General features: G+C 41.4%; 6 protein-coding genes and 1 long non-coding RNA gene across 10 annotated transcripts in view; 5 read left to right on the top strand and 2 right to left on the bottom strand.

Moving 5' to 3' along the window:
• Positions 1 to 4,740: 4,740 nt before the first annotated feature.
• On the top strand, positions 4,741 to 46,608 carry cdkl5 (cyclin dependent kinase like 5). The gene is given in 21 exon segments (XM_079496156.1): positions 4,741 to 5,041; positions 7,132 to 7,166; positions 21,227 to 21,272; positions 22,131 to 22,267; positions 22,848 to 22,968; positions 23,575 to 23,634; positions 24,495 to 24,585; positions 26,092 to 26,194; positions 30,574 to 30,660; positions 31,386 to 31,389; positions 31,392 to 31,465; positions 32,484 to 32,659; positions 33,701 to 34,527; positions 35,496 to 35,836; positions 36,441 to 36,542; positions 37,265 to 37,376; positions 39,705 to 39,849; positions 40,537 to 40,645; positions 41,158 to 41,322; positions 42,653 to 42,907; positions 43,158 to 46,608. Coding segments are annotated over 21 exon segments (3,441 nt in total). The 5' UTR covers positions 4,741 to 5,004; the 3' UTR covers positions 43,572 to 46,608.
• A 449-nt stretch (positions 46,609 to 47,057) lies between these two features.
• On the bottom strand, positions 47,058 to 55,242 carry rs1a (retinoschisin 1a). 2 transcript variants are annotated; one of them, XM_079497910.1, is made up of 6 exons: positions 55,168 to 55,242; positions 54,093 to 54,145; positions 53,523 to 53,649; positions 49,424 to 49,565; positions 48,536 to 48,731; positions 47,058 to 47,984 (listed from the first exon to the last, which is right to left on the bottom strand). In XM_079497910.1, exons 1-6 carry the CDS (start codon positions 55,217 to 55,219, stop codon positions 47,829 to 47,831), a joined length of 726 nt encoding a protein of 241 aa, XP_079354036.1. In that variant the 5' UTR covers positions 55,220 to 55,242; the 3' UTR covers positions 47,058 to 47,828. The 2 variants fall into 2 exon arrangements, with proteins under 2 accessions (XP_079354036.1, XP_079354037.1); XM_079497911.1 differs by having other exon boundaries at positions 54,120 to 54,145; positions 55,168 to 55,240.
• Positions 55,243 to 57,351: 2,109 nt separating this feature from the next.
• LOC306919533 lies at positions 57,352 to 58,503 on the top strand. Its single transcript, XR_013789568.1, has 2 exons — positions 57,352 to 57,703; positions 58,201 to 58,503. It is a non-coding gene; the product is annotated as an uncharacterized lncRNA (long non-coding RNA).
• A 2,615-nt stretch (positions 58,504 to 61,118) lies between these two features.
• On the top strand, positions 61,119 to 77,128 carry ppef1 (protein phosphatase, EF-hand calcium binding domain 1). Its single transcript, XM_079497124.1, has 19 exons — positions 61,119 to 61,354; positions 61,779 to 61,920; positions 63,073 to 63,105; positions 63,795 to 63,922; positions 64,243 to 64,303; positions 68,147 to 68,310; positions 68,700 to 68,814; positions 70,011 to 70,057; positions 70,312 to 70,478; positions 70,644 to 70,680; positions 71,053 to 71,202; positions 71,701 to 71,834; positions 72,264 to 72,462; positions 72,776 to 72,961; positions 73,166 to 73,308; positions 73,591 to 73,697; positions 75,176 to 75,339; positions 75,868 to 75,952; positions 76,457 to 77,128. Exons 2-19 carry the CDS (start codon positions 61,866 to 61,868, stop codon positions 76,657 to 76,659), a joined length of 2,178 nt encoding a protein of 725 aa, XP_079353250.1. The 5' UTR covers positions 61,119 to 61,354; positions 61,779 to 61,865; the 3' UTR covers positions 76,660 to 77,128.
• A 19,006-nt stretch (positions 77,129 to 96,134) lies between these two features.
• zrsr2 (zinc finger (CCCH type), RNA-binding motif and serine/arginine rich 2) lies at positions 96,135 to 103,720 on the top strand. Of its 2 annotated transcripts, none has more exons than XM_079496455.1 (11): positions 96,135 to 96,398; positions 97,608 to 97,687; positions 97,783 to 97,840; positions 99,467 to 99,575; positions 99,730 to 99,816; positions 100,306 to 100,344; positions 100,576 to 100,706; positions 101,488 to 101,701; positions 101,939 to 101,994; positions 102,093 to 102,202; positions 102,576 to 103,720. In XM_079496455.1, the coding sequence occupies exons 1-11, from the start codon at positions 96,355 to 96,357 to the stop codon at positions 103,523 to 103,525; spliced, it is 1,878 nt and encodes a 625-aa protein (XP_079352581.1). In that variant the 5' UTR covers positions 96,135 to 96,354; the 3' UTR covers positions 103,526 to 103,720. The 2 variants fall into 2 exon arrangements, with proteins under 2 accessions (XP_079352581.1, XP_079352580.1); XM_079496454.1 differs by having other exon boundaries at positions 97,599 to 97,687.
• Positions 103,721 to 105,881: 2,161 nt separating this feature from the next.
• On the bottom strand, positions 105,882 to 113,747 carry LOC306920066 (AP-1 complex subunit sigma-2). The gene is made up of 5 exons (XM_079496681.1): positions 113,564 to 113,747; positions 111,798 to 111,976; positions 111,064 to 111,172; positions 110,019 to 110,156; positions 105,882 to 107,840 (listed from the first exon to the last, which is right to left on the bottom strand). The coding sequence occupies exons 2-5, from the start codon at positions 111,974 to 111,976 to the stop codon at positions 107,793 to 107,795; spliced, it is 474 nt and encodes a 157-aa protein (XP_079352807.1). The 5' UTR covers positions 113,564 to 113,747; the 3' UTR covers positions 105,882 to 107,792.
• A 1,886-nt stretch (positions 113,748 to 115,633) lies between these two features.
• LOC306920723 (phosphorylase b kinase regulatory subunit alpha, liver isoform-like) overlaps positions 115,634 to 120,166 on the top strand; it is a 21,613-nt gene continuing 17,080 nt past the window's right edge. Inside the window, exons 1-8 of one of the 2 annotated variants that reach the window (XM_079497569.1) lie at positions 115,634 to 115,741; positions 115,831 to 115,986; positions 116,146 to 116,244; positions 117,296 to 117,454; positions 118,302 to 118,349; positions 118,872 to 119,040; positions 119,420 to 119,502; positions 120,050 to 120,130. In XM_079497569.1, the coding sequence (XP_079353695.1) occupies positions 116,167 to 116,244; positions 117,296 to 117,454; positions 118,302 to 118,349; positions 118,872 to 119,040; positions 119,420 to 119,502; positions 120,050 to 120,130 (618 nt within the window). In that variant the 5' untranslated portion in view covers positions 115,634 to 115,741; positions 115,831 to 115,986; positions 116,146 to 116,166. Of the gene's footprint in view, positions 115,742 to 115,830; positions 115,987 to 116,145; positions 116,245 to 116,597; positions 116,665 to 117,295; positions 117,455 to 118,301; positions 118,350 to 118,871; positions 119,041 to 119,419; positions 119,503 to 120,049; positions 120,131 to 120,166 lie in introns of those variants that run through there. The other variant, XM_079497570.1, reaches the window with a different exon arrangement.

Raw genomic sequence — 120,166 nt, 5'->3', positions numbered from 1 at the left:
TCACAATTAGACACAATAGACCTACTTCAATACCGTAAGAAACACACATTTTGTTCTCAAGAAATTGTATTTTGACTATTTTGCAGAGGATGCATTAAGCTCTGAGAGAGTATAGGCTACAATGGACATTTTGTGTGAGTTGAATTAACTCTGACGATGTACGTGTGGCTTGCACTAGGTAGGTGTAGAATATTGGTTCAGGCCAGGCACGACCCCCCAAAATAATCATACTTGTACTGGGGAGTGGAGATCCCCCCCCCCCCCCCCCACAAGCACTAATTGGAAATGTTGAATTACCGCCTACATTAATTTGACTCTGCTCCGAGTCCACAGATAAATATTAAAATAGCAGAACTACAAGCTCACAACTCCTCACATTGCATTTATTGAGTGCATTTCATCCATCACATGGTATGCATTTTGCTATTTCTGCAGCTTTGAGTGGCTTTCAAAAATTAGTTCGTTTTCTTCCATCTCCATCCACTTAATTGTCACATGTCCATTGTTGTGTCCTATATAGCACGCACAACAAACAAAATGTTTTTTGTTGAACTAAAATATTTTTTTTAACACATGGAATTTACACAATTCAAACTCAACTCAAGTTCAAAATTGTACATATTATAATTATCATCCCTAATATCTGGGGAATTTGTCAAAATTAGCAAAGCCTACATCAGCTATTTCCGGTGAAGAGATTTGGTGCAGAGAAAAAAAGAGTAGACCAGTAGCCTATACCGAGCCAATTGAGGGATTAAGATTAAGTGGTTAAATCAAATGTCTTAAAATACACATTAACATGAAACCAACAAAGAAAAGATAATTTGTAACAAGCAAACACTGATGATATTAGTGCAGTCAAACAAGTATGAAACCATATATGAAGATTTAAACCTGCACTGCACAATTATATTAATCTCTCCTTCAGATAGGGGTCCTTTGCATGAAAAACGTTGAAGACCCCTGACATATAGAGTAGACCATGCATGGGCTACTTGTTCAAGCAGGAGAGCACATGGGCCCGCCTTCTGGACCACAGGTTTGGTTCACTGTACGATAATTGGCTACAGAGAAACGTTCCTGATGCTATTGGCTAAGACGAATGTTGCTCAAACGGAATGACGATTTTGCTGCTATAACCAGCTGATGCTTGCTGAGTGAGGTGATGAACACGGAGCCGTTTTGAAGAACTGTTGATGTTCTATGGACACCTCGCCATCGGTATGCCCGTGGATTTGATCTGTTCTGTAGGCCTATTTGCGTGAGTACGATGTTGTGTTTTTGATCAGTCTGTGCCCAGCTATTACGCCACACGAGGTTTTATCGTTCAGTCTTCTCCACACCATCATTTTCATGGACATGATGATGATGATGATGCACTGGGATTCTTGGACAGGTTTCTCACGTTAGACGACATATACCACAGCGGCATTTAAAAGGGAGGCTGGGCTGCAGTGTCACCTTTTTATTTGCACAAAAATATAGGCCTATCTAATGGGTGATCATATTCAAACGCTATTTGTGGATATTGTTGTGCAACAGCAACACTGTCGTGAACGTGGTCGATGCACTGACTGGTTTTGACACTGTGTAGGCTGAGAAGCGCGTGGACAGTGTTGGAATGGTGGTGCGCTCCGCAGAGCAGGGATGAGACGCAGTTTCAGTGCAGAGAACAGCATTCTATCCTCTCTCTTTCTCTCTCTCTCTACCTGTCTTACTCAATCTCCATCTCTCTCCGTCTCCGACTCTACTGCGCGCACACACACACACACACACACACACACACACGCACGCACACACACACACACACACACACACACACACACACACACACACACACACACACACACACACACACACACACACACACACACACACACACACAGTCTCACACACACACACACACACACACACACACACACACACACACACACACACACACACACACACACACACACACACACACACACACACACACATACACAGAGAGAGAGAGACCAGGCGTTGATCGATTATAGGCTAGATAGCCTATAGGTGATAGAAGGCTATATGGTGAAAGGCAAAGCAGGCAGGAAAAAAGTAACTCAGATCAAATAGGCCTACCGGTAATTTTGTGAATACAAATCCAAACTGACATTTGTTACCAGGGGTTAATTTGTCCATTTTGTCAATATTTAAGTAGCCTCTACAGATCTTTCAACCTTCTTTCTATATGATTACCTATGTCTGCAGAAGTGGTGGTCAAAGGGTCATTTATGTTGACCAGATCTGTGTCTCCTCTCTCCTACTTCCCATACTGTAGGCCTACCTTCTGTTCTCGTTCACTTGTCTTTGAATCTGATAAAGATGCCTTCCTTCTCCCCTCCATCCCAACATTATTCAGTTTACTGCCATTATTTTATCATTCTTTTAGGCATATTATGGCTTCTGCCCAATTTCTGTTCCATTTATATTGGCTGTGCGGCACAAACATTAAGTGAAGCTCTGCCAATCAGTTAAGCTGACGGGTCGGTTTAGCCAATCAGGGACTGGTGAGCGGCACAAAAGTGACTTGATGCTCCCCTAATCCATGAAGCCAACAGTCTGGGTTGGCCAATCAGGGAAGCCAATGCATGCAATCTCCCGAACACACTGAGAATTGTGCGTCCCCCACAGATAATTTTTTTTTTCGGTTCTCAGAAGACGTTGGTCACCACCACTGCATGGTGACCTCGGGGTCATATGAGAAACACACAGGCCAAGTTTGAGATGCTTCGTCCAGGCACTTTCCGAGGTACGAGTCTGCCACAGATTGACAGACAGAAAGACAGACAGACAGAGATTTGGTGAATTAATATATTCATAGAAGGATGACATTCATGACATGTTTTAGAGCAGATGCTAGAATGGTACATACCGGTAGGCTCTTGAATATTGTACCTCAGTAGTTACTTATAAAAGGTCAGTGATGTTCAAGGCCACTCTACAAGGGGGAGATTCACTGACCTGGTTCCTGTCAGATTTAATAGAATCATTGGTTAAACATTCCCTAAAGGGATGGTTAAGGTGGAGCAGAGTCTGGGTCTAGTCAAGGTCTAAAATGTATTGAAATGCATAGTTTCTTTATCTAGCCTGCACTGGTGAAACAGACTGATCACTTCTACTAGTCTAAAGCAGTGCATGGTTGATGGTTCACAACCTTTTTTGGATCAGGGCCCACTTGGAAAGCATCCATGCGGCCCACCCAACTGATAGTCTCCCAAAGTGAAGGTCATCAGAACACGATTTGAAAAAGGGAAACTGGTTCTATAAACACCATTTGAAATTATGCTGTTCACTGTGGCTGTAAATGTGTGAAATGACTATGAAATGGACTAGATTTAGAATATCAGAATGTATGAAGGAAGAGGCTAGAGCAAAGACATTGATAACAAAATATTGAAATATTCAGTTGAAAACTCATATACAACAGAGAGTGGGATGGTTTACACTTAGGCTATGTATTCAATTACGAGATCATCTGTGAAATTAGCTTCATGGGTTTCATGCATTTACTGTTTTTAATTTAATTATTTTTTGTATTTGAGAGGGACAGTATATAAATTTGAATGGCTGTACAATACATATAGTACAGTATTGCACAGTACAGTTAAGGATGCAGAGAACATGTATTAGGCATTAGTAATAAATCATGTTAATTGCCATCCTCATGTAACAATGTCTCATGTTCGACAGAAGGTATGACGAAATACAAAGTAAAAACAGAATACAACGCAAATACAGTGAGAGTACACTGTAATTAGAATTAGAACTTAAAATAAGCTGTTCAAATAGTGTTCAATGGCATTTAAATGAAGGATAGTGCAACAATAGTAAAATAATGTCATCTGTGTGCAATTTTAGAGTGCTGCTTTTCCAAGTTCCACCTGGACTCTCATCTCAGCATTGTTTGTCCATGTCAGGGTTAGTGCGTGGCTGCAGGGTGAATGTGTGTGGGTGTTGGAATGGGACTGGATGGAATAGATAGACGTAAGTGTGTGGAAGCCTGCATGACTTGAAGTCCTGAATGATTTAAATGTGTCGGGAAGCAAATGTTGACAAACTTTAAAACTGACATGACCTAGTTACTGTAGCTGCCATCTGTGTCAGCAGCACCACTCGGCCTATGCCTGTGGTTCTCAAAATTGTGGTCCAGGGAGCCCCAGGGGTACTTGAGGGGTTCCAGAGGGCCCCCAGCTAAATTATTGAGAGTTAGGAACCAAATGGACCCTTAGAGGTCTGTACCTCCAAGAGTGTACAAATGGAATCAAATGGATAAGGATCCATTCTTAGGCCCAAACCGCACCAATAATTCGCCAGGCTTGCAACCAAACGGTTCCGAGTAGTTGCATGAAACCATTACCCCCAATGGCAGTTGCAAGGAGTGGCATTGGTGCAGTTTGGGAATTAGCGTTATGGGGGTCCGTGGCCTGATATCAGTACCAAACTGGGGGTAATAAAAAGGTTGGGAACCACTGGCCTGTGCCGCACATGATGGGAAGTGGGACATTCAGGTATCTCTCCTGAACACATTATTATTTTTTTAAAACATGCATGCTTGCATCTCTCTGTTCTTTGCTTTTCAGGTGTAATTGTGTGGAGGATCTAGCTGAGAGGATCTATTTGTGAGACGGAAATGAGAACCAAAGGGTAATGACAGAGAATTGAGGTTAGGGAGAGAGAAGAGCTCATGTTCAGGCGGAAACAACCGAGAGAGGGAAACTGAGTCAGAGCTTCGGGGAGAGAAAAAAGGAAGACGAGAACCTGGAGGGAAGGCTGGCAGAAAGACTGATAACGTGGAAAACACAGAGATGAAGTAGCAGAGGAACGACGATGGGGAGTATTCACACCCTTGCCAGATGTCTCCCGGACTTCACATGTGTGGGCGTTGTTTAGTATTCGTCCAATCAGGACTGTTTCCAAGCCCTGCCCGTCGCCTGGTCCAAGCAGCTCCTTTCACCTGCTGGAAGACCCCCCGGTGATGTGATGAATAAGTTTGAAGTTCTTGGCATCGTGGGAGAAGGTGGGTAAATAGCTACACACTGCATTAATGTCTACTGCATGTACCATACTGCAGTGATTCCCAAACAGTGGGACAGGCGCATTCTTGGGTCACGAAAAAAAATGTTATGGGTCGCAAATAAATGTCCACTTTTTATGTTTCATATATATATATATATATATATATATATATGGGGAAAGTTGGGGAACCGCTGCCGTATTGTGTATGCCCCAGTGCCCTTGGAAATCCAGAACGTTACGTCTGTGACCTGCTGGACATCAGCCACTTCACCATAGAAGGTTAATGAAGCTGTCCTCCCCCTTGCTGTGTCCTTTGGCTGTGCATGCACTGTACCTTTTACCTGCACTTCCTTTACAACATTTACCCGTTCAGTTCCCCAAAGTATGCTGTTGCTGTCGGGCAGAAACCTTTTATCTCCATATTTTAACATTTATTTTTACTTTTTCGTAAATCAACGCCCCACTTGATCATACCACAGCGTCACACAAAAGCATAAAAAGTATAGAGGCAGCTTGAAGTTGTTGATTATCAGCTTCTTTTGATGTTTTTGAATTTGAATCCTGAAAAGTAACAGTTTTGGACATACCAACCAACAGAGACGATATATTCACGTATTTGGATGAATGATTTCAAAATGTTTTGTTTGCATGTGTGCACGTGTGTGTGTGTGTGTGTGTGTGTGCGTGTGTGCGCGTGTGCGTGCGTGCGTGCGTGCGTGCGCGCGCACGCGCGCGTGCTTGTACGTGGGTGGGTGGGGAAGTGTTTGGAATGGTGTCCGCAGGTGTCTGCCAAAAGGTCAAGCAAGTTCTACAGCTTATCTAGCATCACATCGTTCCTCCTTTATATCGGAGTTCACTAGTAAGAGACCACACCTTCTGCTCAAGTTTAACAGTATTTATTGCACAAGTGAGATGTATGTGTATTGATGAGGAGCCCGAGGTGGGGCGAGACTCAGGGTGGGGGCGTAGTCTCGGGAGCCTGACGGCCGAGCTCTGCTCTGGAGCGGTCAGTCGCATCTGCACCGACACTGCCCCCCTTGGGGCTCCTAGGAGAAGGAGAGAGAAGTGTTAGCGGGGCAAAGCTGGGGATGAAGGGAGTTTGTTGGGGAGGAGGGGGGAAAGCAGAGTCAAACAGGTAAGTGATGCGATGACAGGTGTATTTATACTGTGGTGAAACTTAAGTGATTGGCTGTGAGACTAGACTAGGAATGCAGGTGTAATTGATAGAGAATGGGAGTGATCGAGATAAGCAGAGGGTGGTCTCTACTCCTGAACCTGCGTTGAACACAACTTCAATAATGAGACATTGAGGCCGGGTCAGAAAATTGCTCTGCTTAAATAATATTAAAGTGTTTTAAATGTGGTGCACTCACTCATCATCACAACTGCTATTGTGTTTTCAACAGTTCCACTCAACCCAATGTCTGACTCCAGCTAGCGGAAATGACATGCAACCATCTCCTAATCCTAATGCGAGGAGACAGTGTGTTTCTTTCTGTTGATTATAATTCACGCTAACTGTGAGCCCTTGTCAGTGTGCATTATTGGAAATGTAGATGCACACAAACAGGACAGTCATAATAACACAAGTTTTAAAGCCACCAGAAAGTAACAGTTTCACTGTGCCGATGACACATGTCAGACTGTGGCAGGCACCATATTGGCATTTACTTCAACTTATTGAAAAATATTCGAACAGTGCATGTGTTAATCTGCGTGCTAGTGCTATGAAGATGATCTCCAAAGCAACCTCACGCTCATAAAACGTGGGGAGTGTGGACACGGGCTGTAAATGAAAGTCCGGCATTAACACATAAACGCTAATAAACAGCGTACATTTTGGGGACATGAAAAACAGCAGTTGTGTCCATATATGTTAATCCTCAATGCCTGTGTGCAGATCAATTGCTCAAGCCACTAAGGGGAACCCGGCAGAACACAGGTTTATGACAGAGGTTTCCTTATAATATAGTACGATAGCATATATAAATAGATACATATGCCCAACTATACCTCACATTTTCACTTTTTTGTCCAAAGACCTGACCCCTTTCTACCTTTTCTCTTCTTCTCCCTGGCTTCATGGTACAGGAGCATATGGAGTGGTTCTTAAGTGCAGACATAAGGTAAGGTATCATTTATTCATAGCACAGATTGATATGATGCCTGATTTGATTATTTCAAATTTGTGCTGAGGTTTTTTTAATATTAATGAAATTGCTCTGATGTAGTTTGTGGAAATTACTGTCTGCAGTAAGTGCTAGAATATTTGTACCTTTAGTTAGGACTGGGCAATTAACTGAAAATATCAAATATATCTATGTTTTTATATATATATTTTCTTATATATCAGCAATCTAAATATATTATATCTATAGATTTTTGATATAATATATAGATTTTTATAATTAGTCTGATTATATCTAGTTTCTATTCCATTATTAATATAGTACTTGGCAGCTGCCAAGCCATGTTCCACAAAAACTACATTATACAGCAGCCAAATGTTCTTACTAATAAAAAACAACAACTGGTGTCGACATCCGCCCTCTTATCTCACTTTCACAGCTCATAGAAAATGAATGGAAATGTTGATTCATTTAAAAAAAAATTGAATAACCAACAGTTGCTCCTCACGGTGTGGATGCTTACACTGATCTAAAGTTACTTTATAATTAGTTTATTTGGGCAGGTCAGTAGAATTAATGAACACAGCAACAAAAGTGGTGGCAATGCAGTGTAAGTATGTCGGAAGATAAGCCTTTCATCCGTAGACCCCACAATTCAGTTTTTTTTAAATTTTCATGGATTGAACAGAACAGATTGGTTTCATTACTCGAGTCATAGTCAATTTCACTCTTTGGGGAGCTGTGACGCACGGCTGCATTTGAATTCACAACAAGAGCCACAACATAGATGATAATCAGTGTAGTAATCTTAGAATGAAGTAAATGGCTTTTGTACATTGCCTTATTGTACTGTCGTTAGCATTGTGTTAGCAAAAAACAACTTTGGAAAAACTTTTGAACGCAAGTTTGAATTGCTGCAAGACTACATCCATAGACTGGAGGGACAATTTCTCTACGATTGGCTACGATTTGTTGTTAGGTCAACCAGCCGACCAATTGTAACTTCATCAGTGACGCTTTTAATGGGTGGCCAACCAAACATCCTGCAGGGTCTGATCCGTATTGGAGCTCTCATTCTCACTAATAGAGTGGTAACAGAGTAAAGAAGTCCTGATGTCAAACCCCAAAATCGCCTTCTCGTTTGAGTAAATGGTCACACCCCCCTCCAAGTACAGTTTTAGACCGCGACTTAGGGGTGCTGTCTCAAGTGAACTTCAGCCACAAGAGACACCACCGAGCACGCCAAAGCGTGCAAGTTGCTGTGTCGAACGTTGCGAAGTTTGCCCAGTTCGAGTTGCGACCCGAATAGTAAATCGTGTTCTGGTGAGATCGTTTTGCCCCATAGAGTTAGGTTTGCCCCGACTGCCACTCAAAGTGGCTACTTGCCAATCACAGCGCTGCCTTGTACCAGTGCACTGGCCAATCACAGCGCGTCGGCCTCGTCCTTACTCAAACGCGAAGGTGATTCAGCACTCGCATCAAACCCACACACCCTGGGACATGAACTATCCAAATTGGGAATGCATGGCCCACCTGTTCATGCAATACCCGTTGTATTTGTACTTGTTGAGTTGTTGTACTGTCAGAGTACCAATTTTACCCGTTGTCCTACTGCTTATATTGGTGCAGCAGCACAAACGTAAGGCAGAGTTTGGCCATCTGAAGGTGGGTGGGTCAATCAGGGAAGCCAATGCCTACAAAAAAGCCAAAGCAACACGATGTGTCGCTGACTCGCTGTATGCCAGATGGCAGGTGTGCAATTTATTTTTAAGATCCAGGGGCCGTGGTTTTATTTACATGGTTTAATCAAGCTGGCTTGCATAGCAGACCTCTTAATTAAGGAACAGCATCAGTCAGTCACGGTCCTTTCAGGATGCAAGAAAGAAAACCTGTACTGACATCAGTTTGTCAAACATATCATCAGCTTTTACATTTTATTTTTGGGCCCTTGAAAAGCAGACGTTAGATGTGTATGCCATTTATGCTCTGATTAAAGTCATTGCTATTTTTAGTTTTATATTTTTTGCTTCACCAATAAATGGCTTAGGACTGGATATGACATGAGCTTGCATAACCTTAGGAACAAACACTGAGTACTATAGACGAATGACAGTTTAAGTCCAAATTTTATTCTGACCCCTCCACGAAAAGGCCTAGTTGTCCTGACCCTTTATCCATCAGTGTATGCCTGACTGGAGTTCTGTTACTGCAGCTAAACAGATACAATCCTGTATTGTGCCTGCTTTTGTATTTTCATTCAATCAGAAGAACTATTGTTAGCTGAGTCATATAACTCAACTGAAAGGGAATTTGTTGACATTTAATGGAAGATGAGTCATCCAAATGACCACACAATCGTGGAAAAGCCCTTTGTTAAAGATGATGAGTGGTCTCAGACCAAAGGAAACAACACAATAGTGGTTTTGTGTTAGCCAAGCAGCATAGACAAAGCAAGGCAAGTTTAATGTATAGCACATTTCAACAACAGGGCAATTCAATGTGCTTTACACAAAACTTTAAGAGCATTGAAGACACATTAAAAATAACAATACAATATACAATGTACAGGCGCAGGTGTAAGTACCACCGAGTCTAGGGGTTTGAATGTATTTATTTTAAATGCTGTGTTTATTGAGCACCATAGTCACATTGCAGAACGTGTACAACATAAACAGAGAGAGAGAGAGAGACAGAGAGAGAGAGAGAGAGAGAGAGATGGCAACCAAGGCAACCAGATGGCATTGGGCCAAGTATTCAAAACAATCTATAATGTTTATCGAAAATCTGTAGACATAACGCCAGCCAAGCTTTCAAAAACATTTCCCACGTGTTCTCTCTTCTAGTAGAGTACAAGAACATTTACAGAAATATGTGTTTCAGAGTTAAGCCATGATAAAATTGTCTATTCAATATTATTCATAAATGTTATTCAAGATCTATCAGGGCTCCAATTACCTGGATGGTGTAGAAATTGCACTGAACTTAATGCCATTGGATGGATGGTGGATCAGAATAGGTGGAGAGCACTTTATTTGAGCCTAGTTCAATGTATCCTATACCTGCATGTGCTTACAGTAGATATTCTGTACAGATACAGTATAGCACCTCTGCCTAATTCTCACAGAATGTCCACTTCTAATCCTCTAGTCTAATGTCCCTGTCAGACAGCAAATCAGCTGAGAAACAAGACAAAACCGGGGGGCATTATTCCTTCTAAGAGTTTCTTCAATGCCACCTTTTTAATCTGACCAATAGTGACCACACGCGATATAGAGACTGCCATCGCGGGGGTGGCAACTGTCGAGGACAGCTGAAAAACTATTTTTTTTGTCCTTTTTTATTTTTCTGTCTAAAATAATCTGAAGCTATATTATTATTCATGTCATGTTAGAGCAGGTCTGTAATAAATGTCAGAGCTGATATCGACATATAAATATGAAATAAATGCTTAAACATGTCACTATGTCTAATGTTATAACCATTGGGTTAACCAATGCTAACTAGACATACGGCTTTCCTGCTAAAGTATGCAAATTCCGCTAAAATCCGCCTTTTTGTACACAATCGTTTTGGAAGATAATACTAGTCTTTTACTAACTGGCTAACAGAAATAGCACAGAAAGAAGTATTAACAACGATATTTTGTAAAAAGTGTGTTTATTTTGGTCCGCCTAAAGCTAATTCATGCTAATGTTCCAGCTGGGGGCACTGCTGACCACAACAATGGAAAATGCGGAAATGGCTTCCTATTTCCAATAGTAGAAGAAGAAGACTCGAATGAATGTATTGTAAACATTGTAACATTATGTCACCATAACGTGGTTATTATTAGTTGCTTTGGAATGTACCTGCCATGAAAATTAAGGTCATAATAACGCAGATCGCATCGATATGTAATATAGCGCGATAATGTACTTGTTTTAGCTACACGATTGATATCAATATATTAGCTAAATGTAGCTAACGGCTATCATTGCGGTTGCCAGTTTCTGCGAGAGAAATAAGCAACCCGGTATATGAAAACAACAACGAAAATAGCCGATCTACATGCATACAAACAACACAAATCTTGTGTCTGGCATAAATTATTTACAGATGGGGGTCTGCAGACAAATAATAATAACAGGCTAATGAAACAGATTAAGAGAAGAGCCAAGAGGGCACAATTTGTGCTGGGAGCAAACTGTCCTGTTGTCTGTTGGTTACTGTTTTTTTAATTATGTGTCCATAATCAACTACACTTTAAAAACAAGCCCAAATAATCAACTACACTTTATTTTTGTCAAATACATTTTTATTAACAGGTTATAAATTATTATAAAATTGGTACAGTAGGCCTATGCATTATTTTTCTTTAGAAACAAGGCCAACTAATTATAATAAGCAGACATGGCAACACTGCTGGTTGACTAATGGAGGAATGAAGGGAAAACAGCGCCCCCTAAAGTCACAGATCACTGAACTAAAGCGTAGAAGTCCATTTTCTCTGCTTGGTCTTTTTTCCACTACTCCTGCGAGACATTTTTCTATAAGCCATATCTCCAAAACTGGTGGGTCAAACTGAACAACCAATATGTCAATTTGAAGCTATGATTCCCTGCTTTCATATGACATGAAAAAACGAAAATTCAAAAAAATCCAATGGCAGTCCCTCAGTCAAATTTAGTCAATTTAGTATACATCTTGAGCACATATGACTCAAGGAATAACAAGTTTGAGAACCGTGACTGTTCTAAACATTTGCATGTTAAGCCAAAGCATCTTTGAAATAAGAGAGAGACCACTCTCTATGAATGGAGAGCATTTTATTTCAGATTGATTTGAAAAGCATGACTGAAAATATGTTTGAACTCCAGAATTTTTAACTCCAGGGGGAGTGTTCATATGTTAATGTTACTTTGCACCTTGACTTAAAAAGTCTCACTTTTTTCTATGAACCAAATGGATTGATCATACAGTTGTGTCATTTTGGCTTCACAGTGTCAATATAAGGTCAATAATGACAATGTATTACTTGGCAGCCACTTAGTTTAGCTGAATACTGCCTTCAGCTCTTAACTCTCAATAAAGGCACTTCAAATCAAACTATGATTGGAACTCTCAGCAAATGCTTTATTCGATCGACTTTGGTGGCAAAACATTGCATTATTCTGCATTAAAAACACCATTGAGTTCAGAGCCATTGTATCAAGGATCGATATACTTCTACTAGTCTAGTGACACATTGATGACTCTAAGCGTCATCATAAACTAGGTCTATAGATGTTCTAGCATTTCTCAGTTCTGTAAGAATCAGTCTTGGAATCGTGGACAATCTTTTGGACAAGCAGTTAACATAAGTGAGTGTTAACATGAAAATGCATTAGGATATTGTCCTCATAACCTAAAAAACATGCAACATAAGCAAGCTCACCGCGCCTCTAGCTAAAGAAAGACATGTTATGCCATTAAAATTTCAGTCTGTTATAAAATAATGATTGTATGCTTGGAAGGACTTAGTGCAGTCTGTTTGTGAACCAATGTTAATAATTTAACACACAACCACACAGAATAAACTACCGTACTAGTTGTAATTGCTTTTTGTCTTAACATACTGTAGGAATCTCTCTTATACAATTAAATTGATGAGAGAACCACATATTCTGCACTTTCTATGAATTGTGGCTGTCATTTTAAGTTGGAGAGCCACACCACCTAAATCCTTTCATCCTTATACTGTAAGAACTATGGATGACAACTTCAGTCTAGAATCGACATGATCAAGATAGTAGTATATAGAGTTGTCCCGATACTGTATCGGTATCTTAGTTTAGACTAGTCATTGGTTAGACCAGTCATTAGTCCTACAACCTATCTCAAACTCTCACCCTAACCCTAACCTCCCACGGGGCAGCACACCTAAACCTAACCTTAACCCATGTCTAACCAATGACTAGTCTAAACTAAGTATGCACCGCACCCCTCACCAACCTTATGTCTGACCAATGACTAGTCTAAACTAAGTATGCACCCCAACATATTTCCCTGTGAATAGCCAGAGAACACGGTGACAAAAGCTGTCTAGCTTTGCTGTAAGAGAGCATTAAATTGTACTTTTCTCTGTTGAAATCAGGGCAGGAAAGAAAAGGGTGGCAGACAGAAAGCAGAGCTGCGCATGTGTATGTGTGGATGCCTTTGCACACACATGCACATTTTTGTGACATAGAGGGAGGGGAGAGAGTATTGTTGCTAAATGGGTCACTCTGACAGTAGTGGAAAAGAGACCTGCTGCAATATGAATAACATAAGACAAGGATTCCTCTCCTCGTATTGGCCTAGAATCTACTAGGCTACACGCTTGATTAGAATAGGATATAATAGGCTCGAGATTGTGTTTTCATTACTACCATATTTTACAACTAGAAAAAGTGCCCTTCTGGGCACAGGTCTCCACCAGGAGGATAGGACTGTGTGTGATGTTTGGCAAAATGTTTAGGAGTAATATAAACATGTTCTTTTGTTTGTTTGTTTTTTGCAACAATTTTCTTCATTTTGTTGAGGAAATGCAGAGCCAGATCACTCATAGCATCTCTGAGGATAGAATTCTGGATGAGCAGGACATGTGCAGCATTTTGAACGAAACAGGCCACTCCTGAAAACTTTGGAAGGCAATGTTAGCCAATCAGTGTAGAATCTGAGAAATCCAACAGACTCGTCTTGATCACATGACTACAGAGATCGTGTGTACCGATTTGCGTGAGATTTGGATGAAATCTGTGCGACTAACATAAGCAATGTGTTTAGCAGAAATCGGCCTCATGGTGGCGCTATAACCGGCAGATGTGGAGGGATGCAGGGAAATGTTTTTCCATGGCCTCTAGGGAGTGCGCATACATAAGTTGTATACAGATTGATGTAGTTATAGCTAAAAACAGGAATTGGCCTGTTATAGCGCCACCATGAGGCTGATTTGGAAAATAATGAGTGGCATGTCGTCGGCGGCCTAGTGGAAATGTGCGTGTATAATTTCACGGAAATTGCACACAGTTTTTGTGATTTGTGGCATTTTGTTCGAAACGGACCATTCATGTGAGCTTTGGAAGCCAATATTAGCCAATCAGGATGGAAGATGGGAAATGGTGCAAATCCGTGTTGATCACATGACTATGTAGATAGTGTATACCGAATTGTGTGATGTATGGATAAAATGTGTACGGGTAATCTACAGAAATGTGTTTTGCCTAAATCGGCCTCATGGTGGCGCTATAACAGGCCGTTGAGGAATATTTGGGGCAGAGGTTCATCGTTGGCATCCATGGAGTGTGTGTGCACAGTTTGGCATGGATCGGGCCAACGGTACCGGAGATTAGCTGATAACGGACGGACGGAAGGACGGAAGGAAGGAAGGAAGGACACACACACACACACACGGACGGAGTGCAAAACATACTCTCTCCCCATGCCTTCGGCCTGGTGGAGACAACAAACAGTAAACAATCTCAATTTGAATCTCAATTATACTACTGTGCTGTACTTGTATGCTATTGCTGTGTATTTTTATTGTCTCCACCAGGCCGAAGGCATGGGGAGAGAGTATGTTTTGCACTCCGTCCGTGTGTCCGTCCGTCCGTCCTTCCGTCCGTCCGTCCTTCCGTCCGTCCGTTATCAGCTAATCTCCGGCACCGTTGGCCCGATCCATGCCAAACTGTGCATACACACTCCCTGTATGCCAACGACGAACCTCTGCCCCAAATATTCCTCAATGGCCTGTTATAGCGCCACCATGAGGCCGATTTAGGCAAAACACATTTCTGTAGATAACTCGTACACATTTTATCCATACATCACACAATTCGGTATACACTATCTCCATAGTCATGTGATCAACACGGATCTGCACAATTTCCCATCTTCCATCCTGATTGGCTAAGATTGGCTTCCAAAGCTCACATGATTGGTCCGTTTCGAACAAAATGCCACAAATCACAAACACAGTGTCCAATTTCCATGAAATTATACACGCACATTTCCACTAGGCCGAGGACAACATGCCACAATTTCTTCCCCAAATCAGCCTCACGGTGGCGCTATAACAGGCCAATTCCTGTTTTTACCTATAACTGCATCGATCTGTATACAACTTATGTATGCGCACTCCCTAGAGGCCATGGAAAAACATTTTCCCTGCATCCTTCCACATCTGCCAGTTATAGCGCCACCATGAGGCCGATTTCTGCAATCGCACAGATTTCATCCAAATCTCACGCAAATCGGTACACATGATCCCTGTAGTCATGTGATCAAGACGAGCCTGTTGGCCTGATGTCCTGCTCATCCAGAATTCTATCCTCAGAGATGCTATGAGTGATCTGGCACATGTTTATATTACTCCTAAACATTTTTGCCAAACATCACACACACTCCTATCCTCCTGGTGGAGACCTGTGCCCAGAAGGGCACTTTTTCTAGTTTAATTTGTGCTTGTGTGAACCACTTAAACTCAATACTTAGTTTACCGGATTCCCAAGGGCCCTATAATAAAACTCTGTTTTCACTCAACACAAAATATCTAATTGAATTTTAGTATTGATCTAATGTAAATCATAATGCTCTAAGGCCTAGGGGTTTGAGCATTAGGACTTTGAATTTAATAATAACTAGAAATGCACTCACCACTGGCATCACCGTGGCCAAAAAACGATATATTAAGATATATTATGATATATTGTGACACCAACATACATACCCAGCCGATACATACCCCCTAATGACCTTATACCAATTTTGAAACGTTTAGTTTCATCATCAAGAACAGTGGTCCCTCATTGGCCGGTGGAGTACTGTTCATGGTCCCCGATTGGCCGATGGACAACACCGACATACATACATTCTTGGTCCCTGATTGGCTGGTGGACACCACCGACATACCCAGCCATTTACCGTACTTACACGCTCTGCTTGCGCAAGTAACTAGAACGGTGCCAGTGTTGTGATGTCAGAACAGGCCAGATCCATATATGGAGATATAGGGGTGATCAGGTCCAGAGCCCGGGCAGAGGCTTTTGTGCTGGCTCTGGACAACCGGAAATGCATGCCCCACCCAGTTTTTATGTATGTGTCCCTTTTTTGTAGCAGTTCTGGACAACCGTGGGTCCGACCGACTCGACACCGGCCACTGCACCCCATGTGGTGGTGTGGAACGCGTGTGTCGAATTTGAAGTCGGTGGGGCGAACGGTTCTCGAGTTACGTGGATTACACACAGACAGACGTACAGAGACTTTTAGAACACATTTTACATTTTGCTACAGGGTTTAAAAACATGTCATAAAAGCAGCAAAGGCAGTCAAACAATTGATGGCACCCTACTAGGCTACAGGGTCAAATTTCAAACTATGTCAAATCAAAATATAGAGAAGGAAAAAAGGCCCAAGAAAACGCTTTGTTTAAAAAGGTAGTCCGGGGAGAGCATATTCCACAGACGTAAACGGTGGCAGTTGGTGCCCAACATCCTACCCAATGAGAGCTACAGTATAACCGTACTGTAGATTGATGAATAGGTTGCTGGAGCTCAACAGATAACAGTAACTCTTTAATGTATATCGACTTCTTGCAAAATTACAGTTCTGGTTTTATAGCAACTTGAAAGATTTACCTATTTTCATGGCTTGCTTTGCAAATTGCGTATTGAAATTGTTTGAAGCTGTATCAATTTTAATCTGGTGATCTAAAGCTGTGTTCTCATCAGTGGAACATTAGAAATGAATGTATACATTATGATGGCTTTGTTGGTTGCAAAGGCAAATCAATGGAAGTCACTGGAGGTTACAAGATGAGATATGGTACACTGTAAAATCACCAGTGTTCATTTATACATTTATATCTCAGAGAATGTAAATGAACAGTGAGGATTTCACGGTGTAAAATGGACTCACATGTGTATAAGCACTAACACTCCCCTTTGACATTTCTCACGCTCAATGGGAATTACAGTATACAGCAATCCCACCTTGGGGTGAAAAATGGGTTACAAAACCGTGGGATAAAAGTAATACATAAATAAAGAAAATAAATGTTGCGCTCAGGTCAGGATTATATTACATAAAAATGAATAGCTACATTTTGCTGCTACAGCCACATCTGGGATAACATCCGGTCCTTTGGTAAAAGTGCTCCGCTACTATAAATCGTCGGGCGCTATGATTTAATGGATTAAATAACCCCGGGCAATCGGAGTGTTAAGACACCTGTGGCTCCCGACATGCATGGCTGGTTAAGACGCATGCATGGCTGGTTAAGACACATGCATGGCCGGTTAAGACACATGCGTGGCTGGTTAAGACACATGCGTGGCCGGTTAAGACACATGCATGGCTGGTTAAGACACATGCATGGCCGGTTAAGACACATGCGTGGCTGGTTAAGACACATGCGTGGCCGGTTAAGACACATGCGTGGCTGGTTAAGACACATGCGTGGCCGGTTAAGACACATGCGTGGCTGGTTAAGACACATGCGTGGCTGGTTAAGACACATGCGTGGCCGGTTAAGACCCTCCCGTTACTCCGACATGTGTGGCCATTAAGACTCACCCGTGGCTTCCGCGTGCGGTTAAGGTTAGGTTAGCCTAACCTAACCATAACCTGGTTAGGGTTTAGGGTAGGGTGTCGGACTGTACGTCGGACCAAAGATATGCACCCTGCTTATGCCAGAGCTCGGCCTCCTGGCCAGTCGGCTCTCAGTGTGGTCCTTGTTGAAGGACAGTGAGCTCTGAGCCCTCTGTCTGTCAACAAAAGGACAATGGCTCTGCAGAGGAACAAGAGAAAACAAAGACACCAGAGTGAGACAGGCCTGCATGTTGTAATCCCTTTATATTGAGCTACAGTGAAGGCTTGTGTGGTCCGGCATGAAGATGCAAGTCATGATTGCAACACCAACACATCTGTCAACAACTTGCCCTCTTTTGCTCTTGGAATAAGTGTTACTGCCATCTTGTCAGCTAGACACTTTTAAAGGAAGAGACATGTAATAATAATAATGATGATAATAATAATAATAATAATAATAATAATGATAATAATAATAATAAAACGTTATTTGTATAGCACCTTTCATGACATGAAATGCAGCTCAAAGTGCATTACAGAGCAATGGAGAAAAAAAGAAAAGAAAAGCAAGGCATGAAACATTAAAATAATAGCAGTAATGCAATACAGTGAGGACATGAATAACAAGGAATTTAAAAGCAACTAAAAGCAAGAGTGTAGGAGTAGGTCTTGAGCTGTGTTTTAAAAATGTCTACAGAGGCTGCCTGTCGAAGGTACAGATTTTTAGGCACATCGAGCAGGCCAGCAGTGGAAGACCTGAGGGGGGGCGGTTTGGGACATATTTAGGCAGGCAGTCATGTAGGTAGGAAGGTGCGAGACCATTGAAAAACAACCGGAAGCCAATGCAGTGAAGCTAAAACTGGAGTAATATGTTCTCTGTTGTAATCTGTCAGTTGTTTTCTTCGGCAAAAAAGTACATTGCAGTAATCAAGCCGAGAAAAAACAAAGGCGTGGATCAGCGTTTTTGCATCGTCCAATGACAAATAGGCTCTGATTCGTGCAATATTTCTATAATGTACACAAGTTACAAAAATGAAACAACTTTGGTTTTGTATTTTCTCCCACAACTCCCTTCATCCCCACTCCATTCCTCCCCAAACACCCACTGTAAAGACATACTGTACAAACATTCACTTCACATAAACATATAACCCCCCCCCCATTCTACTGAAAAGGAAAGAAAAAGGAAACAACTAAAAATAATAATACAATAGATCACAGTTAAGAGTTTTATAAAATAAAATAAAATACTCATGTGCATACATACTTCAGCCTGTTAATGATAGGTGAGAAAAACACTGTTGCCACTTTCGGTCAAATACTGTCGTCATATCTTATCTTTTCCATTTGCAACAGGTTGGTCAATTATGCTAGCCATGCATTAAAAGAGGGTACTTCCACTCCTTTCCAATGGGTCAGAATATTCCTTTTTGCGATAACCATGCCATATTGTATAGCTTTATGTTGGTAATGAGATAGAAATGACAGGTCTTGAAATCCACCCAGAATAGCACAACAGGGGTCTGGGGTTATGACACAGTCATATATGTCTGAGAAAAACTTAAAGATGTCACTCCAAAATGTTGTTAGTTTGGGGCCCGACCAAAAAAAATGTCCTAAAGAGCCCTCTGTCGTGTTACATTTTGAGCATAGTGGAGAAACAGAGGGATAAAATTAGTGCAGGAATAATGCAGCCTGTGGATTACCTTAAATTGGCTCAATTGATGTCTGGAGTTTATGGAGAAACTGTGTATGGTGTTAAGATATGATTCCCAGCTATCATCATCAATTGTTATAACAAGATCTTTCTCCGAGGCCTCTTTCAAGTGCTGTGTAGAGGTAGATTCATATGATGTGAAAAAGTCTACCATTTGTGAAACAAGACTCTTAGAATCGGGGTGTTGATTCGTAATAGAAATCATGCGAGGGAGGTAGAGTAGATTCAAAATGTGGTATATTTCTGCGTGTATAGTCTCTAACCTGGAGGTATCGGAAGAAGTGTGAAGTTGGGAGGGTGTAAAACTCCTGAAGTTGTGTAAAAGAGGCAAGAATATTATGGATATAGAGGTCAGATAAAGTGTTGATGCCATTATTCTCCCAGAGTGTGATGCTATTCTTATCCAATGAAGGGGGGAATGTATAGGCGTATAAGCAGATATTTCAGGCAGTTTAAATGCTTTCCTTATTTGATACCAGATACTCAGAGATTGTTTAACCAAAAAAATATTCGAGATGGAGGCCAGGGGTTTTGTCGTTGAAAACAAAAGGGCGGGCAGGGGCGTTTTATGGATGTCCTGTTCTATGGCGAACCATGAGGGAGTTGAGCTGGTGATTTTGCCTGGTGTCTATCCAGTACATTAAAGCTTAGAGTTCTGTCTGCATGTTTCGTGTAAAACTCTTGTGTGTCTGCGGCAATCGGGGGGGTAAGCATGATGTGATCCTCCGCGTAATGCAAGCTTGTAACCATAGAAGTCCAGTTTTGGGTTACATTTCGGCGGCAGTGTCTCAGCAGGTAGAGTGGTCGCTTGGGGTTTGATCCCCAACTCCTTCTGGCTTAGTATTGAACTGTCTTGAGCCTAAATGCTCCCAATGAGCAGGTTGGCCATGTCAAAACATAGTGACTTGTACATCTGCAGATCTACTATTTTCACAATTATTGAAAGCCTTTGAAAATGTTCTCATATGATGACATGCCTTGGTTAAAGCAGTTGCTTTGCACCAAGAGGGTTGATGTTTGTCTCTACTAGAGCACACATGTACAGTATTCACAGCATGATCAAATCCACATAATGGGTCAGTCAAATTTATGTTACAGTCTTGACTCTTGACTGAAGAGGGAATCTTGAAAAGACAAGAAAGTGGCCGCACACGCCAATAGCCAGAGTGCCAATACTTTATTAGGACGCAGCAGGTTAAGACAAATGAATCCAACGTTTCGGCGGTTTAGCCTTCATCAGAGAAGTCTTGACTGAATCCATAACCAACATTGTGTTTAACCTATTAAAATTGGTTTATATGTTGGCTATTCAAATCAAAAATAGCATATATACAAGCTCACAGCTGCAAGCTTGTACATCTGCTATTTTTTTAAAAATATTGAAAGTGTGAGAACTACTGATTTAGATGGCATTTGTAGAATCGGCCTCTGGTCTTAATCTGGTAACGTGGAGTCAGACGGCAGGCGAAATGTTCACTTCTGTTTTGTTTTGTGTGTTTGCCTTCACTGGTATATTGCGTGACTTGGCATTGCAAGTCATTTGGACAGAAATTCACAAAAAAAATAGGATTCAAGTGGGCAGAAAATATATCTCACTCGCTCTGACTTTCACCTCCTATTCTATTATAGGATCTAACTTTGACATCCATGCCGACCTTCTATCACTTTCTGGCTTTCTCTCACTCTGGCTCTCATTCAGTACCTATTTTTCTTTATTTTTTTGTGATTAATGTATAAGATTCACTTTGTCTCACAGGAAACCAATGAGCTGGTGGCCATTAAGAAGTTCAAAGACAGTGAAGGTGCGTAAAGCCAGATTTATTCATTTAGATTTTACGAGAAAAAAGGGTTACTTACACATACGAACCAAAAAACAAATATGTTTGTGTATGTCTTAGATGCCACTAGCTTGAGCATGATAAACACACACACAAAAATAAAATATAATGTTTTTTTTGTAATGAGGCTGTTTGTAAGTATGTCAGAATTTGCCTTACTATTTAGAATTTAGGCATTTGGCAGATTCTCTTTATTCAGAGATACTTACAGAAAGCAAGGTAAACATAAACACATACTGTACATTAAATAACATGATAGAGGCAGTGTAGTGCCTCAGTAATCTAGGATTATAGGAACCCTGCATCAGTCTACTCTAAACAGTAGGATATACTATATAAAAATATGTCTAAATTACATTTTAACCTTTGCATAAAACTCCATGGTCATCAAGGCTAGGTAATGTGCTACGGGCTAGGGTGGAGAAGAGGTCATCGAGTCTTCAGATTACGGCCACCGAGAGTGTCATAGCGCAGCCCAGTCACATTGCCATGACTTTTCCTTCTCATCGGTTCCTGGCTTTCGGGCCCCTTCCCTACCGATGACACTAATTAAGGCTCTGTTCCATTCAGGGTGCTGCTATGTGCTATTAAGCATGTTGGCTCACTGGAAACACTGCTACACCAGTAGTTCTCAAAGTGTCCTTGAGTGGGTTCCAAATGGCCCCATATAATGGAGACTCGGAGAGTGTACAAATGGACCCGTAAAGGTCCATTTGGTTCCAGTGTGGAGGAAGTAGGGAAGGGGAAGGGGAAGTAGGGTGAGTTCTTTCCAAAATGGCTGCTGTGCATATACCCCATCATGTTTTCTTCCCCCCCCCGCAGAAAATGAGGAAGTTAAGGAGACCACACTTCGGGAGTTGAAAATGCTCCGCACACTAAAGCAGGACAACATCGTTGAACTGAAGGAAGCTTTTCGTAGAAGGGGGAAACTCTACCTCGTCTTTGAATACGTTGAAAGGGTCAGCATTACTACATTTTAGTGTGTGTGTGTGTGTGTGTGTGTGTGTGTGTGTGTGTGTGTGTGTGTGTGTGTGTGTGTGTGTGTGTGTGTGTGTGTGTGTGTGTGTGTGTGTGTGTGTGTGTGTGTGTGTGTGTGTGTGTGTGTGTGTGTGTGTGTGTGTGTGTGTGTGTGTGTGTGTGTGTGTGTGTGTGTGAGTGACCTGACCCCAATCAGCATCAGCCACAGTGGTCAATAGTGTAAACAGCAGGGTCAAAGGTCCTACTCTAAACGGACAAACATAGGCAGGGACAGACACAGGGACACACATACAGTAGCCATGTAAAAAAAAATAAGCAAGGATTGAGGTCCTTGGCCTGCTGTCAGAATGCACAAGAAATATGATGCTGATCAGCCTAGTAGTGTAAGATTGTGGACACACACACACACACACACACACACACACACACACACACACACATACAGGGACGATTCGACGAATGCATAATCTCCTGACGGAGATAACAACACAGCGCAGGTCATCATACTGTAATACGTGTTCGTCATGTCCATCAAGTTATCCTTGTGTTGATGCCTCGCAGAACATGCTGGAGCTGTTAGAGGAACTTCCCAATGGCGCCCCACCTGATAAAGTACGCAGTTACATCTACCAGCTCATCAAGGCCATCCATTGGTGTCACAAGAACGAGATTGTACACAGAGGTGAAGAATCATTCTTATCCTGGAAATCTATATGTGACAGAGACAGATATTCATACCTAGTTTTCCATGGCTGTCCACTGAATTGCCTTGCACATCTAGTGCAGTGTTTCCCAAATAGAGGATTGTGACCCATTTTTGGGTCACAGATGCGTTATTATGGATCATGAGTAAATAATATTTACTCATGATCCATACCAACGCATCTGTGCATAAAAACGCATTAAAAAAGATATATTTACTAAATATATATATATTTTTTTTTTCAAATTTTCAAAAAGAATTTCAGAATAAAGCTTGAAAGAAGCTTGAGGAAGGGGACAGGTTGTCTCGCTCCCTTTTTTCAACCATCTTTTTCCAGTTAATCATAAGCTGGCACCTCTAACCATTATAGAACAGCCGCCCCCATATTATACACATTTGTCAAGCTATGACTAAGGAAGATGTTATATGTACAATTGTACATGGTATGTATGTTGCATAATTATCTCTAATTAGAATAATATGGCGTATAATGTGGTAGTGACTAGTGATAGGTAAAAGGTTGTTGGAAATGTGTATTATTCATTATCTTTTTTTCCCCTTTTTTCTACCTTTGTCTCTCCACAGACATCAAACCTGAGAACCTCCTTATCAGCTCTGAGGACATTCTGAAACTCTGTGACTTTGGTAAGATCACAACGTCAACATCTTGAGCTCCTAAAAATATTTTATTCAGCTAGACCTATTATATATGTATGGTACAGTAAACAGTAAAAACTCATCATCTTTGAGGTCTCTAGTGCCTGGTTCATAAAAGTGTTTGCCTGGAACGAGATCAGTTTTTCAATTCAACACATTTTGCTGAGTTTTGGAATACCTTCAGAAAACATTCAATTGGCTTTGCATCCTTGATTTAACGCTCCAAAATACCAATTCAAAGCTCCAGAGCATGGATTCCGTGTCCTTAGTTAACACATAATCTAGCGTTGGAGCTTCAGCACACAGCATAAAGGCTAGTTTAACAAGTTGAGGGCTGGCTATTGTCTGACAGACTGTGGGACACCTTATTAACTATGCATACAGTACTGTCAACCATTCAGAGCATCCATTCAAACCTTGGGGAAAGGTCATGTTTTCCACAATGCTTACATTTTGGCAACCTAAAGTGTGCATAGTTCAGCCACTTCAGCACCCTCTGGTGGATACGTTTGCATATAGAGTGACATACAAGATATACACAGATGGACAACTAATAATTTTGTGATGTTTGTTTATATTAAGGTCCTTTGTTACATTATACAAATAAATAGCTCATTATTTCACAATATATGTTATTGGTATTTACACTTTACCAGTATTTGTGCAAACAAGTTCATACATGCATAGGACCATTAAAATAAGAAGAACCTGGGTCTGGACCCAAAAATGTTTCTTCTTCTAATCTATGGCATCACTCTGAAGAACCAGTTTTGGCAGTGGCACCATTAGTTTTTGGTGTGTAGTAAGACTTGATTAATGCTTGTGTTATTCTCATTGCCCTGACTCAGGTTTTGCTCGCAACCTGTCAGAGGGCACCGATGCCAACTACACTGAGTATGTGGCTACAAGGTGGTACCGCTCACCTGAGCTACTGCTGGGGTGAGTGTGTGTGTGTGTGTGTGTGTGTGTGTGTGTGTGTGTGTGCGTGTGTATGGGCCGGGGCACCATCAATGTCTTACTCTCATCCGCACGTTACACATGCGGGTGCTTTGATGCCTGCACCACACACCAACGCATGACACGTCACGTGCACGTGACTACGCAAAATGGTATGCAACAAGTGATCAATCGTCATTGTGAGGTCAAGTTCCATGTGTCGTTTTACCTATCTCTCATCTCACTGCTCATTTTCACACACTTCTGGCAACAGCATCAGCTACAACCGAGTTAGCATAATGAATCAGGTATTTGAATAGAAGCATAATGCATCACCGGCGGTCTGTGCTGTACATGCTGTCCTGAATAATGTGGCACATGCTGCTTCCAAGGTTTGAAACGATAAGTACAAGACTCTGCGTCAGTGCTGCGACTTGAATGTCCATTCTGGTTTGGACACCAGGCGTTTGCCTGATTTAGTGAATACCCAGGAACATTTATTGAGACAGCGTTTGAATGCCGCCCACTCAAATACTCACTCCCTCCAACTTCACTGATCTTTTCTGCCTCTGCTCTCTCAGCTCTCTCCTCGTCTCTCAGCCACACTCCTCTGCTCCTGAATGCCTTGAAATCGCCATGTTCGTCGGTGACAGCCAGTCAGCCATCATCACCACCACCACCACTAACATCTCTGTTCATCTCCCCCCACTATTATCTCCTCTTGGACTTTACGTGTGATATGACATAAACGTGAGATGTTATCTGTATGTAAGCCCATTCCAGCCATCATTGTCATCAGCACCCAGTCATTACCACTTCTGTGTCACTTTAGCTTTTAACCACTTTAACCATTATTTTATACTTTGGCTATTAAAAAATAGCAGATATAGAAGCTCATAGCATGGAACTTAGTGCCGCGCGTGTACTATTTTTTGAAGAATCGTAAACAATTGAGCAAATCTTTGAATATATATTTTTTGAAGTGAATATTTGTAACTCAAATCTTTGCTTCGGGGGATCCCTGGAACAAAACATTTTGAAATGGGTGTCGGCAGCCAAATATATATCATTTTGGGGCTCCTTGACATGAAAAGGTTTGAGAAGCACTGACATAGAAACAAGGGTTTTCAGAAAACTGATAGGATTTAGAAGACATTGTAGAATCAGTTCCTCAGGTCTTAATGGGGTAAATGGCAAATTGATCCTTTTCTGATCAGAGATTTGTTGAAACACTCCTCCCCCTGCTCCCCTCCCCTCTCTCTCTCTCTCCCTCTCCCTCTCCCTCTCCCTCTCCCTCTCCCTCTCCCTCTCCCTCTCTCTCCCTCTCTCTCTCTCCCTCTCTCTCTCTCTCTCCCTCTCTCTCTCCCTCTCCCTCTCCCTCTCCCTCTCCCTCTCTCTCTCTCTCTCCCTCTCCCTCTCTCCCTCTCCCTCTCCCTCTCCCTCTCCCTCTCCCTCTCCCTCTCCCTCTCTCTCTCTCTCTCCCTCTCCCTCTCCCTCTCCCTCTCCTAGTGCTCCCTATGGCAAGGCGGTGGATATGTGGTCTGTGGGGTGCATCCTGGGGGAGCTGAGTGACGGGCAGCCCTTGTTTCCTGGTGAAAGTGAGATGGATCAGGTTGGCAAATCAAAATGATCTCCCTTATCCCAGATTCTTATCTTATTTCGATAAAAAGAACACTTATTGCGCCGTTATGCGAGTTAAAACTAAAATCTGAGATGCCTGCTGTCTAGACAGGGATTTGAACTGATATGACAACATAGCATATCAAAGCGCTTCATTTAAACCTACCATCAGTAACACTATATCAAAGTGCTGAGCTTAAACTTAATCAAAGTGATTAACTTAACTTAACTGCTGCTCGATATAAAAATAGGAAAAGGAAAGTTACAGCTGAGCTAAATAAGAATGGAAACAAGAATTGGCACCCAGTCATTGCAACTACTGTAATTGAAGAACAGTAGGTGGCTGCAGTATTATTGTGTGGTCTGGCAGCTGGGATCATTTATGTATTTATTTATTCTTTTACATACTTTATTTAGACATCAAATGACAGAAAAGTAAGCAGTAAGCTTAACACTACATACAAGAGACGCACGCACGCATGCACGCAACGCACGCAACGCACGCACGCAACGCACACACGCACACACACACACACACACACACACACACACACACACACACACACACACACACACACACACACACACACACACACACACACACACAAAGAAAAAACAAGGGGACATATGGGTGGGATCAATGACCATCAGAGAGCAGGGATAAATATGAATCTGGCAGCTGGGATTTGTGGTGTGCTTTTTTTCTTTTTGTCTTTCATTGCTAAATCACATTTGATTTTATGGTGACATTCGGGGTGATTGAAAAATTGTAATGTGTTTCCTTGCTTTGCTGCATGCAAATGATGACTCCTTGTAAATCCACGCATAACACGATGTGTGCTCCTTTTTAAGCACAACTTCACTCTTGCCACAGAGATTGTCATGCTTTTCTTTAGCTTGGAATTTGGAAACCTTCGGTCATAAACTGCAGTCTCTGTCGTACACTGTCCAAGTAGAGTAATGCTAATCTGCCTGCTCCGTGTCAGTAACACGACAGTGTACTGTCAAATCAATAAGGAACAGAGATGAGAAAACATGAAGAGTTGTACAGTATGATGTGAAGGTTGAGTTCATAATTAAAGTGTGTTTAGACGGTAACCGGAATGCTCGCCTTAACCCATTCAGGCCTGACGTCGGAATAAAAAAAAAAGTTTTCTAAATCATGAAAATTTTCGGAAAGATTTGAGGCACATTAACGATTTTTCAAAAATAGCAGACCTACAAGTTCATAGCGCGCCACTCGGTGGCGCGCTATGAGCTTGTAGATCTGCTATTTTTCAATAGCTAAATTATAACAATGTTTAAAACACCAAAACGGGTTCCCGCCCCAAAATGGGTTAATGGTTAATGTGGTTAAACGCTAACGTGACATGGATGCGTTCCAGGTCTCAATGGATTAAAACACGCTTGCCCACATTTCTTTCCGCTAACCTCACGCCGACGCAGTAAAGGCTGTCGAGATCGGGAGTTGAACCCACGGCACACTGCCAGACTGGATTTACCAGCCAAGGTGCCCAGAAGGCTATGCCAAGGACTATTAAAAGAGGACAGGAAGTGAAGACCGTACGGTGGACTCCATGTTGCTCCCTGGAAGGAAAGAAACATGTGCAATGGGCTATATGCAGCCAACACTTCCACGTTCAGCTTCCTTGGTCTCAACTGCACATGTTTCTTTCCTTCCAGGGAGCAACATGGAGTCCACCGTACGGTCTTCGCTTCCTGTCCTCTTTTAATAGTCCTTGGGCTACGCCAGCCTCCCGGGCTGATAGGGTTAGGTTTTGTCACCGTTTTACTGAGGTTAGGAATAAGGTTAGATTTAAGCATTGTTTACTTAGGTATCTTTGATAGAGGTTCTGTGGTAGTGTGGGTCTGTGATAGAGGTTCTGTGGTAGTGTGGGTCTGTGCTAGTCTGCACATTGTACAGTCTATGGTCTGCACTGATGTTTGTGTACAGAGTTACTGTATGTTTTTGTTAGATCACTGTTTCCCAAACCGTGGATCGGGACCCATTTGTGGGTCACAGACCATTTTTTATGGGTTATGACTCGAGTATAAATCCCATTTTTTCATTTAAAAACAAAATATATAATTATTAAGATGTTACACATTTTAAAACAAACAAACACATTCCATAAATTATAATGATAATAATTAAGAAGTAGTGAAAATAGTTGATCTACAAGCTAACAATGTTGTGCGCTGCCACCTGTAGATTCACTAGTTTGGGTCATGGGTATCAAATCTCTCTTTTGTGGTTCCCAAAGTAGTGGTACTTGAGGGAGTTCCAGGGGGTACTCCCTCAAGTACCTCAATTAGAGATAGTTAGGAACCAAATGGACCCTTATGGGTCTGTAACTCTGTAACTCTGAGAGTGTACAAATGGTTCCATTTGTACACTCTCAGAGTTAAATTAACATTGATTGTACAATATAAATTGGGGTCCCAGAGATAAATTCCATTAAATGTGAGTCCGTAGACTAATGCATGCCAAACTATGGGGGGTCCTTAAAATGAAAATAGTTGAAAATCACTGCTAGAGCTGTAAAAATCTTCCCTGGCGTATCTTTTCACATGGGGGTCCGCGGGCTAATGAGTGTCATTTTGGGGGTCCTTGACATGAAATAGTTTGGGAACCACTGACCTACACACTATAGCATTTAACCTGAACTCTTGCATCATAGAGGATGTTAAATGCATCACACATCATAGAGGATGTTAAATGCATCACACATCATAGAGGATGTTAAATGCATCACACATCATAGAGGATGTTAAATGCATCACACATCATAGAGGATGTTAAATGCATCACACATCATAGAGGATGTTAAATGCATCACACATCATAGAGGATGTTAAATGCATCACACATCATAGAGGATGTTAAATGCATCACACATCATAGAGGATGTTAAATGCATCACACATCATAGAGGATGTTAAATGCATCACACACCATAGAGGATGTTAAATGCATCACACATCATAGAGGATGTTAAATGCATCACACATCATAGAGGATGTTAAATGCATCACACACCATAGAGGATGTTAAATGCATCACACATCATAGAGGATGTTAAATGCATCACACATCATAGAGGATGTTAAATGCATCACACATCATAGAGGATGTTAAATGCATCACACATAGAGGATGTTAAATGCATCACACATCATAGAGGATGTTAAATGCATCACACATCATAGAGGATGTTAAATGCATCACACATCATAGAGGATGTTAAATGCATCACACATCATAGAGGATGTTAAATGCATCACACGTCATAGAGGATGTTAAATGCATCACACGTCATAGAGGATGTTAAATGCATCACACGTCATAGAGGATGTTAAATGCATCACACATCATAGAGGATGTTAAATGCATCACACATCATAGAGGATGTTAAATGCATCACACATCATAGAGGATGTTAAATGCATCACACATAGAGGATGTTAAATGCATCACACGTCATAGAGGATGTTAAATGCATCACACATCATAGAGGATGTTAAATGCATCACACGTCATAGAGGATGTTAAATGCATCACACATCATAGAGGATGTTAAATGCATCACACATCATAGAGGATGTTAAATGCATCACACATCATAGAGGATGTTAAATGCATCACACATCATAGAGGATGTTAAATGCATCACACATCATAGAGGATGTTAAATGCATCACACATCATAGAGGATGTTAAATGCATCACACATAGAGGATGTTAAATGCATCACACATCATAGAGGATGATAAATGCATCACACATCATAGAGGATGTTAAATGCATCACACATCATAGAGGATGTTAAATGCATCACACATCATAGAGGATGTTAAATGCATCACACATCATAGAGGATGTTAAATGCATCACACATCATAGAGGATGTTAAATGCATCACACATCATAGAGGATGTTAAATGCATCACACGTCATAGAGGATGTTAAATGCATCACACGTCATAGAGGATGTTAAATGCATCACACGTCATAGAGGATGTTAAATGCATCACACATCATAGAGGATGTTAAATGCATCACACATCATAGAGGATGTTAAATGCATCACACATCATAGAGGATGTTAAATGCATCACACATCATAGAGGATGTTAAATGCATCACACGTCATAGAGGATGTTAAATGCATCACACGTCATAGAGGATGTTAAATGCATCACACGTCATAGAGGATGTTAAATGCATCACACGTCATAGAGGATGTTAAATGCATCACACGTCATAGAGGATGTTAAATGCATCACACGTCATAGAGGATGTTAAATGCATCACACGTCATAGAGGATGTTAAATGCATCACACATCATAGAGGATGTTGTCCTCCTCAGCTCTTCACCATTCAGAAGGTACTAGGATCTCTCCCTGCAGAGCAGATGAAACTCTTCTACAACAACCCTCGCTTCCATGGAATCAGGGTAAGGAACTCCCCCATTTAAGTCTGTCTGTCTGTCTGTCTGTCTGTCTGTCTGTCTGTCTGTCTGTCTGTCTGTCTGTCTGTCTGTCTGTCTGTCTGTCTGTCTGTCTGTCTGTCTGTCTGTCTGTCTGTCTGTCTGTCTGTCTGTCTGTCTGTCTGTCTGTCTGTCTGTCTGTCTGTCTGTCTGTCTGTCTGTCTGTGTCTCTGTCTCTGTCTCTGTCTCTGTCTCTCTCTCTCTCTCTCTCTCTCTCTCTCTCTCTCTCTCTCTCTCTCTCTCTCTCTCTCTCTCTCTCTCTCTCTCTCTCTCTCTCTCTCTCTCTCTCCCTCTCCCCCCCAATGGCACTGTTCCAGTACCATGACTGAGTGGATTGCTATGACTCATGAGATAGGTTGGTGTTCACTGTGGCACCCAGTGTGTGTGTGTGTGTGTGTGTGTTGTGTGTGTGTGTGTGTGTGTGTGTGTGTGTTTAGTTTGATCTCCAGTAATACATTTCTGTTATTATAATTTGCTACATCTTGCTGGTATAGATAACATGCATCGTGTATTGAAAAGCCAAAGATGCATATTCCTTCTCATCAACATCAAAGTGATGTGTGTATATGTGCGTTTGCGTTTGCGTTTGCGTGTGTGTGTGTGTGTGTGTGTGTGTGTGTGTGTGTGTGTGTGTGTGTGTGTGTGTGTGTGTGTGTGTGTGTGTGTGTGTGTGTGTGTGTGCGTGTGTGAAGTTTCCTCAGTGACTCATCCTCAGACACTGGAGAGGAGGTATCTGGCCATTCTCAGTGGTCTGATGTTGGATCTGATGAAGGTAAGACATAGTGTAACAATGCTTTTATCATCCATCTTCATCACATCTCCACAAATCTCCAACTCTGCCGACATTTATTTGAGTGATGTGTACAACGTGGGGTACGAGGACCACTACGGATCCTTGAGGGGCTTTGAGAAGATCCCCAACCAAAGAATATATATAGCAGAGTCCGAGTTGATGTCGGCTAGCTAGACCGCACTCTCGCATAGCATCGGTTTTAGCACTATAGACGGTATGTGCATGTATAAAGTGAGTGGCAAATCTAGTGGCAAAGTGAGTTTAATGTCATTTAACGTCGTTTGATGCAATCAGATAGGACTCTTCTGTTTGGAGTTTGTTGCCACTCAGTAGGCGTTCTCGCATAACTTCCGGGTATGATGATGTCACGTGCATACTCTCTATAACCCTAGTTTATGCTTCGGCTATTCAACATTAGCCAATCTACAAGCTCATCATCCACTATTTTTTAACACATTTGAAAAAAACTAAACACATATCAATTTGGGGGTCCTTGACATGAAATTACATAAATAGAACCACCGATGCACAAGAATGGTCCTTTCATCCAAAAAAGCCTTAACAAAAAAGTGGCTTACAAATGTTATACCAACTATAAATGAATGGATTGATTTAATCTATAGTATATTTATTATGGAGAGAATTACATTCAGCTTTAGAGGTCAAGTTGAAGTCTTCACAGATAACTGGTTTAGATGGATTACTCATGTTTCTACCATAAGACCTGATTTTGTATAAATTCAGTTAAACCTGTTTAACCTGTATATGCACCTGTTTGAGGTACTTATTATGATCATCAATAGAGAAGAGAGGCAGATATCTCCCCTTGTGTGTATTGTACGTATATTGTCTTGTTTTGTTTTGTTTTCGGTTGTATGTATTGTCAATTGTCAGTCGTTTCGTTTACATGTATGTTTGATTAAAATTCAATAAAACGTAAATTTAAAAAAAAGAAAGAATGGTCCTTTCCTCACCACTCGCGTGCTTCCTCTATCAGAACCTGCTGCTGCTGACCCCCACCGAGCGCTATCTGACGGAGCAGAGTCTGAACCACCCTGCCTTCCAGCCCCTGAGGCAGGTGGAGAGAGACAAGCCTCCCCCTGGCTCTCCTAATCCTCCACGCTCCTCCAAGCGGAAGACTCACCACCATGGAGAAAACACGGTTCCTACCAGGTCAGATGACTGTCCAGGCTTTGCATGTCCCATACAGTACCATCGCTGTCACGCACAAATCCTGTATGTCCATAATTCAACTTTTTGTGCCCACCCCCGTAAAACAATGCCCTATTTCGGCGTACAAGAGTTTTATGCAAAAATAGCAGATCTACAAGATGACAATGTGTCCCGAAGTTACACATTTTGAGCTTGTAGATCTGCTATTTTGGAACGATTTTGAAAGTGCACGTGGTTAAGTGTGTCTATAAATGTTTAACCAATGACAAGTATTTGTAATTTGTTTATGACTAAATAATAACGACATTGTATCCATTGCAATACAGGTTATTTTTTTCCATTTCTTGAATCGTAATACCAGTGATGATATACGACTGGCATAAAACCTTTTTATAACATAACATTTTTATATATATATTTTTTTGTCTTTTATTGATAGGTTGAAAGTAATCTGACAGGAAATGGGGAGAGAGATGGGGGGGATGACAAGGTCGTCAGGATCGGGAATCGAACCTGCGGCATGCCGTCAGGTTGGCTCAGCAGCCTAGGTGCCCAGATGGTTGAGCTAACTGTCCGGGCCAGTATGTCCATCTTTTATTCGCGACTAGCTAGACTGAACTAGTTGATTCGCATTATGTGGGGAATGAAAACAATGCCACGGCAACCGGAAAACACCACCGGAATACGATTGTTTTTTGTTTTATTTATTTTTTCTATACTGGATCACACGGCTCAGTTTTAGAATGAATACCAGGTTTTCCTCCACACAGGAAAGCCTGGTGACGCGAGGTTAATACTTTTCTATTTCTATGGTCAGTGTATAGCTCGGACTAAATCTGGAAGCTGGGCCTAGTTTTCATTCAAACAGAGATCAGAGTATGTGAGATCAGAGTTGAGGGGGGAGAATCGTACTCCAATCCCACCCACTCACAAGGCTTTTGTGAGTGGTATTCACAAGGCACTCACTGCTCCACTCTACCGAAACAAAGAGAGCGAAGAAAAAACAAAAACAATGTGTATTTATTCTACCTTCCTCTGCAGGAGTCATGTTAAGAGCACGAGTCACCGTCGTTCCAACAGTAAAGAGTGTTCCAGCCTCCCTCGCCACGGGGACCTCCATCATCTAGGTAATGAGAACTTCCTAAATGGCAACAAACCAACTCCTCCCTCCAACTTGAGTCCCACACTCCACATCAAGAACCAGTACATGTCTCAGACTCTCAATCGCTCGATCTCATGCAGCAAAGACCTGGTCAATAACAACCTGCCGCACCTCCTCAGTCCCAAAGACGCCAAAGGCAAGACAGAGTTTGATTTCAACCTCGGGCCGCCATCTTCCAAGCTGCCAGAGCAGGCTCCCGTTGCCAAATATGGCCACAGTAAGCCCAGTTCCTCTCGCTCTCAGCCGCAGGCCAGCCGCCACCCCTTTCTGGAAGGCAAGACTAACACGCTGCAGTCCGGGACGGAGAAGCAGCACAGCCGACACACCCACAGCATGGCGGACTCTGCCCACGGCTCCATGTCGTCCTCCTCTAAGAGCTCCGCCTCCTATCTCAGCCTATCCAAAAGCCACAACGCGCTGAATGACACCAAGTCTGTGGGGAACCTCAGTGATGTGCGGCTGCACCCGGACGACCCGGGCTCCGGTGTGGCGCCGGGGGTCGGGGCCGGGGCCCGCTTCTTCCCAGCCAGCTGTTTAGAGCTCAATGCCCCCCCGCTGCCGCCGCCGCCTGGCAGCCCCTCTGCACGACATAGTGAACGCTCTGGGCACAGTCCAGCCTCTCGCAGCGGTGGCAATGTCCGATTGGAGAGCAGCACCCTCGACTCTTCCTCTCGACACAAATCAAGGCACAAGACTCTGGCACCAGGTAAGCTGATGATGCAATTTGGGGTCAGTTACTTTTAAGGGATTCAATTAGATAGTATTGTTACATACCATATCGTTGCTGTCCGGAAGAAAACCACCTAATTCCATTTTTGAGGTTTTTTATTTTTTATTTATAAATCAGTGTAATTGAACACCCTTTACGTCTGTGTGTTGGTAAAAAAAATATTGATAATCAATGAAGAGTATTAAAAAGCGCTTCGACAAAAACCTCCTAACTCCACTTGAGCTAGATGTTTTTTTTGTTTTGTTTTTCATATCGCTGCCATATCAGCTTGCCTTCACAAAGTAACCGATGGATCAGCACATCCAGGTTGTGGTACCCAGCATTGGCCAGCTTATTGTACTGGTTAAACTTCCCTGGGTCAGACACAACAGAAAGTAACCATTGCCCAACATCAATTTGCATGTCCATATTTGGGTATATTCTGTCCACCCGCAACAGACAGACTGACCGACACTCAACTTGAACTCTATATGGTATATTGTTACGCTCCTATCTAGGGGAATGAAAGAGACAACATAAGGATTGCTAAGGGAACCCCGTTTATTTAAGGATTTAACATTTTGACCAACAAACATCCTGTCCTTGGCGTCGAGCCTAGGATAAGATGAGAACCTCTCAGTGGTGGAAAAAGTAAGTTTTTACTTAAGTAAAAGTATCAATTCTGCAATATAGAAATACACTGTTACAAGTAAAAGTCCGTAATTCAAAATATATTTGAGTAAAAAGTATTGGCATCAAAATGTACTTTAAGTACTTCAAGTAAAAAGTAGATGTAGTGGAGTAGAAGTAAAAGTATTGGAAATTGGACATACTCAAGTAAAGTACACATACCTCAAAATTGTACTTAAGTACAGTCCTTTATTAAATGTACCTAGCTTAGTTAGTTCACACCACTGCTTTCTCTCCATGTCTCCCCCCCCGCACCTCCCCTTGTCCGTCTGCAGAGGAGGCCAAAGCTCCAGAGCTGTTAGACCCTGGAGGAGGAGGGCTCACTCACACCCTGCCGTCGCCTCATGAGTCCTACCACTATGGGCTGGGCTATACCTCCCCCTTCTCCTCCCAGCAGCGGCCCCACCGCCACTCCATGTACGTGCGGCGGGAGCGCCACCGGACCCACGGCGGCGAGAGCGTGACGGCGGCCCTGCCCGCCCCAGGACAGGGGGTGCCGCCGACCCGTACCAGCAGTCTCCAGCTCCTCTCCCCCCAGCTACAGCACCGGACCACCCTCACCACGGGACACTCCAGGAGCTCTTCCAGAGAGGACTGCACAGACAACATGGCGAGGGTTAGCGATGGCTGATCAATACGTGCATAGCAAGTTAATTTATTCATGCAGTCGGAATATTTGCGAGCGTGCCTTTTTTGGTGTGCTTGGTTTGCTTATCTGTATACATTAATGCATGTGCATGCCGGGGACTTGGGCTGGGCAATTCACCGAAACATATAGAAAAAAACAATATTTAGAACGAATACAACCTTAATCTTGCTCATATGTTGCTCGTATGTTAATCAAATATTATCAAGAAGCAGGTTTTTTTTATGTCAAGGAATCGACAAATCAATTAATCTGATTAACCACTTGACTATTTTGTTGTACAAGGTGGCGAACAGAAATTGTGAAAATAGCCGATCTACAAGCTCACAACACATCACACGGCACGTGAGATTGCAGATATGCTCTTTTCACTATATATTTATGTATTTTTTATAAGAGTTGATTAATCGTAATTAAGACAAAAGTTTGAAATAATCGCAATATGGATTTGAAGTCGCCCAGATCGCCCAGCCCTAACGGGGGCCTATCTATCACTGTCTTACATTGTCAATGCCACTGCTCAACGCTCCTGTTTCAGTCTGCTTTGACCAGCACCTGTTCGTCTTCTCAACAGAGCGAGCAATCACCTAAAGACATCAGCCACCCATGCGCCCCCATCAAAGACTCTACGAGGGACAACACTGCCGCTTATCATGCACAGCGCTCTAAAAATGAGGTCCGAGCCCATGACTCCACCATGTCCCACCATGCTCACTACATTCATTACTGTTATCTCTGCGTCATAGCTTTCTCTGTTCCCAAAGCCCCATTCATACTTCTTCGCACTACATTTGTTGTTGTACAAAACATGCATGAACAATGAATTGCCTCTAATTCGCATTACAGGTTTTACAATGCACACAAATGTTATATTACTGTATGTTGCCCCTATTTGCAGTTATATTGAACACCATGACAGTGTTTCAAATTATACGTTGGATCTGATCAAAACAAGAAGCGCTGCATCATATTGGACCGTTTAGTTTTTTGTTCTTTGATTGGTGAGACAATACAACAGTGCTGGCTGAAGTTTAAATGTAATTATCTAAGCAGTCATATAATGCTTTAAAAATATTTTACCATTATATCTTAGTATTATGTGTTTATGGAAGTTTAAGTTCTAGCAGATGTTTAATGCATAATCAACTAGAAAGGGGGTATGTGTCCATAGAGAGAAATTAGGTTTCTTTTAACAGAACCAGCAGATGGCGTTGATCTGCACTTTCCCTCTCCATTGCCTGTCATAATTTAATATTTTCTTGTAACTTTTTAAAGGCTGTGTGTGTGTGTGTGTGTGTGTGTGTGTGTGTGTGTGTGTGTGTGTGTGTGTGTGTGTGTGTGTGTGTGTGTGTGTGTGTGTGTGTGTGTGCGTGTGTGTGTGTGTGTTTTTTCCAGGTGGCTAGTATGTACCATGACCCAGGACCCCATGTTGATGATGGAGGGTCTTCCAAGGAAAACCGCATGATCTTCAGTGAGTCAATGCCTCGAAGAGTTGGCAGCTTTTACAGAGGTAAATAAGAAATATGAAGTCAAATGGTAACACTTTGTAATATTTAAAGGTAGGTTAAGTGATTTGCTTTAAATAGCTCTATATTCTGATCATTGCGTCTCCAGCTCTTTAATAAACATAAAATGCATTTTCAGGTCGGGATACCAATTTTAGTCAGTATCAGTCAGGATAAATATTAAACAAGTGATTTTGGAAGTGATGACACAAATAAATTAGCATACAAAGATTTGCACACAATTAGCACAGAGATACTCAGGTGTGTGTGTGTGTGTGTGTTTGCGTGCGTGTTTGCGTGCGTGTTTGCGTGCGTTCGTGCGTGCGCTGAACTGGGACACTATACAAATAAAGCTGATGGTCACTGACCGCATCTTAAATAATAACGATTCATTACTTAAACGTAATTATCTCTGTATTATACAAATGGTAAATGGTGCATTTATATAAATGGTAAATGGTGCATTTATATAGCGCCTTTATCCAAGGCGCTTTACATAGATTGTGCATCAATGCACCAATTCACAAACACATTCATACACCGATTGCGGAGGAAACCATGCAAGGCACCAACCAGCACATCAGGAGCAATTAGGGGTTCAGAGACTTGCTTAAGGACACTTCGACACTAACTCTGGGGGAGCCCAGGTTCGAACTGGCAACCTTGCGGTTACCATCCGGCCACTCTACCCTTGAGCCACCGCCAAAAAAGGTTAACCATGTATATACAGATGTACGAGCTTGTACAGCTGCTATTTTTGAAAAAGTGTATGATTTATTTGAACACAAATCTTCTCTTCTGGGGGTCCCTGGAACAAAACCCTTTTGAGATGGGGGTCCGCAGCCAAATACATATCAATTTGGGGGTCCTTTCCTTGACACAAATAAGTTTGAAAACCACTGTTATAGAGGAAGTGTCACAGTCACACTACTGATAACTATAACGATAATGAAGTCAGTGTCCACATTGAAGATCGACAAAGTTATGTAGCCTAACAAGCATTGCATCAAACACACACAGTCACACACACAGCTTTATCAGAGCCCACAGAGAGAGATCTCCGCCTCTGAGGTGTTGAAAGACGGGATATAGGCTAATTAAGGATAATCTTAGTCTAGACTAATTAGTAATTATAAGGAGGAGAGCCTACCTGCGGTAATGCCAGCTAGCGTTAGCTATTCATTCATAATCATCTCATCTCTGTTAACCCATTCAGGATGAGAACCCCTTTTGGTGTTTAAGCATTATGTTATACTTTAGCTTTATTATTATGCTATTTTTGAAAAATCGTGAAAAAGTGGGGCAAATCTTTGAATATATATTCTTTCAGAGCAAACGTTTTTAACTCAAATCTTTGCTCCTGGGCGGTTCCTGGAACAACATAATTTCAGATGGGGGTCGGCGGCTAATTACATACATTTTTAGGAGTCCTTGACATGGAATTTTTGAGACTGACTGACATAGAAACATACTGTAGAGTTTTTCAGAATATTGTCTATTTAGAAGACTTTTTTTTTAAGAATCGGCCTCAGGTCTAAATGGGTTAATAACATAACTTTCCTGAGGGGTCAGTGAGCGTGTCAGTTCATGCCACACTATGAGCTTGTATATCTGCTATTTTCACAAAATTGTGAAAATGTGTGCAAATATGTATTTTTTAAGGGAAGTTTTATTTATACAACGCAGTTTCGGGAGAAGAGACCTCCTTCCGCTCACCTTAACCACTCTCCTCCCTCCTTATCAAACTCACCTGCCTTTCATTATCACCCGGCCAATCCCTGGTGCAATCACCACCGTATAAATACACCTGCGATCTCTCAACCAAGTTGTTTGTTCTGCTCCACGACAGACCAAACATGGGTTGTGAGTACTGCACTTCGCTATTCTTCAAATTTGTCATCCTCCTCCACCCCAACCTCCTCCTTCCACCTCGATTCTCTAGGAATCCAGGGGGGGCAGAGACGGAGCAGGGACGACCAACCACTCATCCCGAGTAGAGCAAAGATGGCCGTCAGCTCCAGAGACTACGCCCCCACCCTACCTTGGGTTCCTCACTCCATTCCGCATTCATCTCATTCTGTTTCAATAAACTATTAAACTTGAGCGAAGGTGTGGTCTCTTACTAGTGAAGCAAACATTTTTAACTCAAATCTTGTTTCTGGAGGGCCCTGGCACAAATATTTGTGAGGGCCTGCTATCATTTTGGGGGTCCTTGACCAGTGCTATAGTTGATGACATATTTTATATCAATATTGTCCTTGCTTGGTGTCAATGGCCCATAATACTATTTGACTATTTGATTTGATTCCATCTTTCCTTCTGCTTTCTTTCAGTCCCTTCCCCCAGACCAGATAACTCCTCTTCTTTCCACGATGGCGTTGGTCAGGGTAGAGGGCCAGTCATGCCAGTTTTACCAGTTGTCCCAGGAGACCCAGGCGTCATGGGAAACATCTCCAAGCGTCAGACTGCCTTTGACTGGTGAGGTCTCAGCTTCTGCCTTCTTGTGTCTTCTACGTGTCATGTTAAAAGATGCACAGTAGATTGGTGGACCACCTCATCCACAGCAATGATAAAAGAAAATATCTCCAAAACTGACCCTCGCAAATTAGTGTTAGTAAATGCATCATTATTCGTAATCAAATTAAAATGCATAAAACGCACAAAATTACGAGCTAGATAAATTAACAAGCATGTTTCTCGGGGCAGATTGCAGCCAAAAGATGATAACATTTTTACACATCACACATCAAAACATTCAATATGTTAAATAAAAATAAAGCCATTATATATCAATGAATTGATGAACCACTTAAGCGTTATTTTATACTTCATCGCACAATGTTGTCGTGCAAAAATAGCGGATTAAACTTTTTTCGCCCTGTAATGACATGCCCCAAATAGGGATAGATGATTAATTGATCATTCTATTCGATTCTCGATTACTTTTCAGGATTCAAATTCAAAAGTAGTAAAAGTAGCAGATGTACAAGCTCAAAAACGTGTTGCTTCACCCCGCGTTTTGAGGTTGTAGATCTGCTACTTTTAGTAGCAGTGTGATCGAGTAGCATAGGGCGTTCATTTGCGTCAGAACTACACAACAAGTTAAAATATGGAGATAAGAGGTTTGTGTCCAACAACGATATGCTGTGCTCATTGGATGTGCAGGAGCGCGGCGGAGGCCATGGTCATGAGTCCTCCAGAACCCCCCAAGGAGAAGGAGAAACAGGGCTTCTTCAGAGGCATCAAGAAGAAGAAGAAGAAGAAGACTCAGATGGTAAGAAATTTCATTTTAAATGCTGTCTATTATTCAAATAATGTGGAAAAAACTGTTTGTTATTCTCATAAACAATGCATATTGGTGTTTGAATGAATAAATCTGCCCCACCCCCAACATTCAGTTGAGCAGTTGTGTGATGTCAGGAGTAGAAGAATTTCAACATGGTAAACTCAACTCACCTAAACTACATAAATACAAGGATACTTACATCTATACAGTAGAGATGCTTCCAGAGCATCTAGTTTTGAATGTGAGACATTTGCAATGTTCCTTTATTGGCCAATATTGTACTTAAACTTGAAGTACTGGCAATACACTGTGTACCGGCTACCTGTAGGGTCACCTTTTCAAAACTTCTCAATTTAAGTCATTTTCATATAATTATATGCACAATAAACTGATGTTTAGATATAGACTAGCATGTAAATATGAGAAGTTCTCCCATATCTGTCGCCCCTACCTTTAAAACTTGTGTTGAGAGTGTTGGCTATGCATCTTGTGTTCTACAGACAGACATGGAGGATGGAAGGAGTCCGGGCATCAGGAAAAGCCTTTTCCCTCTCTTTAGCTCTAAGAATAGCTTAAAGCACAACTCTGCTGTCAAAGTCCTACCTGTAGTGGCCTCGCCCATGGTACAACAGCACCAGCCTACCACACCCTACCCTGCCTCTCCAGTAATCTAACCTGCACCCTGCCGCTGCATGTTATACCTATACCTACATGCATACAAAAACACACTCACCATAGTTACCTGGGTTGAAATCCTCTCAAGCGGTTTGGAATCGACTTATGTATGTGCTTTCATGGCACGGCCCAGGATGAAACCATCTGAACTGAAAGGATTTCAATGAATGCATCTAACACGGTCCGAAGCAGCACGTTCACGTTGTATGTGCATCCATATGGTCTTGCTACGCTGTATGTCCAATGCAATCACATTGCATTCATACTGCACTGTAAGACACAATGTATGCTCTGTGTGAGGCAAATACTTCCTTTCATGTGTTTATACTCATCGTCATTACCAAATCACTCGTTTTCTTTTTTATTTTATTCAAAACTTTGACACAAATACAATACAATACAATACAATATATGCGTGTGACATCATCATCATACCCGGAAATTATGCGGGAACGTCTACTGAGTGGCAAAAAAACTACTTTCTGTCCTTGACTGATCTGATTACATTCAACGACGTTAAACTCACTTTGCCACTCGATTTGTCACTTTATACATGCGTATACCCTATACAATACAATGCTTTGATATAAATCACACACACATCGAAACATGAAAGAATGTACTGTACATAAACGCATACGCATACCTGTAGAAACTTCATTTATGTGAGTAAGCAGACTACGCACACTCACATACCTACAAATGTAGCTGTTTTATGTTTATTTCCTGCATGTGTGTAAATGTGTGAAAAGCGAAAACATTTAGGGAATTTGTTGTCATGGATTTATGACAGAAGATTTGGTGTGATATCATCACTAATGGCCATTCCCAGCTTGTTTGTGCAGTTCTGCCAGAGGAGTGCATGGCGAACCTCACCCGGACCTAAGATGTGCCTGTTCTGACACTGCCTGTTGGTGTTTGTATTGTAATAATGTTTGTAATGTATAATAATCAGTGCTTCTCAAACTGTTTCATGTCCAGGACCCCCCAAATTCATGTATTTAAAATGTTTTAATAATATTTTCATTACATTTTTTTTCCAATATTTTCTTTCCAGGATTTGTTTTGAAAATGGCAAAAATCTACAAGCTCACAATAGTGTGTGGGTAACAATTACCCCTCTGAATGGGTAATGTTTGGGTGTGTGGGTAATAATAAAAATGTGTGGGTTAAAGTGGCTAAACTGATTTTGATCAGTTGATGACTTTGAGAACCACTGTTCGAGAGACACCACATAGAAAATCAAGGTCAGATATGAATAATCTATCAATACCTCACATTGGCTAACAACATCCTGCTCATTCTTTGTGTGGATGGCAGATTCCTAGCAATGGGCAAGACCACATGTCCCTGCAAAGGGCGTCCAAATCCTCCTCCCATCACAGCAGCCGTCGGAAAAACCGTGAACGGTCCCGAGACAGAGACCGAGAACAGAGCCGGGACCGAGACCGGGACCGAGAGAGGGAGCGGGAGAGAGAGAGGGAACGGGAGAGAGAGAGGGAGAGAGACAGGGGGAGGGAGAGAGAGAGAATCAGTGACTGGCCACCGGAGAAGCCAGTCGACTCACACTCTCAGGTGTGTGTGTGTGTGCGACTGTCCGTGCGTATTCTACAAAACTTGTATTTGTACAGTCTTAAATTTACTAATTTTTAGTGTTGCTTGCCAATATATATATATATATATATATATATATATATATATATATATATATTTATTTACAGTATTCCTTCGGAGCACCATCATGTGATGCAGTAGCTATATTAGGACTAGTTGTACCTCTTTTCTGTGTATCGCCATTTGATGTGTATATCTCTCTCTCTGCCAGAGTCAGCCTCTGAAGTCTCTTCGCCGACTGCTCCATCTCTCCCCGTCTTCGTCCAGCCAACCCCAGCCTCCCCCGCCTCCTCCCCCAGATTTGCGCTTCCAGCCCCCCGTCCCGAACGCCCCACCGCCCTCCTCCTCAAAAGGGGGGTATTCCGACGGAAGGGGGCATGCCGAAGGTAGGGGGCACAGCGGGGTGAACAACTCTGCCCAGGTCAAGAGTCGTAAGGCCAGCTACCCCCCGCTCCCAGGACAGATCGAGTCCAGCTGGCATGTGTCTGCCTTACAGCGGGTGGAGGGTGGGCAGTACACCCCCGAACAGCTGGGCATCAAACCAGGACAGAACGGACCGACCTTCACCCGCGCCTCCCGTTCCCGGATGCCAAACCTCAATGACCTGAAGGAGACTGCGCTGTAAAACACTGAACCACACCACCTCTAATCCGCCCCAGCCCCCAATCCCTGGAGACATCTTTTAGATTAGTGGTTCTCACACTTGTTTCAGTTTGATATGTTTTTTTTTTTTAATCTCTGGGAACCCAATATACACTGTAACATCCTCAGTGTTTATTCAACTCTGAGAGCTTACAAAATGAACACTCAGAGTTACAGAACGGCAAGGGTCCAATTGTACCCCCTGTGGTCCCCGGACCAGACGCTGAGAAACAGTGTTTTCGATGCAGACGTAATACACAGCGGACGGTACATGTTTACAGTAGAGACTTATAGGGACATGTACTAGCTGTGAACGTGATATGTCCAGAAATGTACTGTAGGTTTCTGTTGCCGCTGACGTCTCTGAAATCATTTACGGGCAAGACACTGACCAGTATCTTTTAACGATCAGCAAGGGCACAGACAATAAGAGATCGAGGCATTTCCAGTGTGATGTAATTCATACGTTACTGTGCTTAGTACATTAGGGCTGTGTCTGGTGTCCTTATTCTCCTCCGTCCTTGCTCCTCTATCCTCACTCCTACAAGGTTATGTAAAGGAGGAAAAGGACTGTCGTGCAACTGTCCATCTACGCGTGTGAATATACGTGTGACTCAAATTCTGATTACGCGCGTGTGGATTACTGGTTTTACAGGTTCAGTTTGTGTGCTCAAATCAAATCTACCTGCTCTGGAATTTGGCAGCGTATCTACCTTCATAATTATCATCTCTATCGCGTGGAAAGTCGTCCAAAACTGTTACTCTTGGACCGTTGTGGACTATCAAAAGGAGCAGATCTACTACTTTTGATGCTTTTGTGTGACCCTGTAGTATGATCAAATAGGGCGCTAATTTACAACAACAAGAAAACACACAGAATATGGAGATAAGACGTTTCTGGCTGCCCGACAGCAATGATACTGTATGTATACCAGTGGTTTTCAACCCTTTTCATATCAAGGTCCATTATTTATTCGCCATTTGAGCCACAGACTTCTATTTGATGAGATTCAGCCTCACTCGTTGGAGATTTTGTCCCCAATACCATGCTGTATTGATGTTGTACCATAGGAGAGATAACAGGCACATGTTGATCAAAATAACAATTATTCTACATTTCTCTAATTGTGTAGACTTCTTGTAAATTAAGTGATGCAGATGTTTAACAATAATTTAACTCTTGAGAGTGTAAAATGAAACCAAATGGATCCATACAGGTCCATTTGATTTCATTTTACACTCCCAAGGTAGGTAAAGCTCTAATAAGGGTCCATTTGGTTACCAACTCTCCATCATTTAGCTGGGGACCACCTGGAACCCCCTCAAGGACCACTGGTGGTCCCCGGACCACTGGTTGAAAACCACACTGCTGTATACTGTACTGTTCCTCCTTTACATAACCTTGTAGGAGTGAGGATAGAGGAACCATCAGACGGAGCACAATAAGGACCTGAGATAAGGTGACTACTCCTGCTTCCAGGAAACAGCCCTCCATCTGCACAGGCAGACACTGGCCGTCTGGCCTCTTGGCTGCCATGTCTGGCTCACGGGACGCCGGCACATGTCACGAGTGGCCAATAATGACTCGTTTTTTTTCAAGTACTGATATTTGATAATAACAAAAATAATTTATATCGATATTATTTATTAAATATGTATTTGTTTTAAATTCAAGGATATAAGCTATAAATGACACAGTATGTAGGATATATGGGAATATAAAAAAGGTATAATAGAATTATTGTGTAATTGCAAGAGCTTTAGTTTCGACACAAAAAGAAATGTATAGATATTTAGGTGTTGCTAAATCAGTGTGTCACAAGGATTATCTGACTGAGTTGTCTCTTGTTCATCGCAATTTAATGTTCCTATAACAGCTTACGGTTACATATGGTCTTTTTTTGGTTTTTGTTTTATTACGACATGAGACCTATTGAAAAGCATTATTTCCACAAACCTGAAACTATTTGTTAATTGCTCATCTGTCATCTGTCAGTCCTTATCCACCAAGATACATAGCCCATCTGATAATCATTCTGTTATACACAACATAGATTGCTCATCCATATGTCTCCAGAATAACACATGTCAATGTCAGGGTTTTGTGCCAAAGGATTGTTTGTGTAGAGGGCTTCATAGTAGTACAACATAGTAGAGGTTAATCTGATTAAATGATCTAATTGTTTATATACATAATACAGACAAAAGACAGTATATATATATATATTATATATATAGATGAGTTTGAAAGCAATAATGCCGACACTAATTATGGTTTATGGATGATACCATTAGCCAATCAATGGTTAACTGAATTGTTACTAAATGGTGGCTAGAGTTTTGACTGGTGTGGATAAGAAAGAAAATTGTGTACATACATAACGGTAATTGAGATATGGCTGTGCAATACCTTTTCGTTTTGATTTGTTCTTGAACACGACCTATTGGTCAGCTAAAAAACTACGAGATCTGCATTTCATTATTTGGACATAAAAGTGTTATTGAGATCACTTTCCCACTGACCTGAAGCCTTACAGTGGATCAGTGGTTCTCATACCTTTTAATTTCAAGGACCCCATAATTCGTTCCATTTGTACACTCAGAGTAACATACCTGTAAAAAGGGTCCATTTGGAACCCCCTCATGGAACCCTGAGGGTCCCACATGGACCCCACTTTGAGTGTGTCTGACCCAGTGCTACAGATGGAGAAGTAGGTTTCACTGCAAAATTCTGAGTGGTAATTTAAACCTAAAATTGAAAAATTGAAATTTACCGGATGTCAATTTCAGAGATAAATTAATATTTCAGAATGTACTGCGTTGGACAGTAGTGTGCCACACGCAGTGAATGAAATGGAGATGTTTGGTCTGCATTCAAAGACATGAATGTGTTTCCTCAAGCTTCATTTGTTTTGTGTCTTAGTTTTTCACTCAGATGTTCCCCAGGCCACTTCTGACAGAGTGTAAATAGTGTATCAGAAGAACTGACCATTCTACCTTAAAATTACAGAGTATAATAATAAAAGCCAACTGTACATTTTTGAATTGCTCCCATGGTCATTTCACCTCTAGTAGAATGTCCAATCTGCTAGAGCTAGTTACTTGGTGGGTGGGTGCGCCGGCGTAGGGTCCATTGGGCCGTGGCCCAGTCAGTTTAAAGCTGGCCCAGTCTAACTTCGAAGAGAAGAGAGGGGCGAAAAAACAAGAAAAACAACAAAAGATAGCCTACTTTGGCAGCCCTCGTTCATGCACATTTCTGTTTAGTATATCAAACCACAGCATGCAAGCCGCCTTTGTTTTAAATGGTCCCCCAAACTGTTCACACTTCACACCTATTGGCCGGGGATGCGCTACCCCCCCCCCCCCACGCTAATTTGCCCAGTCAATCATTTGATCCACGCTACGCGCCTGGGTGGGTGAGTGAGTGAGTGAGTGAGTGAGAGAGAGAGAGGGAGAGAGAGAGAGAGACTGGTTGCTTGGTTAGTTTGTTCAGATTGCATAAAATCTACAAATCATACAAAATGTTGGTTAAACAATTGAGGATAAAACACAATACATTCCAGGACTTATTTCTATTGTCCTCACCAATGGATACGGTGAGTAAAAACACATGACAGTGTTACAGTCTGGCTTTATTTACACTCCAAACTAGGGCTGGGTGATATGACATGACTTTTGGGTCGATTACAGTTAATGAACGTCGACAATTATAAAAAGAAAATGCAGCTCACGATGTGATGTTCCGCATTGTGAGCTTGTAGATTGATTGTACAATGAAGTATAATACAGGCTTACGTTTAGACTAATCAATTTAGTCGATTAGATTTCAATGTCGTGAATTAATTGTTGATATACAAGAAATAGAAAATAGCAAAACTTGATTAACCTACACGAGCAAGATTAATTCAGTTATTGGTTCTAAATATGGGTTTCAATAATTCATCCCTATTCTGGGGGGGAACATTCGCCTAAATAGCACATCTACAAGCTCACCGCTGTCACCTTGTAGATCTTCTATTTTCGGCACATTTTATGCAGATGGGGGGGGGGGGGTGCACCAATAAGTGAAACTCAGGTCCATTTTACGAAGTGTAGATGGTCTAAGTACTCAATTGCCAAGCCCTACTTAAAACACAATCTTCTGGCTCAGGGCTTGCAATGAAGGCTCAGGTGTAGGTTTGGGATGGACAGGGCCGGCAGGGGGATAGGTTCAGGTGTAGGTTTGGGATGGACAGAGCATTCAGGTGGAGCATTTGCTCATGCAGAGTAGGAGCTCCATGCGCAGGGCGATGCGTGTGTGCCACCCCAGTGGAAGGATGCGGATGTAGCGCGCCACAATGGGCGGGCGCAAGAGGTTCTGCACAGACGAAGTGCGGTCTGAGTTGCCATAAAAGACCTGCATGGGCAGAGAAAAAGAGAACAGGGATAGGACGTCTTTTAGGTCAGTGGTTCGCAGACAGGGGACAGGTCGGGACTCATTTTTGGATAACTATACCTTTCTTCAAAATGAAAGGGGACACTACAGTATAAGACTTTCACCATTATTGCAATATATTTGTTACAGGGCTAAGGTTCCATTTGCCGCTGAACTTGGCTGAAGTATTGTCAGTGTGATAAAATCCCTGAGACTAAATCAGAATTTCTTTCAAGCCATTATTTCTGTATATAGAGTATACAGAAGTCTCTAAAAATCTATAGACTATGATAGCTAGAGGCAATTGATTGAAATACATACATCAACATCGACAGCATTCCTTTAACTAGGTTACTCTGCTATAAGACAAAACAGAAGTAAGGAAGCATAAACAATATATATATAAAGACATTACTAATCTACCCTTCTGAAAAATCAACACAAACAAACAAAACATACAGTATGTGACAAATGTCATACTGAAAATGTTTCTTGAGTGCGTGCGTTAGTTTTTCTCTCCCGTACACACTGACCCTGTTGTTTCCAGTCTGGTCCTTATAGTAGACCCAGTTGAGGCGTTCATCTGTGCGGTACTGAACACTGTACTTGGTGATCCATTCATCTGCATCACAGCGGCCCTGCGTCATGATACCTGACACAATCAGCACCTCCATCAGGTCGATCTGCACCCACTGGCTGTTGTCCTGGAACTTTGACAGCCATGCACACCTGGACACAAGCAACAACGGTTGACTTCAGACACTGGCTTAGCAAGCATTCACATTAAGTTAACCACCACATTAAATTGCAATGACAACATATGGTTCCTGAAAAGTGTGACTTTGACACCTGTTTCACAGTGCAATGGATGTGAATGAGGAACTATTCTGGATTTTGGATGATAAACTTATAAAGAATGCAGCAAGAGAGAAAGATATCTCACCAATATTTGGAGTTTGTATCATGGCAATGTAAACTAGCAACTCATGACCCAAACCTCTATGAACTTCCAGAAATGTCAAAAATCCTTTAGATAAAAAAGAAGTGCATCGCATCTGTTTGTTATTTGAAGTATATAAGGTGGTTAATACTTAAAATATATTTTAACAATAAATCAACATAAATAGTTTGGTCAAAAAGTTTAAATGTCAAGATCACAATCAAGATCAAAGTTACTATTGCATAAATTGGATTTCAGGATGAAAAGATGCAGGTGCAGGCAACAGTGTTTTTTTGTTTTGTTTTTGTTTGTTTTTTGGAAAGTAATATCCCCTTGGCCCTTGTAGGACAGATGCAAATATTTGATAGTTAGGAACCAAATGTTACAAACCCTTAAAGGTCTGTACTCTGAGAGTGTACAAATGGAAGGGGTCCATTTGATTACATTTATACACTTTCAGAGTTGTGGAGGTCATACTTACCCAAATCCCTGGCTGTTGAGTCTGGCTTTACTGGGGACCCAGGAGGAGAACCAGCCAGTGTATTGGTCCAGGTTGGAACAGGTCACCTGACTTGGACTCACAGAACCGGACTCAAAGCCTAGCGTTCTGTGGTACGGACACTCTGGAGGCAAATCAGAGAGGTAATTTAAATTAGGACAGAAAAATACTACAGTATATAATATAATTCTCTGTAATATCAAGTAGCAACTGTACATTACAAACAGTAATCTCCAAATTCTCTCTTTCCATTTTCCCCTTTCTTACTCCTGTATGCCTCCATACACACACTTACGCACGCACGCATGCATGCATGCATGCAGGCACACACACTTACGCACGCTCGCGCGCGCGCGCACGCACGCACGCACGCACTCACGCACGCACGCACGCACGCACGCACGCACGCACAAAGAAGCACCGTGCAGTGTGACCCATATCCAATCCTAAAAGCATGCAGTTTAATTCTCCAGTCAGAGATCAGTGGTGTCCATTATGGCATCAAGCAGACAGATGGTCAGGTTCTGTCACCACACAGCATTAGCCAACTGCTCTGCCAACCTGTCACCCAACCATTTACTCTCTCACTTCCCAGAGTGCACGTACAGTAAGCTGTCTGCTTCCCCAGCCAATAGTAAGAATAATAATAATAAACACAAAATTATATTTCCTTTTACCAATATAATTAAATAAGAATAAAGAAATCATATTAAATAACAAATATAAATAATAATGAAGAAATAATAAATGTACTTCTGAGTTACTTGAATGAGTCTGAGCAAAATGACCCACTTAAAAACAAATAGTGTCCAGAATGGTGTCAACGATTTGGTGTCTCAAACACCAACTTACATACTGTAAAAGTACATATACATAATGAATTAAAAAGCCAATCTAGCAAATTAGCAATGCCATACGTTGTAGCCGCGTCATTCGAAATGAGTGGCTAGTAGCCACTTTACAATTGTAGCCTAGTAGATCTAATACCATTTCTGAAATTATTTTGAAAAAATACTCTGTTTTACTTTTTTTTAATTTGAAATCATTATTTCTTTTTAGGAAAAATATATACATATTTACTCACGAGTCACAAGCAATGGGTCCGCAACCCAGAAATGGGTCCCGAACCACCGTTTGGAAACAGTGTAACTAGACCATCTGGAGCATGCATTGCCTGCTGCTCTTTTGTTTACTATATGTGCTTGCCTAGAGCTTATCTGATGCAAGGTCATATCCTGACTAATCTCAGCATTACAACGTGTTAAGCATCACACTCTGGTCCAGTCAGAAGCTAGAGCACGTGTGTGCATTAAATAAATAAATATACTGCACTTAAGTCTTGAAAGGCTATCGTTTGCCGTGTTAGTGTTAGGTGGTAAGATGAGTGCGCCGCGTGCATTTTCAGAGCATGTTTCAGATCAGTCAATCTATCGTGTTCTAGCTTGAGTCAACGTGCACACGAAAACAGCATTTTCTTTTCTTCTTTTTTTACATAATATTTTTTATATTAATGTTTATGTTAAGTGTTTGGCCAATTTGTTGAGGGCCCACTTGCAATATGCTCACGGGCATCCCACATGCTGAGAAAGCCAGCAGGACTATAGTAAGGTGTATTAGAGCTGGTAAGGTTGCACTGAGCCACACAGGGACTGTCACCTGCTCCATCACATCCTGTTTGCAGCTTTTTTTTGGTTGTGTTTGTGTGAGGGGGACGCTCCCTCTATTCTGAGCCCTGTAATCTCAGCATCATGTTCTAAGAATACGATTATCTGCCACGCTGCTAGATTGACAACGCACGCACGCACGCACGCCCGCACGCACGCACGCACGCACGCACGCACGCACGCACGCACGCACGCACGCACGCACGCACGCACGCACGCACGCACGCACGCACACACACACGCAGGCAGGCAGGCAGGCAGGCAGGCAGGCAGGCACTCACGCACGCACGCACGCACGCACGCACGCACGCACGCACGCACGCACGCATGCACGCACAAAGAATAAATTCTAAGAATGATTATCTGCCATTAGCCTGACCTAAACTGACACACACAATGAGAAAGGCTTGGAGCACACTACATGGAAAGGTGGATAGTCCGTCGTTACAAAAAACAAATACTAAGCCCTATCACCTGTAGATCAGATAATTAAGGGACCAATAAGTCACGCAGTGACTTTGGTCACTTATTGTTTTTGTGTTTATTTTTCTTCTTCTCCTTCTCCTTCTGCCAAAAATAGCTGTTCTGGCTGAACCGTGCAGTCGGTTTTCGCGAAACGCGGTAATCTGGTAGAGGGCCATGCCAAACGGTGACTATGCGAAGCCCATGACAATTGGCCAAATGGTGGCGCTATAGCGCTCAATTGAAAATGCTAACTTTGAACGTGCATAGCTCATGAACCGTTTGACCGTTGGCAATGACACTTTGATACACATATGTGTCTCCTCATGCCGAACAACTTTCGTGCTCTGACTTTTGACCTCTGACCTTTAGATCACCCGCCATTTTGAATTATATGAAAAACAGTTCAAATGTATCTGCTCCCAGGATCTTTGATAAAAATGCACGAAAACTTCTACACTTGAACTTTGGACCTATACGGACAAATAATCGGAGGACATTTTTATGAGCCAATGAAAATTGCTGTTTTGTGAAACTACTTCTTCTGCACCTAATACCTACATGAAGCGTTATTTGCTTATGCGACTTTACAGTATGGTAGAGGGTCATGCCAAATAGGCCTATAACCAGTCTTACTCCAATTGGTCAAAGGGGGGCGCTATGGCAATTATTTGAAAATGAAACCTTTAAACAGTCATAACTCATGCCTCGTTTGGCCAAAATGCATGGCACTTGTTTCCATATGTTCCTTGACTCATGGGGAACACATCTGTCACTTTGAAAAGTAAGCTCCGCCCTCAGTTTTCCCGCCATTTTGAGCAGTTTGAAGAATGCTAATACTTGATTTTATGCCTGGTTTTTTGAGCAATTTGCGTGAAACGTTCTACACACAATGTATGGACCATTATCTGAAATTCCAGTTGAAGATAACTTTGTACGTGAAAACATGAACAGCGAACACACTGTAGTAATGGATAGTGACATTGCAAAAACAAGGACATACATACTATACATACTACAACATTGATGTTACTGTTCCCAATGAAACATCTAACTGTGTCTGCATAGCTCAGTTGGTAGAGCTCTTGCCTTCAGACCACCTTCAAATCCGGGTACCGACAACTCAGCTCGTCAGTCTTATTTGTGCATACTGTATTGTTCTTATTGCGTATTGTCTTCTATCTTGGTCCCGCTTTATCGCTGCTTGCAGCTATATTAGTTTGTTTTTTAAATTAATTTTTTACATTTGCTACCAACCTTTAATTTGTTTTGTCAAAAACGGGATATTTACTAGCTACCCATAAAAATGGGTCTGTGATAGAAAAAGTGAGGCATTAGAGCTGATCATTGGAGCAGCACTACATTGGGCTTAGAGGAGACTCAAAGGAGCATGTAATGTCCTGTGGCGTCACATCTGTGGTCCAATTGCACACGCACGCATGCATGCATGCACGCATGCACGCACGCACGCACGCACGCACGCACGCACGCACGCACGCACTCACGCACGCACGCACTCACGCACGCACGCACGCATACACGCATACACACACATAAACCAGTAAGTCGCCTGAGGGCGAGAAGCGAGGTCGTGTGCACGCATCCGCCTGGGTGACAGCAGACTGCTGGACGAGCACTGGCGCTTTGGAATGGGGGGTCAGATCAACATATCCGCCTGGGTTACAGCAGACTGCTGGGCGAGCGCTGGTGCTTTGGCATGAGGGGTCAGATCTTAATTATCGGGCCTGTTGAGAACTCTAGTTTTCGCGGCTGCCGGGTGCGGCTGCACTAATAACTTTGGGGCAGGCCCGTCTAGAGTTTGAATGGACAGGTATCAGTCAAAAGGGAGACATCAAAGAGGAAGGATGGATGGGGAAGGATCAACATTTGGAATGTCAGAACAGTGACTGAGTAGACAGCTTGTCTAAAGAGAGCAGTGGAACCATGGTTGTTACCTGGCATGCAGTCTATGCCCCGCACCATGGAGGAGCCCGTTGCAGACGCCATGGACGGGAATTCAGTCGGCGATTGTCCTTCATCACAGTCACACTTGCAGCTCCTGCTAGTCCACACCTCAGTCAACTGAGACAAACACGCACGCGCAAACACACGCACGTGCACGCGCGCACACACACACACACACACACACACACACACAATATTTTGTACGTCTCTAGATGTTTTGATGAATTGAACAAGGTGGACCCTCTTGTAAACAAGTGTAATGCTTTATTGGGTCGTCCACTCACAGTTAACAGTCTTTGTATTGAGTTGTGCTTGAAATGTACTGTAATTCTGCAAACTGTTAATACATATTTCAATCAATCAATCAATCAATCAATCAATCACACACACACACACACACACACACACACACACACACACACACACACACACACACACACACACACACACACACACACAGCAGTACATAATACAAATGTTAGCTGTTTTAACATTTTTCCGAAACTTTCATTTAACACAAAACAGCACAAACGGCTTTAATAAGTCTTCTATTCACTAACATCTCCTGATGGTAGGTCTCCACCTACCTCTTGAGCCTGAATGCTGAACAGCACTGTACAAACAGAAGGACAGGCAGGACATCACAGAGAGAAGGAATACACTATTAGTGTACAGTAATGTCAAAGGAGACAAAAGGTATGTCTCAACCTGCCAATGCCTATCAGAATAAAATATTACATAGGATACGGTATTACTTTTTCACTGAAATGAAACTGTAGCTCCATACAGCACATACTGTAATACACGAGAACACATTTAATACATACATGAAAAACAGACATTTTGTCTGATCTTTATGTAATTTATAGGCCTATCGTCTGTCGGGTGGAAACCTCATTATGTTCAAAACTGATACTTTCAGGATTCTAATTAAAAAATATAAAAAATAGTAGATTGACAAGCTCAAAATGTGTCGCTTCGCGCAGTGTTTCAAGCTTATATTTGTAATGCAGAACTGCAATGTTTTATAATTTTGTGTGACGCTCGGCTGTAGTATGATCAAGTAAGGCGTTTTTTTTCCCAGAAAACACAAAAAATATAGAGATAATAGGTTTCTGACCGGCAGCAACGATATAATATCCAGATTCTAATTGTAAAAGTATATTACTCAATAAAACAGCATAAAGAAATTGGAAAAGACAGAATCCAACAGTAATGCTAGAGACCCAACAGTTAATTGAACTACTCTATATAATCACTTATAAACAATAATCGGTAATCGACTTTAATAAAATATATATATATATATTTTGGAGAAAATAATTCGAATTTAACTTTTTTTCTCTCACTTTCATTTTTTCCCTTTCAAAACAGTGAAAATAACTACACAAGCTCACATGTGTCAAATAGTGATGCGTTGTGAGCTTGTATATCTGCCATTTTCAACATTTTTGTAAAACAGAGATCAAGTGGTTAATCACACTAATAAAAAGTATTAAAAAAAGAATATATATAAAAAAAAGATTGGTCGATATATAAAAACTGTAAAACGGAGAAGAACGAATTCATTGAAAAGGTAATGGAGGAAATAATTGCTAAGAAGATAATGGCTATAGTTGCAGATTGGCTGCCTACCTTTAGCAGCCAGCAGTACAGCTAGAAGGATCCCTGGCATATGGAGAGGCATCTTTCACACAGCTTCACCCCACACTAGACTGTCTGTACACTGAGCAACCCAGCCAGCATTATATACACAGTGGATTACAGTAATCCACAGCACTGGGTGGGTTCCCAAACTGTGGGTCTGGGACCCATTTTAAGCCCATTTTATGGGTTGCGAGGAACTATCCCATTATTTTAACTTTTACGTTTACATTTTCTTTCTCCAAAAGATGAAAAAGAAATATTATACAGTATATCTTTTTTAAAGTGTGTGTGTGTGTGTGTGCGCGCGCGCGCGCGTGTGTGTGTGTGTGTGTATGTGTGTATACTGTATATGACATGACAAAATAAAACAAATAGTGAGTGAACTTGCAGTTTTGTTATTTTCTGTCTTTTTTTAAATGCGGCTTCATAACATTTGTTTGTAAGGCCAGGTCACAGGAAGACACCAAATTATTTATTTTGGGTCACAAATTGAAAATTGTGACCCACACCTTGATCCACAGGAATATAATAAAGCTCTCATCTTGTCCGCAGAGAACATAAGTTATGTGCAGAAGATGAATATATCCATTAATAACTGTAGGCCTACAGAAGTCACAAAACATGCAGGTAAAACGGTGACATTGGCCAGGTGGTCCAGCCTGCCATGAATGAAAGGAGTGGGTGGAGCAATATGAGTGTGTGTGTGTGTGTGTGTGTGTTTGCTTTGTACATTATCAAGGGCAATAAAGTGTAGACTTTCCAAATAAGGTTCATTAAATAAGAACATCAATATGTCTTAAGTCTAGTAAAACAGGTTGTGTTTGTTGCAACTGATATTGCAGCCCTTCTCAATTCTTACTGTCTGGTACCATGCCTGCTATGCCCCTCTGGAATGTGTTTTTCTCCTATGTCCAGCTTTTAGTGTGTGTGCACTAACTTTGTCCTACACAAACATTACATTCCCATTGACATTGAATGGGCAATTTTCCATCATAGTATAAACACAAACATTGCGTAACACAAACATTGATTACGAAGGCGAGGACGCAATTTGTGATTGGCCGTAATGAGATGATGTACAGTATGATGATGTACCATGATAAGAGTGCTGCTCACTTCACTCCTCACCAACACCAACACCAACCGTAGAGCACACATAACCCCGGACTGCACTGGTTACCCATCAAGGCCAGAGTAGATTTTAAAATCCTTTTAACTACTTTTAAATCACTTCATGGACTGGCCCCACTTTATATCCCTGATCTTTTAACCCCTAAGGATAATGTGAGAGCTCTCATAGGTCCTCGGATAAAGCCAAGGCCTCTTAAAAATCCCGGTGACCAAGCGTAAGACAAAAGGTGACAGGGCCTTTGCAGTGGTTGCTCCTACTCTGTGGAATGCCCTGCCTTTGGCTTTAAAGAAATGCAGTCAGTCGACAGTTTTAAATCCCACCCACCCCTCCCCCCGGGACCAAAGATGCCACAAAATGCACACCTGTGCCAAGATTCCTACCACTGTGCAATAGGAAAATAAAGACTAAATCATGTCCTTGACAAAATCTGCAATGTAACTCTAACAAGTTAAATGTACCAGTACACGTGGTTACATTTGTACACAGTTATTGGAATCCTTGAAATAAAAATTTAAAAATCACTCCCGTGTGAAGTGAGGGGCGCTCGATCTTATCATCATACGTCATCATCTCATTCTGGCCAATCAAATTTGCGTCCTCACTTTTGTCTTCAATGTTTGTGTTTACATACCTTTGTCTTCAATGTTTGTGTTTACACACATTTGTCTTCAATGTTTGTGTTTACACACATTTGTCTTCAATGTTTGTGTTTACACAGACCCTCAAAGCTGGACATTGGAGGGGCTAGCGCCCCTCAAAAAAAATCACACTTTTGTGTGAAGTGAACATTGACGTCTTGCATCATCAATGTTTAACTGCTGCCCTAAACAACAATTAAAAGTCCAGAGACTTTGTTGTCATTTCATTTTTGTTAAAAGTGCTCTAAAAATAAACATTTAAAGTCAATAGACTTGGCTGCCATATGACGTAATTTCAAAACGCAGGCATTGGAGCTATGAAAAACATTTGAGAACCAGCCTAACAGTAGCCTTGATACCCAGGCTTTCATTTCGTCTGCGCCTAACAGTAACCTGTCCATGTAACTCAGGTTGCAATCAAGCCTAATTGCACAAATCTGCTTTCAATTGAACTTCTTCACCACTCTCTTCATTCAGTTGCATTAGAAAAGGCCACATAGTCACAGTCAGTGTAGCAGTTTGTGTTTCAATCCTGTATTTACACAAGGTCCTGTATTGTTACGTCTTGTGTACAGGTAGCCTACCTTCCCTACGTCACTCCGACAACACCACTAGGTTCTATATTTGTTTCATGTGTACAGGCATATGAGTGCAGCACCATGAAGGCTCCTGTAAGAAGAACAAGATCAAGGAAATTGAAAGAACCAAAGCAACGATGGCTTACTCCACCTTCATCTACAGAGATTAAAAAGAGGTCAGGACAACAGCATAATAATTATTCAAGAAAGATTTGAAAGTAACAATTTGTTCCAAATCTGTTACCCCATTCTCATTCTGCTACAAATGTGCATAAATGTTTTTTTCCTTCCACCAAACTTGATGTATCTAGCCTAAGGGTGTTGTTGCAATTGGAACATGAAAGGCTTCATTGTTTCATATCCATAAAAAGTAAATGTTTGGACAGAATAGGGCTGTGGACAGTTCATAAACCTTCCTACCAGTGTCATCAGTAGGCAGGTTTGGTGATTTGATTTCAAACTTCTTTTTTTAATGCAAGAACAATGACTTCTAGTTCAGCATGCTAATATTCTAGCAAAAGAGGGGCTGTAGTTTCTATTGAAAATGGGTGCTCCTTTTTAAATGGATTCTGGATTTAGTGTAGCACATGAAAATGGGGTTCAAGGTTAAAGTATTAACTCACCCCAAAAAGTCCACCAAAATACCTGTACAGTGAAATGTCTCTCCCCACAGGGTGGTTCTGGTACTGCAAGTCCTCCTAGAAGAAGTGGAAGAAGACCAAGAGATTCCAATGTGGTCGTTTAAAGAGGACTCCCAGTCTCTGGCTTCAACTAGTGAGCTTGGAGACTTCCCAGCTGTCAAAGACCAACAGGCAGAGAATCATCCATATGACTGACACAATAGAGGCTAAGAAAAAACACACCTGCACTGCACATGATGAAATCATAGGATGAAATCCAAGCTAAACATGTTTTTATATTGTAATATTGATGTCAATTTTAAGTTACAGTATCATTAAAGATATATATATTTTTATTTATGTATATATTTTTGACCATGCTGAAGCTCAGCTGTCTAGCTGGGACCAGAAGGTCCCAGGTTTGATTCCTGCCGGTGTTATGTGTCGAGGTGTCCCTGTGCAAACTAACTGCTCCCCCTTGTGCGTCTCTGTGGGCAGAACTCAGCTGGGTGAAGCTCATTTCCCCCCCCATGGGATGAAATGGGTCATTGTGGTCAGATTGGTGGGCTGCATGCATTTTTTTTCAATGTATTTTTATTGAGGCTCTGAAATTTCACAGCTGTTCAATCGCAATTCAATGTATATAGAACCACACATTTTTCTTTTTTTAACACAACATAGGAAAACAAGTACCACAATACGGACATTGCAATGTACAGACAAAATACAAACTAGTACACCACAGACATGATTGCACATTACAGGTCACCAGAGTCTTTGTTATTCACTACCGTTCAATAATGTACATTGAAGCGCAGTCTAGAAGGGTCCACTGTATCTAAGACTGGTTCCCATACCTTCGTGAACCCTTCCATGTTATTTCGGAGGAGAAGTCAGTTTCTCCAGAGGAACCACAGTCATTACCTCCTTGTACCAATCATCCAGTGTAGGAACGTCTATGAATCCAAAGCTCGAGTATAGTCTTTCTGTATGTATAAGAATATATATTCCAACCAATTTGGCGTTGTGTCTGGTCCTTGCACTGGATACCTTAGCTGCTAGTACACACTGGATATGTGACAAGTTCAAATGTATATCCAATCAAGGTGTCCAGAGCTCATTCTTCACCTCATTCCAAAACACCTGTATCTTTGTACATTTCCAAAGCATATGTACTAGGGCTGCAACGATTCATTGAGAAATCGACTATTCAATTCGTTTTCAACTAATTTAGTAATCGATTCATCGAATCGGCAACTAATCACTAGAGTTTTTTGCAATTTATCATAGATGATTTCCCACTTAACCATAGTTTTTCCAGTGTTAAGTGTAACTAAACTAAAGAGGAGTGAGCCATCTCTCTTCCCTTCCAATCTGATGATAGTTGCACATGCACAGTAGCGACTGCAAAGCAAAATATGACACATTACGATTATAGTATCAAGAACAAAACATATGGCTTGAACATTTATTTTTAAATGACCTATTTGAGTTCAGAAGAGTACTGTTGTGTAAGAATATTTTCTAGGAAGGATGTCCTAGGGGCTTGCATGTTCTTTGTTACATAATGACGGATTTGTAAAAATCTAAAGAAATGTGACTGTTGTAATGAATATTTATTCCTTGGATTCTCAAATGACTCCATTATGCCTCTGTTATATAGTTTAGCAAGCTGGTCCAGTCCCTTATCATGCCAAACCCTGAATACTGGGTCCTGACATGAGGGAAGAAAATCTGGGTTGGCCGCATGCATTTTGAGAGCTGTGTCCAGGTTGGATAAAGTCGTACCGTCTGTCAGGTGGAAATCTTATGTCCAAAACTGTTACTTTACAGGAATCAGATTCAAACGTAGCAGATCGAGCTTGTGGATCTGATGCTTTAGTATGATCAAGTAGGGCATTCATTCATGAGGGGAAAAAACAGTCAAAATGTGGTTTCTGCCCGACAACAACATCGGTATATCACAATGACACACACAGAAACTTTTATCATCGGGCGGCAGTGGCTCAGGGTAGAGTGGCCATCCGGCCAGGTTCGAACGTCCCCCAGAGTTGGTGTCAAAGTGTCCTTGAGCAAGACTCTGAACCCCTAATTGCTCCCGATGAGCAGGTTGGTGCCTTGCATGGTTTCCTCCACCATCGGTGTGTGAATGTAATGCACAATCTAACCCTTGGATAAAGGCACTATATAAATGCAGTGGTATTTTGCTGGGGGCCCACCTCCCACAGATTGGGAGTGGCTGCACTAGGTGGTAGTGGGAAAGGGTATACTACTTGATTGTGGTTTTTAATAGGTAAAGTCTAATACCTTCATTCATCAGGCATTAGAGCTATGGATCAGTGCTAACGTAAAAGTAGCAATACCACAATGTAGAATTAATGATTAAAATAAAAGTAAAAGTGCATGCTATGTTTACTTGAGTAAAAGTACAAAAGTATTGGCATCAAAATACCCTGTAGTTCTATAGTTTTATAGGCCTATTAATCTAAATATGCAATCAAGTAGGCCTACTTGTTATGGAGAAAAATGCACAATAGTAGGCATTAGGGCTATGGACCAGAGCTAAGTAGGCCTACAGTACATGCACGTACAGTATTTGCCAGTTTCACTGAAGTGGAGGTTAAGCGTAAAAACATGGACATACTCAAAGTGAATGTAGGTATACTAGCCTGGCTCATAATTGTACAGCACGTGACAATGGTTAATGTATCCAGGCTACTTTACCTTTCCATCACTGATGATTATGATGACGCGCTGTATCGCCTACCCTACAGGCTCTCGTCGTGTGTCGTGCGCTGCTGTTTTCCCAACACGACTCACGAGACGAGATGAGGCGTAGCATCATCTATCGGCGCTGAGGAAAGCCCTATGCTGGGAAAGCCTGATTTATAGTCCTACAACCTTAGAGTATACAACTCTACCTACAACATGGTGTCGCCGTCTGATAAGCGACGCGCTGTGGTCTTGTAGCTTGTAGGTCTGTTGTCAGAGCGCGCCACCGTCTTACGCAGGAGTATACAGGGCAGTCTGAGTAAGCAGAAGGGCTCTTGTTCCCCGAAGTATTCTCATCTGTAATTGTTTGCTCTTATTGTTTTGTGTAGCTATATAGGTTAGAGACGAGTCACAGAAAGATAGCGTATTCATATAGCTCTTGCAATGCAACATCATTTCTGATTTTAGGGCCTACGGGATCGTGCGCACACACAGGTAAGGGATCATTTAAACTCCCCTAGAAGTACACAATGTTAAGTTGTTGTTGTTATTGTTGTCGATCCACTCCCAAATAATGACAGCGTCAGCGTCCAATATTCTTCAGAAGAACACATCTTCAGAAGAACACATAATATTGCCATATAGCTGACGTCTGTGCCTTAATCGCTTTTTCAAAGGGAACTATTGAATTCTGAAGGCAATTAGCTGGATATCCTAACACTGTTTGTCACGTTAATACAGTGTGACAAACTTATGGAATGGCTATACTTCAGGTAATTTTGCATACTGTATCTGTACAATTAAGGACAGACATTTAGGGATTTAAAATGACTATTGACTGAGTCCATCCAAACAGTCCTATTCAGGGAGTCACATCAGGTTACAGTAGCTTTTAATGTTTTTTTGTTTTTTTTTGCAGATTTTATTGCTGAAATAGGCTATGTGACACTGGAGAGCCACTGTTACTGAACCTGCATGACCTCTGGGCCGTTTGGCTGATGTCACCATGGGCTGTGGCACCTCCATCGCTACAGAGCCCCTGGCTCAAAGGAAAGAGACAGGTAACTTTGTTAATTGTGTCCCCCAGTTGACCACTTGGATACTTATTCTGACCGCTTGAACATTGAACTACTCCCATAAAGTGTAGTGGTAGTAGTAGTGGTTCTTAAAGGGGTAGTGGTTCTTAAAGGGGTCCGGGGACCCCCAGGGGTCCTGGAGAGGGGGTTCCAGAGGGTATCCAGCAAAATGTGTTAATATAGCAATAAAATCAGTTTAACAACTATTAACCCTGTTTTATACATCAGCTATTAGAAAATAGCAGATCTAGTAGCTCAAAACACATGCATGCGACATCTGCTATTTTTGAGGGGCGATAGCCCCTCCTATATATAGCTATAGAGATGTTTGTCCTAACACAAACATTAAATGCCATTGACAATGAATGGAGAATTTACGTCATCTGAAGGTGAGCAAATCGTCTATTTTGTCAAATTCCCATTGACAATGAATGGAGACTTTACATCATACTGTATGTGTCTGAGCAAATCGACATGTTACGTCATGATGATGTACAATGATAAGAGCGAGCAAATCAGCTATTTTCGCTATTTTGACAATGAATGGATATTTTACGTCATGTGTTGTACGATGATAAGAGTGCCCCTCACTTCACACAGGTGTGATTTTAAAAAAAACACACACATTCTATGGAGGTTCCTTTTCAGATGGGGTGCTTGACATGAAAATAGAAGCACTGGTGTAGATTATAAGTGAACCCCAAACCTCTATTGTGATCAGTTAGCCCTGCTCAGTATACACACATGGTATACACACATGGAACCAAATGGAACCAGGTCCATTTGGTTACATAAATGTCTCCGTATTTATATAAGTTGATTAAACAGCATATCAGTAAAGTATTGCATTGTAATGTATACAATGGATGGATGGATTATTTTCTGTTGTAATATTTCAGCAGATATCTTATATCTCCTCCAACTCCACATTGGGTGATGTCATCAACATGTTTGACAGATCGGTTTCCTTTGTTCTGCATCTCGCTCTCTCCTGTTTTAATTTGTTGTCTCAGGGTCCCTTTCCATGTCCCCTGTGTCTTGTTAACTCTCTCTCTTATCCACTCTCTCGCACTCTGTTGCGCTTGATTTTATTCAATTATCACTTTCATCTGCTGAACTGTAGTCATCTTCACACAGATGATACTGCCAAGGTTCCCAGCCCGGCTCTGAGTAAGTAAGGTCACCCCTCATCTCTTGAGATTTAGTTCTGTGTCACGCATGTGCATGAACGGTAATATCCTCAGTGTTCATTTAACTCTGGGCAATTAACCAGAAATGTATCTTCAATATTTAGAGCCAGTAACCGACTTCATCTTTCTTAGGTTAATCGAAAAATCAAGAAGCCATTTTTTAATATATATATATATTCTTTCTTTCTTATCAACAAATCAACAAATCTATTAGTCTGATTAACCATGCAACCTAGCTATTAGACTTAGTAGTGGAATGGGGGTGTGCAAAAATAGCCAATCTAAAAGATCAACGCAGCGAAACATTGTTAACTTGTAAATCTTTTATTGTCACTATTCTTTTTAAAATAATTGTTCAGTAATCATAATTGAACTTGAATCATAATTTTGCCCAACCGTAAATTGGTTTTACTGTGTGTGTGAGTAGGAGTTAGATTGCAATCTCAGAGAGACTTTAGTCTTACAAAGACTAAACCCATAAGGGTCCATTTGTTTCCACTTGTGCACTCTCTGAGTTAAATTGACACTGAGGATTTTACTGTGTATATGTATTCATGTACTGTGCATCGATCCAGAACAAATCATTTTCATCATCAACATATCATTTGCATTATTTGGCAACAAATTCATACAAATAGCTGAAAAGATAAACGTGGGTGTTGTTCTTAGCCATAAAGGCGGCCATTTTAATCCAGAGATGGTACCGGCGCTACATGGCTCGCCTGGAGATGAGGCGGCGGTACACCTGGAACATCTTCCAGTCCATTGAATATGCAGGCGAACAGGACCAACTGCAGGTACCACAACGTCTCTGTTGGCCTCATTATGTCCAAAACTGTCAAATTCAAAAATAGCAAAAGTAGCAGATATAGTACACAGGGTTAAATGGTTATCAGACTAAAACCTGCTTCTCGATTATTAAGGCTGTTATTGGTTCTAAATTTGATTTAGATATATATATATTCAGTTAATTTCCCAGCTCCTAAGGGCAGAGACACATACAAAAGAAAGAAAAAAAAGGCTATCCAGGCAGCCATGCATAAACAGTGCATAGTGCAATAGAGTCTAGTGCAATAGAGTCTCTATGGTGAAAGTTTTATTTCTCTTCTCTCCTCAGCTGTCCAGTTTCTTTAGTTTCATGCTGGACAACTTCACCCACCTGAACGGTAATGGACCAGGTGAGCACACCTCTACTCCCCTCCGTGATAACATGATTAAATCCTGGGTAATAGGGTATGTTGACACAGAAGTTAAGGTTATATAAATTGGAAAAAAATATCAATCAATTACGTAATGTTGTAATTAATACGGATGAGTGACGGCTTTCGATGGTGACGTATATGTCGATCAGTGTCGGGTGGATTAAAGGAAATGCCTCTATGTATATGTATATGTAATTTGTAAGTATACTGTGGTTACTTTGCGTATGCCCCGTTTGATGCGTATGTATCGTAGCAGCATATGACGTCAGGGTATAACTGGTATAATAGCTCTCAATGATGACTTAATAAAGATGTGGATTAAAGGACCCAATGCCAGGGTGTAATTGGTTTTCGATGGTGACGTAATGACGATATGTTTTAGTGTCAGGAGGATTAAAGGTAATGCCCCTATGTATACATGTATGTAATCTGACACCACTGCCATATCAAGCACAAGTAGTCATTACATCATACGCTGGCACGGCGCATACGCATCAAACGGCGACATACGCATCGAAGCACTGGACGAAAACTATTACTTGCGCGCTCTGCTTGCGCAAGTAATTACCAGTAAGACACCCTGAGGAGGTTGCGTGCATGCATCCGCCTGGGTGACGGTAGACTGCTGGGCGAGCGCTGGTGCTTCGGCATGGGGGGTCTGATCAACATATGGATTGAATTCTGTACTGGCCATATATGGAGCGTGTCTTGATTGTAATGGGTGTGATGTCACGAGGCGTGACCATATATGGAGGCGTAACGTGACACACAGAAATGTAGGTTTTCATAGTAAATAGTAAATTATAATAATAGTGCATTTTATTTATAAAGCATTTTACATTCTCACGAATCTCAGAGTGCTACAGGGTTAAAAGCATTGAAAAAAACAAGAATACAAATATAAACAGCATAGGCTACCACTGGTTGTCACCAACATCCCACTAGACCCCTATAGACTGCTGCGGAAAACGTAAACGTGATTGACATAAAATGAGGTTGATTTATTTTTTACGTTCCTCCAAAATTCACTCCGACATTCAGCCGAAAAAACACAAAGCACCAGTGTGCAAACACCTTTACCGACTTAATCTTGTCCATGTAGTTTAAGCGAATACGTTAATTGAGAAGCAGTTTCTCCCTCCCCACATAATATATCAACAAATCAACGCTACAATTTCTTTTGCGACATGTTGTCAGTTTGTAGATCTCTTATTTTCACAATCTTTGTACAACATGTGCTTAAGTAAAAATAACAAATATATTCATAAAAAACACATTTTCTTGTTTGATCAAAAAGTAATAGATAGAATAACCTCAAAGTTAACTAGAAAAGGTGCTCCTCGGAATCCACCTGCTGGTGGCGCTATAACAGGCCAACAGTCCTCAGCCTAGTAGGAATGTTCATGCAGAATCTTACGGAAATTGCACGCTGCGTTCATGATTTGAGGCATTTTGTTTAAAACGGACCAATCCTGCAGACTTTGGAAGCCAGTGTTAGCCATAGGATAGAATATGAAATATCGGACAGATCCCCCTTGATCACATGACTATGGAGATACTGTGTACCGATTTGCGGGATGTTAGGACAGAATCCGAAGGATTAAAATACAAAAAATGTGTTTTGTTTGTGTGGGGCGAAAACATCTGCTCTCGCCTGGCGTCGACAGTAATGCCCCAGATTACAGTAAACCTCATGTTATGTTGCACAAAATAATGTCCCTCAAAGAGAAACCTTTGGGACCTCTCTCTCTCTACTCTGCCTCGCTTTCATTAAGCACACAGCCACTGATGTTGCAGACACAGCATCGGTGTGCTGTTTTTACTAAATTAAAATTTAGTTATTGTTGTAATTTTTACAATCATGATTTTATTGTTCACTATTGTGCTTCCATAAAACTAACATTAGATTTGTTCTGTCGGGCTCCTGGATGTTGGCGTTTCTGTCAGTGCTTATTGTTGCTTAGCAACTGGTGTGTGTGGACAGTGTGCTGGTGTATTGTACAAACACAGCTGTTGCCCACTCCTCTGGCCAATACACTCCATTATCAAAGGCAGAAACCTCTTATCTACATATTTTAACTTGCAGTATGAGTTTTTTGGGGGGGACATCTTTGACCTACTTGATCATAATTACAGTGTCATACAAAAGCATCAAAAGTAGCAGGTCTACTTCGCGACGCGTTTTGAGCTTGCAGATCTGCTACTTTTGTTAATATTGAATTTGAATCCTGAAAGGTTTTGGACATAATGACATAAGGACATAATGAGGTTTCCACCCGACAGAGGCTCTATTTTTGTCAGTGCCAGAGCCATAGAGTAAGACAGAGTTACGCAAACTCTGTTCACTTCATGAGGCCAGTCCAATGGCTCTTCTACATAGACTTCTATTGAGAATGGGGACAACCAACTGGGACAAGTCCTGGACCGGAAGTAGGCAGAAATGCATTGGACCCAGGCAACAGCCCTTCTTTAATGATCTTAAATCCCTTTATTTTAGATTGTTTTGTAGTAATCGTACAACATAAACATTACAGAGACTTTAGTTGTCACTGTACAATAAAACAGTTGGCATGTTGCACACATGCCTAAAATGGCTCTTATTTGCGTCGCCCTCGCTCCAGCTTGTCTCAGTTCAGGCTGCATGAACAGCGCTCGAGCGCTCGGTTTCTGCCCCCTCAATATCATAACTCTTCTATTAGATGGCTCTGGTCAGTGCTAAACCCCTTATCCCTAAATCTACAAGCTCACAACGTGTCGATGTAGGTCGGCTAGTTGAATTATTAAAAACATATTTTCAAAATAGTAAAATTAGGATAAGCATGGACAAAAATAGAGCCTGATATGTTTCCTTTATAGTGGTGTTGTAGTAATGTAGAGATCATCATCTGTAAACACACACATGCACATTTCAATTGTATGACTATACTTGAGGACATCAACAATTTAGGATGTGTTCCTAATTGTTATCATAAAACAACCCTTTCTCTACTATACCCTTTGTGGGGACATTTGACTCACGTACGCTCACGTCATGTGCACACACACACACACACACACACACACACACACACACACACACACACACACACACACACACACAGTCACACACACACACACACACACACACACACACACACACACACACACACACACACACACACACACACAGTGAGGTAAATAAGGTCATGGAAAAATAGGATTGTGGTCACAAGCCTCTTCATGCCCTGTTTGCCTGCATAAATTAGACAGTCCAGATGCTCATTAGCATTTAGAAGGACCTGTAATATACAACGTTGATACAGACATTGAATCGAATGATTGATTATGAAGCAGGATTATTATAGTTAACTAAAACTAACAAAAATACCGTAATGGAATTTAAAAAGAAAAGTTTGAGGATGACGGATGATGATGATTCCCAACAGGTACAGTGAAAGTCAGAAACAAGCAACCAAGTCTATGAAAACAAGGCCAAAACAAACCTACTATATTACATTGGCTATTTGAAAATAATGCGATGCAACACTTTGTGAGCTTGTAGATCTGCTATTGAAACATTTTAACTACACAGATCTTGTATGTGGATCCTTATATTTTCAGATGGGGGTTCGCGGACAAATGCATGGATCCTTGACATGAAAATGTTTGAGAACCACTGTTTTAAACAACATTAGGAAACAAGTTCAACTACACATTTAGAATACAAGCCCCCCAAAAAATGCAACCCGCAACTACCAATATTTACAAGCAACCTTTCTGAAAAACAAGCCCAAAAGCCGCTTATAGTAAGCAGACCCCTGCATGTGTCCTGGGTTCCAGACCTGATCTCCCAGCTGTTGGATCCAGTGGTTGACCCCTGGCTGGACAGAGAGTCATGCTACAACCTCATCCCAGTACCAGAGTCCTACAGCGGCCCACGCCTCTCCTTCCCCCTCTCTGTGTCTCACACGAACACACTGCTCAACGCCTTCAAGAACCAACAGGTATACCAGAGCAAGGTTGCTGTAGTTTTTCATTTTTCGTTACTTTTTGTCTCCACCAGGCCGGAGGCATGGGGAGAGAGTACTATCTTGGTTGAGAGTTTGCCCAGATTGTATTTTCGAAGAATAGCGAAAATAGCCGGAAAATAGCTCACAACGTGTCATGCTGTGACACGTTGTGACTGAGCTTGTAGATCGGCTATTTTCAACATGCAACCAAGTGTAAAATATGCCATTGCGATGCAATCAAGGCCTGCCAAAACTGTAGATTTTTAGTCGACTAAAATCGTATGGCATTTTGTCGACTAAAATATGACTAAAACTACAGTAGATTACATTTTATTCAAAAGACCTACAGGAAAACTAAACTAAATCAAAATGCTTCAATCCAGGCCCTTCATGCTAAGTATCTGATGCAGCTGTTGTACGAGACCAAGAAACTCCTCAGACACATGCCCAACATCACACACCTGTCTACATCATATGCCAAGGAGATCACTGTATGTGGTAAGTCATCCTTACTTCACTTATCTTGTTCCTTTTAGTGTTTTGTGTAGTTGTAAGTCCTTGTCATATGATCTTTCGTGGTATCAGGTTTTGCCAGAGGCAGCATACAATGGGCTTCTAAATAAATGAATAGAAAGGTGAATGGCTGTGATGATGCCCGTGGAACATGCACTACGTAATATCTTTCTCTAGGCTAGTTCCCATTATAAGTCGCCACAGCTGTTTCCATCTGCTTCCATTTTCCAGTGGTGTTTAGCAACTAAGTACATTTAAGTACTGTACTTAAAAGGGACATTTCACCACTGGAAGAAACTCCAGTCACTCAATGTTGTAGTATTTGTAGTAGATAACAGTAGCACAATTTGAAATTTGCACTCTATGGCCAGAAAAGATAATGTAGTCTGTGTATGACTAGGGTTTGACTGGATTGCTAGATTACTACAATGACCATAATGCTTTGGTTCACTCGCCCCACCTTGAGGAAAGGGGGAGGGCTGTTTTATTGAGACAACCATAAACATAAAACATAAAAAGGTAGACGCCTCCTTCCAGCTCTGGGGCGCGTGTCAAAATTGAAGGCACAGTCAAGCTTTTCAGTATTTTTATTTGTACTCCACTACACCTCAGAGTGAAATATTATACTTTTACTCCGCTACAATTATTCGAAAACTTTAGTTATTAGTTACTTTGTAGATTTTGATTATTATTACAAAACATACATTAACCACTTCAACCGTACATGATACATTTCTGACTTTTGAAAATTGATTGATTGAATAGTTTATTGAACATAAATGTAAAAACAGCAACAGAGTACAGTCAAACACTCAGTTCAAAAGGGATAGCACCGGGCGCCCACTGGCCTAGTGGTCCAGGCGCATGCCACATTTAGGCTCAGGACGGCCTTTGTCTCCCCTTCTCTCTCTTCCTCTTTCCTGTCTATCTTCACTTGTAACTATCGTTTCAACAATAAAGGCAAAAAGCCAAAAAACTAATCTTTAAAAGGGATAGCACCATTTAGGCCCTATACAATCACGATGGAGATTGTCAAAATACTTTTTACAATTTATACATTTGTATAAAAGATAAATTGGACCTTTTGCATAATGTGTACTTTCTACTTTTGGTACTTTAAGTACATTTTGATAAATACTTTTGTACAATATCCATCCATATTCCTGTTATTTCTTTCTTAGGTGATCTACATGGACGGCTTGACGACTTGCTTCTCATATTTTACAAGGTAAATATACATTTAGGATTCAGTTAGAATCTAATTTCCAACCGTAGTCCCACCAGCTAGCTGAACTGTTTCTTCGATGGCCCATTTCCACCCATTTTGATACTTAACTCCATTGATGTTGCATGAAGGTTCATTGACCAAAATAGCATGTAAAAACCATCATCATAAAAAAACTAAACCAAAAACAATCCAAAGAAATCCCACAGTATATACAGTTTATGTTGCGATAGTTGATGTTGTTTTTCTTTCTTTAGAATGGCCTTCCCTCTGCAGACACCTCGTACGTGTTTAACGGGGACTTTGTGGACCGGGGGAAACAGTCCGTGGAGGTGGTCGTTCTGCTCTTTGCATACCTTCTGCTGTACCCTGACCACATGCACCTCAACAGAGGTAACCATGAAGACCACATCATGAATCTCAGGTTAGTCATTTGTTCTGTACATAGAATAAATGTATTTTGTAGACAAACACACATTAAAGTAGACTTTAGAGATAGTAGTAACTCATGTCACACTAGACCTAAATCCTGTAGTTTAACTCTGAAAACTAAAAACTTCACGTTGCTGCACTGGTTGTGTTGTTCCAGATATGGATTCACAAAAGAAGTCATGCAGAAGTACAAGGTACAGCTATGATATATGTTTTTGTTTTAGTTGTTGTTATGGCCACTGGCACCATACATTCATTGTCTATATCACTGTTTCCCAACCTGTAGGCGGCAGGCCAGGGGTGGTGCTGGTGCAAGGCCCCCCCTCCAAATGATATTATTTTATTCTATAATTTGATTTCTTATGATAATATAACATTAAGATAGAAATTGTTGTTCTGATAAGTGGTGAGATGGGTGGGTCACAAACGCTTTCAAGATTTGCAAGTTGGCACTGATTGAAAGGTTGGGAACCACTGGTCAATTTCTACCACGCATCCACTGCCACCTTGTGGCCACGACTCTTTCACTGCACCATTTGAGTGGTAATGGTGACATCTGTCTCCAGACCTTTGGCCGAGAGATTCTTCAGCTGTTTCAAGATGTGTTCAGCCTCCTGCCAATCGCCACGGTGATCGACGGCAAAGTATTGATTGTTCATGGGGGCATATCGGACCAGACCGACCTCAACTTCCTCAGCACAATAGAGAGACACAAGGTTACCGCCTTAGATACCTTGACATGTTCATCCCTATTCTAAATGTGCAATAAGTATAAGTTCAGATTTGTATCAGGAAAGAATGCAAACCAGACATAAAGTGGTCTAAAGATATATAAGTTTGAACTCTCAACCGGTACAATCTGGAGTGTTAATTTAACTCTGAGAGTGTAAAAGTGGACCCGTAACACTGAGGATTTTGCTGTGTAATTAAGAGAGCTGGACCGGGTCAGATCTTATAATGTTGTTGTAGTATGTTGCTATAAGTTTGTCTGTAGGTTTTTATAAATAGTGAACCAATGAACGGTATTAAGAAAAGCTTGTGACTAAATAATAACCACACTGGATCCAAACACAGGTTATTTTTATTATGTTTTCCATTTGCTGGGTAGTAATGTAAAGTAATCGTTTTGTGACATACAAGGTTTCCACCCGAGAGTGCCGACAAGTGGAAATTTGATTCCACCCTCATTCTCTTTCTCTGGCTCCGTCCTCAAGGTCAAGTCTGCACTGAGGTTGCCTAGGTATGATGTGAATGAGCAGGATGTCCGTAGCAGCAGGACGAGGGGGACAGACAGCCCTCGCCCAGGCAACTGTCGTAGCCACAGGAGCCAGAAGACCCCCATTCAGAGGTCTGTGAACATCTCATGGAGGGAAAAGAGCTCCCTTTTCTACAGCACAGCAAAATTCTGAGTGTTAATGTAACACTGTGAGTGTAATTAACGTTCTGTACGCCGTTTGGCAACTAAACATGGCCATTTTCTCATAAACAAATGAAACATTTGAAGCCTGCAACTAACAATAATCTTGTTAGTAATTATTCTATAGATTGCTTTTCCGATTCATTGAATAATCAAGAAGAATACATTATATAACAAGGAATGCATTAAACATTTAAACCCTATTTTATACAGTGCCGCAAGACAGTGTTGTGCAAAAATATATGCAATTTTTACTTTTGAAAATTGTTGTTTGTTTTGAAAGATTTTTTATGATTCCCTCACTTATTTTATTATAATCAATTAAATCGATTAGTTGACAACACATTTGATTCCTTGCAGGAAGAGACACTGTGGGCTGAGCCGACAAGACTCCTCCTCTTCCTCTTCGTCCTCTTCATCCTCTGTGTGCTCGCCCAGATCACCACGGCCCTACACTGCTGCTGCTGACGTCCTCCAAGTGCCCTTCCTGGACTCCCTGTCTGCGGTCCCTCCACCCTCCCCACCCCCACCACCCCAACACCAGCAGGAGTGGAAACAGGTCAAATGGCTGAAATAGGTCGAGCCTAAGGAGTGGGGGTGGGGCCTGGATCAAGTCATTAGTCACTATGGTTGCCATCTGGTGTAAAATACATTATTTATCCAATAAATGTCATGTCTTTAATGCCCTAACTCAGTGATTCACAACCTGAGGGCCAGAAGGGCTGTTATTCCTGATTTACATACTTTGAGCTGCAAGCACGAAAATATCCCAATAGCCCTACAAAAATATCCTGACAAGCTCTTAACGCCTTGCGTAGCCTATATAAACCAGGTCCAGGTGTGATCCTATCCTCTCTGTCTCCTCCTGGCAGATAGTGGATGTGTTGTGGAGCGACCCCAGGCCCCAGGAGGGGTGCAGTCCCAACACCTTCAGAGGGGGAGGTTGTTACTTTGGCCCTGACGTCACCCAGAGACTGCTGCTCAGCCACCACCTGCAGCTGCTCATCCGCTCGCATGAGTGCAAACAGGAGGGCTATGAGCTCTGTCATAATGGACAGGTAGACTATAGGGCACTGCATGGGCCTTATGACTTCAAATCAATCAATTACTGTATTTTTGCTATTTTTTGTACGCCACCATTGTTCAACAATAAGCGATTAATCAGACTAATCTATGTAGATTTAAAAAATATATTAGACATATTAGAATTTAGTCAATTATACCTGATGTGATGATGATGTGCGTGTGTGCGTGTGTTAAAGGTAATCACCATCTTCTCTGCCTCTAACTATTATGAGGAGGGCAGTAACCGTGGTGCCTACATCAAACTGGGCAGAGAGCTTGTTCCTCGCTTCTATCAGTACCAAGTCAGCCGCTCCACCCGCAAGCTCACTCTCACTCAGAGGTAGGTAATCTGCGTGTGTGTGTGTGTGTGTGTGTGTGTGTGTGTGTGTGTGTGTGTGTGTGTGTGTGTGTGTGTGTGTGTGTGTGTGTGTGTGTGTGGTGTGTGTGTGTGTGTGTGTGTGTGTGTGTTGCAGCAGGCTTTGTTTATGTAGTTTATTTTATTATGATTATGTTTCTCTAATCATTGGATACTGTTTGTGTGTGTGTGTGTGTGTGTGTGTGTGTGTGTGTGTGTGTGTGTGTGTGTGTGTGTGTGTGTGTGTGTGTGTGTGTGTGTGCCTAGTGTAAGAGCAGCGGAGGGTTCTGCTCTCAGGGCTCTGAAGGAGAAGTTATTTGCCCATCGCTCTGACTTGATGTCTGGCTTCCTGCAGTATGATAATGGTCACACTGGTAAGGGACCCCCCCCCCCCCTCCCTCAATATAAATTGACTGCTACAATAACCTTAATAATAGAGACAATACACCATAAATAAATACTGAAACCAGAAACCCACTACTCACTCTGAGACCCTTTGGGGTCTTTGACACGGGGCATGCATAGGCAGCACGTGCCCTTGATCAGTGGTGCTCAAACCTTTTCAAGTCAAGTACCCCCAAATTGATATGCAGCCTATTTGGCTGCGGACATCCATCTGAAAATGTTTTGCCAAAGAAGAGAAGAATCTAAATTGTTCAAAGCTTTTAGGATAAATGAAAATGTAGAATGGCGAAACATCTGTTGTTAAAGGGATATTTCACTTTAAAAAAAACGTTTGGTAACTAATTTCATCTACTCAGGCTTATATGAACACCCCAGACCCCAGTTAGATATTTGATATTCTTTTATAGCTGCCCCGCCCCATTCCTATACAAACTCATTGTAACTTCAAACTCCATTTTAACCATGATAGATTCATCGAAAACACCTGTCCTTTTTTTCTGGTGACTGATATTGTCCTTCTAATATGTGAGGGGGGCTCACGTATTAGAGTGGTGACGAGAGTATATTTTCATTTACTGTTTTTATTTATTTTGTATAATTCTTTTTGATCTTTTAGTCTCCTCCGAACTCCTCCTGGAGGAGCTTCTTTTCCAAAACAATTATAAAAAAAAATGAAGGGGGCGGGGCAGCTAAAATGAATATCAAATAACTAATTACTGAATTGAGCAGGTTAAACACTGTCTGGGGTGTTCACACAAGCCTGAGTAGACAATAAAATGACCAAAAGTTTTTTTTGAAAGTGAAATATCCCTTCATTTAGGGCTACGATGTTTTGTAACAAAGCACTATCTACTACAATACGTTGATATCTGAAATGAAATGAAATGAAATGATTACTATATTTACCCAGGGTATCTGGGCTAAGCTCAAGAACTTGTTTCCAGCCAGGCCCTGCTCATAGAACACATTTCATCGTAGTGGTTCAATGCCTTGTTCAAGGGCACTTCAGCGGTGGTAATTTTAACGTGTCTGCCTAGTCTAGCACTAGCTCACTAAAGGATGATCATATAAATGGCTGCCAATATATTTTGTTCTTGGCGCTTCACACTGTGCTTGTGCTGCCCAGCAGCAAAGTTGGCGCCTATGCATGTGCTGTGTGAAAGCCCCATTACGGTAACATTTGGTCTCACTCTCTCAGAATTACAAATGGATGAATTAAACACTGGGGATTTTAACGTTATGTGATGTTGTGTATATGATCATGTACTCCTTTCTGGAGGTACTGTATATATCGTCTCTGTCGGGTGGAAACCTCATCAGGATTCAAATTCAAAAATAGATACAGTTTTGTGTGATGCTGTAGTTAGTGTAGTATGATCAAGTAAGGCATTAATTTACGGAAAAAACCCACAGAAAATGCATACTGTAGGTGTACATGTGTGTTCAGGATGTCTGTCGGTCAGTGCATGGGCTGAAGTGCTGACGTCTGTGCTGAGATTGGACCTGCCATGGTGCACACTTCGCCCACACTTGGCACGTCTGACAGCAGATGGCAGTGTGGAGTACCAGTCCTGCTTTGAGGACATGAACCCAGGCCACCCACTGCCGCAGGTCAATACTCTGTTGGGTGAATGTCTAGAACAGCTATTATGAAGCACAGTATGGTGTAGAAGACTAGTGGTGGATAAGTACATTTAAGTAGTGTAAATGTACAGTAGTAAGTACTGTACTTACAGTAAGTAGAATTTTTATAGGTACTTCTACTTTAATTGAGTTGAGTATTTATTTTACTCCACTGCATGTAAATTGAAGTTTTTATTGCGCAATACATTTATTTGACAACTTTAGTTACTAGTTACAGTTGCAGATTTTGATTATTAACAATCAACAATGTGTGTGTGTGTGCGTGCGAGACAGGACACAGGCCGCCTCTGCCCCATGACAGTGTACTTTTACTTTTTCTACTTTAAGTATATTTTGATGCTAGTACTTTGACTAAAGTAATAATGTAGAATAGAATGCAGGACTTTTACTTTACAGATATGTTTTACTTTTACTTACTATTTGTTACTTTTACTTACTACATAGGCTACTTCCTCCAGCACTGCTAATGACTGACATGTGATGTGGTTGCTGTAGGTTACACCCCGCTTGGCTGAAACTCTGTTCAGATACAGGACCAACCTGGAGATCATATTCAACATTATAGACAAGGACCAGTCAGGTAGAGACATATCGCTTTTATTTTGTACAGGCAATTGTGTCTAAATGTGTGTTTTAAATGAATATTGTGTACATTACTGTATGCGATAGGGCTGCATCTATCGATTTGTTTCTTAGCCGATCTACAGCTGTATGACCTATTTTCACTATTCATGATTTTTGGGGACACCTATAATGACATACCCAAAATGGGGTTAGCTTATTAATCGGGTATTTTATTATATTATCTATGTATTTTTGTTTTATTATATATATATATATATATATTTATTTTGTTTGGGCGCTATCCCCTCCAACGTCTGGCTTTCAGTCATGTGGCAAAAACAGAACACCCACTTGTGACGTCATGTGGCAGCCAAGTCTATGGACTTTTAATGTTTTGCTTTAAGCATGACATCATGTGGCAGCCACAGTGGGCGCCCAGCACTTCACACAAGTGTGATTTTTACAGTCGATTAAATCAATGACTTGTTGTGTCATTCTAACATGCAACATTCACATCCAGGCCTGATCTCCGTCGAGGAGTTCCGTAACACGTGGCGTCTCTTCAGCACCCACCTGGGTGTGGACCTGGATGAGAGATCCATAGATGACCTGGCACGCAGCATCGACTTCAACAAGGACGGGAGTATAGACTTCACTGAGTTCCTCCAGGCCTTCCGGGTGGTACACCAACAGCAAGGATCAGCGAGGAGGATGGGTGACTGAGGCAGGGAGAGTCAAACGAGAGAAACTCAACTGAGCTACACCTGGACACCTCTTGATCAATACTGGACAAAACAAGGGCAATGATAAGATGATTGCAGAATGAAACATAGCTATATTGATGGATTACAATATTCACTGTATCCCAGGTTCACAACCGGAAATCACTGCAAACCCGGAGCAGTGGTGGAAAATGTATGAATATATATTTAACCTAAAAGAGGTTTAACATACCAAGGTGTTGGTACTACCAAATGTAAACAGATTATCCACAGTAGCCAGTGAATGACAGACCAGATGCCTTTATGTGAGCTTCCAAGGATGGATGACTAGAGCCTGTACATTAGCGGCTATAAACCAGCCATTTCCAACGTGTGGACTGTGAGGATATTGCAAGTGGGCCCCCAAATAATTGACAAAACACTGTATAATATAACATTAATATGAAAAGAAAAACAGAAAAGTGGTGCTTTTTGTTAGTTCCGTTGATCCAAGCCAGAACACGATTGATTGATCATTAAAATAAACATAATAAATGAAAATGCTCTGAAAATTTGGCTGCCCTGTTAAGTGGTCAGATGTGTGGGCCGCGAATGCTTTTTGAGACTTTCTAGTAGGCCCTTCTAGAGAAGTTTGAGAACCACTGATATAGACATGTCCGAAACACGAGATAGTAATGTGAATGCTGGCCTGTTTTCCAATTGCTGTCAGCCTGTCACCTACATAAAAAGTAAAGGTGCGTTTATTAATTAAACACATACCGTATTCTCACATTGTGAAAACTATAGCCAATTTGTGTACACATACGTGTGCCTGGGTGTGCACATTCACTTAAGTGTTTTACCCACTATGATTACAAAACAATGTGGGAGAGCAGTTAAACAGGCCTGAGCATCCTGTCAGACAGAGCAAATAGTGGGGTCACGCGCGCATGTTGTGAACATATATATATACTTAAGTACCAGCTGTCAGAGTCTACAAAAAACAACACGGAGAGAGATCAAGGCAAGGAGCTGTACAGAGTAACAATCAACTTTAATAGTGCATTCAATGTTTGGGTTCCTGCAAAGTCTGCCTCTATTGGACAGGCAGTTACATGGTGAATCAATTACTACATTAATGCATCGTACAGCACTATGTTTACCAAATACAACCATCTAAACCGGATAAAAGTATTGTAGGGAAACTGCGGTATACTGTAGCATCTTATCCCCTGACCCCTCCTTTCCCCACCCCACATCCTCTCTCTCTTCCTCTGTAAAAACCCCTGAGTGCTATCCCAGGCAGGCATGTGGATAGCACGGCAGTGTGGTGTGGTCCGTGCACCTCTCTGTTACTCTCCATGGGAGCTCCAACAGGCCTGCTGATAGCCACCATGGCAGTCACTCTCCTCTGCAGCTGCACTCCAGGTATGTGTTATGGAGTTAATTTCATGTTAGTACAGACCCTTGTTAGATCTTTAACTCTTGAGAGTGTAAAATGAAAACAAATGGTCTCATTGGTTTCATTTGAACACTTAAACATCTGCATTACTTAATTTACAAGAAGTCTACACTAGAGAATGTAGAAGAATTGTTATTTTGATCAACGTTTGCCTGTTTCCCATGGGCCATGGTACCAACATCAATACAGCATGGAATTGTGGACAAAATCTTATCCAATGACAACAAAATATTCTAAGTTTTGGATCTGAGAGGCAAAATCTCATCAAATGTTGGTCCGGACCTTGTTATGATTATGAAACTGATTTTGTAGCATTTCTAATTCTGCCCTCCGTGTAAGAGGCAATGGATTTCAGAGCAGACATGATGCAGACATGATGCGAGGTGTGTTGACGGTAGAACTGGTTCCTCAGTAGTACACAGAGCTGAGCGATGCAGTGGATTCGGACACCTGGAAAACGGACGCACGTTTTTCCGCTACGGAGGACTGCTTGTCATATTCCGCTGTGATCCTGGTTACAAGCTCCACGGATATCGCACTAACAGCTGCGTGTCTGGGCACTGGTCTAGGGAACTCCCAGCCTGTGTCGGTGAGTAGGTGTGATTTATCTAAATGTATTAATTGTTCTTATCCTTTCATACTTTCCATGATTATATTATATTCATATACTGAATGAGGCAAATCACACTTGAAAGTTTATTTCTGATAATTTTATGCATTATATTTATACACTTTTAACTTTTAACAGGCAACCCTATTTTGTAATAATGTAGATTGGCTATTTTCCCCGCTGTATGAAATGGGGATTAAGTGGCTAATCATTTTTATAATCTTTAAGCCTAGTTCTTATACCCGAGGAAATTAATGCTTAAAGTCTTATTGCTTAAACTGTGTTTTATCCCACTGCCAAAGGCTCAGGTTGTCCCAGTCCAGGGACCCTGGTTCATGGGACCAGCAGTGTGAATGAGGATGTCTCCTGGGCAACGTTCAGCTGTGACAGTGGCTTTAAGCTCCAGGGTCCCTCAACGTTATACTGCAAGGGTCACGCCTGGAATGGCACCAAGCCTGTCTGCAAAGGTATTTATAACATATTAATACCAGTAATATCCTCGTCTAAAGGGCGAGGTTGCGTGCACGCATCCACCTGGGTGACGGCAGACTGCTGGGCGAGTGCTGGCGCTTGGCATGGGGGGGTCAGATCAACATATGGAATGAATAATGTACTGGCCATATATGGAGCGTGTCTTGAGTGTACAGGGTTTGATGAGGTCAGATCAATATTCCTGGGATTCCTTGAAATTAAAAACTTTGAGAACCACTAGTTGTTGATTTGTTCTCATCTCGTTCCACTACAGTACTTTAACTGAAATGTTAACTGAAATTCCTCCTTCCAGAATCTGACATGATGAGCTCTGCTTCACTGCCAGCTGTGCAGAAGCCATACAGGCAGCAGAACGGTCATAACGCCCAGGCTCCCGTGGTGGTTAACCCCCAGCGACACTCTCTCTATGACACCCTCCTCAACACTGCCTACCACAAATTTGACTCGTCATCTAACATACCATTGCAAACCCCTAATGGCGAGGGCAGTAAAATGTCCAGCCATCAATTCCACCTGAAGGAATGGGTTCAATACCCCAAGGCTGAAATCCCCCTCAAAGAGGCGACCCGTTTACTTCATCCTGGAGTTCACATCCAGAGAAAAATGGAAAGAAATTCTGGAGCCGAAGAGGGATCTGTGATATCGAGCAGTGTCCTACCAGACAGAGGAACTGTTAAGAACGACTCAGGGGCAGACCATTCACTCGAAGACATGGAGAATGAAAATGGAGGAACAGAGTCTTTCCAAATGCCTTTGACTCCTGCAACGCAGGTAACCACTGAATCAGAGCTATCTCCTACTCCTACTGTCTCACCTGCACCAGGTCCGATTGGAGTCACAAACGGTGCTCTAGCAGCAGACACAGTGGTGTCAGTGCAAACCCAAGCTTCCACATCAGTCTTCCTGGTGCTTGGTGGTGAAAAAGTGTCCAGCTTGCAAAGCCAGGATCGTGTGTCTCCATCTGCATTAGTGACTGGGTCTCCCGGTAATGAAGATGTCCCGAACTATCTTTTCTTGGATGAGAGGTCCACAAAGGCAGGTCCTGTGGTGGATTCAGGCCAGGATGGACAGGCAGGGTCCGAGGGTGTGAAGCTGCTGTTAGGGACCAGGCCTTTGGATCTCATTCAGAGCACAACAGAACCACCGGTTAAACGACAGCCTAATAGAATGCAACAAACACAACGTCCATACTCTGGATCTACGACTCCCTCCACCGGCCACACTGCCTCCCTCTCACGGCAGGACTTTACTTCATCATCTTCTCTCATGCCATCTCTCTCCTCAGCTTACTCAACAACAACTGCTCTTCCGTCCACTTCTGCCTTCACTACTGTGGGCCGTACCTCCATCCGCTCTAATATCAATGTAACCCCACCCTCTCAGACCACCTCTGACCAACAGCCGACCCATCAAATAGAATACCCCAACCTCAGGATCAATGTCACCGTCAATCCACTTGCACTGTCATTGAGCAGCAGAAGACGCCCTGTGTGTCCATACCCGCCTGTACCTGCCCATGGAACCTTCTATTTTAGGAATGTAGTGAACCCAGGTCCCACGGACTATAAACATTACATCCAGTATGCTTGCTATCCAGGTTACACCCTGGCTAACGGAGACATACACAGCTACTGCCACCAGGGCGGCGCATGGAGTGGAGTCACTCCCGTGTGTCTAGGTGAGTTGTGTTGCTGCTTTCTAAAACACCATTTCTGGACACCCTTTATCATGCTATCATTTAGTAATGTTGGGGGAAGTTACTTTTAAAGTGTAATAGACTGAAAAACATACATATATGATTAACCAGACCACAAACAATGTAGTTGTTGTATTCTTGTTTATTATTCTTTTAAAATGACCAAATTTGTATTATTTCATTCACAAAATTACTTTATGTGTGAATTAATTATGTGCTATATTACTTTTCTGTTACTTTAACAAAACACCCTCAAATGAAGCACAACATAATACTGAATGGAAGGGTAGATGCCACAATATTATTATTGGTACACATTTAAATGTAGGCTGTTAAATATAGCATTTTAAATGCTATATTTAACAGCCTAAATAAGAATGTGTTGCTGAAGCACAAAACTCAGATAATTGAGATTGAAGGGTGATGTGGTTTAAACATCAGTGTGATCATCAGATCATGTGTTTTGTACATCAGCCACAGTACTATAGCTGCCTGTAAGCTTTTAAAGTGTGTTTGAATTTCTGCCATGTATGGCTACTAATGGACCTGGATTCAAATGTACTGGGCTACATTTCAAGCTTGTCTTCCTCTTGTGATTTCCCACTCAAATCTAAATATCTCTTTCAGCCAGGTTAGATTTAGTGAGTAGCAGCTGAAATGCAAGTAATTAAAAGCCAATATCTTGTTCCAAAAGCTCACGTACCAGATGAATGCACTTCGTTTGACACAATCGTTTGATGACATTTGTTAATTTGTGTTGTGTCTGTTTGTACTCAGAGCTGATGCCATGTTCAGTCAACAATGGGGGCTGTTCCCAGATCTGCTGGCACTATTGGAACCGCAACCAGAGCCACAATGAGTCTGAGACCAGTACCTGGTGCCACTGTAGACCCGGCTTCACTCTGCTGGAAGACAAGCGAACATGTAGAGGTGAGAATAGCACTTTAATCATCAGCGATTCAGCGTTCCGTTTTTACACCTTCATAGTTACATTTAGCTGTGTACTGTAACTGTGAGGGCTCTTATGACGGTAGCATTCATTGATCCTTCCTTTGGTCTTCCTAATGATGAAGCACTGTGCAGTGTGCATGGAGGAAAGCTACAGCACAACAGAATGTTTACTGACATGACATTGATGATTCACGACTCACCAGTGGCGTGCACAGACATTTAGAGGGGCAGGTGCTCAAGTGGAAAAAAAGGGCACTTTGTGCAGCGCGTGGAACCGGCCGGTTGCCTTAATAGTGTGAGATGTATAGATTGTGGGGCCTAAATAATATATTAGAAGCTTTTTTATCAAGAATGGATCAATGTTACCATGGTTCACATACTGTACAGTGTAACTGTACAAAATAAGAAAAGAAAAAAAAAACGTTTTTTCCCCCCGTTTTTTTTCCTAAAGGGCACATTGCCAAAAGGTGCTCTAGCACCCCCTAGTGTCTATCTGTGCACGCCACTGCGACTCACTGACAAGAGTTACAGTCACATGGTCCTCTAAGGATGGGGTTTGGATATATAGTTTTCATAATATAATTTATAACCAAATGTAATGTAACTAATGTTGATTGAGACACAGTTTAAGTCATTTATATGTGGTTTTAGTTGTACAGTTCTATCAGTCTGCAGTTTAACAAATAACCTTGCCCTCTCATACAGGTATCTCTTGTGCAGTCATGAGTCATGACCCGTGACTGATTATAGTTTTGCATTTATTTAGACAAACATAACATTCTTTGAGTATTCCTTTCATGACAGCCACTATATCAACCCATCCATTATGGCTTCAGAACATAATATAGTATTCTCTCTTTTGGTTCCAGAGGTCCACAGCAAATTGTGTTATAGCATCAAAATCCGTTTAACCTGGCCTGACATATGCATGGACATTATGTATGAGAACAAAAACATAATATAAAACAAGGATAGACAAGATAAACAAATAAAAATAAAAATAAATCAAATTAAAAGTTTAAATTAGTTTACACGACCAAATACGCAGCATCATCAACCGTATCATATAAGACAGTAAACAATCAAAAGGGCATTGCCTGACCACGGATCACATTATGGACCTGCAACATGACTGAGGAACACGTTCCACTTCGAATCATATTTATCTAACTGATTATTTACATCAGCCATTTTCAAATAGCTGATCTACAAGCTCACGATGAATTGTGAGCCTATAAATCTGCTATTTTCAAAAGAAATAGAAAAAATGTGATGGTGGTCCTTGACATGAAAATGTTAAACTGCGATAGCAGGCCAAGAACAGTGCAGGTGACACTGGGCAGTGAACATCCAGACTGTCTCCCCAATGACAAGGTAGAGATGAAAAGATAATTGACAAAACATCTGCTTCATGGTCAGCTCAGTACAGGCCCCAGCAGCACAAAAACATCTGACAAGTGAACTTCATTCAGCATGTCTACTACGTACTGTATGTCTGTTGCTATTTCCCTTCATCTCACTGTACAAATATTTCTGTGGCGTGTGTGTGTGTGTGTGTGTGTGTGTGTGTGTGTGTGTGTGTGTGTGTGTGTGTGTGTGTGTGTGTGTGTGTGTGTAGATTTAGATGAGTGTGTTGAGGGGCAGCACCAGTGTCATCAGAAGTGTGTCAACACGTTTGGCTCTTTTAAGTGCAGCTGTGATGAGGGCTATCAGCTTGCACACGACCATACTTCCTGCACAGGTACTGTGTGTGTTTATCTGGCTGGCATGTACAGTATGGGTCTGTGGGCTGCAATTGTGTTTATATAATTTATTTTCATAGACCACATTCACGCGCTTCCCCTTAACTAAAGTATAACTGAAGAGCAAAATGGCTGTGATGTGAATACGGCCAATATACTGTACATAGTGTTCGTGAAACTGCTATCATCCTCCTCTGCAGATGTGGATGAATGCCTGCTGCCAGCAGCTGTAACAGGTTGTGTGTTTGGTTGTGTTAACACTCCTGGAAGCTTCTACTGCCAGTGCCCTGCTGGCTACAGCCTGCACACCACAGATGGCCACTGTCAAGGTTAAAAGCTACATAATATTTTGTCTATGTTGTGTTGCTTACTAATGGCTAAGAGAGAACATAATTGGGGTCAATTTAATATAATAAAGTATACTGTATACGCATGTTTCATTTCCACCTGCCTTGATCCAGTGCAGAAAGTTGAAAATGTTCTTTCTTTTCTGTTTTTCTAAAATAGCAAGTTCTTCTTGATCGCACACACGCACGCACGCACGCACGCACGCATGCATCACGCACGCACGCACGCACGCACGCATGCATCACGCACGCACGCTCGCTCACTCACTCGAAAATACCCATTATTATTTTGTTACCCTGCCTGGAGCAATGTTTGACAAGGTTAAAAAAAACTTTTTGAGTGGGAGGTGAGATATTTTCGCAAAGCCAGCCCACAACTTTAACGTTGCAATGAAAATTTAACTTGCAATATTCATAGGCAGGCTTTGCGAATCTACATAAGTGTGAGGTACAGGATAAGTGAAAAGCTGGATGTATGTACTGTATGCTGATTCTTTGTATTAACACAGATATAGACGAATGCCAAGAGGTGGAGCTACAGGTCAATAAGTGCGAGTGGCAGTGTGTCAACCTACCTGGTTCCCATCGTTGCATTTGTCCTAAAGGATACAGTCTCCAGGCAGATGGAGCCCACTGCAAGGGTCAGTAGATCAAGGAAGCAAGGGTCACACTAGGGGTGTAATAATCCATTATTTAAAAAATACTGATAATCGATACTTGGGATGTCATTAGGTGAAATGTTTAATAAAAAAATAATAATAATACAAATTAAAAATAAATATATATATATATATCATTATTTTTTCCCTTAATCAATGGTAAATCAATCAATGTTATGAACTTGTAACTGATATTGATTTGTTATTATACAAATAAGAAAATATTACAAACTCACTTCTCAATTATTCAGTTAATCAAAAAACGATCGAATAATTGCTAAGAAAATTATAGTAGCTGCAGTCTACGTGTGCTGCAGTAACGCACACGTACGACTACGCTTCCATGAAAACATACTCCGTTCTTCCATGCAGCCATATGTAATGAGTCTGACTTGTTATACTGTTGATGATGATCAAAATAAACTAAACTAAATTTTCCACTCTTCCAGATATAAATGAGTGTAATCGGAAGAATGGTGGCTGCTCCCATCTGTGTTTAAACTACAGAGGGGGGTATAAATGTGCCTGCCCTGCATCCCACCGCCTTTCACCCTACAGCAGGAAGAAATGTCTGCTCAGGAAGACAGAGGACACTGCTGGCTAAAGCCTGGCTAAAGCTCTGCAGACCTACTTGTAGTAGGTCTGCTATTTTCGGTGTGCAACGCTGTCCTGCGAGTGCGACAGAGCATAAATTAAGTTTAAGAGAGAAGCCCTCCTTAGGCCTGATCCATGCAGCCTTCCTACAGGATATGTTGGCTTTGTGCTTTTGGGGAAAATCAACAAAAAACTGAAAAAAGTAGAATATCACTGCTAAGCTCTTTTACTGTAGTTGTACATGTTGAACAGTAGTACTGTGTTTTGATATGTTTCACAATGACAGAATGTCACCTAATCCTTGAGGATAATTAACGCTTAAAGGTATAAAATTTCAAAACAAGATATTTGGTTAGATGTTTTTTATTATTCTTTGACTATAACAAGCATTTTTATAGTATGTAAATACATAATAGTGTAATTTGGAGGTGTATGATAATTGCATTGTAATGTTAATAGAACCAATCTATAAGAAATGCATTATATCAAATACTATTGACATTCTTCAGTTAAACTTATAATTGTTGTATACTAGTCCGGTGCCCAGCTGTAGAGTACTGAGTCGGTAACGATGGAAGTTGGAGATCCATTCCCCACCAGGCTATGCAATACCCGTGGTGTTGTACCTGTGTCAGAGTACCTGTTCCACCCATCTGTCTGTGTCCCTTTTATGCCCACTCCCTGTGGGGGTGTGGAATGTGTGTGTCGAATTTGAAGTCGGTGGGGTGAACCATAGAGTATATATATAATAGAGACTGAACTGGCGCGAAGCTCCGCCCCCCCAGCTATTCATGTCAGTGGAAGTTGCTCAGTGGCGTTTTGAAGCACCCGGAAGACTGCCGGAAGTATCGTCTCAGAACGTCTACTTCCGCATTTGACCACCAAATTTTGGTGGTCAAATGCGGAAGTGCAGCCGAGCGCTCAATGTTAAAGCCCAGCTGCACAGGGTTTCCCGGTCATGAATCCACGGGTCCGCCTGTAGTCCCTCCTCCTACCACTAGGACCCAGAGCTTCAACGTTGGAAAGCCTGCCTGCCCCCTTGGGGTGAACGCGGTTCTCAAGTTACGTGGATTACAGACGTACATACAGTACGTGCATACTGTAGTTCCACCGCTCAGTTCGCACAGGTGCATTTTTTGAGGGGCGCTAGCCCCTCCTATATCGTTGCTGTTCGGAGGAAACCTCATAACTCCATTTTTGTTTCGAAAAAATTGAACCAATGGAAAGTAGTAAAAAGTGCAAAACCTCTTAACTCCATTGGACCCTCAAAATGTCTTCTAAAGCAACTAACTCCACCACCTCTTCCCCTCTCATGGAAGTAATTGACAATATATAAAGTCACAACACCAACTTTGGTGAGGCTGTATTGCTTTGTTTTAAAAATATATGGTTTTCTTTATTTCCTGGAAAATGTATTTTTCATTTCCTGAAAAATGAACATTGTGGAGTTATGAGGTTTCCTCCCGACAGCAGAGATATTCAGCTTTTAGTGAATATAGGAAAATTCACCCCATTCATTCGTCCTACACAAACATTAAATTCCCATTGACAATTCCCATTTACGTGAGTGTCTGAGCAAATAGGCAGTGTATTCATTTTACGTGTGCCTCTGACTTTAGTATTAAAGGCTATTGCTGCTTTCGCCACAAGGTGCTTTTAGTTAAAGGACAAGAAGTCAAGTGAGCACAGTTCAGACCAGGTCAGCCAGAGAAGACAGCACCTAATAGTGTTGCCAACAATCATCCCTTGAAATACAGAATCGTCCCTTATTTAGAAACAAAAAGACCCTTATTAAACTGATAAGGGACACACTTTGACTTTGTTCTTTACTTTGGGGGATTAATATATACACTAATGCAGGTTATTAACCATTTAAATAAGCCTCTCAAAATTGCAGATGGTGTTACAGTTCCAATTTGTCTGCTCATTTATTTCATCACTTCCAATTTCACTTGGTTATCCCTGTATCCTGTATAATTGTATGAGTCCTTTCTCCCGATTAGATGAAATTGATATCCTGACCTGAAAATGTATGTTGTTTTAGTGTTTACTTACCGGAGAGACAATGATACCATTACTAAAAAGAAAACGCTATAGCAATGATTAATATAGAGCAATTTAACACTTGTTTTATGTACAGTACTTCCTCATACAACAAAGTGTAAAAAGCAGCACTCCAAAATAAAAGATGCAAGACTGGCTCAGATGGCATTTCTCACATTTTATTGAGAATGCTAAGCAATAGAGGACAATACATATAAAGTCTTCTATCCCTCCTACAATTTCATATTGGTTAAATGAACTACATCCCTCTAGATTACATTAAATTCATTACAACATTAATAGACAGCAGGTCTTTTTGAAAGTCTGGCAACCCCACATGGATTATTTTGCATCTGTATACCTACACAGGTTAGTACTAGTAAACATCACTTTACAGTAGTTGAACTTTGTCTGTTGGGCAGCTCAAAGGGGGAAAAGAAATCAAACGAAAGTGCACTGGGAATTAAATGTTTAACAATTGAGATGTTAGAATGTTTGCACTGTGAATAAATACATTATAAAAATCACACCCGTATGAAGTGAGGGGCACTAATATCTAACTCATGTTGATTAGGTGATGTAAAACAAACTGTGCCAACACAAACATCATTATTCATAAACGTCATTAACAATAAAGAGACAATATGACATACATTTTCCCTTCATTGTCAATGCGTTTACTAAACAAACTTTGAACTAAAGACAAACATTAAACCTGTGTATAGGAGGGGCTAGCATCCTTCAAAAATACACACACACACACACAGCATATATATATATATATATATATTGCATTTAAAAAACAATAGTACTTGGTAAACGAGGGAGCAAATCTAAGGTCATGTTTCTCAGTTGCACAATGTATGCAGCACATGTAGCCTATCTGTAGAATGTACAGTGTGTGATGATGATTTACCTCTGTCTGAAGTCTTATGGGGTGTTCACACGGGCAGATGAAACGATACAAAGACATGTTGGGGGAGTTGATTTGGACCAGCTACATGCATCATAGTGTCTTTGCAATCAATGTCATGTCGCCTGCTTGACAATGAATGGTAAACTGCATCGTTTCATCTGCCTGTGTGAACACAACATTAGTGAACATAATGTCTTAGTGACTGTGTGTGTGTGCCGTCTGGTAGGAGTAAAGCCTGGGGGGGCATGTGACACAATCCTGTTGTGTTGTCACGTCTTGAGAAGAGATATTCTCCCATCACTGTTCACATTGCCACCTCCCAGCACAGCGCCCCATTAGTTCGCTTGTGCAGGAGCTGGATAATCTCTAAATTGAAATGTTTTGAGATTATATGATATAGTAACACAGTAATATATAATAAAGTACAAACTCACAACTGACCGAGTAGCTAATGAAATGAAATATGTCTACAAAATGACATTAAACCTTCAGATTATTAAATAGACTTTAAAAGATTGAGCCCATTGTGCTTTGAACCAAAAAAAAGAATGAGAAGAAAAGTCCTTTCTGAGATATTAAGACTGAAGCGTCCTCAAGTAAATCAAAAAATATCTGGCTGAGAATCCAAAAGGCCCCCTTTATAATTGTCCTCAGTCCCCCCAAGAATACAAATAGAATTGCAATACCGAAGTTGTCCAAGAGAGTGTGTGTGTGCAGAAGGAGCAGCAGTGAACATGGTTTGGGACATACCTGGGCAAGCAGTCCTGGAGATAGGTGGGAGCGAGAGACCATTTAAATCTTTACAAACAAGTAAAAAATGTTGAAAAAATGTTGAAGCAATGTTGAAAAAATGTTGAAAAAATTGTGACCTAAGGAGGCGGTTTGGTACATACCTGGGCAAGCAGTCCTGGAGATAGGTGTGAGCGAGAGACAATTTAAAGCTTTATAAACAAGTAAAATTACTTAAAATGTTGAAAAAATGTTGAAATAATGTTGAACAAATGTTGAAAGAATTGTGACCTAAGGAGGCGGTTTGGGACATACCTGGACAAGCAGTCCTGGAGATAGGTGGGAGCGAGAGACCATTTAAAGCTTTATATTGTAAAATAACTTAAAATTGTACTCAAAACATGTTGAGTACACCAAGGTTTTATGTTAGAAATGTTGTGTATGGGTCCCCAGCATGTAGAAACTGCCGGATGCTAACTTGCATATGTTGGGCAATTTTCATAATTGGCATAATATGTGACCATACCAATTACAACCTATAGAAGGCAAAATATTCTAAATTTCATCATGCTTTATGTAGCATGTGATGTGTCAAACTAGGGGGTTTTCATGATGCTGAATCCATTCCAGGCATTAGTTTTGCAAAAAAAACACTCATTGGGCTAAAAACGGCCAAATTGATGGTGTCAGCAAGTGGGCATGGCCGTTTTAAGCCCATTTTTTTAGTTTGACACATCACATGCTAGATAAAGCATGATGAAAATTTGAATATTTTGCCTTCTATAGGTTGTTATATGGTATGGTCACATATTATGCCAATTATGAAAATTGCCCAACATATGCAAGTTAGCATCCGGCAGTTTCTACATGCTGGGGACCCATACTAAACATAAAACCTTGGTGTACTCAACATGTCCGGGTTCACTTTTTGGCTACTAGGCTAAAAGGCCTTGCTTTGTATAGCTGCAGTAGGACTTTAAAATGACTTCTCTCTCTGGTGGAACAAGGGTAAAAAAAACAAAAAAAAACATGCAGCACTTCTACAAAGGCGTAGTTACATTCATAAATGGCTATTACTAGCCTTCATGACTTTTGGAGTATCATTCTCAGAATAATAGTGAAGAGTGGGTCAAATATTAATGTTTATCTCTCTCTCTTCTAAGTAAGTAAGTAAGTAAGTAAGTCTCTCTCTTCCCCATACCTCCTCCTATCCCTCTATCTGTCCCAGGTGTGTCAGCTTGTAGTCTCAATCAACAATCAGAGTGTTCTGCAAATGGGACTACAATGCCATAAACCACCTCATCTTTACATGAAGATGCAGATGAAAGTCATGGAGGTTACTGAAAAGTATCTGTTTTGGTTATACCTGGTGCCTGACAGCACAAACATGTTATTTTGTATTTTGTAACTTAAGCCCTAAAGCCTGTGCGATCAGGCGGGCCTGGACAGCAACATAACCACGATCATTTGTTTGTAAGTGTAAATAGTTTTGATTAAGACAATGCAGTAGATATTTAAGATAGTTTTAGATTAATTTTAACTTTTTTACTCATCAAGTAATCGGCTAGATATTGATGCTAGTTGTTTTTAAAAGTGTAAATATTTTTTGATTAAGACAATGCTGTAGATATTTATTAAAATAATAGTTAGATGAATTTAAATTGTTTTACTCATCAAGTAATTGGCTATATTGATGCTAATTTGTTTGTTTCAAAAAAATGCTGTAGACATTAAAAATACAATTGTAAATATGAATGAGTGTCTGTGTTTTTTCAACTATGTCAGTTTGACAACAGTGGCCTGTTGACATTATCTTCTCTTCAGGGTTTCTTGAAGGTCTGTAATTGTCCCTGTGTAAGTAGCTAGTGCTCCACGATCACCTGTACGTCTAAAAGCCTAGCTTAGTAGAAAACAAGATCAACTGATATTAGATTTAAACAGCCACATTGCCTCAGCAGATCCACCATAATTCTATTTGATATCCGTCTTCCACACTTGTGTCGTTACAATATACATGACATGATGATAAATGCTATTCATTGCACTTCAAGCCTAACTAGTGAAGTATGGAATTAACACTAAGGTTTCCTGTGTACAAGGTCACATTACAGCATGCATGTGTCTATAGCAGCCACATGCATTTGGTATGAGCATTATGTTGGCGTTACTTAAAAAGTGGTCCATGGAAATTAAGGAATGAAACATGCATCTTTTAAACTATGGTTTAACTTTATTTGCATAAAATTATTTCATTGGAATGAAAGTTTAAATCCAGTCCAGTGTTGATGCTGATGTTGAAAACGGATCCAACAGGATCCGCCAGGCACCTGTAGGTGTCAACAGGTGAGTGTGTCACTGTCCACTGTAGGTCACTGTTGCTCTTAAGGAGGGGGTCAGTTATTATGTCTTCAGAGACGGGCAGAGTCAGACCGCACCCACTCCAGGGACACACCAGCTTGGACACAGATCGTTCAAGTCCGGCCAGTCTGATGAAACTCCAAAGCCCAGGAGCAAGTGTCCAGTTTGTCCCAGGCTAACGGGATCTTGCGTCTCCTCAAATCAAGGAGTAAGGAAGATCTATCTAGCCAGCTCCCTAACATCCCTGTCATTATTCAGCATGCTCGATAGATATCCCATCTATCGATCATGCTGAATAATGACAGGGATGTTATTCACATCCTGCTATGTATCCATGACACTGGGTACACCCATCCCACTCGGACATGATGATGTTAACTTGTTCTTTCCATTATCTTGTTAAGAGTATGTCTCATGAAGGGAGAACACCCATATGCATTTTGTGGCTATTCTGAAATCAGGGCATGTTCTTTACAATGGTTTTTGGGGTGGTACCACCAATTTCCTCCGCTCCTTCTCTCATGAATTACTGGATTGATTGATTGATTGATTGAAGAATGTATTAACAGTTTGCAGAATTACAGTACATTTCAAGCACAAACTCAATACAAAGGCTGTTAACTGTGAGTGGACGACCCAATTAAGCATTACACTTGTTTCCAATAGGGTCCACCATGTTCAAATCATCAAAACATTTAGAGACGTACAAATAGACACTTCTATAGACAGAACAGGAATTCATCATAAAGGAGGTAAAGGAAAAATAAATATATACAGTGAGGGGAAAAGGGGGGGGGGGGGGATTCAGATTTTACGGGGGCCAGTTTCGAATTGCAGCCATCCGTAGGTGCCCTTTGAGAGCGGTTTTGAAGGAGTCAAGGGATTCGCATGTCTTAATGACAGTTGGTAGGGCGTTCCACATTTTGGTGGCATAGGAGCGAAAAGAATTTAGTCCCTTGTTTGTGCCGAATCTGGGTTGTACATGGTTCGTTGCACTCCCTCTGGTGTTGTGGGTGTGGACTTCGTTAACATTAAGGAAGTATCTAGACAGGTACATGGGTATCTTGGTGGTGTATCGAATCTTGTGGACCAGACCCATTGCAAGATGCTGTACTCTGTCGTCGACCCTAAGCCATTCCAGCCTGTCGAAGTGGGCAGGGGTGAGGTGGGTTCGGGGGGCTAGATCAAGTAGGAGCCTGACCAGTTTGTTTTGGGAAGTCTGGAGCCTGGTTTTAAGGGCCTTTGAGGTGCTGTGGTACCAGGAGGTGCATGCATAGTCAAAGAAACCCTGTACAAGGGCTCCTGTTAAGGTCTTCAAGGTGTTTTTGTTGACCAGTGAGGAGATCCTGTAGAGGAATCTTGTTCTATGGTTGACTTTTTTGATTACGTTGGTGGCCATTTTATCACCGGAAAGATTAGCCTCCAGGATGGAACCTAGGTAGGTAATTTCATCTTTACGTGTGATAACATTGTCACCCACTCTAACCAAGAAGCCATTTGCCTTGCTGAGATTACTAATAGAGCCAAAGAGAATGGATTCAGTTTTTCCCAGGTGTAAAGATAGTTTGTTATCAGCGAGCCAGGTGCAGATTCTACCGAGTTCAGAGCTGAGGGCATTTTCAACCTGCAGTTTGTCCCTGCCTGAGACCAGCAGTGCTGAGTCATCTGCGAACAGGAACAAGTTGCAGTCACAAGCTGAAGTCATGTCGTTTACATATATTAGGAACAGTAGAGGCCCTAGTATGCTTCCTTGTGGAACGCACAGCTCACTGGGAGGGGGGGGGACAGTGTTCCGTTCACTTCCACCATCTGTTCTCTCCCCTCCAGGTAGGATTGCATCCAGCTCACTGATGTGCTATCGAAACCAATTGCTTTTAGCTTGTTAACCAGTATGGAGTGGTTCACGGTGTCAAAAGCCTTTTGGAGGTCCAGCATGACCATGCCGCAGTATTTGCCAGCGTCCACCTCTTGTTTGATGTGGTCGCTCAAATAGAGAAGGCATGTGTCAGTGGAGTGGGATGTTCTGAAGCCAGATTGGAACTCGTACAATAATTTATTAGTGGCAAGATACTTTTCAACCTGTTCATAGACTATTTTTTCCATCACTTTCGAGATGGAAGCCAACTGGATATGATCACCTGTATAGCCCTGTACTGGGTTAGGGCAAATCACACTGGGGGGAAATACAGACATAACCACTTTAACCACTGGTTGGTGGGAATTATGAAATTCACTGCACTCCAGTCTTAATGCCTGTCTTAAGTGGTATAGGTTGAGTCAGGTGTGAGTTTCCCACAGATTACCCAAATGTCATTCACTATGTCAATATACACTTGAGGTAGTTTTATTTCCTGAAGTCACCTGATCATAACATCATGACAAAGAGTCCCAAATGCATCTCTAAAATCAAGGAAGACTAAGTAGTCTACATAACTTGTGTTTGAAATAATCTATCCCTGTTTTAAGGCAGAACACATGCTCATTCTTCATACCTTGCCTGTTAATATATGCTTTTTGCTTGTGGGACAAAATATCAGCATCTACTAACCACGGAAGGATTCATTCTAGCCAGCATGCATTTCATAAAACCTTAGGCCTATTTGTTGTTGGGAGGAAGGATGTCTCTCGATCCAGGAATATTGTCTTTCGTGGGAATATGATGCATACTGCTCCTTTCCAGGCATCGTGATCTGGCACTCCTATTCTCCAGACAGACATTCACGCACACGCACACGCACACACACACACACACACACACACACACACACACACACACACACACACACACACACACACACACACACACACACACACAGAGAGAGATGTGATTTCAGATGTACTGTTTCTATTTGACTGGTCACCATGTAAATCAGCTATCAAACAATTTAAACAAACATTTTTTTCTTAAAATGTACATTACAGAAAAATGTCTAGAAGCATTCAGCATATCTAGGCTTTTTGTTTTCATGGATGAAAAATTACCATATGGAATGTGTGTGATGCATCACTTGCCAAAAAACACTTCATTTCAATCGAAAATCGGTTATCTTTAGCAAGACAGTCATATAACAAAATTACTTCTTTACTTCTGTAGTTTTCGACCACTCCCTGAATCACACATCTACATTATTGTTACATAAATATTTAAATGTTATGATTTCAGGATCAAACCCAAAGATGGTTTATGTATGAAGATGAGCCAACTTCATTGGAGCCACTAGAGGCGAAATGGTACACAAAGCCTACAAATGGTCTCCTAAATATAGTAGGCGTGGTTTGCTTCTCCCCGACCTCCACCCTCCCCCCCTGACAACAACACTGTTTCCACACTCAGTCTAGTAGGTGGCGGTAATGCACCATTTAGGTTTGCCGACCGCCATGAAACCCGATAGAAGAAGAAGACAACAACACTGACAAGTCATTTAACAAAGTACATTGAAAACAACTGACAAGGTGTACTTTTGAAATAGTCGTTTTAGTTTCTCGAAGTCCTCCAACCATATAAATTCATGATTTGGATCTATCTCATTAAAAAGTCTCTCCCTAATAGAGTTGTAGAATGGACAATAAAAATTTCCTTTAGATCACACAGACTACATAATCTATCCTCCTCAACCGTGCCTACATATCTGCCTGTCTCAATATGCAGACCAAGTATGCCAGCTCTAATTTGGGCACATAAGGATCATTTCTAATCGTTTTAAATATGTCCATTCATTTCACATTATAATATTCACATATTATCATCTTAAATATGGGGTCAGAGCCCCCTATGTGTTGTCCGTGAAATTGCAGATGGACAGAGAGAGGCTTCCGGACTCATCTCAAATCTCGCGAGAGTTTGTTGCTGGGATAAAGAAATGTCATTAACAAAGTAGATTTTCTCCTGGTTTGTCTCGCTAAAAGAAGCCATTTTACTATGAATATCTTGTAAATATTGTGTGCCTTGTGATGATTTGGTCCAGTATTTAGTTCAGTGACCATGGAGTTAAGGAATGGTTCAGAAGCTGTGTTCACGTTCACGTTCACCCCCCGAACCCACCTCACCCCTGCCCACTTTGACAGACTGGCATGGCTTAGGGTCGGCGACAGAGTACAGCATCTTGCAATGGGTCTGGTCCACAAGATTCGATACTCCACCAAGATACCCATGTACCTGTGTAGATACTTCCTTAATGTTAACGAAGTCCACACCCACAACACCAGAGGGAGTGCAACGAATCATGTTCAACCCAGATTCGGCACAAACAAGGGACTAAATTATTTTCGCTCCTATGCCACCAAAATGTGGAACGCCCTACCAACAATCATTAAGACATGCGAATCCCTTGACTCCTTCAAAACCGCTCTCAAAGGGCACCTACGGATGGCTGCAATTCGAAACTGGCCCCCGTAAAATCTGAATCCCCCCCCACCGCCCCCCCCTTTTTCCCCTCACTGTATATGTTTCTTTTCCCTTTTTACCTCCATTATGATGAATTCCTGTACTGTTCTTTGTCTATATAGAAGTGTCTATTTGTACGTCTCTAAATGTTTTGATGAATTGAACATGGTGGACCCTGTTGTAAACAAGTGTAATGCTTAATTGGGTCGTCCACTCACAGTTAACAGCCTTTGTATTGAGTTTGTGCTTGAAATGTACTGTAATTCTGCAAACTGTTAATAACATTTTCAATAAAAAAAAAAACTCCCATTGGAAATGAATAGACTCCAACATTCTTCCTGTCTCCTAATAATGTTACCGCCCACCTCACGCAGATACAGGAAGTAAGCAAAGTTGGCCTCTCTTGCTAATTCTCCTCTTGGATCAAACCTCAGTTATGAACCGGAAGCACTTGGTATTTGCTCCACCCCTTCCTCAGCTCTTGTGGAAGAACAACAACAGTAACAGTAACACTAGTGTGCACCACTCGTGCAGCTAACAAACATAATCACCATGCATTGCATGTTAATAATAACATAACGAACGTACACAGGCCTAAACGGAGTTTACATATATTTGAATTAAGGTCATAAGAATGCGATATTAAACTTAATGAGATTCAACTAAATGCGGATGCAGTGGTGTTAAATCATTACCGCCGAGCTATCATAGCTATCATTAGCCTTCTTGTTCGGATGGCATCATCTATGGCTTCGCTGGCCTCTGCTTCATCATTGAGGTTAGTGGTATTTAAAATCGCTTTTTACGCACGTGTCGTACTAAGTACACTGATGTACTTAGTTTTGTGTTGCATATATTTTTGAGACAGCCGTCTATGCAATTAAGTTGCAACTTGATTAGCCTTGGATCAAGACTATCGTGTATTTTATCAAATATATCAACTATGATAGTCTTTATCCAAGACAACGACTTGATAAGAAGCTCACAAAGCTCGCCCGCCAAATACTTTACCTGAGTGTCTCATCTGTTTACATTTGAGAGAGGAAGTATTCCACAATACAAGTCGTTATTTTTAGTACATATGGTTGTCTGTGTCCAAGTGATGCTTCATGGAGTCATTTGTCAGTTCATAATCATTATTTTTTGTTTGTTTAAACATTATCTTTGCTAATGGTGGATTCATGTCAATGTGTAGTTTCAGACTACACATTTTAATTTAAAAAAGGAAGAAACAATCAATGTCCCTATATCGGACAAAATGTTGCTGCCTCCCTGTAGTAACTGAAGACCCCCGAGAGGTCCTGACCTGGACCCCTTGTTGAAGAACTACTTTCACTTAAAATTGTGACTAAGAATTGCTTCCTAATGTTTAAGATGATGGACTCAAAAAGCACACCTTTTTGCCATAATCCAAGTTTCCTATAACCAACGCCTCCACCTACTACGCAAGCTCAACTCCTTTAGAGTGAGCAAGCATATTATGGTCTATATTATGGTCTATATTCTATAAGAACCTGATAGAGGGAATCTTGATTTTTAACATGACAATGTGGTATGCCAATCTTAATTTAAAAGGAAGAAGCAAGCTGCAGCGAATAGTGAACCTAGCCTCAAAAATCATTGAGAAGAGACAGAAACAATTAAGTACTTCGGAAAAAAGCTGTCAAAATACAAAATAGCAATTGACCCCTAGTTCGAACTACTTCCCTCTAGTTCAATTCCTTAAAAGTGGCGCTGTTGTGCCAGAAACACAGAGAGAGAGAGAGATAGTGCTGCACTGTTGCCTGCTAATGAGAGAGAGAGGGGCAGGGAGAGAGGGGAGTTTTAATGTATTTGTCACTGTTGTCCTGCTTTTTGCCATCAAGATAATTGTAAGTGTTAGTGTATTGTAAGTGCTGTTTTGTTGTTACTGTTATGTGACCGAAGACATTGTGGACAATAAATGAAACTAACTAACATAAGTTTATCTTCCATTCAGCCAATTCAGCCAAAAGCAACGCAAGGCTCTTTTGAAGAAAGAGAGGCGGAAACGCAAACGGCAAGCCTTGGCCCGAGCCAGAGGACAAGGTATGGACTTTATGAGTTATATCAAGTTGTATGTAAATAGATATATGGTTGATGAACAACAGTTGATGTAACACTGTCTTGGTAACAACCTTTAGGTGAAGAAGATGAAGAAAGCGATGCAGTCGATGAGGAAGAGGCTGCTGAAAAGGAAAGGTAGGTTTTAACGAATTTCATGCACAGTTTCATACTCAGTGGTTCTCAAAGTGTGGTCCAGAGACCTTTTGTGTTCATTTTCCAGATGAACCCCTACAGCAGTGTTTCCCAACCTGTGTGCCGCGGCACTTTAGTGTGCCGTTTGAAATGGCCAGGTGTGCCGTTTGATTTGAACAGAAGTAGCCTCGGTACCCAGGCTTTTATTTTCGTTTAAATTGAAAACAATTAACTCCGACCCTCCCCAGACAGCAATAGATACTGCAGGGCTCAGTGGGCGGCCATGCGATCCGTTGTTGCAATTTGCATCATTGTTGCCCATCCCCACCAGTATAACGACCCTCTGCCATAGAAATGCTAATGTGTGGCTTTGTTTACATGAGGAGATCACCTACTCGCCTGGCACGTACTGTATCAAAAAACACCGCTTGCCTCTGTGCATTCCTAACCTCGCGTCACCAGGCTTTCAGTGCGTTCCTGCTGGTGCGTTCACACGGGCAGTTGAAACTATGCAAAACGCGTTGTGAGTTGATCATGTGGAGCCTGCTTTTTGCTGGTGTCGATCTTTTAAGCTGACCTACAAGCCCACATTGTGTTGCAAAAGCGGGTGTGGTGGGCTTACAAATCGCCGGGGCAGAGCTACATACAGCTGAACTGAACTGCACTGCATGTAACGGCAGACGAGACGACATTCACAACAATAAAGAGAGACAAGCAGAGTAGCCAGTCCTTCATGTTTCACGTTCGCTGTTGTCATACCGTAAATTCATAATTATAAGTTTCTCAAACGTAACTTTCAAGTGAACTTTATGGAAACTTTAGGGAGAAGTCTTTCTTGCCTGGCTGCGGTGAACAAACACATGTGATTCAGCGTGTCACACAGACACTAGCAGTGGAGACTTTATGTGTGTGCACTGCCACTGACTCAAACTTTGTTGATAATGCGTGACGTGATGGAAGCATTTGTGTTCGCATTGGTAGGTCAGGAAATAAAATATATTAATATTAAAATATATTTGTTAAATATATAAAACTAGCCATCTTGTGTATATGAGAGCAAATATTTTGTTCTGGTTACAAATACATTGTAGCAGCTGCGTGTGTGTGTGTGTGTGTGTGTGTGTAAAAAGTATATATATATATATATATATATATATATATATACACATACACAGTATGTGTGATATACTTTTATACACAGTATAAAAGTATATCATACCCCCCCCCCCCCCCCCCCCCCCGCATCTAGGTGTGCCCTGGGATTTTTTAGCTATGAAAAGTGTGCCCTGGCAGAAAAAAGGTTGGGAAACACTGCCCTACAGAACTGTAACTAAAGGTGGCCTTACACTAGCCGATTTTTGACGCTCAGGGGGTGCCCGACCGCTCAAAGCGCGATCGGGATCGACCCGATCAACATCAAGAATGTTTGATATTTGCTCTGCCCCGCTCCGATTATCCTGTAGTGTGTGGTGCTATCAGATTTCAGATCGGCTAGTGTAAGGCCACCTTCAGAGTGTATAAATGGAACCATGGTTCCATTTGTACACTCAGAGTTATGGGTGTCCTTTGAAATTAAAATATTTGGGAACCACTGATGCAGATAACCTTGTTATGTTGACATCTTCACAGACAGAGGCTACATGCGGTTTGGCTGGAAAGGGAAAGGCTCGCACAGGAGGAGTTTACTCTCAGGCATGATAGGGAGGAGACTGCCAGGCAGAGAAAAGAGGAGGAGGAGGTAATGTAGATCTTCTCACTACACATCAAAGACGTTTTGTCTTTGATGTGTAGGTTTTGTTTACATTGTCACAATTTGTCCGTATGTAAAAAATAAAAAAAGGAAAAAAGATGATCATTGCTTTCACCACCTCCACTTTCCCTTGTGTTCACAGCGGAGGATAAAAGAGGAGTGGGAGGCACAGCAGAAAAAAGAAGAGGATGACAGAGAACAAAAGCAACAGGAGAAGAGAGAGAGAGAGGTGAAACGGGCTCCTGGAGGATAGAAACAATGAGATATATATCCTCTTCTGCTTTGACCCAGTGGACTTTTCATGAGATTTAAATGATTAGCATAACTCCATAATTACTAGTATGAACAGTCTTTAAAGCTCTATTATGGGGAATATATATGTTTTTGTTGTCATAAATGTTATTGCCTTATACACTATTCTCTTTTCCTTGACTGAGAGCATAAACATCCATCTTTTTCCTTAACTAAGATTTACACAAAAAGAAACACTCTTGCCATCAACATCTCAACTCTCAGGACATGGATGTATCTTTTACAAGTGGTTCTTTGTGAACAACTCCCAAGTGTCTAACTCTGTTGTCTATTAACTTCCTGAAACAGAAATGGTGCCTTTTCCTGTTCCACAGTACTCGTGAATGTAATCTTAACGTGCAGTAACAGATATGCCATGTTGACCCCTACACATTTTTCACTAGCCGTGTCTTTACACCATTTGTAGGAGGCTGTTCAGAAAATGTTGGACCAGGCTGAGAGTCAGGTACTAATACTCCTGCTTTTGCACTGTTTGCTGTATTATTCCTTTGTTGTCATTTTTTATTTTGTTATTATTTTAACATTTTTGCACAGAATCCGCTGTGGATTTTAGTGGAATCAGGAACATTTACAATTGAAACCAAACTATTTAAAACACAGATGTCAATCTTTGTGGAAAAGGAAACATGGAGATGCCACCTTAATAATTATGAAATCACTATGTACTTGCTTGTAGCTAGAGAATGGAGGTCCATGGATGAATCCTGAGGCTCCAGTGAAAGAGAACTCTGTAAACTATGGAACCGAAAGGGACATAGCCAACTGCCCCTTCTTCCTCAAGACAGGAGCATGTCGATTTGGAGACAGGTACATTTAGGGTTTTTATTTTTGTTTTATTTAATGACATTCATACTTTTTACCACAGCTGCTGTGAAGCACAGCTGGTCTATTTTCTATCGTGTTGGCTTCGACAACCTAGTCCTGATTGGCTGCCTCGTCTCTAGGCTACCTCTAAGCCAATGGGACAGCAAGCAACCCATCGTCTGAACGGTGAATGGGACAGCTGCTGTCCTATTCGCCGTTGGGTGAATGGGATGGGTTGCTTGCTGAACAAGCAATTTAATCTACGTTAAATTATCTCATGCGCTGTTGGATGAAACTTAGTCACAGACAGTGAACGGTGCCGGTGATAAGAACGGGTAAATGCCAAATGGTGCATTTATATAGTGCCTTTATCCAAGCCGCTTTACATAGATTGTGCTTCAATTCACCCATTCACACACACATTCATACACCGATGGCGGCGGAAACCATGCAAGGCACCAACCAGCACATCAGGATGAATTAGGGGTTCAGTGTCTTGCTCAAGGACACTTCGACACTAACTCTGGGGGAGCCGGGTTCGAACTAGCAACCTTGCGGTTACCATCCGGGTATTCTACCCCTGAGCCGCCCCGGGTAACGGGGCGGATATGATAATATGACTGTCGTCATTTTTCTAGTGTTGTCGTTGATGTTTGTAATTTAGAAATAAACATTTTGGACGATAATTCCACTAAAGAAAACGTGATTCTTCTTTACTGAAAAATTGTGAGTATGGAAAAACAATTATTGAACAAGCGTAAACTACACTGCTGTTGTTCTGCAGGTGTTCTCGTAAGCATGCCCAACCTGCATCCAGCCCTACTCTGATGATCCGTGCCATGTTTGTGACGTTTGGCATGGAGCAGTGTCGCCGTGACGACTATGACACAGATGCATGTTTGGAGCACAGTGAGGAAGATCTCCAGGAGTATTTCCTGGAGTTCTACCATGATGTCTTACCAGAGTTCAAAAGTGTCGGCAAGGTGCGTCAGTTTAAGGTAAGAAGACACAGTAACGTGAGAATGATGTGAAACAAGATTTCTGTTTTAGGAAAACACTACAAATTTGTTCATATATTTCATTAATAAATTATGTGGAAAAAATATTCCCCGCCAAAACGATGTGAAACACGATTTCCGTTTTGGGAAAACACTACACATTTCTTTATGTATTTCATTAAGAAATTATGTGGAAGAAATATGCCCTGTATCTTTTATTTTTGTATATTTATTTAGGTCAGCTGCAACTTTGAACCACACTTGAGAGGAAATGTTTATGTCCAGTTTGACACGTAAGCCAACTTCCAACTCTTTTACTATTGATGTTAATTTTTACAATACAATTATATACATTTGCATAAAACCCATTCTCTGTCTTGTTTTCGTTAAGGGAGGAGCAGTGTAGAGATGCCTTTGTCAAGTTCAATGGGAGATACTATGCAGGGAAACAGCTTCATTGTGAGATGTGCCCTGTTACACGCTGGAAAAATGCTATATGTGGTGAGTTATTCTTCTGAAAGTCAGAAATTGTTTCTTTTTGTTGTTTTACAGTAAATTACCGGTATATATTTTTACCCTATTCTTTTCTTTACCCATGTCCTACATTTTGATAGTATCCTTGCTATACTACTTAATTTTCAATTACTTCATTTCAATTGTTATTTGTTACATTTCTTTTTAACCTATGTCTTCATCTTTACTTAAACTGTAATACAGTTTGAGCTGCATGTCTTTGTATGCAAAGTGCTTTACTACTTAAATTACTGTTGTTGATTATATGTGACATAAGTTGGAAATGGGAAATTTGACTGGATCAGATGCATGGTGATTATACATATACACACCAATAACTAGCATCTTGCGTGTTTTTTAGGGTTGTTTGACAGACAGAAGTGCCCAAAAGGCAAACACTGCAACTTCCTGCACGTATTTCGTAACCCAGGCAATGAATTCTGGGAGGCCGATCGGGATTTACACATGTCACCAGACCGTGGCGGTGAGGGGTCGTACAGAGCTGGGCGCTACTCGGAGCGATGCGGAGAACGATCCTGGAGACAACGGAACGGGAGCAGAAGCCCCCCGAGGTCGGAAAGGTCTTCTTATAGCAGGCGAGGAGGTGAGAGACACAGGAGTCGCAGTAGGAGCAGGGAGAGGAGTCGAGACAGCAGAGCATCTCATCACCAGAGAGCGGACAACAGGTCATCCTGGTCCAGGTCAGTTAGCAGCAGGAAAGAGCACTATCGGAGCAGGAGTAGAGAGAGAGGCAGGTCAAGGAGCAGAAGTGGAGATCGAGAGCGAGACCACCATAACCGGAATAAGGACGGGGATCGAGACAAGCATAGGAGCAGAAGTAGAGATAGACAGAGTGAAACGGTCCCTGGTGAAATGGAGAGAGCGAGGGACAGGTCCAGGAGCAGAAGTACACACAGGGAGAGAGGGAAGCAGAGTAGTGAAAGTAGTCCAAAGAAGTCGGATAGGAAGGACAAAACCCCTGACGACACCCACACGCCCCGTCGCCATAAACACTCCAAAAAGAGCAAGAAGAGCAAGAAAAAGCACAAAAAGAAGAAAAGCCGTTCACCCGAAGGGCCTGCTTCATCAGACGAGTCGGAAGAAGAACAAGGAGAAGGGAACCATCCTGCAGCAAGTCCTGGTGAAGAGGTGGATGAAGTCGAGCTGGTTCAGAACAGAGATGTGGTTGTGAACTCCAGAGGTGACACCAACACTGACACCATGTCTGCGCCGGAAGTCAATATTCCATCTCACTCAGTGGTCCCAAATGAAGTAGCTCAAAATGGGGACGTTGCTACTTCTGACTTGTAGTTATTTTCATTGTAAACCTGTGCAACTGACCATGTTTCATCATAGCAATTGTGTTGTAGTAGACTGGGTTCAACTCCTCCCTTATTTGGCAATAATTGTGCAGAACTTTATTGTGGTAGAATCTGCCTGCAAGATAGTTTTCCGTTTCATATTTTGTACATGTGTAAATACAAAATAAATAAACCTGAAATTGAAGTGTTGTATTCTGAATAGGGTTAAAATAATAGGCCTATAGTAGCCTGGGATGCATTCCTTTTCGGGTTTATGATCCGTCAGGAGCGGATGGTAACTTAAGTACGCCATGTTGTAGTCACTGATTTGTAGCAAAGATGGTTTATGTATGAAGATGGGCCAACTTCATTGGAGCCACTAGAGGCGAAATGGTACACAAAGCCTACAAATGGTCTCCTAAATATAGTAGGCGTGGTTTGCTTCTCCCCGACCTCCACCCTCCCCCCCTGACAACAACACTGTTTCCACACTCAGTCTAGTAGGTGGCGGTAATGCACCATTTAGGTTTGCCGACCGCCATGAAACCCGATAGAAGAAGAAGACAACAACACTGACAAGTCATTTAACAAAGTACATTGAAAACAACTGACAAGGTGTACTTTTGAAATAGTCGTTTTAGTTTCTCGAAGTCCTCCAACCATATAAATTCATGATTTGGATCTATCTCATTAAAAAGTATCTCCCTAATAGAGTTGTAGAATGGACAATAAAAATTTCCTTTAGATCACACAGACTACATAATCTATCCTCCTACATATCTGCCTGTCTCAATATGCAGACCAAGTATGCCAGCTCTAATTTGGGCACATAAGGATCATTTCTAATCGTTTTAAATAGGTCCATTCATTTCACATTATAATATTCACATATCATCTTAAATATGGGGTCAGAGCCCCCTATGTGTTGTCCGTGAAATTGCAGATGGACAGAGAGGCTTCCGGACTCATCTCAAATCTCGCGAGAGTTTGTTGCTGGGATAAAGAAATGTCATTAACAAAGTAGATTTTCTCCTGGTTTGTCTCGCTAAAAGAAGCCATTTTACTATGAATATCTTGTAAATATTGTGTGCCTTGTGATGATTTGGTCCAGTATTTAGTTCAGTGACCATGGAGTTAAGGAATGGTTTAGAAGCTGTGTTCACGTTCACTCTCCCATTGGAAATGAATAGACTCCAACATTCTTCCTGTCTCCTAATAATGTTACCGCCCACCTCACGCAGATACAGGAAGTAAGCAAAGTTGGCCTCTCTTGCTAATTCTCCTCTTGGTTTGTAGCATAGAGTAGTCATCATGCACATCAGGAAACCACAAACCGGAATCAGAAGTACCCAAATTCCCCGTGATCAAGGGCATCGTCATTTTTTAAGGCCTACCCAATAAAAGCCTTGACGCGGCGTAGCCCAAACATTTAGACTCTCGTAGAGGTTTTTTTCGATTCTGACGAATCTCTCAACGAGAGTCTAAACGACGAGGTCCCCTTTAAGAGGGCACGGGTTTACGTGTCTGCCTCAAAATCACTCTTACCTTGTACAAATGCAAAATCTAAAAATAGAAAAAGATTGCCCCACATGTCCGGTGGGTGTGCGGGAAACAATTACTTCCGTAGCGACCGTAGTTTTCAATAAAAAAAATATTTTAATCCACTCCGTCCATACTCCTCCATTGTAAATGCGCAACAGAACCCTGGCCACTAGGGGCGCGGCCAATGTTCTGTTGCGCATTTACAATGGAGGAGTATGGACGGAGTGGATTAAAATATTTTTTTTATTGAAAACTACGGTCGCTACGGAAGTAATTGTTTCCCGCACACCCACCGGACATGTGGGGCAATCTTTTTCTATTTTTAGATTTTGCATTTGTACAAGGTAAGAGTGATTTTGAGGCAGACACGTAAACCCGTGCCCTCTTAAAGGGGACCTCGTCGTTTAGACTCTCGTTGAGAGATTCGTCAGAATCCAAAAAAACCTCTACGAGAGTCTAAATGTTTGGGCTAGACGCGGCGTATGAATCCGGCATGTTTTTTCAAGTACGTCTTGGAATAATTTGGTATATCCAATTATTCCAACTTGTAACTGGCAACACTAAAAACAAAGCGACGAAAGACTTTTTCCTTTTACCATCCAATCTAGACCGGATCAGACAGTGATTTGGAAACAGACGGAGGTGGAAAGCCTGGTGACGTGAGGTTATGTCTAGGCACTGAAAAAAATGTGACAGCCACATTTTCAGTTTGTGTACATTTATTTAATCAGAAGTCAGCGGAAATAAGTCCAGTTTTTTTTTTGCCAAAAATTAAACTAATTGCTAGATGATTGCCTGAAAAGGATCGAATGATTGATTACAAATTGAGCCTGATGTATTTTGGTGTTTTTATAAGCAGAAATATTACTGACATCAATGAAACGGACAGCCAGGGATAACCATACAGTCAAGTTTAAGCCCAATTTATACTTTATGCATGGGTACTGTGCACTGGAAATTGTCCATCTACAAGCTCTGTCGCTTGTAAAATAGCTCATCTGCAAATCAAACACTGTTAGTCTGGGTCATCATGAATCGTCTTTATATCTAAAATTAAAAAAATAAAGAAATAAGTGTACTTACAGTATTTAAACTGAACTTTATACCTCATGACAAAAACATAGCTAATAGTACAACAAATGACCTGTGATTAATAGCTCAGAATCCCTTATAATGGTTTTGTAAAGTGAATCTTCCATTGATAACAAAATATACAGTGTTCTTTGGTCATAATGTCATGTTATTGGGTTAGAATTTGCACTGTCTCAGTGCCACAGGACGCCTTTGGACGCCTCCCCCTGGTGGCAGAGAGTTTTTGGAATATTATTTTTTTTTTTATATCCATATTTTGAAAATTGCTCTAATCTGCTCTAACATTATTTACATGCACAATAGAATTTCATTTTCTTTCTTTTATTTATAATGGGCTTCGGTGGCAAAGAGGGCCAAAACTGGTGTTCACCAGGTGGCACTGAATGAGTTGCAAATTCTAATCCAATAACAACTTAAGGTTCATGTTTAACAGTTAAAGAAAGTAAAAGATGAATGTTAAACTTCTCATTTGCTGCATTCTGTAGTTTTAGCTATTTTTTACAGTGGGGCTAAATATATATTTTTATTTATCACTTATTTACTATAGTCCTACTAGACCCCAGTAAATGGGGTAGCCACAAAATATCACAGGATCTACTGAATGTGAAGGGGGATACTAGGGATGCCATACTGTGTGTCGTAGGCTCAATGTCAGTTTGTCACCTCCCCCTTCACATTCAATAGATCCCATGATCATTTGTGGCCAGATGTAATTTCATGGGGTCTAGTAGAACTATAGTAAATAATAAAAAAGAAATCGCTATAAATTGTAATAAAAAATACATATTTAGCCCCATGTTCGAATGCCCCCGCCCCCTGTCAATAATAGCTAAAATCGCTAAATCAAAAGAAAGCAGCAAATGGGTGGGGGGAAAAATCCTCATCTTTTACTTTCTCTAATAACCTAAAACATGAACTTTGGTTGAAAAAAACTAAAGTTGTCCTTTAAAGTCATTACTGTTTCCGAGTAAACATTTATCATAAAAGGCCATACTGATTTAATTTAATATTCAATCTGTTTTGGTAAACTTAACGAATCACATGGAAGTAAAAACATCTTGAATTTAATTAATATTGGCAAAAAAAATCTAAAGGAAAATCAAACGTAGGCTACTTGCTGTTTTTGAGGGGGAATTAACTAATTCATATGATTGTGTGTGAAGATGAGCAGCATATATATGCACTGATAAAACAGAGATGTTCATATACTGTACACTTCTGTTACTGTATGTTTACAACAGCACAATTAAGAATATCTAATCGATCATCTCACAAATCAAACATATTTTAGACTTAAAGTCTTGTAAACTGTTCCACACACACTCTGCAATCAGTAAGCATGACAATGAATGAATTTAACTTAATACTGAACTTTTCACGATGTCACAACATTGTATTCCATGACCTTTTGAAGGCTTGTATGAGTGTACTGTACAGAATGGAGCCATAGATTGAGCTGGTACCTCGGAGAGACAAACACCATAATTGGCACATCATATGACACTAGAGAATAGTTAATAGTTTCTGTTTAGATACGTACAACACTAGAACACACAACAAGAAAGACAAGACAAAGGCTTGGAGGTGGCTAGATCTACTTCGGAGGGGGCAATGCTGGGTTGTGAGAAGATGTTGGAATGCATCTATGTCAGACCAATTTCTTCCAGAACACTCCGTGGGGCCTCGGCCTCCTGCAGTTGAGGAAGAGCAGGGACAAAGGGACATAGTGAAGCTCTTATTAAACAGATGTACTTTGTATACATGAAGAGTTTGTGGATGGTTTCTGTTTCATAAAGTACTATTATGAACTAGGCTTCAAAATGAATTAAGGCTAACCGATGATATAAAAAAAATACCTCTGGTTTAAAAATAGGTTATAAGCAGGCTCATAAATCTGTCAGGATAATGAGGTATTATCTTTTATAAATAGTTCACATTAAAGGAATAGTTCTCCCAATTTATTTTTGAATTGTCATACACTCAACCTCAAGGAACTAGAAATACAGAGTTTTTATATAATTTAGTGCACACTACTGAAGAAAAAAACTCCCTCCCACTTCTGTGTTTACACCAGATGTCATGGTGAGCACGCAGGCATGAATATTTTTGGTGAAGATTGAAGTGAAGATTTGCATTTAACATTTGGGGGAGATTTTGCCTTTCTAGTAAAGTTCTGTGCATTAAGTAATGGTGTAAATTACTGTAAGTCATTTCCACTCGCAGTGGGATGGTTTGGCTCCTCAGCCTAACTAAGATTGTATGTAGTATGTTTATGGTCATTTGTTGCCCATTTTGGAACTCTAAAGAACTGGTCACTAGGTGGGTTTCCATCAAAACATTTCGAAAATAGGAAGCGAATAAGTAAGTAATTCGAAAAAAGAAAAGCGTATTTTTCTTGTTTCCATCCACTGACAAAATGCGCTTCTTTGGAGATATTAAATAAGCAGTAGGCCTAGATGGCGCTATTTGCCAGTCAAGTGAGACGCGCAGAGAGGCGCATATTATCTGACATTTATTTTACCGTTTGATGTCTGAAATCTGATAGCATCTGCATCACACACTACAGGATAATCTTACACGATTATTTGATCATGTCACACACACACACACACACACACACACACACACACACACACACACACACTTCTCTGATTTGTTCTTCACCACGGTGCATTTGACGTTCTTTTAGGCTATTCAAGTTGGTCTGCATGAAGTCCGCTGTCCAGATGGGCCACTGGGACAGGCTGTTTTTCAAACAGGCTGTCTGTTAAATAAATAGGCGTGTGTTTTTGTCTAGACAGGGGCTGGTATAGTTTCGTTTTCAAAGTACAGGGACGATCGGGACGCCTGCCCTGCGACTTGACAGTACATTTCCATTTTGACTAGTCTCCTCTCGTCCGTTTCGTTCCGAGCTGTTTAGGAGAAATATCACCGATCTAACTTCATGATCAACGGCGAACGCCCTCACCGGGGAGAGCAAAAGAGCCTCAGCCAGCAGACAGAGGCTTCGAGACTCGAGTGTGTAAATTTAATAATTTATGTATCCACATCCCACCCACCCTCCCGTTCGATCACTCCACTCTAGGCTACTCACCATCGCGTGTGTTTTTTTCTTTTCCAACTGTTAAAAGCGATATAATGCGAGTTCAATGCTTTCTAATTAGAAATATTTTCCGCAAGTGTTTCCATAACCCATTTGCGCATTTCACTTTTTCGATATAGCCCCAAATCCGCCACCTTCTAGCGAAAAAGTGTTTTTGCGAAAAATGCAGACTTATGCGCATTTTGAGGTGTTTCCATCCAGGAGATTTTGCGAAAGAACCTTAATGCGCAAAAAAAAGGCTTTATGGAAACGCACCTACTGTTGACTTCAGCCCTCCCAACTCCCTGTGTGGTATGTAGAAAAATACACTAGCATGATGAGAGACAGGGTCAGTAGATAATGTCAGATTTTTCATTTTGGGTGACCTATTCCTTTAAATAGGCCTTTTAAAGGCAACAATATCATACATGAACAGTTATAACTGACAGTGGGATTCCATCTAACTGCTACGGGCTAAAGCTCTACAGCTACACAAACATGCATGCCACTTAAAGAGGACAACACTTACTTTGGCATCCTAGCAAAAGGGTTAGCGACAAGGAAGAGAAAGGTACTGATTGAGTACTGCAGCATTCTATGTTACAAAGTACATACGCAAGTGATGGCAGGAAGCAAAACATAAAAGCACAGAGGAAGGAAATCTGATTAATCAGCTTCACTATTAATTAATTCTATAGACTAGACACAAGTGTGCTATATATGCCTACTCTTTGCCTAATGCAGTAGCTGGCCTGTCCAACAAGATGTTTGAAGAACAAGTCCTTACCTCCTGAAGAAGGTCAGCCTGCTCAATGGCCTTCAGCACATTCTTCTTGGATGTCTCTTGGGCCTCTCCTCCCAACAGGAACTCGTCCAGAATGAAGTAGGCCTTCTCAAAGTTGAAAATGATATCCAGCTCACATACCTGTGAAGTCATACCACCACATACCCCATTACATCTTTTTTCCTGCACTGAAATGTACAGGTGCTATTATTTTGGCTAAATTAGGCCATAGCCACTTGCCCAAATGTAATGACCTCATCACAGTTGATTTGTGATGACGGCTATGGCCGTTTTTAGCCCAAGGAGTGTTTTTCATGCAAAAACTAATGCTTGCAATGGATTAATTATCATGAAAAACCCCTAGTTTGACACACCACATGCTACTTAAAGCATAATAATGGCACCCCAATTTTCAACCCCTGAATTTACCATGATCCACTAATTATTTCAGTTACAATTTTTGAAGGGCGCTAGCCCCTCCTATGTCCAGTTTTGATGGTGTGTGTAAACCATAGTGTAAACACAAACATTGTCCTAACACAAACATTAAATGCCATTGACAATGAAGGGCCAGCTTTGAGTGTTTGTGTAAACATTTGAAGACGAAGGTGAGGACGCAAATTGTGATTGGCCGGAATGAGATGATGTATGATAACTCACACGGGTGTGATTTTTAATGTTATTTGGATGACCCTGAGGATCATAAAAAAAACCTTGAACGATTACTATTGCAATTTTGGGTCACACCCCTTTTTAGCTTAGATTGAGTGGCCTACAAAACATTGCGGCAGACTCTTGTAGACCAGAACATTGAGGTTCTAAATGTAAATGTGGAGAGAACTGGAATTACTAGTAAAGCCATAGAATAAAGAACATTATTGAGTCGCGTCACCACTAAGGCCCTGGTTTTAAGCCAGGAAAAATGTATTACCTACCTACATATTAGAGAAAAAAGTTCTTAATTTATGATAATCTTTTTCTCCATAGACATACAGTCAGTGAAGCTCACTTTAACAAAAGTTCAGGTTACGCTTGAAAGAAGACTCACACTGCCAAAGTATTTGTCCAACAGCTCCACATATCTGTGGATGATTTCCAGAGTAATTAGCTCATTATCTTGATCCTCCACTGCACAGCAGAAGTACAGGCTGGCATATCTACGACAGAAACATAAGAAGAAGATTCGAGACAAAACACATTACACTATATAAGTGGTATAATGTCAATCAGATATATGTATAATATCATTTTTCATCTTTGTGACAGGCCTAAACATTCTCCCCTTCCTCCCCACACAATTCAATTCAATTCAAAGGGCTTTTTTCCCACACACAGTAACAGTTTTTGACGTGGGTTTTGACATAATCATTTTGGAAATATTCAAATTTTCCCCTTACACACAAGATCGGTATCGGCCCGATCATGAAAAGAACAATCAGTGATCGGTCCCAAAAAACCTAATCGGAGCATCCCTACCACGTGCCTAACATATATAGCAAATCTACAAGTTTGTGATGCATTGTGAGCTTGTAGAGCAGCTATTTTTGGCATGAGTCACTGGCACGTATCTATACAGAGCAGAGACACTGCAAGAACAACTTACACCAGTGGTTCTCAATGTGGGGTGCGGGGACCATCAGGGTTCCTAATGGATCTTTACAGTTCTGTAACTCTGAGTTGGTACCAAATGGACCCTTATTCAGTTCCATTTGAACACACTCAAAGTTATTGGGGTCCTTAAAAAAACGTTTTAGAACCACTACATATGCATCACTTCCTTACCTCTTATAGACAATCTTGAGGTCTCTCCATTCCAAGAAACTGCACATCTTGGGCTTCCTGGCCAGTATGGTCTGGACCAGGTCTCTAGAGATCTTCTTCCTCTCCTTGTCAGACAGAGGCACATACCACTTCTGCAAGCGCAGCTTTCCCTGCCGGCTGAACAACAGCATGAACTGCATCTAAAGGAAGGAAAGTATTATAGAACATAGGGAGAATAAATGAGTAGGCTGATGTGCATGAGGAGAATTCTTTCTATTTTTGAGGGGCGCTAGCCCCTCCTATATCCAGCTTTTAGTGACCGTCCACAAACTTAGTTATTAAATTCCCATTGACAATAAATGGAGAATTTTACGTCATAGTGTCTGAGCAAATAGACAATAATAATAATAGTGTCGGCCTGGCCCGGCCGAGAGGTCTAGGCACCTAGGCTGGTAATCCTAGTAAACTAGAGGGTATGCGCGTGACATCATCGTACCTGGAAGTTATGCGGGAACACCCACTGAGTGGCAAAAAACTACTTTCTGGCCTTGACAGCCCATTCATCCAAACAGAAAAGTCCTGCCTGATTGCATTAAACAATGTTAAACTCACCATCATTGCAGCTGTACGAAAAGCTTGAATTATCCTCTTTCTATCTGCAAAGTTTTTGTTTCGTAAAAATCCACCATAGAAGCGTTATGAGCTACTTTCTGTCAAGAAATGCCCTGCATCTGCAGTGTCAGAGTTTGGAAGTGCTTGTTTTCAATAACACAACATTTTGCTGCCTCCTGCATTATGTGACATTTAGAAACAGGTGGTACACAGGACGGTTGAGTGATTTCCAACGAGCGCTTCCAAACTCCAACACCAACAACTCCAACACACGCTGCTCAATGTTTTGCCTAGATGAGGGGGGCGTGTCCTGATGGGAAAATCATGTGCATACTCTCTATATTCACCGTGGTTTTAAAACCCTATGCTATTTTAATGGATTTTCTGAACGCATTTTACCTATCTTTAACTGTGTCCTATCGCATGGTACTTATGTCATCCATGTGTATCGTATTATGCTTGTTATTGTGTTTTCTGCTTTTTTGCTGTGTATTGCTGTGAAGTGCACAGAGACCCCTTGGGGTGATGTTGCACTATAAATACAAATAAACTGAAACTGACAGCGTGTCACGGGTTCGAGTCCCAATCCCGATGACCTTTTCTACGTTCCGTGTCTTCCCCGGTCCCCCCCATCACCTCCCCCTTTCCTGTCAAAACTACTGTTAATCTGTCAATGAAGGCAAAAAGCCCCAAAAACATAATAATTATAATAATAGTGTCTATCTTACAGAGCTAGAGCGCCCCTCACTTCACACGGGTGTGATTTTCTTTTCTATTATTATTTTATGGTAAAAGGAGGAATTCAGTTCGTACATGAAATGAATGTACAGTATAATTAGTTTCACCAACCATACATAAAAGAACAATACTATTTGGGAATAACTGGATGTGCCATCAAATCTAATGATTAGTCAGTGGATATATTTTAATGTTAGAATTGGGGGCTTTTCTATAAACTGTACGTGTCATCATTAGTGTTCGGGCGTGGTTCCTAATTTCCTATGCTAGCAGGCTACATTCGCAGGCTTCAATGTTGCAATGCAAACCTGTACTAACACAAACAGGAGGAAGATGCTTCTCTCTCATCCTTGTCAATATGTTTGTTTACGAATCATTCATGTGTCATTGTCACCCCCTCCTCCTGCGATGCACCGAGAATTAAACACAAAGCTTACCTTCGACTGAGACACACTGACGACTGGCAATGTGAACACAATCCAAACTAAACATAAATGTGCTCCCCCAAAATGAAAGGAAAAGAAAATAACTAGTGTTGTTGTGTACAGCTCTTGTCCCACTAGCTAAGCTAGCTAGCTAACGGCTGGTGCGACTGTGAGAAGTGGTGGTGTGTGAGCGAGCAGAGAGTAGAGACAAGGGGGGGGGGGGGGGGGGGGGTGAGAGACAACGAGCTAAGAATTCAGTTAGCAGTGCTGCTATTGGTTGAATAATCTGCCAGTGCTACCACGAGGAGATTTGATTGGCTGAGGGAAGATCCGTTATTCACAGCCTGCCTTTACAAAGAGATAAATGAGATACCCTTCTTTCACACGCCACACAATAAAATACTATTACTTAGAGTTTTTTACTGAGAGTGTCCTGTAAACAGCTCATAGAAGATGGCTGTCTGCCTGTCTCTCATGTGATACACAATGTATGACCAGAGCCTCAGAGGGTGTTGTGCAGATAATGACAAGAGGGTGTTGTGTAAATTCCACTGCATGAAGCAAAAGATGAATGCACAAATCCCATTCCCACAATCCCACTTGGTTTGATTTACCGCAAGCAATGCAGTTATGCAGAGCACGTTTAGTTTCAGCGACTCAGGGCATGCAGGCTCTCAGCACATTAGTAATTTAGTCACAACACAGTAGTGACTAAATTACTACCACACAAGGACAACACAAGAGACGGTCACGGCCACACAGCCAACTCAAGGTACGGCCACGGAGCCGACTTGGGGACCCAACGCAGCTCCTCCAAGGAAAACAAACAAATTAACGGAGCTGAACGTGAATCCCCCCCACCGCCCACCCCTTTTTTCCCCTCACTGTATATGTTTCTTTTCCCTTTTTTACCTCCTTTATGATGAATTCCTGTTCTGTCCTTTGTCTATATAGAAGTGTCTATTTGTACGTCTCTAAATGTTTTTGATGATTTGAACATGGTGGACCCTGTTGGAAACAAGTGTAATGCTTAATTGGGTCGTCCACTCACAGTTAACAGCCTTTGTATTGAGTTTGTGCTTGAAATGTACTGTAATTCTGCAAACCAGCTGTTAATACATTTTTCAATCAATCAATCAATCAAAGCCTACGTTTTTTTCAACCAGACGACCTATAACTCTCAATTCAATTCAATTCAATTCAATTCAATTCAATTCAATTCAATTCAATTCAATTCAATTCAATTCAATTCAATTCAATTCAATTCAATTCAATTCAGGGCTTTATTGGCATGATAAAACATTATGTTAAGGCTACATTGCCAAAGCAAAAAGTGGAACAATACAATCAAAACAAATCTCTCTCTCGCACGCACACACACACACACACACACACACACACACACACACACACACACACACACACACACACACACACACACACACACACACACACACACACACACAATTTCCTATGTGCACACAAGATAAAGTGACAGCTGCCAGACTATCACGTCAGATTAAACTAGGATTAAAAATTGAGTCTCACAGAATGAAAGACATTTTCACTGTAGGAATTCGCCCTAGTCTCACATACCATTATGTTGGTCTTAAAAATGAAATGTTCCAGTGAAATGTCTCATCATTCTGATTTCATGATTTTAATCACAGTTTATTTTGTATTACATTTTGTGTTTACTGAGGATGCTTATCAAACATCCTATATTGCCAAACAGCTGCTGTTCTGTGCTGCTCAAATACGTTTTCCTTTTCCCCCTTCCTAATAAGGTTGTTTTTATTCCTTACAAACCGGGCACAATTGAAAAGGGAACTGGCTTTACACCGGAAAGGAACATTGTTACATTATAAACAAAATCTATACCAAACACACATTTCTGAACTTTTTGTTTGATGTATGCATGCATGCACTGACATTTTCATGGCCGTACAGTGTGGGCACGTTTCCAAACGCGCGCTGTATATGAATGAATATGGAATAAGTCCAGCACAGACCACAGCTTTCATTAGTAAACAGGTGATCTGGTACCCCCTGCTGGCGATTCATGATTCATGTGTTTTTGTAGACAGAAGAACGGATGTTGTACCAAAGTGAACGACTCACAGCTCCAGTGCTCCACCAATAACATTCACATCATATGCATTGACATTTCCCCGAAAAGAAAAGTCACAAGTATGACTCTCTTCAGTGTGACCTTGATATCTGCAATGTGACCTTGATAACATAACATTACATTACATAACATCTGTTAATTACAACAGGTTGTGATTCGTGTTGTGCTGCGGCTGGATGCTACTCTGCGAAGCAGAGCTACAGCTGGAGCTGAAGTGAACGTGACAGACCGCGCAGACCCATGCAGGACAAGGACATCATCTGAACACAAGATGGATCATGGACCACTGGTAGACATCGACAATGTAGGGATCGCTCGACAGTCGTACCCATGGTCCATGGATTATTGCGCAGTCTAGCCAATTTAGCTCCGTGCAATGCGTGCATTTATCATTTTATATGCAAATACCATATTCGCAATAATCTCCAATGCAATTTGGGTGGTCTGTTTTCTGCACACACAGTGATCACCAGCCAGCGTAATAATGAGGAGCCGCAGTAATTCCGGAGTGAGACTTGACGGGTATGCTAGGCTAGTCCATGAAACTATCCTATGCCATCAGGTAAGCGATTCTCCCTCTCCCCTTCACCCACTTTGATGTACAGTACATTAGATTTGATACGAATTTCGTCTGGGACCCCATTCTACACTGTAAATCAGTGGATTACGGGTCCATTGTAGCTACACTCGGAGTACAGACTCGTAAAGCATCCATTTGGTTCAATCATTTAGCAAGCATGGGGAGTCTTTAGGGTCCCCCCTGGAACCCCCCAACCCGGCCCCCCAGACCCATGTTGAGAACCACTGATGTACTCACTGGGATTGTTAGCAGCTTGTGTGGGGAAATGTATTTTTGGTAGTTTTTTAAATGTAGTAATTAAGCTGTATGTTGTTTGATCTTCATATTCATTCTAGGCTACTTGTAACAGAGTATTTGTACTGCACTGCTGCAGTATTGATACTTTTACTCACGTAAAGAAATGTGAGTACTTTTTTCCACCATTGGTATTATCTGCCTCTGCCATGCTTGCTCTGTGCGTGAGCAAAGTTAAAGTTCAAGCCCAAAATAAATAGGCTGAGAGCTTATCTGTTCTGTTGGCCACTTGAATTCACTGTGCACTCTGTTGAAGGCTGTGTTTAAACCTGTGACCTAATTGTCATATACAGTGCAGTATAACATATGGCCTACATGTAAATAGTTCATACAAAACAGTTTGTTTAATTATTGTTAATGTTTATTATTTTAGCAGTTGAAATTATCTACGCAAAATCATTATTGAATAGCTTTCCACATCCAACAAAATCACACCTGTGTGAACTGAAGTGAGGGGCGATCATCATACATCATCATGACGTAACATGTCTATTTGCTCAGACACATATGACGTATTCTTCATTCATTGTCCATGGGAATTTAAAGTTCGTGTAAGACGAAAATCTACACTAATAGCTGAATATAGGAGGGGAGGGGCTATAGCACCCCTCAACAATGTGGTGTGTGTGTGTGTGTGTGTGTGTGTGTGTGTGTGTGTGTGTGTGTGTGTGTGTGTGTGTGTGTGTGTGTGTGCGCGTGTGTGTGCTTGTGTGTGCTTGCGTGTGTGTGTGTATTCCAGAACCCAGTGACAGGTTTACTGGCTGCCAGCACAGAGTTGAAGGACGCATGGGTGAGGGATAATGTATATAGTGTGCTGTCTGTGTGGGGGCTGGGCATGGCCTACCGCAAGAATGCAGACCGGGATGAAGACAGGGCCAAGGCCTATGAATTGGAACAGGTAGGCTGCACGTGTAGGGCTGTGTGATACATGGACAAAAACAAACAGCACAATACTTTTTAGCCAAAATACCTCAATATCGATATTGTGACATTAATTTTTTTTCATAAATCAATGCTATTGAACACCCTTTATTTCTGCATGTTGGTTAAAAAATATTGAACCAATATTAAAAAGTGCTTCGGAAACCTCAAACTCCACCCGTTTAGCCATCTTTATTTTTATTATTATTTTTTTCACAAGTCAGTGCTATTGAATACCCTTTATGTCTGTGTCTTGGTTAAAGAAAATATTGCCAAATGAAAAGTGTTAAAAAGCGCTTTGACAAAAACCTCCTAACTCCACTTGAGCTTGATGTTTTTTCATTTCCTGAAAAATGAACATTTTGGAGTTAGGTGGTTTCTTCCAGACAGAGATATGATTATTTCCCTAAACATAAAAAAATAAAATAGAGAACATAACAGATCTACAAGCTCTCAACGCATTGTGAGTTTGTAGCTATTTTAAGTCATCCAAACCAGGACAAGATATCCAAAATCCCAGACGATTATAGTCTCATATCATGATAATATTTTTTATATAATATGGATAAATTGCCTAGCCCTAGAGAGAAGGAGGCAGTGGGCCCTATTTTCACAGGTGCTTTATCCCTAAACGGCTTTGTCTTTTTTTGTCTTTTTTTTTTTTTACTATTTTGAAAAAACATTTTTAATTAGTTAAAATAGCCAATCTACAAGCTCACAACCGCTCTAGATCGGCTAAGTATTTTAAAATGTTTTTAGTCCTGAAAAGTTTTGAAAATGTTTGAATAGTGCTTAAGTGGCTATCTATAATTGTTTTTTGGCAGAGTGTGGTGAAACTGATGCAAGGACTTTTGCAATGCATGATGAGGCAGGTAAGTCACTCTAGTGCCCTATTGTTTTTTCCACCCAGTCAGTAACAATCAACAACTTAAGCCAGTGGTTCTCAAACCTTTTGATGTCAAGGACCGCCAAATTAATATATATTCGGCCACGGACCCCCATCTGAAAAGTTGTAGTGGTAATGACCACTTACAAGATTTGTGTTATTTTTTGTTGTTGAAAATAGCAGATCTACAAGTTCACAATGTGTCACATTGCCACGCGTTGTGAGCTTGTAGATCAGCTATTTTCAAAATGCCAATGTATACAGGGTTAAAGTCAAAGTGGTTAAACTGATTTTGATGCTATATTAATTTTGCTGGGGAGTGGGACCCCCTCCACAGACACCCAGGGATCCCCGGACCCCACATTGAGAACCACTGATTTAAGCTGTCAGGATTTGTATGCTCTGCCATTTTAACGATGCTATTCTTGGTCCAGTCTGACCCATATTTGAAAGAAAGCCACTAGGGAAACCTGACTTCATGACCAGTGACACCTGTTTGTCACTACAGGTGGACAAGGTGGAGAAATTCAAACACACCCAGAGTCCGAAGGACTGCCTGCATGCAAAGTACGACACACCCACCTGTGCCACAGTGGTGGGAGACGACCAGTGGGGCCATCTGCAGGTGGATGCCACCTCCATTTACCTGTTGCTCCTGGCACAGATGACTGCCTCAGGTAGGCTCGCTGTTCTTACACTACAAAATCCTCAGTGGAAAAAAAAACCCCTCAAATGGACAACTGAGGATCTTGCTGTGTGCATATACTGTAGGAAACCCAGATATGATATATAATATGTTCATGATCGTTTGTCTGTGTTACTGACTATGTCTGTTTGGAGGTAGCCCAGCACAAAACCATACCTTGCATTTTTGAGGGGCGCTAGCCCCTCCTATACAAAGGTTTAATGTTTGTCTTTAGTTCAATGTTTGTTTTGTAAACGCCATTGACAATGAAGGGAGAATTTACGTCATAATGTAACTCATTACGTCATATTGTCTCTTTATTTATGTATCTTTATTGTTAATGGCGTGTTGCATGTGATGTCTTTGTGCAGGTCTGCGTGTCATCTCTAACTTGGACGAGGTAGCCTTCATCCAGAACTTGGTCTTCTACATAGAGGCTGCCTACAAAGTAGCAGTAAGTAGCACTCTTATGAGGTGGTGGGAGAGATTTACGTTAAATACAGAGAACACCGAGAGATAGAGGCACACACTTATGGATATTGGATGGACAGTAAGAAGAAGACCCGGGAGAATAGAGGAGGGATGTTGCAGAGAGCTACAGGAAATATTGTGAGAAAGGGAGGGGACAAGTCATTTCGCTGGTATAATGAAGAACATTAATATTGTGAAGGGCAGGGCCATGTACTGTACGTATCTGGTGAGAGAGTTGCAAGCATGGGCATATGAGAGGGGGAGTTTAAGGAAGAATCAAGCGTTTAACCATTTAGGACTGAGGCCGATTCTAAAAACATTTTCTGAAAACCTTAAAATATTTATTCAAAAATGACAAATGTATGTTGCTACAGTATACTGTACATATAGCAACAACTACCCCAAAAGGGGTTTCCGTCCTGAAAGGTATAGTTACAAAAAGCGGTTACCGCCTATAATGGGTTAAGCAGCAATAGTAGGCAGGGGGTAAGAGGCTGTTGGTGTTGCCATGATGATCTTTGTTCCTGTAGGATTATGGGATGTGGGAGCGAGGAGACAAGACGAACCAGGGCATCCCTGAGCTCAATGGCAGCTCTGTGGGCATGGCCAAGGTATGTGTTGTACATCTCACTGTTTCACTGTTGCCT

Source organism: Electrona antarctica (genome assembly GCF_951216825.1).
Source record: "Electrona antarctica genome assembly, chromosome: 3".
NCBI classification, from domain to species: Eukaryota; Metazoa; Chordata; class Actinopteri; order Myctophiformes; family Myctophidae; genus Electrona; species Electrona antarctica.
Note: the sequence above shows the minus strand (reverse complement) of the source record. Positions and strands in the feature narration are given on the sequence as shown.

Excerpts from the sequence above, each read along its gene's own strand:
- rs1a (XM_079497910.1), bottom strand. The coding sequence starts at position 55,219 with ATGCCTCTCCATATGCCAGGGATCCTTCTAGCTGTACTGCTGGCTGCT. Across the intron at positions 53,650-54,092 it reads GAGACCTACCATCAGGAGAT|TTGACTGAGGTGTGGACTAG; the intron begins GTTAGTGAATAG and ends TGTTTGTCTCAG. Across the intron at positions 49,566-53,522 it reads GGGCATAGACTGCATGCCAG|AGTGTCCGTACCACAGAACG; the intron begins GTAACAACCATG and ends ATTTGCCTCCAG.
- ppef1 (XM_079497124.1), top strand. The coding sequence starts at position 61,866 with ATGGGCTGTGGCACCTCCATCGCTACAGAGCCCCTGGCTCAAAGGAAA. Across the intron at positions 68,311-68,699 it reads ACGCCTTCAAGAACCAACAG|GCCCTTCATGCTAAGTATCT; the intron begins GTATACCAGAGC and ends GCTTCAATCCAG. Across the intron at positions 75,340-75,867 it reads CAGGCCACCCACTGCCGCAG|GTTACACCCCGCTTGGCTGA; the intron begins GTCAATACTCTG and ends TGGTTGCTGTAG.
- zrsr2 (XM_079496454.1), top strand. The coding sequence starts at position 96,355 with ATGGCATCATCTATGGCTTCGCTGGCCTCTGCTTCATCATTGAG. Across the intron at positions 96,399-97,598 it reads GCCTCTGCTTCATCATTGAG|CCAATTCAGCCAAAAGCAAC; the intron begins GTTAGTGGTATT and ends TCTTCCATTCAG. Across the intron at positions 99,817-100,305 it reads AGGAGAAGAGAGAGAGAGAG|GAGGCTGTTCAGAAAATGTT; the intron begins GTGAAACGGGCT and ends CACCATTTGTAG.
- LOC306920066 (XM_079496681.1), bottom strand. The coding sequence starts at position 111,976 with ATGCAGTTCATGCTGTTGTTCAGCCGGCAGGGAAAGCTGCGCTTGCAG. Across the intron at positions 111,173-111,797 it reads CTCAAGATTGTCTATAAGAG|ATATGCCAGCCTGTACTTCT; the intron begins GTAAGGAAGTGA and ends TTTCTGTCGTAG. Across the intron at positions 107,841-110,018 it reads AGGCTGACCTTCTTCAGGAG|GAGGCCGAGGCCCCACGGAG; the intron begins GTAAGGACTTGT and ends CCTCAACTGCAG.